Here is a 144,179-nt window from a genome sequence, read left to right on the forward strand (position 1 = left end):
CAATCAGTGCCAGACTGGTAGGCTGCACGGGAAGGAGAAGGAATAGGAGAGTAAAAACTTTCCTGTAACTGTTTCTGAAATGTTTATAACAGTAGCACTGAGATACTCGTTAACTCTTTCACTTCTTTCTGAAAGGAGCTGGAGAAAGATGACGTCTTTCCTTATAAAACCCAAATGAACAAGGTGGGAAGCCTGAACAAACCTGGGAAATAAAGAGCTGCTTCCTCAGCCACCACTGACTTCAGGAGGAATTGAAGACGCTTAGTGAAAACTGGGAAAAGCCCCTGACAACAAATACTTGATGAAAAATTGTCAAAGTATTTAACAACATTACAGAGTCAACAAAAGTGAAAATTATCAATTTAGAAATCATGATTGCAAATACTGAGCGGCTGTAAAAGGTGAAGTACAAATAATGTAGTCTAGTGCCAAATCCTGAATAGCCAAAATACAAGAAAGTTGATCAACAGCATACTGAGGAATCTTACAAAGCTTTATTAAATAATACAGATACAAATGATCATTATTTACATCCAAATTGTCAATTTTAAGTAGTACTAGCACGTAAGGCACTGCTTCTCCAAAACTAGCCAATAACTTACACAAGACTCAATACAACAACATGTAACAATGCTGCTTGAAACCAAAACTGTATGCCATAAACTGTCGGTGTTCCATTCCTCTATTTGCCACAAGATCTTTTGCATGAAATGTTTTGTTCTTTGAAACAGAACAACTGCCATCACTTTCACTATGGTCCTTAGGGGAGTTCAGACAGCCAGAATATTATTCACAATTACAACTGTGATACTCATTATATGTAAACAAAGCCCTTATCTCATAGCTGCAAAATCCTGCTTATGGATTGAAATTACTGTGATTACAATTATATTTCTCAAAATAAAGGATTCCCACTGAGATACTTTTTTCCTGTTCTCAGGCCAGTACTTTAGGACTAAGAATTGGAACCAAGTTTTTCTCATCTGTTTAAAATTAATATGGAAAAAAGTTCAAGTCAGCATACCTCACTGGCATCTTTAGAAAGCAAAATACATCTGAGCACACAGTGATCAGCTGCCTGGTCTAGCACAGTACTTGATGAACCCAGAAGTGTGCATTTCATACCTGTGTGTCTTAAGACAGTCAAGAAGAAAACAAAAAAGTCAACCAAAACTCCTCCACGTTAATACTTACACAATTAAATGCTACATTGTGTTTTACAGAATTACAAATGAGAATTATTAGTTGAATATTATGGTACAAATATTCCAGAGTCTGGTCATACCAGTAGTATCTTACTGCATAGTTTAACTGCAGATTCTGGGGGTGGCTGGATCGGTTGGTACCTGAATACACCAGGGACAAGCAGACGGAACCAACTGGGGTCACTCATCCCGAGTGTGAAATCAGCCACTTATTTCCAGTGCAGCAGGTGACAAGTGGTAATAAAAGGAGGCTCAGTTTCTATTGAGGTACTTCTGCATGTGAAATGTCCTATATAAATGTATCATATTTATATCAGAACACACGTAAGATAATTACCTTTAATTAGAAATATTTACTACCAGAAGAGAGGTCCTCTTCGAAGGCACGGGCTTCACATTGCCAGTCCAAAAGAAAGTGCTTACAGTAACAAGAAAGGAATGCTGCAGCTGTACCCAAAGGAAGCTGCGCTAAGACAGTTATGTTTTTCTTTTTTGTTGTCATTGTAAAAAACTCCAAATTATTCACAGTTGTTCAAGCATTCCGGATGTTAAAACAGCAAATGATGGTGATGAATCACATTGTAAGGCTAAACATAAGGACACTTATCAGTGCAGGACATTCCTGAGACTTGGGAACTCAAAAAACTAGTTCTTTGAAATATGCAACCCTCCATATTTTTGGCTCATGTTTGACCTGTTTTTCCCTTTTTAAAAAAAGTTCATTAAGAAGAAAGCTAATTTTTACAAAAAGCAAAGAAAAACTTTTATCGCTATCACTTTGACACAACATCTAATTACTTGAAGAGTGCAAGAAAGCCAGCTTAGCATGAACACTGCTTTTTGTCGAGCCATCCCTGTCAAGCGAGCATAAAACAGCAGAGAAAAGAAGTTTTAGAGAACTGAAACACTAACGTGAAAAAAAAAAAAAATCTAAGAGCTCTAAATACATATAAAAAAATTTAGCCAGTTACATTCAAGACTTGAATTCTATTGAAACTGTGGAAGTTCTTAAATTTGCTATTGTTAAAGGCACTGCTATGTTTTTTTTAATTTTCCAGCCCTAGTGCATGAAGACGAGTCCAGCCGCCTCTAACGTGAACCATAATCAGTGCTCCAGAGCATGGATGAGGGGCTGGTTCTCCTGCTTGTGGGCTGAGGGCTGAAGGAAAGTGCAGGTGATGCAGAGAAACCTACAACACAGGGGGGGAAAAAAAAAAAATCATCCTCAGGAATGGTGGAGAAGGAAGAAACAAATCACTGCTGGAACGCCTGACAAGTGAGTCTAATGATCCATTCCAAGCGAAACAACCCCTTTAGCTCATTGTCTGTTGAAACGACACCTTGTAAGTATCAAAATTTTATCGTTCTTTCTATTATGGGCTTTAATTAAAGAATTGATTGAGTCTAAGTGGGGCAGAGCACATTTCACCTCAGCAAATAACTTTCAGTTTGACTTTGCCTTATTTCAGATGTGTTTTTACAGAGAGGACTGCAGCTCATTCTAACTTAGGTACACCTGTAATCATGTGAATTTTGTTTTAATAGCTGCTGATGACAGACCTCCCATGTAAAGGAGCATTTTTTGCATATTTCTGAAAGAGTTTGATTCCACAACACTGCAAATAGGTAAAATTCATTTGTAACTGGGTAAGAGCTGCTTACTGTTCTGGGTGTGTTGAGGAGTTGTCCTTGGGGTAAACGCTGGATGACTGTGCTGTTCCTTCGGTGAGAAAACTGCGTGATAGGCTGCAAGATATTGTGGGGGGAAAAAAAAATCATTTCACAAGAAAATTATTCCTTTAGATCTTACAGCTAATGCATTGTAAGAAGTTATGGGGGAAAAAAAAAAACTTCTGCAATCTTTTGTTCTCTTACCTATAATCATAAAAGCTGTCCCTGCTAATAGTGCAAAAATCGTGAAGAACATGACTTGATAAGAAGCAAGAAAGTGCTGGATCAGACTGGCTCCATCTGTAGAACCAATGAAGAGGAGACAATATTGCGTTAAAAGAGCATCTTCTCCAATCTGCTTTAAGAGTTAGCAGTTCTTAACTCAAACTGAAATAGCCAAAAGAAGGTTTTTATTTATAGCAAATAAGTGTATTCAACTTGGATAATACAACTTCAATTCTAGTGACTATCTCCAGTGCAGTCTTCAAAATTTGCCAATAACAGTTTAAGACATTGACACACAAATGTCTTGAGCGTGTTCTTTACTTTCCTGGCCCCAAAATGCTCACCTTTTTTCAAAATAACAATACATGCCTGAGAGTAAACAAAAGCAGAGCAAACCAAACTACTTCCAGAGACTTTAGCACTGGGATATTGATGCCAACTTCAGAGTATTTTGGGCTGACCCAAAAGGAAAATATCTTCAGCTTCAGTCACAGTGAGCAATTATATCATGTCTCCTGGTCACAGGAGCAGCTTGCACGTCCATGGTAATGTTAGCTGCCAGCTCAGATTTTAACACACCAAATTTTATAACGTCATGAACATGAACAGAAGTTAGAGGCTTATTTTGGCACATGAAGTCTAGAGAAAAACTTACGTCCCACTGATGCGCTGGTTCTGTCTGTCAAGTAAATCACAGTCACTGGGATAGTGATAGACTGGTCAGTCAGAGGACTAGAGACACTCAGAGTGGTTGATAAGGGTCCCTGGCTTGAAAGTCTTGGATCAGCCAGACTGATGGTGTAGACTACGTAACTGGGCAGCCCGTAGGATTTCTCTTTCTCAAACACCTTCACGGTTGGTGACCCACATTTCACCTGCCGAGGGGAAAAAAATCAACCTGAACTAGACTGCTTGACAGAGCAGAGCACATTTCCATCTTCCAAAGCACCTCGGGGACAATCGACATGGCAAAGGTGACACAGCGTGCCTTGGGACAGAGTTCAAAATGCTTTCAAGTGTGTTGGGATACTTCCTAGCAATAGACTCACCTCTAGGGTATCAAGAATTTCAGTGGCACCAAATATTTTCACATCAGAGCTTGTGTAACGGTTGCTTAACACCATTTCCGTTTGGTCAGCGTAAAGCCCGGGGCTGAACGGCACCTCGGCGCTGATCTGCTCCCCGGAGAAGGGGCCTTGGACCGAAGCCTTAACACTGAGGGTGGCTTTGCTCGTGCTGAGATGCTTCAGCTGCTTGTCAGTGAGCCTGTGCATGGTGATGGAGCAGGTGTAATGTCCTACAAAACCAAATGCAGGTGGACTGTGAATTACTCATCTTTATGGTTTTTTTCTCCATGCAGAGCGAGATTTCGGTGGCATTTTCAGAGAAGAGCTAAAAAAGGTGGTGGAATTCAAACGGCAAGCTCGGGAACGTGCAGGAGAATGGGAGAGTGTATCTGCTGGTCCAAGCATCGCAATCCCAGCACTAAAACAACACAAGATATTTCTTGTCCCAAACTAAACATCATGATAAAAACCCTACAATGGCTGTTTCCAGTCACATTTTATTATACTATGCCAGCGAGACTCAGTTCCACGTTGAACACAACACTTATGCTAATATTGATAGAAAAACTTTACTGAAACAAAATTTAACACCCTATTTCATACTCTCTTCACCTCATGTTAAAAGTTGTAGTCAGTTAACATCACCATCATCTGTTCTGTGGAGACACGGTTTATTATTTATGGAAGCTTCTTTAAAGGTTAGATATTTACCAGCTTTCTAGTGTCTTATGGGACCTATTTGTCTATTAGTAGCAGTAAAGACAGTAAAAAGCTCCCTGTGTCTGGAAGATTCAGAGCATAAGTAAAAGCAGAATTCGCTCGATACATGTTTTCCCCTTAGTTTCTTTTCCTAATGAAGCAACAGAGGCAGCCACTATTATGCAAGGTATAATGGTGTTGTACACAATGGGCACGGGGACTAATCTAACTGATAATTCATGTTATTACCATGCAGCCCATGGTGTTTTGGTTCTTCTGAAAATCATGTTACAGTTATGAAACACTAACACATGTTGTAGACTTTCACACTTCTATTTCCATTTCCACAGTATCCAGTAATTTCCACTTCTTTGAAGTCCCAGCTCATGTTTTGGGGATATGTTTTTGCACAGTTCAGCTGCAGGAAAAGGTGGCAGCCGTCAGCTCTAGAGTATGTGACCCCAGAATATTATGTCCACATTCTGCAACGTTGTCACTTCTGTCTCAGGGTCCCATGGACTGTCTGCATACCTACAAATACAGGAGCAGGAACTGGCAAAATTAGGACCTACATTTTTGGTCAAAAACCACAAAGTTTATTTCTTCCCCAAGTAAATTAATGCTTCGGAGTTTCTTTCTGATTTACTACTACAGCTCTGATAAGTATATGACACGGGCTGCTGGTGATTTCTGGCTTTATCTGAAAGCAAAAAAAAGTCTTTGTCACAGGCAGGAAACCCTGGAGTTAAAGGAGAGTCCACGTTCCCAGCTCCCTGAAGGCCGAGATCCTACACAGCAAAGCTCAGCAGCTTCCAAAGGAAATCTGCCAGGCCAAGGGCATTGGGACTAAACCACAGCAAATGCAAAGTGTGCGCCTGGAGCATGGCATCTTGTCTCATCTTACCTGAAACCGCGTCAAATCCGGGCTCTGCTATAAAGATCTCATGTGCTGGGAAGTCAAGTCCGTCATGGTTAAAATCTAGATGGCAATTGATAATGGACTGTGGCTGTAATTCAGCAATGGCTTCAATCTGAGCAGGCAAGCACTCCCCTAAGGAGATGAAAAAAAGTAATTAATCTCTAAAGTAATTAATTAGAAAATTATAACTAATTATTTTTAATTAATTAAAAGCAAAACCATGGCTTGAAATATCAGATTGTTCTGCTACCTTCTGAAACAAGTTTCACAGGGTTATGATGATCTTAAACCGCTGGAAATCACAGACAGCTGGTCCTACCTCAGGTCTGAGCCCAAAGAGACAGCAAATGAACATTTTATATGTTGTGGGGGTTTTTTGACAGCAATAATTTATTTACAGGAAAGAACGAACTAGAGAGAATTTTCAACTCAGATGTGTCTGTTGAATAAATTATATGATCCTGGGAGCCTCGATTTATATTTTAGTATCTGGCAAGATGTTTTTTTTTTTTTGTAGGCTAATAATTTACATAAGGCACAATAAAATTCTATTTGAACAAGTGCTAAATGTTAAGCAAAAACCTAAAAGGAACCATAATCAAGCAAAATATAGCTTATTAAACAGAGGACACAATATGATGCCTCATCTCTGTATTGACTCTAACTACTGATAATTTCTGTAAAAGATTTAAGGATGGTAACTACTTTAAACACGCTCAGCAAGAAAAATACTGACTTCAAGAAGGCAATTGGAATTAAACATATAAGCAAACAATCAGCTGATTGCTTCTTAACTAGTTTTTGAGATGGTCAAACATGACACCTCTGTTATCTACCAATTTTAATAGTTGTGAAATCTTAATAGTGCCCCAGAACACCCTCCGAATTCTGTAATGTGGCCCTAAGATTCTTTTAGAGCTCTGGAGATCCCAGAAAGGCACCAGAGGTTCACAGAAACCTCACTACACTAGCTTCACAGACCCTTAAAAACAAAAAACCAAAACCACAAGCACAAACCACCTATCATGAATATATACCATGCGATAAACAATTAGCATCAAGATTTTCTTTCATCATACCTTTCAAATTTTTCTTTCTTTCCCCAATAGAAACTATCACTTTGGAGGCTGAAACTCCTTGTAAGCTGGTTTTCCCTCCACTCACACGTGTTGCTGTCGTCCTCTGAGGTGCATTAATCACTATCTGAAAAAAGGATGAAGTACATTGCTAACAAAACCTGTTTAACAAATAAAAATTAAGGCAAAAGCAGACTGGATCAACTGTGAAATGCATACATCCTTGTGCGTATAACAGAAGACTCCAAGAGGTTGGGTTTATAAAAACACCTTCATTTCTCTAATTTTCAAAACTGCCTTTCAAGGCAATTTAAGCCAGTAAAAACTTTTTCTACTCGACTCCCATAAGTTAATAGGCATAAAGCTCTATGTCTCAATTTAATTTTAAAATAATAGTGCCTATGTCAGCTGATACTGTGAATTGTGTCAACAGTACAACTGCAATGTCGATAAACAAAAGGTCCTGTGCAGGGACAGGAGTTGGACTCAATGATCCTTGTGGGTCCTTTCCAACTCAGGACGTTCTGTGATTCTGTGATTTAACTGAGTAGTTCTGGTCAGTGATGCACACTCATGTGGCACAAAACTTCAGAAAGTTCTTGTTGGCATCTCATCCTGCAGTGAAACTTTATTCATAAAAGCAGCCACACTCAAAAAATGTTCCGCATCTGGAAGCAACTGAGCGAGGCAAAGAATCACAGAATCCCAGAATATTAGGGATTGGAAGGGACCTCGAAAGCTCATCCAGTGCAATCCCCCCGCCGGAGCAGGAACACCCAGATGAGGTTACACAGAAGGTGTCCAGGCGGGTTGGAATGTCTGCAGAGAAGGAGACTCCACAACCTCCCTGGGCAGCCTGGGCCAGGCTCTGGCACCCTCACTGGGAACAATTTTCTTCTCATTTTTAAGTGGAACCTCCTGTGTTCCAGTTTGCACCCATTGCCCCTTGTCCTATCACTGGTTGTCACCGAGAAGAGCCTGGCTCCATCCTCCTGACACTCCCCCTTTCCATATTGATCCCCATGAATGAGGTCACCCCTCAGTCTCCTCCTCTCCAGCTCCAGAGCCCCAGCTCCTCAGCCTTTCCTCACACGGGAGATGCTCCACTCCCTGCAGCATCTTTGTGGCTGCGCTGGACTCTCTCCAGCAGTTCCCTGTCCTTCTGGATCTGAGGGGCCCAGAACTGGACACAATACTCCAGATGTGGTCTCACCAGGGCAGAGGAGAGGGGTAGGAGAACCTCTCTCGACCTGCTGACCACCCCCCTTCTAATATGCCCCAGGATGCTGAGAAATCAAAACGTACAATACAACAACAGTATAGGCTAAAAATAGAAACTATTTACTGAATTATCCTCCATGCTTGGACACATAGCAAAATAATTGCCAACCATTTGCATTTCTAATACTTTTTCCTTTAAAAATAATGTTTCTACATATTTGTAACAGAAAAAAAAAAAAAAAAAAAAAATCAAAGAATACATTTTTGGTGAAAAAGCACCCAAAGTAAACCAACGCAGTTCTGGTAGGATTTAACAGTGCCTCACCTCTCTGTACGTTTTAAGCAATCCAGGAATCTCATAGTAGACAGTGATGACCCCAGAATCCCTCGCCAATGCTACGCCGGTCTTGGAGTCGACCTGCAGAGCGCTCGGTACCGAGGAGCTCCACGTGCCCGGCGGGCCTGAGAAGACAAACCATTTGGGCACCATTCAAACAACTTGTGCTAGCTGAAGCATTTCATGATCACCTGGGTGTCTGTAGGTACCCACTGCACGGACAGCGTGACTTTTGTTATCACACACACTCCCCAATGCACAGACACGAGATTTGAGGGTCTCACGTGGTGGGACGCTGGCAGCCCGACACCAAAGGGACTTGCAGTTACCCTGAGAAATACCCGTTAATACTAAGAATCAAATACAGCAAGTGAAGTTACATTCCTGACTCTGCAGGATTCCCACAAAACACAAACCTTTCAAGCTAACGGAATGGAAATGCCTGAAGTCTGATACTCATGAATTCAACACAAGCCACGTACTGCACAGTACTATTGAAGTTAGAGGAGTTGATCAAATCTATTTTTATCATTAACAAGAAGAGTGACATTTGATTCTGAACAAACATCATAAATTATGCATTTCGTTTTCCTGAGAATGAGAAAGAGTCACACCCATGTTAAATTACATATCTGCGAAAACGCAGCGACCGAAGTGCCGCTTACCTTCTTGGTTTATCAGCGACGTACTCAAACAGAGGACGTCGCCCACCACCACGTCTGTGAGCTCAGGACAAATGGCGTGTTGCACGGGAAGCGGGACGTAGTCTGCAATTCCGCTCTGCTCTGCATCCCAGACTTTGAGCAAGGTCAAACCTACATTTACAGTCCGGATTACGAATGTGTTGTTTGTGGCTCCTTTCCCAATCTGTACAAAGTCATCCCTGTAGATAAAAAAGAAATGCTTTTATGTTAAGGCAAGTTTGCTAATGTCATTATCTCTACAATAAATAGTAGGTATTGAACTCTTTTCAGATGCTTGACTTCTTGTTTTCAGCAATGGTTATCTTCTAATGAAGTCTGACAAAATAAGGAAAATACAAAAATTATTTAGGTGCTACTGAAGCAAATTTCAGTTCTCACATCGTTATGCTGAGGAAATACGAAGGTCATAATTATCTATGAAAACTCCTTCCCAATGTTAAGAGTTTTAGAACTTTAGAATGAGGGAATCTGTCTTTTTCCCCTTTTCTCAGGGAGTTAAGAAACAAAGAAATTTAAACACCAATACGTGGCTTTCCAGCCATAGCGTTACAAAGCTAAATCACCTTTGATTGTGAGTTCTGGTATTTACCAGAACTGGTAAATTGGTTCAGAACTGGTAAATTACTGGTAAATTGGTATTCACCAGAACTGGCAAACTGGTTCAGAACTGGTATATTGGTTCAGCACTCCCAACCGCCCCAGCACAGGGAGCACCCGTGTGTGCCCTGGCACAGAGCCGGCTGCGCTGGAGAGCTGCGGAGCTGGGTCACCCCTGTGCACCCCACCGAGCTCAGGGAGATTAATGCTCCTCTCGCTGGAGCTAATAATTAGCCCTATGCCGAAGCAACCCTGCCACATCTATTTTGGAACCTAGGGCAGTGTCATCTTGGGGACCTCTGTATGCTACAGAAGTTTCCGCAGATCATTTAGGTAGGAGAAAGAAAAATCTGGCATACAACCTCTTTTGGGTCTTTTTTTTTCCCTTTTAATCATGATCACTGTGTTGCAATTGCAAGGGGCTCTGCAGAAAACAAGCTATGTTCTGGTAATGGAATTAGCGCTTGGTTACTAATGACCACAAAAGGTTTTTTTATAATATTTCTCATTCTTCGAGGCAGAAGCCAAAAGGCCTTTCGAGGCTTGGCTCTGCTGTGCAAAAGAGACAGCAACTGATCCAGAACCTTCCCCACCTTCAGTGAGTCAGTGGAACAGAGCACGAGGAAAAAAGAGGCAAGATGAGGCAAATGCTCCTAAGATCAGTTTTTCCTATAGGCCACTGATGTATGGAACCTGATGATGCAGTCACTTAAAGCAGAAATGCACATCTGATAGTTACCTACCTGTTTGTTGCAAAGTTGAGCGCAGAGTTATGTGAATGGAAAGTGTCTCCAGAGTTATCATGAAAATGGACCGTAAACGTCAGCGTCACCCCCAGGGGCAGAGCCAATAACGCCTCTTTGTTCTGTGTGTGCAGAACAGGGCTCATGGAGATCCTCAGGTAGGAGACGGGGTAGACCTGTCAAAACATCAGCAGTGAAAAGCAGAATTAAATTTCTATTTTTGATGCCTCTATAAAGTCATCTAAAGGGGGTTCTTATAATGCAAATATACAAAGCTTTCTTTATGAACCATTTGCTGTGTCTTGAGCCATCTGACAGCACTGAGACGTGGAGCTTTTATTATCAGTACGTATATTTCAAAGAATGGGAGAACGGTGGAGGTTGAAGAGGCTTCTGGAGATGGTCTAGTCCAGCTGCCCCTGCTCGAGCCGGGTTACCCCGAGCCGGGTTACCCCGAGCCGGTTGCGACGTATGCCAGAGTAAAGGGATGAAACAGCTGCTGTTTCCCCAGTTCTGCTGCTCCAGATGAGAAATCCAAGGTGATCCAGGCCGTTTCTAATGGCTGTGGCTCTGCTGGAGCCAAGGTTTGCCCAGCGGAGGAAACACAAGCAATAGCTGCAAAGCTGTTCCCTTGTGATCGCTGTCAAACACCATCTGACCTCTGCTCCAAATGCTTTTGAAAAGTCTGCTGGATTATCCACATGTGCACACCCCACATTTGTGCAGTGACGCTCCAATGAAGGAAGTTTGTCTGAAGACAAAGGCTTCAAAACCATTTTCTTACTTCTGTTTTTTTTTTTTAAAGTCACATGTTACTATTCTTGATTAACTTATCTAGGTTGACCAGCAAAATGACCCAAGAAAAAGAACTACATCTGTTCGCTCTGTTACAGCTGTTGGAAAATAAGTAATGGAAGGATAGAGAAAGCAAGCACCCTCAAATATATAAAGAAAACTATTTTAAAAGAAGCCCTCAGGCTTATCTTGTAGGAAAATCCCTTTTTTCTAACTGAAGAGGCTACACTAAAAAGTAAAACCCTGCAATCTGAAAAACGTACATGTCGAAACTTAAAAAGGAAAGGATAAATTTAGCCTCAAGCAAACAGCATCTCTGGTGAGTCTGAAAAAAGTGGCTAGAATACCAGTATATACAACTGTCTCTTCCACAAGCCGATATACTCAGTTAAAATATCAGTGCACAGAGTCATCTGCCCAACCAGCTGAGGTTATGAGCCACAAAAACACCATTTCCCCGACAGGTTTTCCAGCTTGCTTTACTTTAAAATCTCAGAAACTGTCCCACAAGGGACAACTGCTACATTTAATATTGATGAAAACAGCTATTTACTGCTAAAGCATCTCAATTTTTAAAGTATTTAAATAAAAATATTCAGTTGAGTACAGCTGGTACAGGCAAGTGCTTAGCTTGCTGCCATGCTAAGCAGAGTCACTCCTTACTTCCAACGTTCTCCTTGCCTTATAATCTTTTTCTTTAAGCAAAGTTGAAGGTGTAAGTGTTAAGTGATGCTGCTGCAGCAGTTTGGTTCTTAATTGTGTACAGTTGTAAACAGACAAAACAAGAACTTACAGAAGGAAGGACGGCGTGAAGGAGAGAACTCTGCCTTTACACTGACACAACAGATTTCAGCTCATCTCCTCTGTCACAAGTTTTCCTGCATGACCTTCAGCAAAACCACTCAAACCCACTCTGAGTTCTTCATCCACAAAGTGACAGCAGCAGCGCTGTGTGACCTCACGGGGTTACTGTGAGGTTAAAAATAGTATTTCTATAAAAACAGCATAGTCTTAATCAGTACAGAAAAACAAATCGGTTGTACAAGATGCTGAACTGAGATGGTTCCTACTACAAAGAGCTCACAAGCTTAAGATCATAGTGCACCGACTCCTCAATTCTGTGATATCCTGCGTGCACGAAGGGAGAATTTAACTTTGGTACCACTCTATGTCATTCAAGCCAACCCAAACTCGTTAGATGTCTTTCACTCGCCAGATCCAGCCGTGAAGAAACAAGGTCACCTCTCGCAGAGCTGTAGACATTCCCTGTCACCGCCTCACAGCAGCGGTGGCATTACTGAAACTGCAAAACTGCACCACAATTTCTTTTTTCGCTGTCCAGCCAGGAAGACAGAGCTACCCGCTGAACATTATGGTAAAAAAAAAAAATGTAAAAACCACACAAAATATCAAACCACTTCACAGTGATTATAATAAACTTCCAAATAATTTGAAGTCAGCACTCAATTATGTGTCTTTCTGCTTTAGCTGGGACACAGGAAAGATGCTGATGGAGTAACAAGGGATACAAGGAAGCAGAGCAGTGGGTGTCTCAAGGCTCACGTTGCTGGATGCAGAAGGTTCTTGGCACAAAGAACAGAAATTAAGGACATTACGTTCCCGTATGTCCCAAGTGCCCAACCAGTAAAGATACATTAGACTTCACAGAACAGCATTCCATCAACGGATGAAGTTTTGAGGAAAAAAGAGAGGTTTCATTAGCCTGGAAACAAACTGCTGAGTTTTGCTCCAGATTTGTCCTTCCCTGAATCGTCCATGTTTCGGCAAAGCTCCGGCACATGGGGCAGCCCTGGCCATGCTCCTCACAGCTCACCCCATACAGGCCACAGCAGCGGAATTACTGCCTCGGATAAAACAGGTTCTCATGCAGAGATTCACATCGTGTGTAAAAGCTGAACTGCTGGGAAACAGCAGAGAAAGTGAAATTTTGGGGCACCGTGCAGCTACAGGTCTAATATCTTGAAAATCTAGGAATCACTTAGGTACCTCACGACACAAGCTGCATTTAGATTCATTACTCCAGATGATATTTGCCTTTTTTGCACATTGCAAAAAGCATGTTTATGACATTAACGTATTTTTTTAATTGAACCTGTATAATTACAGCCTCCTAAGAGATTTTTAGGACAAATTTTTTTTTTTTAAAAAAAAAGTATTTAAGGCACATGCACATAAAGGCCTTTTTGTAAAATAGGATTTGGGACTTAACGTTTACCCATCTAGTTTACTACACTAAACTTTTTTCAAAGCTCAGACTGACTATTAATTCCTATACTTCACATTTTTCACAAGTGGAGTTCAAAATGTGCAGTTACCCATCCCTGTTGCAGTCATAAAACAGAAAACTGCAAAGAAAGAGACAATACCACCTTAACAGCAGCTACAATGGTCTGGTTGATCCCAAATGATTCTTGTGAAATCACTTCAATTGTCGATGATCCTATCAAAGATCCAGAGTTAAGGAAACCTCTTTCATCGATTTTTACAACAGGAACTTTATCTGGTCCGTCCAGGACACGGTAACTCAGTGAAGCCACTCGGTCCCTTAAGAAAAAAAAAAAAACAAAACAGAATAACAAAAAATAGGTGACCCCCTTAAATCAGCAAAACCATATTTACACCAATATATTATGCAAATCTAAAAGATTGCTATGTGGTCTGTGTTTTTTCCACATGTCCACAATAAAAGCTGAAAAGTCTGTGTTCTAGTCAAAGAAAGAAGTTTTAGTTCTCATTCAAGCTCACTTGGAAGAGCTCTTCTCTGCCTTTAGGCATGGACTGAAATCTAGTTTTGATCCACTGCCCCACAGTGTCATCATTCACTGATGGAAACTTGATTCCAAATAATACTGGCTAAGGCTACAACATACAGCTTCTGCCGTCATCTTCTGTAAACAATATTTAGAGGAAGACTAGTCTGCAGGGCCAATGCTGGTATTAGACAGAACGTCAGGGATGCGATTAATTAGATCTCATCAGCTTCCTGGAAATGGTTTTGTAGACAAGGTTAATTTTTGGAACAACCCTCACCATGGTATTTGCATATTAATAAAGTGAGCAAATACATAAACTGTAATTAGTGAGCATTCTGAGACATTAGCTGCTTCTAAGTATCACTTATCACATCTTCTGAAATATCTGTAAATGATTGTTTTGTTTTTCTCCCAAGATTCTTCATTCAGATAGAAATTACTTTATCCCAGGAAAAAAGAGTTAAAGCTGGATTTTAGTTGCCCTTTTCTTGGCAATCGTGCAATTGGTTTTGGTAGTAGAGTTCAGACATAGGGGCTCCAACATTGGATAGTGAAGATAATGGGTCACAGACATGTACAAATTGATATCTGACCACTTACTGACTAATTAATCAGGAAAACTGCTCTGAAGAGATAGCAGAACAACATAAGTGGCTGCAAGTGACAGGGCTCCTACAGAACTATTTCAAAAGTAGGTGCTGAATGACCATGGTCACTGGAGCTCCAGTGAAACTACAGGTTCCCATCCCTTAACAAGTAAATGCAGCTAAAGCCTGGTGCTCAGCGTATGTCCTGCTCCTGCTGTCTGTCTGCACACTGTGTGCTGGAAAAACACACGTCGAGTCTGACGTGAGTCCAAGATGTCAGGCTTTGAAAACAGTCTTTGTAAGAAGGACTTCTCAGTTGGAAAGGACATTCGAACCTCAACATCTAGTCATAGCCTCTGTGTAAGAAACACAGAGGAGTATATTCCATAAAGCCTTGATCGCCCATAAAAGCCTCTAGTGGAAGCAGGTTACTGCTTTAACTGGCTCAGCATCTTTGAAAATAAGGATCTATACGTTCCAAATACTGAATGAATTTTCTAGCTACAATCTAACTCATGCAAGATTTGAGAGAGCCCAAGAGTACAGACAAGACACTGTTAATCACCAGATAAGTCGTGTACTATATGGATGTACTGTGATAGTCATTTTAAAAGACTAAACCAGCTTACTTCGAACAGAATTGCTTTACAGTTTGGATAAACTGTTTACACAAATCACAGCATAAAACCCAGTCACTGACCTGTTTGTCTGAAGTTTAATAAAGGAATTTGGTGACATTAAGATCTGCTCCACTTCTACTTCTGGAGTGACTAGATGAAGCTTTTCAAACACCTGGAAAAATAAAAGGCATTTTAGCCTATTGCTCTGTCCAGCAAGTCATTTATTTCCAGTTATTTCACCCTCAAAAAAAACCCCAATCCAGATAAAACTATAGCACCTTTTTTTTTTTTAACCTTCTATTTTTTTATATATATATCAAAAAAAAAAGAAAATTAAACATGAATATTTGGGACTGGCAGCATCTTCTACCAGTTATTCTGAAGAGCATTCATTTCTATGGCTGTAGCTATACCATGAAGTAATATGAAAAAAAGAAGCAGATTTGGCAACTGAGATGGTGCTGGAGACCCCACATGTACCCAAGTTACTTCCAGCTACCCCAAGCCGGAGCCCATGAACTGAGTGCCCACACGAGGTGCACTCCTCAAGCACATTTTTCAGCTTCGTTCCATCTAAAGGAATCCAGTTTGCATATCTGAAACTGCTCCCCAAAGCACGGCAAGTGGGAACTACCAGGAGATTCATTTCCTGACCCAAATTAACACGCCTGTGTAGACATGTAAGATAAGCACTGTCACCAAGAAGTATGATTGTGCAGAGGGGAACTACAGCACCCAAGTTCTTTAACAGTTCTAATGCTGCTTACCCACAAGACACAATTCACCTTCGTTTCAGGTGGTCTACAAAAAAAACCTAACTCCTGAATTTTGTTCAGGCATCACACCAGTGTGTGACTCTTCAGTGTCAACCTTACCAACACCTGGGGAGCTTGGAGGTTTCCAAACAGCAAAACATCACACAAACAAGAGTAAGGGCTCAAAGACAAACCAAAGCCAGAACTGCTCTTTCACATTTCAAATTCCAGACCTCAAATACAGACTTGAATTCAGCACTGAAATCAATATTAAAATACTAACTGCGAGGAACGTTATCATACCTGAATTTGGATTTCATCAGACAGTTCTTTTGCCATGTTGTAAAACTGTTTGGCTGCAGGATCAAGGACCTTCACAACAACTTTCAGTCCTGTTCTTCCCTTTACTCTGCCATAAACATCCATTGCAAAGTTATATTTTGCAGGAAGCTGAAAAGAAGCCTTGGACAGGAGAAAGTAATTAAAATTTTACTCATGGAAAGAGTTGACATTGATACAGAGAAAATAAACTACTCAACACTGACAGTCGCTCTTTGATTTTGGGTAAATGGAAGGAATAACATTTTCTCAATTCCCGTTATGAAGCGGTTTCCTTTTCCCCAAGATACACGTGCAAGCAAGTACGCAAACACACATACACAATTTACCTCACTGTGTCTCGTCTTGACATCCAGAGTGTCCCTCTTTGTGACAGACCAGTGGAACGTTAACCCCGGCACTGCGTTGCCAAATGAGAAAGGAGTCTGGCTACTGGTGATGCCCATTACATAAACTGGCATCTAGAAACAGAGAAACCAACTTTCTTAGGTAATTCTAGGATGCTGGCCAAACCTGCACAGAGCAAACAGAATTAAACTTAAAATTCATTGATCAAGAGCTGGTATTTCTTATGTAGAAAATAATTTGGCTGCTGTATATGTTGCAGAGATACATCACGCAGAAGACTCAAACCACCACCACCTTGTAGGAAGCAAGTTTTGATTCATTCTCATTTGCTACATGCTCTACAAAAAACAAGTGCCAGTTTTTCACCAGAAAAGATTAATTCGATAATTCATTTGTCCCATTTGTAGCATCAAATCATATGCTCTTACATTTTCTGCATTTTGGTCGAGATGATCTCCCTGATTAGCTCTGCTCTGGACATCAACCTTCCCCTTCCAGCTCTCCAAATTAAGACAACATAACATATAAACACAACACTGTGATTTTCAACTTTTTTTTGTTTTTTTAATCTTCGAAGCAATTAATTCACCTGGGACCAGTGAGGTAGAACCACCAGCCATTTTGGAATGAGTAACTAAAAGGGGAAATAGACTTACTAAAAGATAATTCAAACCGTATCTGTTGTTCTGGCTGTAGCAGACATACTGTTGATTTTTAACGCACAAAGGAAGAAAGTCTCTGCTACAGACAGAATGAAGATGAGAGAACCCTTCTCCATATTAAATGATGCTGCTTCAGCAGGACCTGAATTTCTAAATATCAGTCTGGTGTACAAGGGAAACGTGTCCTGATTTTTCTTTTAATATGTCCAGCTCTGGAGCTTCTCCACAGACAGCACATAATTCCTGCAGCAGCAGTGGCAGCCCCAGAGCAGGAACCGCTCCGAGCCGGGCAGCATTATCAGGTGACCGAATCAGAACGGTCACAGCTTGCAGGTCAACATTTTAAGGCAATGAAAGCTAATCACAAATCAACTAACCTGTGTACCAGTTTTCATTCGTGTAATTGGTGCACGAATTCTAACAGCCGTCAGCTGTACAACTTCAACTTCTACTTTGTCCTGAACAGGAGGAGGAAGACATTGTAAGCACTTGTCACATCTGAACCAGGTGTCACTTTCAGGATCTATTCACCATTTTGCTATTATTTAATCACTATTGCCACGTGATTTGTGTGTTACTGACCACAGAAGATACAGATGGACATAATTCGGTAGGACTGTAAAAAACTATGAAAGCATTAACTTTGTAAATTGACAGGCATTTAAAAATGTCACCTAAATTTAAAAGGGAAAAAAAAAAAAAAAGCTCTGCTTAAAATGACTGATGAGTCGAATGACAGAGCTGAGAGGTGACAGACAGCAAAGGACGAGATCATGGGGTCTCTGGGAGAAGAGGGATGAATAATCCCAGAAGGTAAAGGAAAACACTGAGAGGATTAGAAGGAAGTGAGAATGGTAAGCAGCAAAGGGGACAATCAAGAAGAAAAGGATGATGTGATACTCTGATGACCCCTTTTCACACATCCTGACATTCCTGACAGATTTTATTCCTACTTTATACTGTGAAAGAAAGGTCAGACCTGGACCTCAGTGGTCTGAGTTTTCAAGACTGAGCTTTCAAGTTCATTCTGCTTCCTGCCATAGCACCAGGGCAGGCTGCTGCTCCCACATTACAAAGTACAGATACATACATCTAGAGATTTCTAAATTTTTTTTTTTTTTAAATTCCTTTGTCTCCTCTTGGCCTGCGGTGCCATCTTTCAAGCAGCAGAGCTTTGTGGTGTGCAGCAATGTCCTCTCTTGACCTCCCATGAAGAAAGAGCCCTAAGATTTGGCCCAAGACAGATTCTGATGGAATGTCAGAGATTCATCACCTGAACTTTGCGGATGGATTCAGATCACAGCACGGAGTGAGAGCTTTCCATACAGCCTGCCTAGAGCTTCAGAGACAATGTGTTTCTTACTCAACATTTACCTTCTGACTTCTGCTGCCATAAGAAGCTACTAAACTGTAAGGTAATGCAGGCAAGGACAATCTTCTGCTGTTTTAGAAAGGCTTATTTAGACAGGCTTTTCTAGATTTACTGATCAGTTCTAGAGAGCCCAGACTGTTCATAGAGTCTCCCTGGGTTATCAGTAGACCATTGTTTTAAGGTACAGCAAGATTTAGCCGTCTGTTGACAGTATCACCTGTGTCAGCAAATGCATAAGTTCACAGGCCAGGGAGTATGAAACCCTGATTTTTCATCTCCTGAAGGAAACCAGGGATCAAGTACACAAGATAACAGTACTAGTGCAAAAAGACTATTTGTCCCTTTAGAGCCAAATCCACGAGCTAAAGAGAGTCTCTTTCAGCCCCAAACAGTATCAGAAAATGCTACCTGAGACACCACGACAAGCTTCCCTGTCTCTGCATCGACAGCTTGCACCACTCCTGTTACTGTCCCATTCCCAATCGCCACTCCTGTGACAAGGCCGGTGCTGTTCACTGATGCAATCTTCTCATCGCTGATGGAGAAAATGATGTTGGATTGAGGTTGAGGGCCTCCTTCTGAAGTGATCTATAATTAAGAGCACACAAACCAACTTAAATTAACCCGTCAGATCTTTGTTCCAGTCAACACGACAGGGCACACCCCTTCCCTGCTCAGCACCACAATGTCTTCAGGAAGAAAACATTGTTTGAACCTTCCAGGGCACCTCAGGGCTTAATCCTCCTGCACACTGGTCCCTCCATGATGTCAGACTGGGAAATACATGAGCTAAGCACAGAGGTGGACTATGTGCTGTGCAGAATGTGACGGGCTGATCTCCATCCAGCCCAGAAAGTTTCAGAACAAGTTCCCTCACGTTCCCTTCACCACAGACAGGTGGTTCAGTTGACAGAACTGCCCATTATGCTTAATGTCAGGGAGGTAACAGATCGTTAATGCTGGTATTTAACGCTGGAAAGCTGATACCACCTTAACACAAATAAATACAAAACCTTGGATCCAGCAGTACAATAAAATGGCAGGTGGCTCAAGAATGAAACTGTTCTTGTTGGGAGGAGTATTCAATGTGAATGTAGCTAAATTGCAAAGTTGAATATCTTCTGAAAAATAAGTTTAACACATTTATTTTAAAACAGAAATTACAAAAGAAAGAAAACACAGAAGAAGATGCCTTTACCTGAATCATGGCCCCGATAATTAGGGTCACTTTCCTTGGCAGTAGTCTAAATGGAGGAAAGACCTAAAAACAGAAATATGAACACTTGTGTTCGCACTATTCCAATCAGATAAAACAGTACATACAAGTGTAAAACTGGGTCTTCACTTGCTTAATTACAGTAAATTCAGCATGCAGAAACTTATCACTCGCAGTTAAAAAACACTGATATCTCAAATGGAGTAGATTTGGGTAACTTTTGGAGAGAACAATCTGTTTACTTTTTCTGGCATATTAATTACTACACTGTAAATTACCTGTAATATACTGTTCTATCATAACATAGATTTTGTTTGCACATATATTTTATATGAAATATTTACTTCAATTTGTTGTGGAGTGGAGTTGATTCTTTGTCCTCTTTTGTCAGCAACGGTTGCCATAAGACTGGTCTGACCGATGGCCATCCCATGCACTAGAAAAGCAGCAGTATGGTCATCGAGAGCTTCACTGAGGGGCCTGTAGCAAAAAACCATTCAAATAGAGAAGTCTGTTGAATAAATTACAGGAATAACAAACGCAAAGGACTTCTTTAGTGCATAGCGGGATGACTAAACGACTATGCCTTAAGCAAATTAAAGTAACCATCACATTTCTATATTCCAAAATTCAACAGTCCAAAAAACTTTCTTCTGTCATTTTAATCATTGTGTTCAAAGCTTGGAAAATAAGGAGCTTCAAGGCAACAGGATGATTTAGACTGTTTCTAAAAGGCAAAGTGACAGATAGAAAGAGTTTGTGTCATGGTTTAACTTCACTCTATCCCGGCCAAACCAGCACTTTGATAACATCAGATCTGTCTTCACAGAGTTCTTCACCTGGCATTATTTGCCATGTCACTGCTTCCAAGATGCACAAAGCTCCATGAAATGTTATAGCGTATGAATGCAGTCTCAGTCAATGAGATTTAGACTGTTAGCTTAGGAGATTTTCCTGACAAATAACTTTTTTTTTTTTTTTTTTTTTTTACCATTTAACAGGCAATTAAAACTTTCCAAAAACAAAATAAATAAAAACTCAGTCATTGTATACTACCATGGCTCCAAGCCAACACTTTTACTCATTTTTTGCTTATTCTGCCTATAAACATATTTGCAGATTAATAAAAAAACCCATTCACTTACACAAGTGAAACGATTTGAGATGCTGCCCTTAGTTTTAGATCCATGACAGAAAAGTATTTTGCCAGAAAAGGCTTCTTAGAGTCATCCAGAACTCTGACATGAGCTTTAACTGTTTTTCCAATCTCCACCTGAAACACAGTCACATCCAGTCATTTTTCATTTAAACTATTCTTATTTATTAGCATAAATGTTTTCATTTTATTTTGTATTACACTCTTAGTAGGACACTAGAGATAAAGCCCCAAGGTTAGATTAGCACTGATTTTAAAGAGTAATCCCTGCCAGCTATGGTTAGTGTCAAATTAAATAAACAAATTCAAGCCTTTCAGCTGGCAAGGGCATAATTAAAACATCCAGAAATATCAACACTTATTTCGTGTAAGACGCACCCAAGCTGTCAAGTGAAAGGAGTTGGACCTTTTTTTGTGCATTTTTAAAACACGACATATGGAAAATGCCCTCGGGGCAAAACCTACTCCTAAAAGAATTGCTCTCCTGCACTTTAAACTATGGGAAATGTAAATTAGCATGTTCATATAAATTATGAATTAGCATCGCTGTGTAGATGCAAAAGTTGAGATTGCTGCCACACAGAACATGAAGCAAGAGACACTTGGTAGCCTGAAAGGTTTACAACCTGAAAGGATAAATTTGGGAGGGAGAAACAGAAACACAAGGAGATCAAACTATTTCTCTAAGGTCGTAGAGCTGCAGCAGAGGCCCAACCACTGCATCCTATCACATTGTCCATGCCTCATCTAGATGTTTGTGATCAGCACAAGGACTCGGGGCAATCTGGATCAGCTCGTAATGCTGGTTTCAAAGCCACTGACCTTGTCAACAACTCGGACGTACAGCTCCTGTATATTAGATACATAAATGTCAGCTTTAGCTGGCGCGGGGAAAGCCAAACACAAGTCATGAATCATTACAGTCACCGATCCTGGAAGCAGAGGATGCACCTGCAATGCCAAAAGAAAATTCTATTACAGCACTTCTTATTTTCACTTGCCTGTCACTCCTAGGATACAATTTATACCACTTCTAGTGCAGATGCGGTTGAGTGCAGAAGTCTCCAGGCCTTAGGTGCAGATAATTCTTCCACCAAAGCAAAAGTAAAGCTGTAAACTGTGTGTAAAGAGTATCATAGTATTGAGCTAGGGCAAATGGGCAGCAATTGAATTAATGTGTCTTAATCTAGAAGCAGTCTGGCATCCTAGTATTCTCCTTCTGCCATTGCAAAGGCAAAAAACCCACAACAAATCATTCAGAGCAATGAAACTTTTCTTAGAGGAGTGAAAAACAAAATGATAAGGAAAAAAGAAAAAAATCAAGGACAGAGACTATGCTTATAAAGCATTGGTATTGCTTCCTACCAGATTCTTACTTTACAGTTATTGCTTTTAATCTGAATGAATAGCCAAAATCTGGTGGTACGCCTTCCCAAGTAAGAGGACGATCGACAAATCAGGTATTTGATACAACTATTATTTTTTTTTTTATACAAAGAACAAACACGTTACACTTCTCAGAATACAGTGAGAATCAAACAATGAAGAGAGAGCCTCTGCTCTAGAGAACTTGAGTTTCTCAGAACAGTTTACCATAAACCATCCTGTACCAATTTGACTCCACTGACATCTGCACGGCACCAGCTGGACACACACACTGCAACCTGCTGATTTTCTACACAGAGCATTCTGCTGGCTCCCACAGAAAGAAAAATCCATAGGCAATACTGGGATTTAATGCGATTTAACTCTAACATAACATGCAGGGCTAACAAGCTTTTTAAATGTGCTTTTGTTTTTTCTTTTTCAAAATGGTTTAAAATGTGTTAAAAAGTGGAGTTCTCTCTCCTTTTAACGTGGCAAGCAGTTAAAATAAATCTCTTTTTGTACTTCACAGAGCCTATCTTGCTGGCACTCTTCCACTACTTAAGTTCATCGCTCTGTTCTGAAGTTATTGTGTGTACACCAGTTTAAGTACTGTCAAACCCACGAGGGAGATCTGACTGGAAAACTATTAAGACTTGAAAGAGTGTACAATGTACAAAAATAAGCTCATCTCCTCGATTTTTCTGCACCTCTGTGCCCAGCTGACTCACTTGGAAAAATATTCCCACCTTACGCTCTCAGAGACAACCAAAATGTTTCACCAACACTTTGCATATTCTCAACAATTTAAAAAAAATCCACCTTTATTATCATTATTCCACAGCTTTATCAATGCTATTTATTACAAGATAAACGTGTAAATTACAAATTTGTGAAGACTACTCTTTAAAACAATTTGTGTCACTTCCAATTCTTGTCTAATGAAAGCTGCAATGCAAATAGTTTTATTGTTACTCATTGAAGAACGCATCTTCTATCCCAGGTCTGGAGGAAGTCAAGGATAACTGCAGTTTAATTGCATCTTCTAGTGGAAAAGTGCATTAAAAACTTCATACGGAGATCAGAAATCAGCTCTTTAATAGGTATTTATTCATAAAATCAGGATGAAATACTGTGATAGCAAAATATCCTGAAATAACACTGGAAGAATTTGAAGGTTTCAGAAGTACTTGCCTACAACAAATATTCCAATATTATTCTAGAAACCAATTAATTTTTTCGTATGCCACTTCTGATTAATTCTGTCACATTATTTTTTCATTTTGTACTTAGGAAATCAGGAACAATTTACTGAAAAATTGTAACGGGAAAAGAACAACTTGGTACTGGCTTTACAGAGTATAAGTGTGCAGCACAACTGCAGGGAAACAATTTCCTATACCTGAAACTACAGCTGACATTGCTAGAGCAAAGATGCCCTGCCTGGGACAGGGAAACGTGCCCAAGGGGCAGTTATTCCCTCTGTCCACAGGGACTGGGAAACAACCAATTGTGATGAAACTGCAGAAAGGTAGAATGCAAAAAAGACACAAACCAGCAAAATACTTCACTCACCAAAGCGATACCTTGAGTTTCCTCATGAACCACTCTTACAACATTTGCAACACTGGCGTTAATGAAAAAATATCCAGAACCTTCTTTGATGAAAAGTTCTGCCTGCAAAACCAAAAAAAGCATCCAAAATTAGACTGCGTCTTTCTAACATATTGCTAAAGCCAGTATCCTTACACACGTCAGACGATTTTTGATGTTTTCCTCTCTGCAGTTAGAAAGCAGCAGAACAATTCCTCACCTGGACATCAGGGTGATTGTAAATGGAGATGTCAGTAGGGTTCACTTTTACATCTTCCACGAGGATCAGTTCAATAGTGGCAGACACTGGCAGAAGAGGTTCGTACTGCAAGAAACCATTGCAGCTGTTACAGCAAACACTAAGAGCCAGAAAACAGCACGTATCTCTGGTATCTGCAGGATGCTCCTGCGTCCTGCATCTCCCACCCTGACCAAGAACAATGGCCCCCGCATTAACGATGCAGCAGGGTCAATTAACCAAGTCTGATGTACACAGACAGCAGAGGCGTGTTAGAAGTTCATACAAACTGCTAAAGCTTAGAGACAGACTGTTGTCTTCTGCTTTAAGCTCATCTTTTTAGAATTCTTCCTGGCAGGCCACCAAAAGAAATTCTTCCTTAAATGTAAATACATAAACCCCAGGCCGATGCAAGTTTAATCTTTCACTCATAATTACATTAGCTTAGAAAGGGAAAATGTTTTTTAGAGGAAGTTAGTATTATGTACGCATTTCACCTAATTAGTAGAATTATTTCCTTGATGTAGAAAGGATGTCGTCTTTCCCTAATGACATAATAGGATGCTCCGCCTAAACATGGAACAACGATCAAGACATCTTACTATACCATCTATTAGATTTTTATTTGCATTTTTGCCTGTAAGAAAGAAGTATAAGTACCGACAGGTTTGAAAGCAGAATATAGCAACCCATTTCTAATGGATTTCAAAAAAGCAGACAGATTACCTAATTTAAAGAAACAACATAAGAGCCTATGGAACTGTAGCAGAAGTGGTAGCTACTACTACTCTCCAGCTATGAAAGATTCCTCCCAAAAACAAAAACACAGAGACTAGAACTTAAGAGACCTCCTGTGCCATTTCACATGTAGGAATCCCACACCGAAATACAAAAAACTTTCTCTGAACTCGAGGCGAAGTTGAGAGAATTCACTTCTCTAATTATCTCTAAATGTAAAAAAGAATATTGAATATTGGTTTAGTAAAGCAGAGCACAGTGAATTACAAAATGATTGCAGAACACCAAGTGTTCTTATTACAACTCAATTTTCTTAAGAGAAAAAAAGATACAGAACCAAATATCTTATGTGGCAAGGTAACTGTCTCTAATCTAGTAATTTTGACCGAATTACAGTCAAATTCTACAGTGGAAATGCATCTACACCACGCTTCCCAACAAGAGCAGACTGGAAACTTCACTGAAAAGACAAGAGCCAAATGGCAATACGTTAAGTTTACCATCCAGATGCCAAACCTTGGACATACTGACAGAAATCAAGGCCATAGGATATTTCACATTACTAGTGCTCATCTGTTACCTGTTTTGAATTATAAATACTGTAACCACTAGCTCCATATTTTGCTCTTTGTCTCACCTCTTTTTTCATGGTACATGATTCAGAATTGCATATAGTCAAATCCCACTTAAATCTTGCTTAAAAAAATTAAACAGAATTCGAGTGTCATGAAGCAGGATATTTTAAGAGGTAGTTAGCATGCATGTCAGGTTGTTCCATAGACTGAAACTTGCCTTTATATTCAGTTTAAAAAAGTGATACAAACAGTAAATCACCCTCTGTTTACATCTGCCGCCTTTGTTCATCGTCACTGCTTTTTGCTGCTGTTCTTCCCTATGTTGAGTATCTACAAACTAAATTATTTCACGGGGTGGCTAATGACTTGTAAAATTAGAGCCGAGGCTGGCACTGGACAAGTGAGCAGCCTCTCCCTGCTGTAAGATCAACGTGAGACCAAAGGAAAAAACCAAACAGTATTAGCCAGAGCCCAGATTTTACCTATGGTCCACACGAGGATATCAGCCAGCTCTTGCTCTGCTCATGCAGAACCGTTCTACCCAGTTTGGCAGCGGAAATTACACATTTGCCTTCCCCAGTGACAGCTGCGCTAAGCACATGGTTGGTTTAGTGAAGGACACGTAGCAGAGATTCACCAATTCATTAAAAAACCTAAATCAAAACAAAACCAGCTGAAACAATTCTTGGTAATCCTCCTTGCCCAGATGGTTTAAAGAAAAAAAAAGAAAAAGAATTGGATATATTTTATATGGAAAGGAGCACGTAGTGCAGAGGAAAGCAGGAAAAGCCATGAACATTATGAAAACTTTGGGGTATGAATCTGTCTTCAGAATCAGCTACAGGGCTGCCTTATTTTGACATGAATATGCACCGAGGAAATAAATACATAGGCGCACTATACATTAAGAATCACAGGAAACAGCAACAAAAAACCAGAGTTCTGCGTACCGGTATTTTTATTTTAGCTGCCTTGAGATGGGATTGCTGGTATCCTGTTGCAGTTGCAGAGATGGCAGTTGTTCCAGACTCCCGATGAACAACAACAGTTTGTAAGCCTAGAACCATACAAAAAGTCAAATAAATCTGATTATAGGGAAGAAAACTATGAGATATACACTGCTAATCCCTTCTATTATCTTTCTAAACAGACAAGAATTTTCTCTCTCAAGACAGGTTCTAGGCATTGGATTTGCTTGCATTTGGTTTTTGTTTTGGTTTGGTTTTTTGTTTGTTTTTTTGTTGGTTGGTTGGTTGTTTTTTGTTTTAAATTGTGCACACTTAAAATGCATGTTGGGGATAAACTGAAATATGACTGCAGATTACAGACATCTCTTTAATCAAGCTCAGACATTACAAAATAGATTTAATGCCAACCTTCTTCAAATAATGAAATGCTCACTTAAACTAATTCGTACCGTGCATTTTCTTTTGACCACCTCCATCTTCTTTCAGCGTCAGCTTCATTGGCATATCAGGCTCAATATTAGCCAAGGACATTTTTGTTGATTCCCAGATAAGACTAAGAGAACTGAAGTTATCAAATTTACTGCCTTGCTGGTCATATGCAGCCAAATCCAGTACTGGATTGCGATAATTTGAAACAGGAACCTGAAAACGAATGAATACTTTGAACTGAACAGATGCAAGAGGATTTTTTAATCATTAAAAGAAAAAAAAAAAGTCTGTCGAGTTCCATGAGATGTATTTTAACACTCATTATGTGTGTGATGTTCAGTAAAATGAGCCATTGGTGCAAAATCATTAAGCTGTACTTCAACTACCAGGGCTTTTTTGGGGGGGTGGGAAGGTGGGGGCTTTTTTAGTTAGTGAATTACCTTAAAACAAAAATTGAACCACGCAGCTCAACTATGTTGGCTTTGGGATTTGAATCATGAAAAATACTGCTATTTGTCAGAAGACATGGCTCAAAATTGTAGTGTTCATCTTGTGAAATGCATTAGCGATAGCAACGTACTGATGTAGTCTGACATGTAACGCGGCTAGAAAAACAGGTGAAGGCTGAAGTGAATTACAATACGCAGAAATCTCCTCCTCATCTTGCTGTTACATAGAAGTTACTTAAAATGATTCATCAACTCAATAAACATTTCTGTTTTATAAAAGCAGGCAGACTTTTATATTTACCTGGTAACATTAACACAAAAAACACCCCAGTTTACTCAGCAAACAATATATGATGGCACTCATTAGGATATAGAACAAAGTGTTCTTTATGCTTGATAATCGACACATATGCACTGTCCATTTATTGTGACTCATTTGTAAAGCCGAATACATCTGATGTCACTGAACAATACTTGTTGTATATGCTTCCATAGGTATCTTCACGTCAGCAGTGTTTGTGCCTTTACTAATAAGACACACACAAATACACACTCATGCAATAAAGTGTGTATGGTAAAATATGTCTCTATAGACCCAATGGAATCGTTAGATTAGAATGGAGTGGTACAGGGAAAAAGTACTTTCCTTAGAAACGACTGCTTGAAACATTTCCCACCCTCTCTCTTTTTTTCTTTTAAAATAAAAAAGTTTATCTCAAGCCAAAAAGGCTTCCTCAGTGACACTTTTGTGAGCAGCCACAATCCAAATGCTCTTACGTATACTCCCGTTTTTTGGCAGGTCCCTTTATAAACCTGTTTAAACGATCACCATAGGAAACTCCCGTTCAGACTGCTCTGCAGAAGCAGACAACGATGATACCAGCGTGGCCACACCACTGGAGTTACTGCTGCTCTTGCAGCAAGTCACACACCGTATTTTGCACGTGGACATCCAAACACTGATTTTTAAGTTCTCCCAACACCCTCTTTTCCTGTCACTCCTCAGACTTACCACTTGCTTGTTTTGCTGCAGCAAAGGGCAGGAGAGATCAAGCTGAGGACTTCCATAAACAGGGGTCAGAGTGAGTCGGGAAGGGACCGTACAGATGAACTTCACAACCGCAGGCTCAACCGCTGGAAAAGGGTTGGTGATCGTGGGGGTGTTTCCAACTGTTAATTCGATAACCTGGACAATTATGAAAACCGGCAAGTGAGGAGAGAGAAGAGAACTACTGAGCTCAGGCACACTCTAGTTCACACATCTCTGTGGCACACACTGATGTCAGAATGAACAAGCAGAAATATGAGTCGTGGGGATTTACAGCATCATTAAGACACAGGAAGATGGAAAAGGAGGTGCATATTTCAAGGACAGTTCTATACCATTATCAAAGTACTATTCCTGGGAACTTTTCCTAGGGAGTCCTGTTTATTACCATCAGGCTTCAGTCCAACAACAAATCTTTTGTAACTTAAAAAGCTAACAGGCAGGTCTGGTGTGGTTTTTTGGGGTTTTTTTGTTTGTATTTTGTTGCTGTTGTTTTGTTTGCTTGTTTGTTTTTTCAGAGTGAGAATAGAACAGCTCAAAGAGAATATTTTTAGTCACTTCAGTGTGTTTAAAAACATCTTATGTTTTATTTTAAATTCCTTTTTTAGCCCTCAACAGCGTGGATGTAAACACAGAGCAGGCTATCCCAGCAGGCTGGGGTAGTGCTGGTTACTCGCCTTATCCACCCACACAGACGTGATCTGTCCGGACAACACTCAGGACAGCCAGTCAACGCATGCATCGTCAGAGAAAACAACAAAAAAATGGTTTTCCTTTCTGAATTTGCGCTTACAGAAATAGCTACGCTTTGTACAATGTCCGCTGAGGAAACAAGTTAAAAAATTTGGCAGCCACACCAAAATGCTCAGGCCTTGCAGAATTACAGGAGGAAAATATTAAATCAAAGCTAAATGCTTTGTAATCTGGCCAGGGTGAGTAAAGCAGGATAAATCATTTCTGCATGTTGGTAAAAACAAGACAAGGTGGAAAATGACTACAGTCACTATCAGAAAGACTGCACAAATATCAGGGCAGTAAATTCATATGGCTGTCACTTGTTTGCATAAATAGAATCACACTGGAAGGTCATTTGGTTAAGAGGAAGAGGTCAGACAAAAGAGTCAGTTTACTGCAGCGTCCTTCTGCTATCGTCCTGTTTATGCAAACTGAAGCTGCACTTATCAGGACCTGTTTAACACATTCTATAACATACGGTTTCTGTGACTTGGCTTTATACTGCAATAAACCCATCATAAACCACTTTATCACATAATGTTATTAAATGCTCACTCTAAAACCTGTACCAGCGTCACGAAGCATAAACTAGGTACTTACCCAAGTTCTTAACTGCCTTATTTTAAAAACTTCTTCTATAAAAGGTATATGGTATCATAAATCTGCCCGAAGCCTGCTCTGAGCTGCCTTAGCTCCGTGTTTGACGGAGGGCAACACAAATACCTTCTGGCACTTACTTGCTCTCCCAGGCTTTTGCAAGACGCTCTAACCCAATGCTGGATGTTATTGCGAGACGTAGGAGGTCCAAATAAAGACAAAGCAACACTTTCTGCATCCTCGGCGGTGATGTTCCTGAAGAACTTGGAAGGTTCTTGTACCCATGGTCTAGGTCCTCCTTCAAATAACATATCTTTAGAAGAACCCAAAGTCACTAAAGCAACAGACGGAGGATCAATAGTCTGTAAGGAATGATGGTTACAAATTAATTATTCTATTTATATACAGTTTGGTTGTACTTTGCAAAACGTCCTTCTCAGTGGAAGATCTGATTAAGCTATGATTTTTCCCACACAGGGGTTTGTAAACATGGTTATTTAAGAACAGAGCGGTACCAAAATAATTAGCATCACCTACACGGATTCTGTCCAGTCAGATTATATCCAGTGGAACCCACAGATCCAAAGAAAAGTTTTAACTACATTCCAACCATATCTCTTTCATGAAGAGTTACAGCAAGAGAAAAATCCTGAATATACTCTTCTGAGCACAGAGAGATGAGTATCCTACTACATTTTTTAAGCAGACAGTACTAATGAAATAATGCAAAATTTTACTCTTTAAAACTCCTTTCACTTGGCTGTGCTCTCTCCAGCACAGTTCTGTGCATGCAATTATTCTCCTACACAAGTTTTACGTCAGCCCTCTACAATAATTCTACATAGATGTGCATCACTGGGACAGCCTGTGCTGCTTATCATCACAGAAGTTAACCTGACATTTTTATACACAATAACCATTTGTGGTTTCTGTTCCACAACACCACATTACTCAGGAGTTTAGGGAAAAAGAAATAGCTGCCGACATAAAGGGTGATTCAATTACTTCCACAGGTGCATTTTGGTAGGAAGAGAGAGAGAAGTCACGTGAAGGGTTGGCATGAATGTTCCTCTTTCCTCCCATTTACTCCCTCATTATATTTGTAATATAAAGGTAAAACCCTCTGGAAAAGTCTGAGATTCAGTCTCAAGTGTCTGCCTGCCCTTCCACTTCTGTTTATCTTTCTCTCACTTTTTATGTTATAATTTTTTTAAAAATAGATATCTGATAGAAAAATGCTGCCTCACATTTTTGGGCATCATAAGTATTTCATTCTACAGAAAGAAGGGAAGAGAATGTGGAAATCACTGTTCTACACTTCAAAGAAAAAAGTTCTTCACTGGGATATCTAAGCACCGATTTTTTTTTTTTAAAGCTCAGTTTATCTGCCCTCCTTGTCACCACGCATTGGCTCTGTTAAGTACCCTAGAATCATTTAACTTTATATATGAAAAGCACTGTTACAATACCTCAAGGGGCTTGGCTCATAAATGTGAATGACACCATACATACAAAAAATTCCTAATCAAAGGGGCTATGCATCTCACATTGCTGCCAATAATATAAATTTTACACAATCTGCTCAGGATGTCTCAGTATCTTCAAATAATTGTACTCAGCAATTTACAATCTTCGAAGGAAATGCATATCTAAAAAGTAAATTCATCATTACTGTCACAAATTTGTATGATTTGCACAAACTTTTGTTCCAGATTTTGGGGAAAAAAACTCGTATGGTCAAATGTATTTGATTTCAGCTTTGCAGACTTGGTGTTAGATCTCTGAAGATGAGGATAACATAAACATACTGTGTAGTATTTCCATATATTGACCCTGTACTCAGGTTTGTCCTTCCTGTTTTCTCTAGTGAGTTGCCCAAGAATAAAATATGTTTCTCCCATTTGTAGGGAAAATGCATGTATTTTCACTGCTGTGTAGGCAAGCCAGCTTTGCCTTCTTGCAAACATCAGGACTATGTACTAAGAAAGCAGAAATCATCAGCTACGTCTGCTTCCATTTGCCATCATGGACACAGAATGGTGACTGCCCCTTTACTACTTCATTAAGCCAATTGTTAATCGCTTAAAGTGGATAGTGAAAAAACAAACTATTCGAATCTCGCATAATTTTAAACCCTACTAGAGTCTGCTGAAAAGTGATGTACTAATTCAGGTGTGCTGTGCAAAACGAGATAAACATCCTCGCTTGGATCAGCACTGACTCCTATTACTGTCCTGCATATTTCTTCAGGTGACAGCAACTGTGACTCTTTGGCCAAAAATCTCAAAATTGGGCAAGGATATCAAATTCACTTTCCACTTCAGAAATTGGAACAGTGTGTCGCACTGTTCACTCCTCTGCAGTTGTCTTGCAACGTCCATGTAGGTGAATGCTACTATAGATTTGCTCCACAGAGAAATGATTAAACATGATTCCCCAAAACAGCCCACAAAGCTTTCTTCCTGTGAATCAACCATGCACCTCATTTTTGTTTTAACATATTCATTACCTAATATCAACTTGCTCTTTGTCATTTTAAGTGACGAATTGCTTCAGGAACAGTGAAAACACTTACTTTTAATGGTAGATAAGCAGCAATGGTGATGCTAGCACTGAGGTGGACATGACCGTGGGTGTAACTAACAACAAGTGTTGTGTATCCTTGAGTTTCAGCTTTCACTCTGACTCCACTGCAAAAATCAGCAGTTGGCTTAAGCCTTCCTGTCAGATCAATTAAAAATACATAAATACATATCAGGAGACAAATGCAAGGTCAACACAGGTTTTCTCGACAGCGGCATTACCACCAGGAATAAGTAGAGATGTGTTCTCCAACCAAACGGGTAAAAATGTTCATTACCATCTTTCATCTCAAACCCCACACTTACCAAAATATCCATGTCTCACGAACTTCATTTTCGCACTGTCCTAAACTGGACGTGAGTCTTTATTCTGGCACAAATTAATATAACTATCTCTTACTATTTTCATCTTGCTGTTCTAAAATGAAACTGACTCTTAACAAAAGCGCAAAGAAGTCACACTGCTTAGACAAGCTTCCTGCACGGGGACTGTAAATAACACATCCTTTCCCTAGCTGAAGGTAATTTTATGAAATTTCTCTGCTTACTTAGAGGACATCTTGGGATTTGGGAGGGGTCTATTTTTTCTTTTTTGGAAACAAAGAGTACAACAGCATACTGTATACTGACATGTAAAATAGCTGCCTCCCAGGCAAACATATGCTACAACACAGACGGTTTTCCTGGCTCAATAGCATAGGAAAGAGCTTCCATTCAAGAGACACTTGGAAAAAAATAATGGTACATCTGAATAACATACTGAATTCAGCAGACACAAGAACAAGCACATTGCTCAATGTCCACTTATCCCAGTGACATTAATGGCAACCTTTGAAAATAAGATGCATATCCTGTACTCTTTATAATACACCTGACAAGAGGCATTTCTTAAAGCAATGGGCTTAACAATGACAGCTTTGGCAAAATTTAAGCAGCTGATTGTCTTAGTTCCTCATGAGTGAACAATGAACGGTGTCTTTATAGAACTGAAAATACTGCCGGACAATTCGGGCAATGCAGTTGTTAACCTTAGTGTTCACTTCTAGTGCTACCTCCAAACAAAATATATGTGGAGCCCTTTTATGAGAAAACTCATCAGCTTTGTTATAGAAGTATGTTAAAAATACTGAATAGGCCAAAGGACATACAGGAAACTACACATTATCCAATAAAATAATGGCCAAAATGCTTTCAAGAGTCATCGAAACATCAAAAATATCAGAGGGAAGTTCTGCATAAGAAAGTAAATACATCCTCAAAACAAAACTACTCTGATCCCACCTCTGAAGTGAAGCACCTCTCTGGGAACACCGTACACAGCAATTGGAACAGTGATTTAAAGGAGATGTGTGACTTAGTAACATCTTCGTTTAACTTTCAAAACAGGGAAGGCATCAAATCACCTGGAAGCGGCCTGAACACACCACGGTTTTCTACTTCCACGAGTAGATCAAAGTGTGAGCAGTCGCTCAGCGGGACCGTCTCGCCCGTTTCTACATTTGTCAGGCCGTTAATCCTCAGGGGCAGCTCCAAAACATGGCCAACACGTGCTTCAACTTGACACGGCGTGAACTCCATCCCACGAGGTTCAGTTACGTACACCTGAAGGAGGAAAGAAACATGGGACACAGGTGTCTGAACAGAACTCCACAAAGCACTACCAGGAAGAAAAAAACAACTTCAGTATGCTCTCCTTATTTTAATGAGCTCTCTCATGTACTTCTCCCAGCTGCTGACTTCTCTCTGATGGCTGGAAACAATTCTCAGATTCAACATTGGTTTTGTGTTTACCCACTGCAGAAAGGAATCAGAAAGGACCAGGCAAAGCTTGCTGCTGTTTTAGTGCTCTTTTCCCATAACAGGCCAAGTCGACATTAGTTTGGGGATTGTTTTACTTCCATAATTCTCTCTTCTCCTTTGTAGATTTTCAAGTATGGACTAAGTTGCATGATATCTCCAGGAGGTACTGTCTCCAGCTGAGACAGATCTTGATCCAGTCTTGACTTTCACAGTGCAAATATTTGAGATAAACCTGACACAGTTTGCAAGGCTCCCCAGCCTCCAGCGCTCACAGCAGCACATACGGAGAAGCTAAGGGAACTAATGGCCATCCAATGGCCTTTTTTTTTTTTCTTCTTTCTTGCATTTCTGTTGACAAAACATTTTTAAAGGTGTCCAGATCTCAACATTTCCCCACAGTAAGATGTCAGAAATCTAAAATAAGCACACAAGTATCTACTGCCTAACTTACCAGCCTTCTGCTTCAACAAATAATGTTTATGTGAGAGCTACTTTGGAAATCAAAAGAATTACTTTCAGAACTAAGATCAGCAGAAATAGATCTTCCACGCTATTATAGCTGATGTGTTGATGAGCAAGCCTTACTGTATTATTTGTTATTCTGATTTGCTACCTTTTCCGTTAACCTTCAAGAATCCACCACAGACTGACCGCATCTTTTGTAACAATCATTATGGTCAAAGCTTTTTGGTTGCAATATCTTTAACTTGCCAACCATCTGCAAATGGCTTCAGGATAGAATATCAAGCCATATGGTAGAGAGTTAGGACTGTAACCCTCCTGGAACACAGCTAACTATTCCTAAAACTTGCTCACTGAGGTCAGTAAATAGAACTCTGAAGAGTTATTCTACGAAGAATGCAATTCCTAACACAAGAACTAAGGCATTCAAAAATAGCCTATTCAGATTGTGCAGTACACTGAAAGCTCACATCAAGAGATGTATTTTTTCTGTCTTTGGGCTTTGACTTATGTTTGAGGACAAGAAGTTTTAATCACAATTCTTCATTCCTGTATCTCCTGCTGGTGACTGTCACACTGCTAAAAAACAGCACCCTGGGTTGTCCAGAGAATAATTTCAGAGCAAGTCTGAGAACGAAATTCTGCACGAATTTTAATTTGTGTTATTATTTTAAGCATGAAGTTTACTACCTCTCAAATCCTTTTTGTAGAATTGACATAAATGATCTGAGCACAAAACTCAAGCTAATCTTCCCTTCAAAAAACCCAGCACTAGTAGATGCAGCTGTTCCAAGTAAAATTTGGTTAGAAATATCTTTTCCAAAACACATGAGAGAAGAGAGGAGGAAGAGGGGAAGGAGAAGAGAAAGAAGGGAAGGAGAAGAGAAAGAGGGGAAGGAGAAGAGAAAGAGGGGAAGGAGAAGAGAAAGAGGGGAAGGAGAAGAGAAAGAGGGGAAAGATTTCTGCTTACATAGTTCTGTCTTCATTATGGGACAGACTTGGCAATCTTGACCAAACACATTTTTTAACACCTTTGTCAAAAGGGGCTTAAGCGCAACAGAGGTGCAGTGCAACAATGCCAGCAGTGCTGCACACAGGAATACTTAAGCATTGCGAGGTATCGTGTATAGCTAATGCATGTATATTTGATACACTCAGCTTGTTCCCCACCAGTTGCTAAATTACAGGCATGTAAAGGAAGGTGCGCTGCCCCGGAGCTTGCAAGACGTGCTTCCTAAATCAACGTCTGTGCTCCCTCAGAACCAAAAGCATCACCTTTACGGAGCCTTCGCTAGGTGGAGGTTGTTTGCCAGCCTCGGCATCAACACACCAATTCCATTTCTGCCCAGGCAGGCAGACAAACAGCCTCTGGATCCCCAGTCAGTCACACGTGCTCAGTGCACCATCTCTTAGCTTTTCTGAGGTCAAGAGCACATTTCCTCTTCTCTCTTAGCTTTCCATTCCTATGCTTAGCTCCTTGCAAAAGGCACAGCATTAAAGCACAGACTAAAATGCCTGAATTTGTGAAGGCAGCAGAGCCGTACTGCTTCACAGCAGCAAATACGCACCACAGTAGTACTTTCAGTTTCTGCTCTATCAGGTTGCAGGTCTGGTAGTTCTTAATAGTTTGACAGAGAGAGCAAGCACTTCATTAAGGAAAATTATTTGTGTTCAAACAACACAAGTAGGTATTTCCAAATCAGTTACATTCTAGACAAAAATATTTAAGATTGCAGATTTACATTGTTAACCAGAGCAGCTTCTTCACCTGTCTTTGTGCTCTCTTTCCTGGGTAGCTGTTACATATACTTTTCTGTATTTTCTTCACAGCAAATCACACACTGATCACCCTGACCAAATCCCAAGAATAAGGTATAATTTGCACAGAGACCACAAAATCCCTCTTGGGACATGTATTTGTCATTCCCGTTTTTTCCTCATTTTCCTAAGAGATTATTTTTTCTTGGCCAGCTTTGGTATCTGTAGCCATTATCGAGAGTCACCGTAGAGCATTTCAGCCACTTCTCCAGACAGGAATTTCCTTGCACATCTTGATAGCTGTCACCATTTTACAGCGAGGGAAAACACCCACCTCTTACCCTGCAGAATGCATCTTTAGTTTGGGTTGTCTGCTCAGGTGGCTATGCCAGCAGTAAGTTGCTATTTCCTTCTGGCACTTGAAATTTTCAACAAGGGAAAAGACTTGCCAAGGAAACTAGAAAGGGGCAAAAATGGGAGTAAACACAGCAGAGAGAGCTTGAATCCCCAGAAGCACAAATTCCAAAACTGATCACTGAACCTGCCACAGGGCAGGTGAGGAAATCTCTTTGGAACATTTTGGAAAGGGAATGCCTATGGCATTCTCGGCTTCTTCACTGTTTCCAGAAGTCTTATTCGTATAAGCGTGACCAGGGAAAATAGGAGTTTTACCTTCATTTCTCCATAATGCAATGGATTCTGAACATCAATCGCCTGAATAACACTGACGCCGATATCACTTCCAGTCGTCATTACTCCTTTGACCGTCACTGTAGCAACTGCCTGGTTGGAATAGGACCAGCTGAAATTTCCACTTCCACCATGAGCCTAGAATCCAGAGAGAAAACCTTTCAAATATTTTATGGAGTATATGGTTCTCATGTTTCTTAGCTGTCTAGCCTTCCCATATCTTGCAGGAAAACCAGGGACACATTGAGCAATGACAATGCTATCATTGAGGAAATACAAATAAAATAACGCCTCAGAACTTTCAAACAAGCAAGGTCAAGTGAGAGATGAGAAGATTACCACCCTTCACTCATTGTAATGTCAGCTTCTTCATGCACATATCTATGTGCTCACCAGTGCCTCTAACCCAAATCTCTCTCTCCCAGCTGCAGAAGGCTGATGCTCACAGCTCCGGGTGATTGATAGTGCTCAGAGCATTTCACAAACCGGCACACCGGACGCCTGGCACGTGGGATTATCATACTTCCGAACACTCCCACTGTTGCTCTGTTGCTGATGGTCAAAGTGCTGATTCTGCATCTCAGAGCTGCTAACCTGACACTCGGTACCTGCAAGCGTCTTTCAGTGGGAATTGTCAAGGGATGGGAAGGGAAGAGAAAAGAAGGTGGGAGGCTGGGAGGGAACGAGGCAAGAGGTGAAGAAAAGGAAAAGGAAAAAAACGTCACTCTCTTCTTGGCATTACTTCTTTATTTTTATGCTGAAAATTGGCATGTCTCCCTGCAGCTGTTCAAGGAACTGCTGCTCCGTGAGGAGGGAGCGCTGGGCACACGTGGGAGCTGCCCGGGCACCCCAAGGCTCTGCCAAACGCGCAGGCTCTGCTCCCCAGGGCTTCTCAAGGGAGGACTCGCTCACTGCCACACTTAGAAGCTCAGCTTTATCATGCCGATCCCCATAAAAAACCTCAAACCAACCAAGAATTAAAAACCACCCTTTTCCTAGAGCTGCCAGCTCTTGAAGTGTTATTTCACAATTCCAAGAGCTTAAGTGTGTGGAATTATTCTACAGAAGGGTAAGAACTAGTTACGTGATATCCTGGCCCACAGAGACAAATTATTGCACCCACTGTATGAGCACTTGGCAGCCAGGACAGGGTAATATCTGCTGCAAGTACTTATTTTATCAAGTGAAGGGCCAAAAACATTTTCCCAGCATGAGTATTGTCCTCCTACATGTGCAATACTAGTTACTGAAGAAACAATCATTACAACACTGTAAGTGTATAGACTTTAAACATCATTATCGGGAGCTATAAGAAGTGTCTGTTGAGACAAATATGTGCAGAAAGGTATACAGAGAAACACGCATTTTTAAAGCAAGTTTAAAACAAACAAACAAACAACTTTCACACTCCAAAATAAATGTCAAAGTTCCATCAGAGTAAAACAAGGGTGAACATCAGAGCAACTTTTTTCTTTACGTGCCTTGTTTTCATTTCTTTAACTTTCTCAGCATTTGCTCTAACCCATTTCATAATTAAACTAAAAATGAACAAGATGATAAATCTTGTCTAGAAGTACAGTGTGGAAAATAAACAAATCTAAATTATGTGGCAGCATAGGTAATAACTTTTTAAAGGGGGGAAAAAAAAAATCCAAAGGACAGTCGTATCACTTTTTCCTTCCCATGAGTATGTGCACAGCCTGATTACAGAAAAAGCATCGGACAAAAACAAATGGCTAAACAGGTAGCTGTGACAGAAGGAAATGCATGGGATGTGGCAAGAAGCATTTAACGAATGTAAAGCTTCAGAATCTTTTGTAAAGATACTTTCAATTGAAACAGGGAAATGAGCATAAAAAAGAAATACCCAATTCTTAATAATTCTATGGAGTCACAACTCCTTGCCATGCAACCCAGACACGTCACAAGGAAAGGGGAAAGGGGAAAGGGGAAAGGGGAAAGGGGAAAGGGGAAAGGGGAAAGGGGAAAGGGGAAAGGGGAAAGGGGAAAGGGGAAAGGGGAAAGGGGAAAGGGGAAAGGGGAAAGGGGAAAGGGGAAAGGGGAAAGGGGAAAGGGGAAAGGGGAAAGGGGAAAGGGGAAAGGGGAAAGGGGAAAGGGGAAAGGGGAAAGAAGTGTTTCCCCCCCGCCCCGTTTTACTTGCAACAGAAACCATCTTGTTAGCAAAAATGTGAACAACGCCACCAACAAAAAACCAGACAGCTGACAAAGTAAAACCGAAGTGTCATTCTGATCCCATATGGAAGGAATTACTTTAGCTATAAACAGAACTTGGCTAGATCCAAAATCCCTTTCAAGCCATTTTGAGAAAAAGTCTATTCACCAATTTCAAACAGCCTGGCTCAAAAACCATTGAGTAGGAGGCAAACACTGATGTACAGGCAGGAACAACAGTCAAGCTGTGTGCTATTGTAAACAGCCACTGGTGCTGGCGAACAGGCAGATTGGGAAAATGTTCTCAGTTTCAGTAAACACAAACTGATTTAAATGTTGGGAGAAGAAATCTTTTATGTTTTTAATTTAAAAAAAAAAAAAAAAAAAATCACAGTAAAGTGAGAATACCAATCCATATTATTGGAGTAACACCAAGGAATGTTCTATGATATATACAAGATAAGGTGAGACAAGAATAGAACTGTAAAAGAGGCAGGAAACAGAAAAACACATTTACTTTCCCATACTAGGCTCTAGCAGAAGTTATGACCAAGTACTGAAAATGCCTATTTGTACTAGGCATTTTTACCACACTCTCTTGGTGTGGTTGGGTATAGCATGAATTAAAACAAACTCTAATCCCACAGAAATTAAAAATACAGATGGCAGCGCTAAACTCAACAGCCTTCAGATTTACACAAGAACACAATTTTATCCCTACGAGATTGATTTGTTTACTTCAGATACCACGTGTTTACTTGAAGACAGACCCAAAACTCAGCACCACTCTGTGCTAAAAGGGAGAGGTAGGAACTGTGCATGAAAGACCTGAGCACAGGATCCGAGTATCATTTTGGTAGGGTGAGAGTCCTGGCTGGAGAAGCAGAGTGTTCTTTTCTCCAGTTAGACTGTACTCTGAATACCCGAAAACAAGCCATTATTTTCATTAAGTGTATGGAAGGACTGGCAGCATGGGAGCAAAGACACACACAAGAAATGCTAGAAAAAGTTCCTTTAGAAGGGCATTTGGTAAATGACACTGTGGCCCTGCCCTTCTCTCCCTGTAACTTTTTATTAGAAGCAAGAGACGTGGGGAGTGAAGGCTACTGATGCCAAAGGCTGACAGGGGCTGCTCGCTGATCTTGTCGTGCTCTTTTTGTTGTCACTTCACACTCCAATTCATACTCCCATATTTCCATCTCTCTACAGTAAATGGCAGCCTCTAATTATTACTGTGAAGCTTTGCGGCTAGGACGTTTTCTGCAATTCCAAACCCATGTGTGTGGTGCATATGTGAGGGAGAGAGGAAGTGAACCAAAGACAAGAGGTAAAAGGCGGGGTTTTTATGTTTTTGTGGTGGTTTGGGGTTGGGTTTGTGTGTGTATATGCACATGCGTGCTTTTTTAAACTCTGCATTAACCCCCGCAACTAACATCCAACAAAATTCCTCCAAATAAAGTCTTAGGAATCACTGTGCCTGAAGTATCCAAAGCAAGTGGTTACAGGCCTCACTGCACCCGCTTAAGCAACACTTCCTGCGTGTAGGTATTTCTTTGGCATACCTGGATGGTGTACTGGTAGACTCCTGCTTTTGGCTGCCAAGGAAACGTCAAAATGCTGGGTGAAAGAACTATGGGAACATATATTTCAACATCTTGCTGGTTTCGCACTGGTATTGGTAATGTATGAACTCCTCCATCCTACGAAAAGCAATAGTGCAGGATTATAAATGACACCATAGTGCTTCCTCGAATTAATGTTTAGTCCTTATATATAGACAAGCTGTTGAAAACATTTCAGAGAGAGAGGAAAGCAACTATTTAGGGTCGCTTATGAACAGTGTTACTTGTGAGCAAACGGTCAGCTCATCGCGGCAAAGGGTGCTACTGTATTAAATGAGTAGTATTGCGATGGAAATACAGGTGCCCATATTAATGTAAAAGGCAAATAGCAATAAATACTCTCTTTCACTACTTCTAGTTTTTGAGATCTTGTCTGGAGAACTAATTTGGTAACTCCACAGCTGCATTTACTCTTTGCTCCTTTCACTCTGCATCAGGTAAAGATGAAGCTCAGCCTAAAATCCCCAGTTCCTCAACCCGCCCCGAAACACTGGCCTTTACGACTTTGCTGTACTTGTAATGCCACAACCCTCTGGCATGACACGCTGTTTCTTACTGGAGTCTCGAAGGAAAACTTTAACAGCTCTCACTTCCTTCAGGAGTACCTCTCTGACACAGTGAATGAGCACGGCTTAGCATATACAAGGATCTACTAAGTCCTACTCAAGGGATCACTGAAACCATTTCACAGCAAATGGGTTGGCGTGTTGAATTTTTCCAAGTCTCAAGCAAAAGCAAATCACTTTCACACCGCGTGCCCTAGTTAGCCATACATTCAGCAGCCTGCCCAACTAGCAGAAAGTTAATGAATATTAATTTGAAGAAATTTGCAGGCTGATACATTTGGCAGATTTTCATTCCAGCATTTAACATCACTTACCAAATGACAGAAAACTTCCCAAATGTAACTGAATGCAGAACAAGGCCAGGGTATGACACTGACGATCCTACCACAATAAATTGTAAAATTCACTCAGAGAATGTGAGAGGACCTTTGCACCAGCACAAGGATACGATATGTGCCCACACAAGTATCTGCCATGAAAAAAAAGATCAGTGCTGTGCCCCACTAGTTTAACAGGTGTTTGCCACGCACTCGGTAGCAAAATCCCAGACTTTATTTAAGCCAATCCTCTGACTTAATTGACAGTTTTCCTGAGGTAAGGATTTTAGAATTTGGTTCTTAATCTGTTTAAACAAAGACGGCTTAGACCCATGTCACTGTTACGTTTCCTTTTACTATGTCACTAGTAAGTCAGTATTGCACAGGTAAATTATTTTTAGGCCTACCAGTAAAGCAGAAGAGTTGTGATAAAAACATACCCGATCCACTACTGATGTCAGCGCAGCGTCAATAATGGTCTGACCCTTCTTTATTGCTTTCACATAGTGATACGATCCATTCAGAGATGACTTCAGCACCTCAAAATATTCTTCGGACAGCTTTGCATCAATTCTGATATTCTAAAGTCAGAACATCAAATAGATATTGCCACAGGTAACTGACATTAATACTGTACAGGCAGTCAGAAGCATATCAGCAATAAATCAATGAGAAAACAATTGTTTAATAACATAGTTCAAAGAAACTTCCAGTCTTTCAACAAGATTATCTTTTAGACACAGCATTAACTCTGCAGAAAATATTTACTTTTTAAAATTATAGGCAATGTACAATTTAACATGAAAAGCATCATTATGTATACTACCAAATAATTCATATTTTACAATAATTTCTTAATTTTGTCATTCTTAAACACAGAAGGGAAAACACATGCGAATATACTGCCCCAATAGCACATTCCTTTTGAGATCTAGCTGAAACTCAGATCTCCATTTCGGGAAGCAAATAAGTGCAAATAAAGTAACATTCACAGACACTTGATATTCTGAAAAGCGATAATCAATTTTTTCTGCTTGCAAATGAACTATTTAAATTTCGTGGTGTTTTGGTGTTTGTTTGGGGTTTTTTTGGTTTTTTTTTTTTTTTTTAAGAACCATGAATATTTGGTACCTAGCACCTGATTCATCTGATTTAACTACTAAACAGTGAAGTATTTTAATGCCAGCTAATCCTCTAAGCTTTGCCAATAAGCAGCTGATAGGAAGCGGGCAGCTCCTTCCAGAGCATTCTGAGCCTGCCTGTCAGCATGTTCTGTGATAGGAAAGATCACCTCTAGATGTGACAATATGATATTTATGGGGGCTGATGAGACAAAGAACCACATTAGTACTGCTCTCCACCAGTTACACCAGTTTGCAATTTCCAGTGCGATGCCTGTGCTACGTGTTTCAAGTGCATTGTCCAACTCGTAGAACAGAATTATAGGATCATTTTAGTTGGAAGAAACCCCCAAGATCATCAAGTCCAGTCATAACCTAACTCCGGCACTAACCCATGTTCCCAAGAACGTCATCTATATGTCTTGTAGACCCCTCCAGGGATGGTGACTCCACCACCGCCCTGGGCAGCCTGTTCCAATGCCCCACAGCCCTTTGGGGAAGAAATTGTTCCCCAGATCCAACCTCAACCTCCCCTGGCACAACCTGAGGCCGTTTCCTCTGGTCCTGGCGCTGGTTCCTGGGGAGCAGAGCCCGACCCCCCTGGCTCCAAGCTCCTTTCAGGCAGTTCAGAGATCAGAAGGTCTCCCCTCAGCTCCTGTTCTCCAGGCTGAACCCCCCAGCTCCCTCAGCCACTCCCATCACACTTGTTCTCTAGACCCCTCACCAGCTTCACAAAACTTCTTCCAGTTTCTTCTACAGCACAGACTCCAATGAGCACTTTCGCATGAATTGCCCAGAGTGCTTTATTTAAAAACAAAACCAAACCAAACAAACAAAAAAACCCACACACACAAAGAATAACAATAAAACAAAGGGAAAAAATGAAAAGGCAAAAACCAACATGCTTTGAAATGTTGTAACTCAATGTAAATAAGAAACTGCTCAAATAATTTCAAAGCAAGCCAGGATTTAGGAGACAGACACTCGGAAGTGTATCAACATTTACTTACATCAGATAAATACACCTTATTGTTCGATTTATCATACACTTCAATTGTAATTTCATAAAGTCTGCCTGTTTCTAGGACCCATCTGTCACCTGGATGAATTGTAAATCCTACAAAACAGGAAATATTGAACAGCACAAATCAATGGCCTCTCTACATAATGGATATAAGCATTTTGCTTCTGGTGCCCACACTCTGAAGATGCCCCTTCATTGCTTTAAGCTGCTGAATACAGAGAGGAAAGAAAATAAATAATACTTACTACTAAACTTATTTCACATTGAGCTACTTTTATGAATAAATTTACTGCTCTATGAAAAATAATATGAGAAATGGAAGCATGTATATGCATACAGGAACACACCAACACAAAAACAAGGCAAGAACTTATATTAAGCCATCTGGAAAAATTGCAGCCAGTACCAACCTAAATACCCAGGATTCACAACATAGATCGTGCTGTTCGGTAGCCTGGAAACCCCCTGCATGCGGATACCTGAAGTCTCAGTAAAGGATCAGAAAAGTTTTGACAAAAGTCAAGTAAAGATCAGCTTGTTCCTGGGGCTCCTTGTGCCTCTTCGGATATTTAAAGCCAATTGTACACTGAAAGTACCTGTTAACCTGAAAGACAGTGAGCATTTCAGAGCGATTCCACTAGAGAACATCATGCTCTAAATATAAAAATTAAATAAAGCCCCATTGCATTTCCACCCTGACTGGAGGAACAGATAGGATTTAACTGATCTTTTGCCAACCTAATTTCTCAGAACATTTCAAGGCACTGGGCAGCTCTGTTGAGGCTGCATCCGCAGCAGTGCTGCCCTCTATGACTCTGCCAGGTGTTCCTCATTTTCAAGACTACCGGTGCAAACGTGGAGAATTTTATCTTTTTGTGCTGCTAAGGGTGGAAAATTTGTCTCCTGCCATGAAGCTCTGGGTGGAAAAGCATCACCGAGGAAGGATACTCTTGTGGCCAAGCACGAGGCTCGTCTGTCCCTGCTGCAATGCCGTCACAAGCGACGTCGCCTGCTCCAGCTTGGCAACCGGCTGAGAGTGATCCCCCTCGGGACCAAGAACGTGGTTCTGGAGCTGCAGTTCATACTGATCAGACGGCATTGTTAATTCTGTACATAAAACAAGACAACGCATGAAACAACAGAAGTGTGTCAGTGTTTGGCTGCTGATGATTAATTTTTATTGTCGCCTAGAGCACAGATTATTTTCAACGTCTCATAGAAATAGCATTTCTGTGATTGTATCACACACGAACAAAATGAGCTTCAAAGCTGCAATTTCCAACTAATATCATCCTGCTGTTTTGACCTAACATTCGATTCGTTCCCAGCTTCGAGCAGTCAAATTACTTTCTACGAGTTACTCACAATTCCTGTTGCTCCATTCTGGGCTACTCCCTGATGACCAGCACAGGCTCCTTGGGAGCAACACCTGCAGTCACAAACTTCTGCACCTTTGAATGGACATAAAGCCTGCTAACCCACACTTGTAGAACTGGAGCAAATCCATTTGTCAAGGAAACATTTTTGCTTAGAAAAACTGCTCATCTAAATTTGATTTAACTGAGAAAGTCAGGCACAGTTTCTTAGTCAAGGTGAAATAAATGCCCACATCTAAAACGACAGCGCTAGCTTCTGTTCCAAGTTACCCTTACCTTCACGTCCTTAACAAATGTGCCAGAGCGTATCCTTTACAGACACCATTTTTTGAGAGCAAAAAACTAAACAGCTGTATCATCATGTGGTTTAGGAAAACAGTATAAATATTAACAAAGCAGTTTAAACACAATTAAATATTTCTCAGCAGTTAAAAATTCACACAAAGTGCAAAAAAAATAAAAGAGAGAGAGAGAACTGGACAAACCTGTAATCTTCCCTTGCTTTATTTTCTGAACTCTGTACTGAATTGATGTTCCTACCAGAAGATAAATGTCATATGCTGGATTTAAAAGGATGTTTTCCAAAATAAGCAATCTGACTTCTGCAGGAGGTACATGCTATTGATTGAGAGGAGAAAAAAAAGAAAAAGCAACCACATTCAAAGCAGTTCATTCACTTGAAACAGACCGTACAGCAATAACTTATAATCTGTAGGTGAAAAATATTATTTGCTGTAAGTGGCTCTTTATTATCATCTCAAATTTTGTCATAACAGGGAAATGCAAAGGATAATGAATGGTATAGAGATCTGCTCGTGCACACTGTGCAAGGCTGAGAAAGAAAAAACTCAAGTCTGTACGGACATCATTTTGGTTTAGTTTTCTGGAATATACAGAAAAACTTGATACAGATGCACAGTGACTATTCAGACATCTAGAAACTTATTTTCCCTATTGTATTGCATGGTGCCTCCATATAACATGTCCTTTATAACTTCACTGAGGGATCTGTATCAAAATCATTGGTCTACTAAATTAGGAATACAAGAGATAATTGTATAAATTGTGTAAATTCTATAACATGTGCAGTCTGGCGGCAGATTTAAAGGAACTACTAACCAGAAAGCCATAAAATTGCAAACAGAACAACATTATTTCAGTTTCACTTAGAGTATCAGCTCAAAACTAATTCAGAAAAATAAGTATTAAACCAAAGAATACTTAACCAAGCTACAAGCATTCAAGAAAAAAAAAGTCAGACTGATCTCATGTAGAGCAACTATATTGAGCGCAATTAACAAAGGTAGAACTGTAACAAAAATAGAATTCTTGACATGCACTATTTGTGCCACGTTACTAGCATTACACACATTTAGATAACACTTTCACAGAACACATTCTACAGGTATGGGTTAGATAGTCCAAGGCAATTCTGCTGTAAGCAAAAACATTAAATACAACACAAATCTGCAAAACCAGACTGCAGGCAGGAGATGAGCTTCAGCAAAACCCCACTATTTCATAGACGGATATTTTTGTTAAGGTGCAGTATCAAGTTGATACTCGCACAATGCCCAGTCTTCCTGGAAGTGATAACCCACAAAAACTCTCTGAGGTGTTTGTAAATTCTATTAAGGGAAAAACCAACTCTATTACCAGAGATAAATTAAAAACTCAGTCACCACAAGTCACAAAGAAAGAAGAAGCATGGATCTACACGCTGGCTGGGAAAAACAGCAATACTGCAGTTTAACACCCCTGGAGCACTGACATTCTGATCCCAAAGCCCCTCCTTGGGGGGCACAATCTAATGAGGTACAATTAGATACTAACGAAGTATTCATATGACACTCATTTTGAGGACAACGGGAAATAAAGGTTTATCCAAAATGACAATCCTTGTTCTAGATATTTATTTATTGGGGAAAAAAAAAAAAAAAAGACCTAAAGTGTTCTAGTCGGTTACTTCTTAAAAAAGCATTAAAAAATGCCCTATCCAGCATGATTCCAGTTATATATATATAGAATGTGAATCCCTATTGGGAATAATAAAATCGCACAGGAGTATTTGAAGCGTATTCCTCTGCCACAGGGCCTTCTGTCAGAGAGCTGGCTTTAGAGACACTCTCTGGCACACACCCCGTTCTGGGTCAGAAAACCGCATCCAGCTCCAGCCCTTTCAGCACCATCATCTTCATGACGGAGTCAACCCAGACAGACAGAGCTGCCGCACTGATATCCGCAATGGCAAAATACAGCACGGCAAACTTACACTGCTCCTGTAACATTGGGCTGTTAGATAAATGAAACAACAACAACAAAAAATTGCAAGTTCCTTACCTTATAGACGCTTTCCTGTATTCTTGCTTTTAATTTAGAATTCCCTGTTTTCATTCCAGACACCAAAATGGTATCTCCTTGCTTGGCAACTTTTTCCATCTCCGATATATAGGAAGGTGGAATATAAGTGGATTCTAAGAACTTGAGTATACTGAAAGGTGAAACAAAAAGTGAACAGAAAATTGTTAACCAATCTTTGTAAACCCACAGAGAAACAACACCAGTGCCTACCCGCAGCTATTTCCATTTTTAAGCAAATTTAAGATGTCTGCCTGGGACCAGATATCTCAATGTTACTCATTCTTCAAGATATCTGCAGCTAATTCCTGTGACTGAGGAAAGTTTGTTTGAAGCTTGTTTGTGGGCTTTCAAGAGATATCAGAAGGCTGCACATGTTGTCTGTAATGAGCCCTCCAGTTCTTACAGTAGGTGTAGACTGCAAAGCTCTCTAGATTATTGTGGAATGCCTGATGTCAAAGACCCAAAACTTATGTTTACAAAAGCAACAGCTTAACAAACCAGAACATAAGTTCAGCCTATTTGAAGAAGGTAGGACACATTTAATAAATGACTATGAAAAAAAATTAACAGTTACTACAAGTATTCTGCTTGTAGACATTTCAATGAGATGTAACGACAGAGGGGAAAGGAATTTGCCATGAGTGAGTAAACGGCAGGACAGAACTTGAAAGAGGACCATGTTTTAAAAGTTGGCAGCTTCTGCACGCACAGGACCTGTTTGGCTTTACGTACACTTTCACAGGAAAATCTGTAAAGCCAAATTGTGAACAGTTGTGAATATTAACATATTTATGACAGCTCATTGCTTATTTTGCAAAGCTGTAACACCACTAGAACATTTTTATATTATCATAGCTGTGCTACCAGTAGAGCATGTGTCAATATTAGTTTGGCTAAAATCCCATCTCCAGCAAATACTTATACTGAAACAAAAAGCTCCGTATGGACTGACGTGGATTGAAGTCCCACTGACCCATCGGCACAGCCTGGCCTCCGTTGTGGGGAAGGGCCACACGCACCTCATACCTGCAGCTTTATTATTATGGGCTTAACAGGCTTTCCTCGAAGGCTGCAAAACCAGAGTTCATACCAAGAGTCTTGTTTGCTGCCCCCATCCCATCTCCCCTGTATTTGGAATACAGGTTTGAGGATGGACGTTAACCGGCAACCATTCTGCTCTCCAAGAGAACTGGTTTCCCCACGTTAGTCCTAGAATCATAATATGGTATGACCAAAGCCAGGTTCTTTAAAGGAAGATATAGCTTCCTACGTTATGTTCCACAATCTACCTACACTTACCCGGAACCTGTTTTCTGAAGTAACTGAAGCCTCTGGTGCATGACTTTGAACCTATTTCATCTTTCAAGCTTACCATAAGTTTGGGAAGTTTTGACTAAAGCTGCACTCAAGAAGTGTCTGTGAACTGTTTTGTGAGGAAAAACCCATGTCTCGTGTTTGCAGTCTGGTCAAATACATGTATATCAGGGAGGCATTTTTTCTACCCACCTTCATGTTGAGCAACACCAAGGATTCACCATGGCATATCTGATGATGAATACTAGCACAATACTGCTAGATAACAAGGTCCTGGTGTGTTGACACCAGTTCATGTCAGTGCAAAGATCAAACATGAAAAATATCCCATACAACGTACTGCTGTGTAGCCTTCAATTCTAGTTAGTTTAATAAGGATGGAAACTCAAATTTCTGTTTAAAGACACTAAAGAACAGAACAATGATGTCATCACTGTAAAACTACATCGTGCATATGCAAATAATTTTTTTTTTTTAAATAGTAAAATAAAATACACCAAAACACAGGCCAAAGATGGACTGATGACAAATATAGGAAGAAAAAAAAGTAGAAAAAAAATCATAGTCTGGATTCTATTCCTAAGCCTGCCACAGGTGAGCTTACTGACTTTTGGGCAAGAACTTCACCTGCATTAAAGGAAGGGAATACTTTCATAATTATACAGAAATGCTGAAAACCACTTATCTCATCAGTTGAAAAGCACTTTCAAGATCTTTGGATAGAAGTTTCCACAAAATACAGCACTTCTAAATGCAAATTAACTTATTCTTTGGCTTGGTATAGATGGCGAACCAAGCACCACGGCTTATTTATCAAGCACGTGCTTTCCATTCACTGCTTTGTCTGAAAGGCAATGTATTGAACACCTTCATCGAATTAGTTCACCTGGCCTTGTGAGCTATATCTCACTGACAAGCAGCCACTTGGTCCTTTCCACCATAAAGGTTGCTACTCTGAAGCTCTGAAAGCTATTCCAACACCAGAACTAAGTGTTGACTGAAACATTAAGCTCTTCAAATTTAGAGATCTCCTTTCTGAAATGGAAGAGGACCCTTTGTCCTTAAAAAAAACAAGAACAAACAAAAACCACCACACAAACAAACAAAAAACTCCAGAAAACCAAAACCAACCAAACCACAACCAAGTCTCCACTGAAATCCTGAGATAACAGTGTTACTGATAAATCTTTCCTTTGCACAAGATGGTTCAGAAGAACAACAATTCCATCTATTCATTTCTAGCTGTTGCATTAGAGCCAGCTGGGCTGCTCATTAACAGTATCCGTTGTTAAATTAAACAAGAATGTGAATGCCCAGGCTGTTGAGTAGGCACTTTAAAAAACCCTGAAACAATTGACCCACGAGCATTATTTTAGGCATCAGTTCAGTAAACTGCCTAGATGAGGGGAAATAGTTACACACAAACTTAATGGACATGAGATTATTGAGCACAAATTAAATGAACTTACCGTAAGGCATTGTGGGAATCCGAGAAGCCATCAGCCTCTGTGTCTTTTACTATTGTCCAGTCAAAGACTAGCCCTGCCAGTGTGCTGAAAGTGTTTCCTAGAAATCAAACCAATTAAAACAAAAATAAGTAACAAGCAGAGAGTCTTCCTGGAATACAAATGATGATTTTTTCTGCTAGGAAGGCTCTCTATCTTATCCCTAAAAGCAGCACTATTGGTGTTTAGTTAAAAATCACGATCTACCTTGCTTTACTGGCAAATTTAAGATTTTCTGTTCACATTTTGCTGCACCGGACACCACTTTATGTTTTTCACAAAGCCCATGGGATAGGTGCTGATGCTGCCACCTCCCTCCACTTGTCAGCCCCTCAGAGGTCCTTGCCACCCGCCACATTCTTTCCCCTTTGACCACAAAACTCTTACTAGTTCTTGGATATCAGCAGGACATCAAAAAAAACCTGCCAAACAATCTTTCATTTTGAAACATGTGGATCCGAGATACCATATGGGTAACATGCGTTCACAGCACTGATGAGCTGCACTTTCCATATACATTGTTCTGGTTTTGAGCACAACAGTGATTTACCCACAACAGGAATAAGTCTTCACTTAAGGAACTCAAACAGAGCACCTTCTTTCTAGAAACTGTGAACCGCTAGAACACGGAAAATTGTAAATGTTTAAAAAGAACAAAAATGAACAGAAAGGAACAAACAGACTGAAACCCAAGATTTATGATTACCTTTAAGTGTAATAAGCTGCTAACCTCAAATATCTTATAAACTTTAAGATGAGTTTTGCTCCAAATTGCAGTGTCTACTGGCACAAATAAATATGGAACTGAAATCCCAGTATTTACTATACTTTAAAATATACTTTCATTTGTGTTACTCCCTTTGACATTTATGTCTATATTAAAATCAAATTCTTATACTTAAAGCAGGTTTATGACAGTAAGCCACAAAACCATTTTAAGACAAGCGAACACAATGCACAGTCTATGCTTTCTCCTCCCACTTCTATACACCTTACTGCAGATAGTTCCCAATCCCAAATAAATAGGATTTTAAACAGAAAACTCTAAACACAGAAGGTAATATAATTACAAGGGACTGAGACCAAGTTATTCAACATGCATTCAAGTCTAACTTTCATTAATGATGCATGCTTTAGCTTTGCAAAGCTGCATTACACTCTTGTTTTGCTTCGGTGGAAAATAACAGGGCCAGTGGAGAAATGCACAACCCAAGCAATAGGTGGTTGGTCTTCAACATCGCCTCTGAACGTCCTGTTGGATGCTTGACTGGATTCAGATAAAATGGACTTTTGCAAAATTACAACAACAAACAACAAACAAAAACAACAACAAACCATACTTGTTCACATCCGTGTGCAGCTTTCCTCAATCTGGTTAAATGCTGATGGGACATTTCAACAGGACAAATGTTGGGACTTTTCTCATTACATTCTTACTCCTGACCTGGAGGTACAATTGCTGAGAGCTGACACCTTTATTTTGATTATTTTAGGTTTGATTTTTAAAAATATCCTTACTACGAGAGTTAAGCTTTCTGGGAAAATATTCTAACATTCTTGGGAAAATTCTATGATTCTATGATCAGAAAATTAAGAGTCTCAATATAGATTTTATCTCCTGCTAGTAAACCTCTTACCTTCAGAATCCAAAGCCTGAATTTTTAGCTCCAGTGGTGAATCTTCAAGATAGAGTTCTCTTGTTGTGGACACAATTTGGATGCCATGAATTATATCAACTATAGCATCACAACGAAGCACTTGTCCAGTCACTTGAAGAGACATCAGAAAGAGCACATGAAATCAGCAACACTGGATGTGCTCATCAAGAGCACCAAGAAGACAAAATCACCTCAAATTTAGCCCATGACACAAGACACTGAAGGAACTGAAACTGGGTTGTGACCTTGACTAAGAAACACTTCAAAGGGTGACTGTGCCTAAGCAAGCAAGAAAAGCAGTTCCCTTCCTCACTGAACTCTACAATAAATCTTTAAAAATTGTGATCTCCATCTGTACTAACAATTGCAGACATTTTCTGAGTGCATTTTAAGAGGTGCTACAGCGCAACTGTCACACTTGGCTCACATCCTAGAGAACTTAATGACTTTTACCCAGAGATGATAAAGCCTTCTACACTTCTTCATTTGGTGGCTGCAAGACATTGACTTGACCATCTGTTTTTGCCCATCTCGCATTACAAAAACTAACCAGATATATTGTATGATAGACACAAAGGCAATTTCCAGCTTTCTAAATGCAAAACATCTGAATTTGCATTATATAAAAAGTATGTACTGAAAATTATTTTCTGTCACCCCATTCTTTTTTTTAAAGAACTACCCATTTTCCTGGATGTATCATTAATATAATTAACACTTATTTGAGGCCTTTAACAAACAGAACTTAAACCCCATGCTTGTGGAAAGCCTAAAATGACTGTGCATATGAATGGACATTTCTTGTTTTGTGCACTTTTAAATCTCTACTGTGTTTCTGGAGGATCACAGAATGTCAGGGGTTGGAAGGGACCTCGAAAGCTCATCCAGCCCAATCCCCCCACCAGAGCAGGAACACCCAGATGAGGTTACACAGGAAGGTGTCCAGGCGGGTTGGAATGTCTGCAGAGAAGGAGACTCCACAGCCTCCCTGGGCAGCCTGGTCCAGGCTCTGGCACCCTCACCATGAAGAAGTTTCTTCTCACATTTAAGTGGAACCTCCTGTGTTCCAGTTTGCACGCACTGCCCCTTGTCTTATCATCGGTTGTCACCGAGAAGAGCCTGGCTCCATCCTCCTGACACTCACCCTTTATATATTTATAAATGCCCAAAACCAAGCAGTGGTGAGCTTATCGAAGTTAAAACTTACTTATATCTTCAGCAAAGATGATACTCGTGAGACGCGTGGGCTGGGAGGACCGCGCCTGGACAAGAGCTTTCTGCGAACACTGGCGCTCATCCTGATCCGCCAGCTCTATGCTCGCCACCTCTGGCCTGGTGGAGGACCTGCAAGATTATGGGGTTGTGTTAGCAGGATCTGAGTTACTGCTGGACAGAAATCTGGTTTAAAATCATTTGCACGAGAAATGCTACCTGGTCAGGACTGGACTTTCAGAAGAGCTGGATTGCAACAGCTACTTGAGGAGTTGAGCAGAAGGCATAGAACAAGCAAAACCACATAGAAAATGCTAAATTAGAAGGTAAAATAATTTTAGGTACAGCTCCATTTGCCAGTTGTAATTGCTCTTCAAAACAAGTTTCCAACAAAGTTCTGATAAAAGTGGAAGTTTTCCCTGATCACAGAACATCACACTTACATATGTTTGCTACATCAGAAGCTCTGAACAAGTAAGAGACATTTTTTAACCAAGAAATTCAAAAATTGGATTTAGTCTGTTTAGCTGAAGTGTGCAACACTGTAAAACATGCAAAGTCATACAATCATCTTTGGTGACATGTAAGCCTACATGGAATTTTGACCTAAAATTGATGCATCTGTTACTTCCTGCTCTGACTTGTACGGCTTTTCTAAAGACAACGGCTCCAGAAATGAGGTTGTGGGAAGCTCACCATGGACAGGGAGCCCAGTTCTCACTTCCCATGTGCCAAAAACGTCAAGATGAGGAAAAAAAAATTAAATTTAAAAGTTATTAAAAACCAGGCCTCAAATTCCATTTGAGGTAGTAGCAAAGAACGTCACCCCTGTGAGCAGGGCCAAGCTGCTGCCTGGTTTGCAGCAATGGGTCCCCGCTCGTGCAGCCCCCACCGGAGTCACTGTGGAGCAGCTCCCAGCTGCTGAATCCAGCGTCCCAAACAGGCACCTGCTTGCCCAGGGATCCTGCCTCAAAGCTCTTCCACGAGGGCCCTTTGAATGATTTAAAAAAAAAAAAAAAAAAAAAACAAACCACAAAGCAAGTACTGCTGACAAAGCCATTGAGGAATTGCTTCTCCCCGATGATGATAGCAGTTCTGATGAAAACACTAAGTTATTTGGTCAATGCAATCTAATTCGGGTACTAGATCCCCACCTGCTAAAGATTGTGAAGCTGGACTGATCCAGACTTTTCGTCTGGAGGATGTTCAAAAATGCCAACCTGTGATCTATGTGACAAATCCACTAACTCAGCAAGGAGCTGCAGGGAAGCTTCAAACCAGCAGCAACATCTTACAGGCCCTTCTCTCCAGACAAAGGTTTTCTTGACTTTTATTACTGGCAGAACCAACAAATCCAAAACAGGGAAGAATAACATTTCTTGTTAACCAAAATCGTACCCATTTAAAAAAAAACAACATATCACAGTATGTCTGGTTGCAGTCCAGGTAAATATGGACTGAACTGGTTGTAATTGCTGCAATAAAATTACAAACCTTGTTTCTAGCCTTAAGCAATGAAAAGCACAATTCTGAAGACAAATCCAATCATGCAAGACCCCAAGGTCCCTTTGGTTTGAAGCAGCTGGGAAGACAATGAACAGTGCACTTTTCATAAAAACTTCACACGAAACAAAAACACATTGGTGTCAGCTCTCTGGTTCCCTGTCTGTGGGTCTGGATTTTATCATATGGTACTGTCCAAACAATGAGGCCCCAAAATCTGGCAATCCAGGGGCACGAAAGCCCAGTCAGAACATTTTTAATTGTGTATGTTAACGAAGATGTAACAGGTTTGCCTCAGGCAAAATTCATTAAGTCAATGAATTATTAAATCATAATATTGGTGTGCTCCCTGCAACATTCTGCTTACAAAAGACTTATTTTGGAGGATTTTGAAGCAATAGTAGCAACGACTAACCAAGAAATTTCAAAGTACTTTATCTGATCAAGGAAAACACAAGCCACAGCAGTACGCAATGGACAATTTGAACACCAATTAGAAGCTTAAATCTGAAAATTCTGATATTCTAGATACCTAAGCAACGTAGACAAATATGAGTGTATTTTTTGGTACTAGGGTTTACATTGTTTCTAAAATAATATGATTTATTTTCTCTATCAGTAGTACGTTTAACTTCGCTATACATCGATTAATTTAAGAGCGAACAACTAGTTATTTTCCTGTTATTCTGTAAGTTCTTAGGCAAGCACAAAACAGTTTTCCAACATTTAGCAAGTTTCTTTCAACAATGTTAGTATTCACAACCAGTAAGGCTTTTTCTCTCCTTAGCTGGTGGGCTTTTTAAGCTGAACATGCAGATCTGACTTAATATGCACACAGGCATTTTAAAATAAGCATTATATGTTTGGAATTGACTTTTACTTGTATTATTTAGTTCTTTACATTGCTTGATATTCCCTACCATTGGATTTTATTTTAATTAATTTGCGGTTTTGTGTTCTTACAGTCTGAAATTGATCATGTTTATAACACAACAGGGGTTTCGCTGTGTTTCGTGTTTGTTCTTTTAATATATGGCTGTGTCTTGTAATACATAACCACTACAGTTTGCACTAACAGCAGTGTGGTAAAATTAAATGTAATTACAGGATATTTTTCAGACTAGAAAAGGGAAGGAACAAATATAAACTAAAAGTCTGCATTAAATTTTAGCTGTAAACTTACATACAATTACACAATTACAAAGGAACTTTCAAGATTTTTACAGCCAAATGCCAGTTGACTCTTAGTTGTCTCTGACATAGGGAGTCTGAGATTAGATACTACTTGGCCTCTTAACAGTAGTTTATTCATAAAATAGGAGGTAGATTATCAGCTGAGTTTCTTGCTCTTTTAATACAAATACATTCTTAGTTCTATTACCAATAGGATGTCTGCTGGTTTAGGCAATTACCTGAACTGGGCAGGGTAAGCCGGGCCTTTCTGAGGCTTGTTTTACTACTGTAATTTATATTAAAAAAAACAATCTTCGTGACTATTTTTTTACACCATTGCATATGAAATATTTGATGACCCCTCAATACCATTCAGCAATACCAAAAGCACATGCTGTTCGCAGCTACATCCGATTCAAGGTCAAGTCCAGAAAAGACAAGGCACTGTATATTACACTGGCATTACTCTGCTGTAAGACACACAGAGATCACAGGAAAAAGAAACTTTGGCTTTAAAATGACATCAAAGGCTGAAATCTATATCCTCTTCCAATTACAGCAGACCTTTGGCAGCACGTCAGTGTGTGATATTGAGAGCTGGGCTTGTCAGGGGTCAAAATTAGATCCCGAGGAGCAGGCAGGGCAAGCATTTCTGGCACCAGCCCTTGATCCCACACCAGCGTCTGCGAGACAGAGCGCGGCAGGGGAGGAAGAAGAGTGAGGAGAGGAGGAAGAAAAACTAACCAAAGTCCCAATATCTATTTCCCTCAGAACAAAATCCTAGTTGCAGAGGAATTAATGACACTCGCAATAAAGACCACCAGGCCACGGAAATGCTAATTTCCGTTTCATATATGATTTTCGCCCCTAGTCACAGAACTGTGTGCCAAGATTGTATCTACGGATCTACCCAAACCTATGCCTGCATTTTTTTAATCGACTGTTCTGTAGTACCACATGTTAATGCTTCAAGGATTATACTTTATTTATCAGCTGGTTTAAAGACCAGGCAAATGTTACTCTCCCTCTCACTCTAGCAATACTCTGTTGATTCTTATTGCTTCAGCATTTTACATTTGTTTTGTCAGCTCTTCAGACTAAACTCAACTGATTAAATTAACAAAAATCCACTTTTGTGGGGATGTACCAGGACTGTTTGTTGATCTGATGGTTTAGAATTTGTATCAGACATGCGGGCAGATATGTAGCCAGAGGGAAACCAGACAGTAAAAGTTTTCTAGAGTTTGGTAAGATTGGATCGACCGATGCACTAGGTACCTTATTTCTAGTCACTGTTAGGACTAACACTGCTGACATACAACAATGAAGAGAAACACAAGAGCCAGAAAAAGCATCCAAGTGACTGTAGTTTTGTGATAAAAAATAGATTCCCAGAGAACCAGGGATGTGGGAACTGAACCTATTCCGAAGCAAACACAGAGGGAGCCTGACAGAGTTCCCTCAACTCTTCCGGATTTTTCACAACACAGTGGCAGATTATCTCCCCACGGTTCCCTCAGTCCTCCCCAGGATGTTTCTTATTGTACTGGGAAAACAAAAAGCAGGAAAAAAGAGTCCTCCACCTATCTCTGTTTTAAAAACAAAGGGAAACATCAGGCACCACAGAATGATGTTTCTTATTGTACTGGGAAAACAAAAAGCAGGAAAAAAGAGTCCTCCACCTATCTCTGTTTTAAAAACAAAGGGAAACATCAGGCACCACAGAATGAACCAAGGACTAAGCTTTTGCTCAGGGGATTTTATAGCGGTGATCAGCTGGCATGCCATGAAATTCAAAGGACACAGAGTGAAACCAGTGAAGATCGTTGTCAAAATCCAGCCCAGGTGCCCAACTGTAACTGGGATGTTTCATCAAATCAATTGGTGGCCAAAGGCATTTTACCACAAGTGCTTATCTCTGTGTCTTTTCCAGCTGCATGAAGGAAAATGGCACGCCACGCTAGAGACAGGCATCTTCCCACTAAGAGAAGGCAGTAAATAGATGTGGGTCTAACCAAGTTGTTCTGAAATTAGCTTAGCCTGATTGCAAATGAAAAAATAAAACGAATATTTGACAGTTTGCTTCCAAAACACAAATGTCACATTTTGCGTTATTTAAAAAAAAAATTCCACTCTGTTAAATCTTCTCACATGTAGACACCTTTAATGGATGTTGAGCAGTAAAGACTGCCCAAAATCAACAATACTCCCTGTTCTTTCTGTCCTCCTTCCCAGGCAGGTTATGCTCAGATGCAGAAAAAGGTTTTTTTCAACAGTAAATCCGCACTGCAGGTTGACACAGCAGCCAAGAGGGAAAACAACTATTACTTCTCCTGCCTCTTCAGCTCTGGCAGAACAACTATGCCACGGATTCACGCTACCCAGTCTGGTTTTGAGCCAACGCACTCAGGTAACGCAGGCCTGAGCCACAGCAGCCCAGCCTGTCTCACTTTACACACAAGGACACCCTAGCCCAGTTCTGAGCTCCTTCTGGTACCTCCAGGAGTTGGAGCCGCGCTGGGAAGCGGCCGCTGCAGTGCAGGCACCTCCTGGAGAGAGGAAGCACATCCTGCTGTCAGCGGGAAATGCAGAGCAGGGGTAAGGATGGCAGGGGATAACAATCATTATCTAGGATGTTATTTCATAATATGGAAATTAACAGCCAGCATCTCACACAAAGCATTTTTCAGCAAGAGTCAAAGACAGGGTTTTTTAGACCCGTGGTAAAACAGGTAATCCATGAAACAACAGCAACAAAACCCTCAGATTTTCAGAGATGAGCTTGTCAGTTTTAGAGCAAAGTAATAGACCCCAATCAGCAATGCTCTATTTAATACACATTTTTAAAACACATAAGCCACCACATACGTCCCATGGAGCGATAAGATCAATTTACAACCCAGTATCAGAAACTTGACAAGATAAGGAGCTCTGCTGGCCAGGTCCCGCAGCAGCAGTGCCCAGTGGGGCTCTCTGGCAGTACCCGTGTGTTGCGCAGCTCGGCCGCTGGGTCTCACTCCAACACCTGCCACCTGCGCCGGCTCACAATGGCAATTAGCTTTATGCAGCATCGTCAGAGAGGGCTTCTGGAGCACACACAACCCCTTTTACTTAAGGTGTCAATAAGCTTTCCATCATATTTGCAACAAACAACATTGTTCAGGGCCATTATTGCCTTTGAACAGTTCCCTATAGGTGAAACCTTTCCATAGCAAAACCTCCGACTTCAGTGCTCCGTGGTTCAAACCCAATCAGCTCTATTGCTCAAAGGTAACTCCTGAAGCTTGAACTTCCCACCAGGTCTCACCATGTATCTCAGTTCTACAAGATATGAAATAATGCTACAGACATGTAAGCATATTTGTATGCTACGGATAATTTCTGCTATAAATACCCTGTGCCATGCTGTATACCTTGAGGGAAAATGGGTTATTTTGTTTGTTTTGTGTCTTCTCCCACTTCCCCCCAAAATGTTATCACGATAAGGCAGATTTCAAGGAGAAAATTTTGCTTCTGAATGGTTTCCTTCTTCCAGGTGTAATTTCTGGATTAAGGTAATTAAAAGATAAATACAGATGTAATTTAAATGCTAAATATATCCGCACAGACTGTGTTTTATCCCTGAAGATAGTATCATGTACAATATTTACAGATGGGAACGCCGTATGCTTTGAAAACAAAGCTTTTACCAAAAAATAATTTTAACATAAAGGCAACCCAAACTCTAGAAGGCATGAGCATCTGGAAAATCAGAAAATACTTTAAAGCCATTCCTGTAACTCTATTATTGCTCTTAATCTGCTGGGATGATGATAAAATTTGACCTTTTCCCTTTGAATCAGTGGAATTCTCAGACACCACTACAATCACTTTGAAAATCTCCTGCTTTCAGTGGTAAACTTGAAGGCCCAAAGGAAAACTGGAAAGAAATAAGGTCACATCATGTTCTTAGGGACATGGTTTAGTGCTAGAGTTGGGTTATGGTTGGACTCGATGATCCTGAAAGCCTCTTCCAACTGAAATGATTCTATGTCATAGCCTGATTTGTCACAAAATTGGACACTCTGGTATGAATTCTGAATGTTTGAGATGAGTAAGGCAGTCCTTCAAATACTCAAAAGATGCATTTTGAAGACAGATGCTGTTGTAAGACGAGAACAGCTTCCATCTGCTCCCTCTAACCTCCCCATCACCCACATTACGCAGCCCCAGTCCCCTCTCCAGATGCTAAGGGCCCAAATCTCATAATTTACATTCTAAATCCCAGCTTTCGTGCATGCAAACCCACCCATCATTTTACAGATCCTGGGTGAGGAGCCGTCACTACTTCTGAAGTCATTACATTTGGTACTTCCTAAGTCCTTCAGTTTAACGGCCTCCTTCCAGAAATAGCTATTACTGACAGCTTTAACAGGAAAGTACGGGAAACTCATCAGCACACTGATGCAGAGTTGCCCTCCTCCAAAGCACACTTCTTTCTAATCCCCTACACCTCAAGGCCCGCAGATGCCATTCAGCAAACACGCTCTGAGCCCCGCGATGAGCGCTACTACTTCTGCTTGGTCACACACACCCAGCGGCTGCTTCCTCCTGAGGGCTTTGTAAGCACACATTGAGTTTTACCACCCACATCCTGCCAGTCCCTGCAAAGCAGAAGTGAATAAATACACGTTTACAACCCCAGTACAGAAAATGACAACACACTCTGTATGAAGTTGGTATAGTTTCCTTAATTCTCAAGCAAAATTAATCTCTGAAGGGCAGCCAGAGGGTGAGGATGGAAAAGCATGTTGAAGCCCACCTGCATGAGGGATACGATCCATCGCTGGCAACTGGCACCAACATAACATGCTCTGAAGTGCCTACATATCACCCTCATACAGATACATATGTGGACCAAAACTGGTACTTCAAACTGGTACTTCCCTAGAGTACAGTCTTATATATTTTCATCTGCATATTTTGGTGAGATTTGCAAAGGTCTACATACTTCTGACAGCTGGATTGCACCTGGCACATGCAGGAACAGCTGTGTCCAGCCCAATATCACCTGGCAATTCACTGGCAAAATAGGACAGACAGTCTACACCTCCTAGATTTTACTAGTGCTTTGGTGAGTTTATTTTTTACCTTCATAGAATATACTTTACCACATAAACAAAATCCTTTAAAGACTCAGTTGCCTTTAAAGATTAGAGTAAGGAAAAAAAAATACCCCATACTTGCGAGATTTCCACTAAGACGGTCCATATAAAAATTAAATTACACAACCACAAGCAGCTCATTTAGTAACTTCCTTTCAGTCAACTCTTGGAGTAACTCTGATTATTGCTCTTGGGTGCAAACACCCTCAAATGTGTAAGTTGCCACAGACCATAGGCTTGTAGCCAGCCCAGGGATAAGTGTAGGACCACCAGGCAAACGAACTGATACAGAGTGAAAACACAGCCCTGCAAGATGTATTTCGGTAACTGCCAGCCACAAAATAACAACTGAAAACTGCGACATGCATCCATCTGGCACAGAGGAAAGTATCACCCTAAACATACCCTGACTACCACTTTTTTATCAGGTGGGCACCTCCTGCTCATTACTGATCCAAATTACAATTCTGGCGTGCTGAAGGAGTTGGCAACACTTGTTTAACGTGAAGGCTGTGACACAGCTTCTAAATCTGCACACACAGTGGTATTTCCCTTCAGCCCTGCGGCTCAGCACAGCCCAGACCCGGCTCCTGTCAGCCTGGCCCACAGGCCTCGCCTGGGCGAGCCGGACAGGGGCTCCCAGCCAGGACACCCCACCTGCCCAGCAACAAGGCTCCAGAAGAAACCCAGGAAACACACAAACTTTTAAAACCTGACTTTTGTCTTCGCCAGTCGACGTGCTCGGGGTGTTGCCCGCACTCAGGGCAGCGCCAGGAGGCTCTCACCTCGGCCAGGTGCTGGGACTCAGTCTTTGCGCCCAATACCCCAGACTCAAAAGCTGCGGAGGGGACACCGGTGGGGCACAGGGAGGAGCAGAGGGGACACCGGTGGGGTACGTGCGGTGAGCGGACACGGGGCGTGAGGCGCACGGGGGCACCCGGCCATGGCGGGAATCTCCCCACAGCAGCGACCAGCCCTGACCTCCACACAGAGCCCCCTCCAGCGGGTTTAACCCCCGCTGCAGACATTAACCGGCCGCGGTTTGTAAAGCCCAGCCGCTCCCCTCACGGATTATCTCCGTTTCTGTCCCCAAGCTGCTGGGCCACCCCAAAACACGGCCGAAGTGAGGCGAGAAGGGCGAGGGCAGCAGGCCGGGCGCCCTCAGGGAGCGGCGCGGGGGCCGCGCTCAGGCCCCGCCGGGTCGCGCGTTCCCGCCGCGGGCGGAGGAAACGCCGCAGGTGCATCCGGCGGAGCGGGGGGAGAAGCGGCGGCCAAAGGGCGGCGGCACCTGCACTCACCATCGGTAGCAACCCTCGCTGGCCTCCAGCGTGAAGTTGACGCGGGTGCCGCGGGTGAACGGCAGCAGCACCTTGGGGGTGTTGAGCTTGGAGGAGGCGGTGAGGTGAAGGGAGAGGAGGAAGAGGAGGAGGAGGAGAGAGGGCGCGGGGGGCGCCATGCTCCGCCGCGGGGACCGGCCGCCGGCGGGGGCGGGAAAGGGCGCTGTGCGCCGCGGGCGGAGGGACGTCAGCGGCGGGGCCGGGCGCCCCGGGGGGCGGAGGGGCGAGGGAACGGGGCGGGCCCGGCACGGCCGCTCTGCTCGCCCCTCCGCCCTCCCTGAGGTGATTCGCAGCGGCGCCGACCGCGGGGAGCGGCGCTGCGGTCCAGGAGGGGCGGCCGCCGGGCCCAAGTGTCACAGAATCCCAGAATGTCAGGGGTCGGAAGGGACCTCGAAAGCTCATCCAGCCCTATCCCCCGCCGGAGCAGGAACACCCAGATGAGGTTACACAGGAAGGTGTCCAGGCGGGTTGGAATGTCTGCAGAGAAGGAGACTCCACAACCCCCCTGGGCAGCCTGGGCCAGGCTCTGGCACCCTCACCATGAAGAAGTTTCTTCTCATCTTTAAGTGGAACCTCCTGTGTTCCAGTTTGCACCCATTGCCCCTTGTCCTATCACTGGCTGTCACCCAGAAGAGCCTGGCTCCATCCTCCTGACACTCCCCCTTTCCATATTGATCCCCATGAATGAGGTCACCCCTCAGTCTCCTCTTCTCCAGCTCCAGAGCCCCAGCTCCTCAGCCTTTCCTCACACGGGAGATGCTCCACTCCCTTCAGCATCTTCGTGGCTGCGCTGGACTCTCTCCAGAAGTTCCCTGTCCTGCTGGAACTGAGGGGCCCAGAACTGGACACAATACTCCAGATGTGGTCTCACCAGGGCAGAGTAGAGGGGAAGGAGAACCTCTCTGAGTAACGCGGAGTGTGGCGGCTGAACGGGCTCCGAACGGGGCACAACTTGTTGGGAGCACCTTGGGTGGCAGGAGAGCGAGGTGGTTTGTTTGTGGTTTTTCTTTTTTTTTTTTTATTTTTATTTTTATCCGGAGGGACAAGGCTGGTGCTTGCGGCCCAGGTGGTGGTTGTCACCAGCCACAGCCACCCCAGCAGCGGCCTCGGGTCGGTCACGGGACGCGGGGACGGGACCTTCCCCCGGCCTGGGCTTGCAGAGCAGGGTGAGCTGGTGCCTTTTAAACAATGGGACCTGTGGATTGAAAAAAAAAAACCCAAACAGAACCCAAAACAAAAACAAACCCCCAAAACAGACAAACAAACAAAACCACAAAAAAAACCCCAACACCAAAACACAAACCAAACCAACAAATAAAAAACACAACTAAAACCAAAACAAACCCCAAACTACTAAATGGATTAAATCCTAAATCCAATTGATTAGAAAAACCCTAAAAAAAAATCTGTCGAGGATATGATATAGGTATTACATTACATACTGTGCTCTTCCAGTGTGCACATTATGGTACATACAGTGATGCTGACAGCTAAGCAACAGTTCTTTATTATGAAAATATCAATTTTCTATATGCTTACACCCTTCGATTAAGAATTATTTTCTCATATAACTTTCTGTCCTAGGGAAAAAAAATGTTAGGCTGATAAAAGCGCAGAGAAAGGTGGAGAAGTCAAGAGAAGGAACTTGGTGGTAGGTGAACTACACAAACTGGGTGAAGACCACAAGCAGCCTTGGTCTGACCTGCTGGAGCTCCTCCAGGAACACAGTAAGTAGCTGAATTTCATCAGCCAACCTAACAAGAGCTCAGCCTTATCCTGTGTATGGTGGAACAGCATGGGAAGTAGGACAGTGCAGGAATAAAAAGGAAAAGGAGGGAAGTTTTAACCATCACTGGCAGATCAGTAATCATTTTAAGCGTGTTCAGAGCATGGCATGTGATTCAGGAATCACAAGTCTCCATTTGTTTGGGGTTTTTTTTCCCCTACATTTTGTAAGTGTATTGCAAAACGTATATTTTTCCTCCTGGTGTTGATTGGACTTTGTAGCAGATGGCATGTTACTACTTAGTCCTCTTCGTTACAGATGTTTTTGCAGAAGACTTTAAATTAACTGCTGATTTATGCGGGGATAAACATGGTTCTGTAGGATGGAATTTCTGTGTAGTTCATAATTTGCTTTCTTAGAAGCTTGGAACATGCATGAAAGTACTCTTGAAAGACCATTGTATTCTGTAAGTCAAAAGTCAGGCTGGTGTTGCAATGTTAATTTGCCCTTGTTGTCAGTATGGGTTCACATGTATCATCATTTCAGCATACATTTAATGGGGTGATCTCTTCACCATTCATGGTGCATGAGAAAGCTCATGCTCCTGGAATTAATCAAAGCTATTTAGTGAATTAAGTTATTGTGTGGAGGGTCTGCCTGTCCTTACCTACAACAGAGGGATGGTATAGATATGCAGCAAGAGAAGGGATTTTAAGGAGGAGACAATCATCTTGGAATTAAGGTAGTTAAATTCTGCCCAGGAAGATCAGATGCTGTCCAGGGACGCCTGGGAGCTTGCCCAGTCCTAATTTAGGTAGTATAGAAGTTAACCAGTTCTCATCTACTTTAAGCGAGTAAACTTATACAGGACTTTTTATTTGCCCAAGAGTATTTTTTTTTCAGTATTTATTCAGCTAGTGTTTTATTTATCAGTACCTCAGCAAGGCTATTCCATTTTCTGTCCCAGAGGACCGTGTGCAGCTGGACTGCTCGCTTCTCACTGCAGCTTCTGTTTGTATATTACTCATTTTCCGAATGCACATCTTGAAATTGTGTGGTCTGATTTAGAGAAGAGCTGAACTTTACAGCTGCAATTTAAGTCACTGAGAGCTGGGCCCAGAAAGATATATGGTATTAAAAGCTCTGGCAAATCAAGCCACTACACTTTAAATTGCTCCTCAAAATACAGGGTTATTTATTTTCTTTACTCTTTCTGTCAATCAATCTCTAACCTTCCTTCAAAGGCATGTTGTGAAGATAAAGTCAGTAAAGACTCAGCTGTTAGGGAGGGATGTGATAAAATAGCACATGACTAAATCAGTACAATGTGTTTACAGTTAGTATAATTACAACTGAGTAGATGAGAAGTAGATAGTGAGTACCTTGCATCCTGTGCTCTGAATGACACAAGAAAATGTCTGTATCCCAGTACATCCTGGCTTTTAAAAGTAGGTTTTGGAGTCTCAATAAGTCTTTACATTCTTTCATCAGCAGAGTGATGAGTATTCAAAATTATTGTTGTTCTCAAATACTTCTTAGACTTAAGTGATTTTTCAGAGGGAACAGCAAAGTGCACTTAGGACCTTAAAGCTTATTGATGAAATGTGGCACTTAAGTACAGCAATTAAATGTCTGGCATATCATCCAGAGCATACTCAAAAGCATTCTAAGCAATCTTTAGAGTAGAGTGAAGCAGGAGACACTGATGAGCAACTCTGCAGTTTCCGTTACACAGTGAAATTATGAAGTGAGTTTGCTGCTTACTGAAATTGAAAGTCCTGCATGGCAGCACTGCGTGAACGTCAGGGGCTGTTTTGGACAGAGTGCAAGAGGCTGGGAGGCAGACGGCACAGCTGCATGCTCTGGGAGAAGTTACTGCAATCACAGCTTGACTTGGTATAGGTGCTGCAGTACTCTGCTTTCTTCTACCATACCGCAGTGGTGCGACCGGGAGGGAGTCAACGCATCCCTCCTCTCGCTAAAATGACAGTGCAAAGAATGTAAGAATACCTCCAGTCATTCAAGCGGTTCGCTGGCACTACAGGGAATTGGAACAGGGTAGACCTATTAGGAACAGGAGATAATTTTACATGCATATCAATGTACACCTGAGTAAGTCTGATAAAGAACAAAAATGGAAATTTCTTAGTCACAAAGAATACAATTATAGAATGATAGAGGGAGTACTTTAATGAGCTGTTTAATTGTGAGAGGGATAAAGGCAAACAATAAATGGTTGTTCTCCAAGCAGCTGAGCCATTTGTGGAAGAATTATGTTTTAAAGAGATTTAAGAGGCAATCAAAATACTCACAGTAAATAACAAAGCACCAGGTGCTGATAATGTTTCTAGTGAAATAAAAAAATAAAAGGGGGAGAATTTCTGGAAGATTTTACAAATCTGGTCGGTCAGAAGATCTGAAAATACTCCCAAGGCAGCAAGGAGACATGAATTAAATCTTTTAACTTAATCAGTTTCTGGTGGAAAGTTTTTATAGACCTAGAAAAAACCTCTATCATTATATCATGAGGTGATCTTCTGTTCACAGTGAAATAATTTAAAATCCGTGTTCAAAAAAATAAAGTATTGGAATGGCACAATGATGACGGTGCCTGTTTGCCCATCTTCACTTTGAGTTGCCTCAATGCTTCCACAGCCTTCACATCTCAAGCATATACAACGTGTCTCGTCTTTTGGCAGTACAGGGACTTGAGAGTCTCATCATGTGCAGGAAGCCTAAACCAACCTGATACGAGTACTAAACATGGGTCTGACCTTGGGGTTATGCACACGTGCTTTCCTGGATTTAGGCCTGAGTCTCTGACAAATTTTGAATAAAGAAAACCTCAGGTCCTAGAGTTCTTTCAGGAAAAGAAAAGGTTACTAAAAAAAAACATGGCCAAGGAACACCTGACTTTATTTTCAGGCATTGTTTATTTCAAAATGCCTCAATAATTTAAAATATTTAAAAATTCTTCTCTCAAAAACAAACAGACAAAAACCCAAACCAAAACAAAATGAAAAACACCAAACAAACCACACAAATCAACTCTCCCCCAACCCAAACTCTGGAGCTCAGAAGGTGAAATTCCAGCCAAATGATAAGGCAATGAGGCATGTAAGATTATTTTAAAGTGTACTGGGTCAAGCCAACTCAAAGCAGTTCCAACCATAACCCTTGCAGCTCTGTCTGTAGTCCTGTTAACGGTATAGGGCTGGTTCAATGTAGTATGAGCAGTGAAATGCGCTGTGTTCAACATAATTTTAAGAAGTCTCATTAAACTGGGTGAGTCAAGGCTCACCCGGTAGAACGATTAAAAACATTCTGTGCTATCAGGCTCCTGAATCAAGTAAAATAATATTTGATTTAAAGGCTAAAGGGTGACTGACAAGTAATAGTAATGTGTTTAGTGAAAAGACGGTTCCTCTAGGGATGAAGGTTGAGAGGAGATGGGGAGTTGCCTGCACCAGGCTGAGTAGGAGATGAAAAGGGCAGGTTAATAGACTTGGAGAAAGAAAGTGGTCAGGGAATAGTAACCGAATGTGAGAAGAACCGTGATGGGCCTTTTTTTGTCTGATGTTGTCTGTGTTTAAGGGGAAGATTAAAACAGTATCCTGCAAAAATCGCTGGGAAAGGTGGCCAGTTTCCTTCCTCCTTATCAGGCTGCACCTTGGAACACCTCAGCTGCCTCTTTGTGTGTCTCTCCCTTGCTGACCAGCTCCACGGCTTTTGTTGCTCTGTTTTTTTCCTGCTTAGTTTGCTGCCTGGTTCCATCCTTGTAGCTGCAGAGCCTGGCAAAATATCTCCACCAAAGACACATCAGTCAAAGAAGTATTTGAAGTAGTCCAACACATGAAAAGGTACTTAAAAACAGTCAACAGAGGAACAAAAATCATAAAATTGTTTTTATGATTGTTTTTAAGGAAAAGACCTTTAAGATCATCAAGTCTAACCGTTAACCTAACACTGCCAAGTTCACCACTAACCCATGTCCCTAAGTGCCACACCCACAATGTCTTTTAAACCCCTCCAGGGATGGTGACTCCGCCACCGCCCTGGGCAGCCTGTTCCAGTGCTTAACAATCCCTTTGGTAAAGACATTTTTCCTTACATCTAATCTAAACCTCCTCTAAACCTACTCTGGTACAACTGGAGGCTGTTTCCTCTTGTCCTATCCCTTGTTGCTTGGGAGAAGAGACCAACGCCCACAAGGTGACAACTGGTGTCCCTTAGTGCTGGCAAAAGGCTCATGAAAGTTAGTAGTTCACAGATTTGCGTGTGTGTTTAGAACCATCCATTATTTGAAAATTAAATTGAAGATCTTGCATATGTATTAATGTACACAGCAGTTAAGCTTGACTGGCAAAACTCATTAATTAGGTGTTGATCCTGTGGCTGGATGTGCATGGGAGAGGTTTCTGCCTCTGCACTATGGCTCCTGCCTACCTGCAGAGACCAAATTGTAAAAGGGGACATTACACTTCATTACTTTAAAATAGGCATTGTAGACTTACAGAGTACATAAAACAACATTCCTCCTTCAATTATTTCTTTAGCACTTTCTCTAGTAGTAGAGTTATCATGTTCAATTTACTGTACTAGGCTTTTTGTGTCTTCATACATCTATTGAAGGTTTTATGAGAACATCCTCTCAGCCTTAAAACCATGCTCTACAGGCATAATGATGGATTGGTAGCAGCTATAAAACTGAACACTCTGGTTATGCCTGCCAGTATTTTCCTTCCAAGAGAAGATGTTTGGCCAACAGAAGGCATAAATTCAGTAAATTTCCAGAATCAAGGCAGCCAGTTAATGGTAATAAGGAAGGAAAACTTAAAATTCCATCAAGGTTGATTTCCTTCAGATTATTCAGAAGGAAGCACTCGTGTTTAGAAAATCAGTAAAATAAGGGCCAAGCCTGCCATTCTTTGCACAGTCTAATCTGCCAGGGATGTCATTGGGAGTTTTTGAATGTGTACCAGGAAAGAAAGATTGAGTCCCAAAACAGGAATGTCTCTCTTTTTAAATCTCTGCTCCTATCACATAAATCCATTTGATATGCAAGACTTTCCCAGATGGTAAAAAACCCCAAGGCCTTACCAAATTACTCAGGATGAGTCTGAAAACAGTGAGATTATGGAACAGTAACATCAGATAAAAATAAACGTTTTTCGCTTCAGAGTTTATCTACCTTTCGAATGTAAATTTCTGGTTATTAAAAAGGTTATTTATAGCTGTCTGTTCAAACTGTTACGTAACGGCGCTTTTGCCATGTGCCTTTCTACACAGACAGAAATCATTGTAATGAGCTGTTCACTGAACGCCTGAGTGATGAGAATTCACGAGACAAGTAACAAATGAACAAAAATCCCAGCCTTTGTTTCTGCGTTAAATACTTCAGGGAAATTCAGGAAAACACAGGAATCTGAAATCTTGAAAAGAATTAATACAATTTATAAACAGGCATGTGAATATGTTTAAGGACTCAGTTAATAGTACTAAGGGAAGTGAATTGTCATCTTTTCAAGGTTACTTGGTTGCAAATTATGGTGTGTACACCTCAGAAATATTAAGTGCGCAATCAAGTACAATAATTCTGAGGCTTTTTAAACGTTAACACTGTTCTGAATTGGTTTGCTATTTTCTGTGCTTTAAACACCAACATGGGACAATTTATAAAGTTCCATTGCCTTTTCTATTTTTACCATTCTGTCCTTGCAGTAGTTTTCTGGCTGCGCTGATCTCAGCACTGGCAATGACCTCGAGCGCTTCTGTATCTACACAGCAAGAGTCGGACTTCTGCTGCGTTTCTCCATATAGACTGGTGGTATATAGTATGCATTTCAACTGAAAAGTTATGATTTTGTAATTCAAAATTCCTGTTCTTTCCGTTCTAATATATACATAAGTACAACAAATTCAGACCTTGAAGAAACCTAGCACAAATTGTGTTCTGTGTCTAGTGAGTCCTTCCAAAGAAGATTTCATTTTACTGCAGTAGAATTTTAGTAGAAAAAGCAGGAGGTGCTGCAATATGCAACAGAATATTACATACCACATATGCATTGCACTGAAGTGAGCCCATTTCTGTTTTGTCTCCTCCCTTCCTTTCAGGGTCACTTGTCCAGGTGGGCCAAGTTACCTTGGGGAATGGAATATTGAACATTGAAAAAATATATTATTCGTGAAGCAAAAAAGTTGTCTTCAGTATTAATGTGAAACTGCAGATTTGTAAAAAAAAAATGTTAAATACGGTGTCAGTGAGACAAGTTCACTGCAGGTAGTGAGGCAGTGGACAGAGATTTTAAAGATCTCTCATTTTTTAAAAATACATTCAGAATCCTGGCAAATCGGGATCCAGTCCCAGCAAGACAGACACAGCTTCATGAGAAAAAATTGTGCCCAGGCTATGGCACAGCAAGCAAAACTCCACGGCCTTTGAAACTCAGGTCTGAGTTTTGCTGCTTATAGCCATCTCCACATGCAGACATCTTTCTCCTTTTTTGATTTTTGTTTCTGTTGAATCTAACTCAGACTCTAGTCACGTGCAAGCCTCGTGCTTGCTTTTACCCTTTCTGTCCTCCTTCTTATGCTGCCACTTTACCACTAGTCCAGCCTGCTTCACAGGTATTTATTGTGTTTTCACAGCTTCTCATTATCTCCATTTTGCGGTTGTGCAACTAAAATGCATGAAAAAAATCTGCCATTATGCTAGAAATTCCATTCTTAACATTCAATATCCCTGTGTAAAATACCAAGTGCTTTCCCAGTCTGCTCTGTGTTTGAGCTTCCCAGGTGGTGTATACAACGTCTGGAAATGTGATTTGGGTGGAATTTGGAGGCTGACTAGGACTTTCTTCAGACAGGACAGTAGCATTACCTCTGGCTGGGCACCTGGAAATCGTGCAGCCGCTGCACATGCTAAAATCTCCTGTACAGGTCTGAGCACAGTAAATCTGGCTGTACCATCTGGGCCAACAAGCATCTACGTTGCCATGGTGGACATCTGGAGAACAACTAGGATACGCTGAATACTGCCCTACCCTGGCATGACCACTGAAAGTACAGTCTGATCCCGTTACCATGACCTTTGCTGAGGTTTAAGTGCCTGATTTATCTTTGAGATTTAGTCTTAGTTTCTGTAGTTGGCGATCCAGGTGACTAAATGTGAGCGGGTACCTAATGGTGCAGATAGCATCCAATGAGACTTAAAGGACAGAATGCTCCCATTTTTTGTTAAACTTTAGCAGAATTTTCTCAGCATCACACATTAGGAATCTGTATCTGCCTTCAGGTGTTTCGTAAAATCTAACCAAAGGAAAGGAATCTGCTTTGACTAGAACTTACATTGAAGGCTTTAGTAAGACAAAGCACATTTCCCAAGGACCTTTATGGCTTCCTAGGAAGAGGCCTATTAGCTCAGTAATACAGGTAATTAAAATGCTGATAATTCAAACGCATTATTGCACCTGTATACATTTTGTGAACATTTATGCTAAAAAATTTGATCTCTCAAAATGTTCGTGAATTAAAGAGGTTTATTTCAAAACACATGAATATTCATTAGTATTTTCTGTATTATTCTTCCAGCTCTTCTTTGGTACGAAGTTCAAACAAGAGGATTTGTACTTGGAAGACACCAATTAGAGTATTTTAAAGCTGCTGTATAAATTACACACTTTTTAATATGCTGAAATATAATAGTTTAGAAAATAACTCTAGACCTTCTGCTGATGTTTATACAATATCTAAGTTTTTTAATACATCCATGTTTATAACAGTAAGAGAACACTAAGAAACTGCCATTTTTTGTGTGGCTTGGTGATGTTTCTTCTGAATACATTTTTTGCTTACAGAAATGTCTGCTACAGATACTGCATCAAAGTGTCAGAGAAATGTGAGAAGTTTTCTGATATCTAGAAAAAAAACTAAATGACTTTGACAAGGAAGCATGTCCTGCCAACATGTCTATAGCTGTAGTAGCCATCAGTTTTGTTAATTTGGTTCATCTTTTACTTTAGGCTTCTATTAGCTATAAATTCTCTACCTTGTCCTCTCTGGATCAAATATCTAAACAAGTTTTGACATCCCAAGGATATTCTGGCCAGGGCAATTTTAACAATTTCATAGGGGAAGAAAATGCTTGAGGTACTGCTTGAAAGCTCAATGATTCTGTAAGCAGCAAGTGGAACAGGCATACAGAGGTGATAGTTCTTTTTTAAATTGGTTTTGGTTTTCCCTTAAGTAACCTGTTTTTTCACAAGTCCCAGAAAAGTCAGTGGAAATTGCAGGTGCTTGTACTCGCAGAGTTTTGGGTGTTTGGGGGTTTTTTTGTTTTTTTCTCTCCAGATTAGGAATAAATCACAAGTGATCCTGATTTTCACTGTCACCACTGTTGTTCTTATGTAGTGAATTTAATTCATTAGGCTGTCAGTTTTCAATTCAGTAGGAGGTTAATATTAGTATGTCTCAAGGATCTGTAGTTAGTATTTAATACACTCATTAATTTTCCAGAAAGGCAGAAATGAGGGCTAGAACAAAAAAAATGAGGTCAGCAGGATTTGCAGATGACAAAATTATTTAATGCAAGTCTTGGTAAAAGAAGGCTGTGATGAACTTCAGGGAAACTGAACTAGACAAATTGGCAGTATAATGGTTGATGAAATTCAGACGTTGACAAACGCAGGGTAGAGCACATTAAAATGAAAAATCGAAGCTGCTTGTATGCCTGGCCCCGTTCTAACTTACCACTAACTGCTCGGGGAAAGAGAGCACCCAGCACAATTAAAAACTCTTCTCAATGCCCAGCAGCACTCACAACCTAAATAAAGTGTCGTAATACGAAAAAATAGCACTGAAAAGACCCACAATATGGTGGAAAGTCTTAGTTCCAGTTATACTTTAGACTTTCCAATAAGCTAGGGTCATTCCATCTCCCGTGAGGTATGCCAGGAGAGGGCCGTGTCGCTAATCATTCCTAAATCCACTTTCAAGTCTGGTTGGTTTCTGACGCAAGAGGCTAGAAGCCCATTGTTGTAACACATGCTGGGTTGTGCAGGACTCTGTGGAGATAGTTTGCCTCCCTTTGCTTTTCCTCACCAAGCTCAGTGCCAGCTGGTGGTGTTCTCCTGAATGTCCTTCTCTCCATTTATCAAGAGAAGCTCTCTCTACAAGATGGTATCACTCTACTTCTCTGGCTTTATGATCACCCTGAGGACACCAACAATCTTCTTTATTTCTCCTAACTAGCTGGCGTCTTGATTACACCGTTTATGTTCTTTATGAATATTTCCTCTTGGGATCCTGGAGGCACATTTGTATTCTCCTTTTTTTCCCCCATTTGCTTTTCTTACTGGTTTTGGTTCCTTTTGAGTAAGCTCTCCCTACCTCAGATCGGTTCTGTGTATAACAAGCATAGTAACTGGAGGACAAAGAGCCATACAAGTTCATTAGCATTACACGTGCTGAGGTTAGTTACACTGGAAACAACAGTAATCCTACAAGACTCTATATTTTCTATAGATTAACTCTGCTCCAGTGTGAAAGTGCAATTTTAAACCTTTTCTCCAGTGGAATTGCCACACAGTTCTTTGTAGTTGTGGTGGTAACCCAGAACTGAAACCACAGAAGGGTGTTTGTCAACAAGTTTTCATGCAATTTAAACATTTTTGTTCATTTTAGTAACAGTGGACCAACAGTTTTTCTGACTTTTCTCATGTAAGAGGTTTGCAATAAGTTCTGTGAAACACATGAATAAAATCCGAAGAATCGCCATATAGCTCAGTATTGGCTTATGTCACAATCACAAAGTTGTACTTAAAGTTCCTACAATTATTTAAGTGTTTCAGATTATAAGAGCCTCCAAAAGCGCCATGCTCTTTTATATAACTCAGTATCTGTCATCATTCATAGAAAGAGGAAAAAAAGATTCAAAGCAACTCTGCAGCATGTAGTTTTGTGAATTATTCTCCCCATATTTTTATGCAATAGCATAAATTAATTACAAGGATGCCAATTTTAGCTGTGTGTTTATCAAATGAAATTACAGAGAGATTCTCAACAGTACATTGTGTGAAGGCCTACGTTTTTGGCAATATTTAAGTCAATGAAAAATTAATTTTTCACTTATTAGTTCTCATTTCACAAATAGAATCTTCTTTGTTCATAACTGACGGCTGCAACAGCTTGGAGTCTTTGATTATTACCAATTATTTGAGTAAAGATTTGTTATTATTTGAAAGTTTGAGCCTCTAGCTCTAACTAATGGGACAGGATGAAGGGAAATGGTAGTGAATTATTCGCTAACATTTGGCTTAATTACAATCAAATGACCCTTTCAAATTGAAAAGCAGAAGACAAATGAGATTTTTCTTTATAAATAGTTAATAGCCGTAATGTTAAAATTTAAAACCCAAATTTAAAAAACTCCAAAAATACCCTATACTATATAGTCTACAGCTTCGTAATAAGATGCACGTTGTTTGCATGAGTTCAGAATGCATTCCATTTGATCTTCATGGAGTTTTCTTTCAGATCTGATCTTGCTTATCTTAAGGGACTTAAAATCTGTTCCGCTAGAAAAATGACACTGAAAGCTCCATAAAGATTTTCCCTTCTGACTTACGCCTGATTTTCATCTAACAATTAACTAAACAGATTAGTTATATTGCAGGACTATGTGCATGTGCAAGTTCTGTATTTGCAAAAAAACATTTGCTTTAGAATTGAAATATTAAACAATATCTCAGCCACTTAATTATGCTCTTAATCCTAGATCTTCTTGTAAAGGAAGAAAAAACAATTCAGTAAAGCACAAAATACTCCTTCAGTGCAAAAACTATCTGTAAAGGACCTAAATATTTCATTGACTTTCCAAATTCTTTAAAAAAATGCATCATTGTAATTACAGATGCTCTGCCTCTCAGCAGATTTATGCAGGTACTTCTCCTTGTATGCTCCCTGAATTGTGAGATTTAAATTGCATTTTTTGCTAAAAATTGATCCAGATCTGTGTGATGAGCGTATCCGAAGTGGATATATGGCCTGGAGGTCACATTTGCTTGCATTTTGCAACAGCAAAATGTTGGCCTTTTGGAAATACTGTCCTGAATCCTGCTATACGTTCCTTTCCACTGGCACTGGGTTGGACCAAAGTTAAAGAAAAACTTTGATACCTTAGAAGGCCAAGCAAGGTCTCTTTGGAACCAGATAAATCTACTTTTCTTTCAGAGGGGACTGTAATGAATATGCAAGCAGGAAATCGATTGTTTTTAATTAAAAAAAGCTGTCTTTTAACAACATTAGAGACAATCAGAGGCAACACATCATTCCCAAACCAGCTCATCTGCCCAGCAAGCCAGGACTTCCAGTTCAGACTGGTGACCTGAATTTGTACCTGGCTATTGATTATGTCCAATTATGTACTTACATGCATTACATGTTTGCATTTTGCTGCAGTTCATTTACTCTTCATCTATGTTGTCTTTTAGCTGGATAACAGAGCAAACCCCCACCGCACTAGCCCACATTGATAATGAATGAGCGATGCTAATTACATTTCAGCTGTAGTGTTACAAATGGGCATCACGAACTTGGCTTAGTAATGCAGTTGAAACAAACAGATCTACTTTTCAAACTGCTGAAATTTAGCTTTTTGCATAGTGTAAGGATTTACCTTTTGCTTAATGAACCAACAGCTTATATATACGGTCCTGAGCAACAGCAGGTGCCCAGAGTTTCATGTTGACACGGAAATGGCCTTCACACCTTTGTCCCAGCCACCCCTGGTGTCCTGGTTTATAGAAAGGGCAGACAAATGTGATTGTCCAATAATTAACAAAGTGGGTAAAAGGTTCAGTGTTCCAAGGCTGACACCCGGAAGGAGGAACATTCTCTAGAGAGTTCCAATTAGCATGTATGTTGCCAAAATTAGAAAGGGATGAACAGGACCTGTCCTTGATTGTAGCGGTGCTGGTCACTCAGCTCTGTCCAGGGGCTCTGGGCAGAGGGAGAGATGAAGGACAGGGAGACCCAAAGCGTATTTATTGCACTGCCAGGAGACAGCATCAATCTGCATCAATATTACATGTAGCTTATCCCAAACCCAGCTGGAATAACTCCCCATCTTCTGTTTCTGGAGCCAGGTATGTACTAGGGAGCTTGTTTCTAATTATCTGTAACTTGAGGTAAGCTGACAGATACCTCAAGTCCAAAATATGCTCTGAGGTTTTGTGATCTCAGTAGGACGCTGGCATCATACCAAATGAATGGAGCATTTAAACTGGAGTAAACGTGATCAGCAATGACTGATCCCACACCTCTGGCCTTCAGCTTAAACACCCTTGGAAGCACAAAGAAGGTGCCTCCCCCAAGGCTTAGCTGTTGTAACAATTTAAATGAATTAAACATCCTGCAACTGTCCAGCTGGGCTTCTATGGACAGTGGCTTCCAATTTGGTTAGTTTTGCAATGCAGAGAGGGGAATATTGTATTTTATAAGAAGGGTAACCCATTCAGGGAAAAACCCCACCATTTAGTTTTGTTTTCTTTTTCACAAAATGCCATTGTTTAATCATGCAAACATTCAAATAACCCAGTAATAGCTTGCAAGAAGACAGGCCATTACAAAACATACAGCAAGATCAGATAAAAACTCGTTAAAAATTATATTTTAAAAAAACCCCAAAACAACAACACTGAAACGTTAGGTAATAACAGAGTAAGATTACTCGACCAAACATAACGTACCTCTTTTTGTCCACACGTAAGATTTTGTAATCTTTAATTACCTCTTCAAAGAGTCTGGTATCTGGCCAGGAGCCTTTCAGCAGATCCCCTGCTCTGCTCAAGGGCACAGAAAAGATGGCACTGAGCTCTTTTGTTTTCTCCTCATTATTCAAGCATGTGCCCTGAAGCCTTATCTACTGCACATGATTCAAACCATGCTCTAGAGAAGAATAATTAATTTCCTTTTCTGTCACATCCACCCATCAGAGCGCCACCACTAGCGAACAGATCACAACATTTTTGCGAGCCAAAAGAGTTGTATTAGTCATAATTATAGGAGTAGTAGCATTAATAATACTAAATACACTGGTGGACAGCTGACCACAGATGCACAATTCACAAGTAACTACTCATTCAAAATAGCCTGGTTTAGGACCGTACTCAAGGATTTCTGACACTGATATGTTTAGATTTTAGTTTTATTAATTTTATGTATAAATGATTCTGCCAGTGTCAGGCACCCCCTAACCAGCACAATATTAATGAGCATCTGTGACAATCTCTGGCTCTAACTAATAAAAGCTCAGTTTCACAGGCAAGGTTGATACCAGTCTCAAATGGGTAAAGCCCAGAACAAATACATTTCATTGCATGTTTTGGTTCACCCTACTCAGCCATAAACAGTTTTTGGCATAGATGCAAAGTTGCAAATTCCCAGGGGCTCTGCAAAGTCCCAAATAGGAGATTTTGTCTCTGTCATAGTAGCCAATATAACTCAAAGATGTATGGATTTAACAAATAGAAATATTTTTAACCGAGGGACTAGAAAAGACCAAGCTGGCCTAGCAGAATTTACCTTGAAATTAATCCTGTATTTCATAATCAATTAAGAGTTAAATGTGAGTGGGCAGCGAATGCTCTCCTGAGTGTCACTGATTAGAGAAAAGGGCTGAGTGGGCAGAAATAAGCAGAAGCCTGTGACACGCAGCAGGGAGATGAATTGCCTTACCTGTTGTTTGGGTGATTTTTTCCCAGCTTTTCTGGTGCTGAGGGAAATCAGAAAAGTTTCCACTCCCTCCTGCTGCTTTAAATCAGCACACACCCCGAATCAGGATGATATAAGCTGCAATTAATGCAGCACTAATACAAGAATTGGTGTAATCACAGTAGCTTAATGAGAAGGGTGCTAATTACTGGTCATTGACATACCTCAGCTGATGAGCAGCCTATTCGCCTTTGAAATGAAGGGGGTTTATTATTATCATATGGTCTGATCAGCATGTCTTTGTCAAAGTTACTTCCTGTGGATGAAAAATAAGAAATGAGCTGCTCCTTACACATTAAGAGGAGTTTTGCTGAGATAGTTGAAGAACATGTTTTTGTTTTGCTCTGATTGTGTCATTCAGATGGAAGATAGTGAGGAAAACACAAGAGGTCATCTTCTGAAATTCTCCTCCTCTGTGTGGAAGGATCCCTGGCTTTGATACTTTCTAAAAAACAAGCATTTCTTAAACTGGGATTGCATCAGGATGCACTATCTTTGTTCCCATGTTATTTATACTATCTTTTTATGTATGCATATGTGTATATGGATATCTCTTCCGGTTCTTTACCAGTGGGAATTATTATTGCAATACAACTAAGAAATGTTACATTGTTTTACAGCAAATAAACATGGATCACGTCCCAGACGTAGGAGTGTGATGTGGCGATACTTGTCCCAACGAGACAAACCCCGGAGTCGTGCTGTAGCTGCACAGAGCCAACGCCGGCTCTCCTTTGACACTTTATTTTCTTCTTGATGGGGTTTATCTTCGCTTCATAGATTTCTGGCTTCCTCAAGAGCTTCCTGGGTACGAAGCAAAGCAAGCACTGTTGCAGAGTCCTGTCTACTCCCTGTAATTTTTGTGGGTAGTGCATGTGTTTCTGGATCAGTAGTAATTAAATTAATTTTTAAAAAATGGTGGTTCAAGTGTCTGAAAAATTGATTTAAAAATACCACTGGGAAGTTCTGTGGGGAAGTTGATCACCGTGACTTGAAGGAGGGTTCTTCACCCTTTAAAAATAAACACATCTATGCATCCCCCCATATATGCCAGTTTTTGTTCAGTTTTGGTTTTAATGTTTCATGTAATGGTTTAGTTCTTTCCTTCAATAACCACAGTTTGGCTGAATGCAGTGGTGTAGGGCAATTATCTCAGAAGCTGCTGTGACCTTATTCAAGTACATTTTGCCGTATCTGTGTTCTTGTGATTCTTACATCATTGTCATTCAGCAACTGAAACATCTGTTCGGTGATGCCAGACAGAAGGAGCTGGCTGGTACAGGCTGCCTGTGTGCTAAAACAAGCGATTCAAGCCAGCGATATTAATTCATGACGCCCGGTATCGTTCGAGTGCCAATTATCTGATAATTCACCTCTAAGTTGTGCCGTGATATTTGAGGACAAATAAAATGTCCAATGTAGTTACCGCAAGACGTCCCTGTCTAAACACGTGAACATCTCGTGGTGCCGGTGAGAAATTTCAGCTGAAGGCCTTTGACTCTGAAGGAGTGTTTCTGAATAGTTCTGAGCTTATCAAACCCACAGAGCCTCAGCTAAAGCCAGGATGTTTAGTCATGGCTCACATTGTTGTGGTTCCTTTGCTTTTCTTGGCTGTGCTCAGGTGAATATTGATATTGAAATTCCTTCAGGAGATGCCTTGAGGCATTGTTATGTTGCAATTTATGAATCTAAAACTAGCACACAAATATGAAAATATTGAAAAGGAATAATGGATTTGGAAATATTTCAAGTATGTTTTGTGTCATGATGATTTTTTTTTTTCAATGAACCCCCAACTTCTCTTGGGACACCAAAGTGTTCCCAGTTGTTGCAAATGCTAATTGTGCTGCTGGTAGCAGAAAATGCGCGCTCCTGGTGAAGCTTTATGTGCTTGGCTTTAACCTGGAACAAAGGAACAGTTAAAGATAATTGTCCTCTATATTTAAACCAGATTTCTAGATTAACTTATCTTTTTAGAGAAGATTCTTTCAAGGGAACTTGAACTTTCACGTGTGTGTTTTCCAGCATAAGCTCGAATGTCCTTCCTTATTGTACGGCACCTTTTCTAAAGAATGCTGCGATGCCAAGAGATGTGTCCTGTGTAAAGGACACATCAGTGATTCTGATGAATCTTTTCTCATGGGGCTGTTGGACTGGACATTTTAGTCCCTTCCTGGACTTTATTCCGGTGGGAATCCCCTTTTCTACTTATTGATATCTTTAGACATATTCTGTAAAACTGCATTTCCTTTCCCACCCCTCCACCCCCAATTTGATTAAGTACCAAGCCTAATTACTAGGAAATTGTTACAATTGTTCCATTGAAAACTGTAGCAATTGTTATCTTGTTAATGGGAAAGGTGCCTGAGGCCATCAGAAACAAAAAGATGTCCTGAAATCCAGGATTTCATCTTTTTCTGGTAGTATACTTTTAAACATTTTGCCAATGTTTATTACACTTCTCCCACCAGCTGAGTACCTGTGGTCTGAATGTATTTCTGTTGAATGTCCCTGGAAAACGCAGGAAGACATTTGTGATTTACTTCGCTGCTTTCTTGAGTATTATAAGCAGACTAAATATCACTTTTATTATCAAAGCACTTAAAAATCAGAACAGAGCAAATGTCAACTAAATGCGCTCAGCTGAACATGCCAATTATTAGATGAAAACAGTTTTTTTGTGAATCTGGTTGTTCTTAGGACTGAATATTATGAAAACTGCATGTGTTATATACAACTCTGTTTATTTTGAGAGGTAACAAATTACTAGACTTCAGGTTGTCTCTGTAATTTGCAATGAATTTACAAAATTCTAGGCCATACATACATTTATAAATATGCTTTGGGAGAATGGATACAAATCAACTGGGATACAAATCTGAGGTATTAGAGAGCATGTTATTAATGAATTGTGTGTCTCTCCTGTGCTCGTGTTTACCCGGTTAAGAAGCGAGCTGCACCTCTGGAGGGACCTGCAAAATTAATCACTTCTTTGAAAACTCTTCTTGCTTCAGAAAACACCTCTTTGTACTCTACACCATCTTCTCCATTTTGCCATTAACTTGCAGATGTTTACAGTGTATGAGAGTAAATGAAGTCTCGTGGCTTCCTTCACTGGTTGTCGGCACAAGGCTTTAAGCTGAGTCCCTCTAGGGAGTTTGAAAAGGCCATTTCAAGTCTGGTTTAGATAAACCCTTGCTGGGATCTGTATAATCTGAATTCTGTTGCAGTAGCCTACATGTCTTGTTCTGAAAATCGCGTGACACTGAAAGCACAAAGCAGCGGTTAGTGGTATCAAGCTCTATTGTTTTAAAAACTGAGGAATTCTGTGAGATGTAAGTCAGCAAGGGAGAAGGACTTGGGTTAATAAAAGTGAAGATCAAACTGTGAGGAGAATAATGATTTCTTTAGGAATATTCAGGCCTTGCATTTCCAGCTGCTCTGAGCAACAGCAAGGGAAGAAAACTGTATCAGTTTCTGAGCTCTAAAAAGCACAGACCTTTTTCTTCTCTGCTGGAGTACAGGAATCGATAATTTCACATTTTCTACACACCACGAAAGTAAAAGCCTGATCTCAGTCATGTCACCACAGGGCAGATCAAAGCCCTCAGGATCAAAGAGATTAAAGTAGCACAGGCTCTCAAAGTATTGTTTTCTGATTGAAAACCACTAATTAACATTTCTCTAGAAGTTCAAGTAATGAGTTATCATTAAACATTTTTACAAGAAAAGTCAGTCCTAATGTAAATTAAAAAATCCCTTTTCTATATGCTCCTTTAACAGTGTTTCATCCCTGATTTTATCTGTAGCACATTTCTTCATGTTACCTGTTTCAAAACCTCCAAGTCAAGGTAGTTTGAAAGGAAATTATTTGTGACGTGGCTCTTATTTCAGTCCTGAGCGTGTCTCGCCCTTTCAGGAAGGATATTTTGCACCTCACGAGTGAAACAAAATGAGCCGATTTGCACAGAGCTTTTTTTTCTACGGAGGACAGGCTGTGGTGACAAGAGCTGGGTGAGACTTTGGTGGTAGCTCAGCTGCCTCGGTGTGGAAGAAGATGAGGAGGAGGAGGAGGAGAAGGACAGCTGCTTGTGGCTGGCCTGACCAAACCTTCTGGGATTATTCCAACTCTCACATCGTTCCAGCTCCAGGCAGGAACTGGAAAGTTTCTAAGAGGTTAAAATAATACCGTAAGTGGCATCAGCTCTTCATTTGTCATCATACGGTGAGGCAGGTGACCCAAAGCTTACATCATTGATATAGATTATGGATGACTGGATCCATAGTCCCAATGTTTATAGTATCATGAATTGCTGCCACTGGCTTTTGTCTCTAACTTCACTGTTTCTTGATATGGAAAAACCCTGATTGTGTTTCACCATTAATCCTGTTTAAGTAATTGCACCATCAGGGCACATCAGAACTAAGAAGGCATCTTCTGTTCTATGGGAGGTTGAGAAGCTGGTGAAGGGCTTTTGCCAAATTCCCTCATTCCACTAGAGAATGAACGGTGCAACAAATGACTTGAACAGATTTAATAAACCGGCACAATGACTGGCAGGCCTGACCAGCCAGTCTCTTTCACATGGGACATCAGTCAGCCTTGTTTTTCTGTTTGCTAAGAATTGTTTTGCCAGCAATTCAGACTCAGGGACCCATCTTCAAATGGATCTGCACAAGTGGATCCCGAATTTTAAAGAGACCGGTCACACAAACAGCCTGAAAAAGAGCTCCCCGAAGGACAGGGCTGTTATCAGAACCAATGTCGAACTGGAGCAGTCTACCTCTCTCTTTGGGAGGCAGCCTGTCCTCCCAGACGTGCTTTTCGTGATGTTCAACACGAGACAAATGATCTCCTGGATGACGAAGAGCACGTTAAACAGGCCAGACCTTGAGAGCTAATAGGCTGCTGGTTATTTATGATAACAACAATATGTCTGTGCTTTCAAGTGTGCAGCAATTAATGAACTCCCTTCCCACAGGACCCGGTGTTATCCATAACGTTGTCAAAACCATTCAAGTTGCACTTTGTCTCAACAGAAGCGGATTGGTGTAAGGAGAAAACATTTCCTTTGTCTTGGGAAAACAGAGCTATCGCTTGACAAACGATGTCAGTACGCTGCACAAGCTGGGCTGTAATGCATCTGTTTTCTCACTTTTATGGTGTATTTGGGGCCTAATTTTGAAGGATTCCCAGAAATGTGGAGAAGGCTGGGTTCTGTATGGTCTGTAACTATTTTCTGCTTGTTACGTGTGCTTTTATCCTAAGAGACTCAGGTCATCTCCCCATATTTGCTGCTGGCTCATGCTTGTTGCCCTGCTTTTCAAATCTGTAAAGAGACGATTAGAACTCACTGAAGCAGGTATGTGTCTTGATCATATTTGTTATTCTGCTGGAGACAAAAAGAATCCTACCCCAGCAAGAGTGCTCAGGCCTCGGTCTGACCATGCGCGGTCGTTCTCAGGTGCCTCCAAGAGAGCCCGTCGCTGCCGCTTACACAGAAAAGGTGTTTTGGGGGCCTGGGGGGAATAAAAAAAGTGAATAAGGAAACTTCCCATTTGGAGAAGTGTGGGTCATAGCTGAGATGAGAATGACTAACAGGAAAGCGCATACGAAAACCAATTTACAACAAATATGCAAACCACTCTGCAAGTTTATTTTTAATTTAAGTTTGAAAGCTAACTGAAATGAAAATGAAGTAACAGCACGTTATATTTGTATCTAGTTAACCAAACAGTCAGTCTCTAATTAAGGACCAAGCATTAAGCAGTCAGGAAGAAGGAATAAAAAGCAGATATGCTGAACTAACACTGAGGGAAGTGCACAAAGGGCCAGAAGAATAAGAAATGTTAATTAAAAGATAATGTCAAAAGGATAGAATGTTTTCTTGGGATAAGTGTCTCCTGCTGCTAAATAAATACCAAGGTGAAGTCCAGGCATCCATCAAAACTGAATGCCAAGCCAAAGCCAGCATATTTTAAGAGGAAAGACATTTATCTGGAACTCTCATAAACAGACATTATTCCTCACAAGAAAGTTTATCCTTGGTTTGATAGATACCGCTGCTATTGAGGGACCATTTTTAATGATGGTATTATCGATTTAGCTTTACAGCTGCGTTAAGAAATGTTTTTTGTATATATTCAAGCAGGATTAGTAAAGTACACTTAGAACTTGCCTTTTGACTTGAAACTAGCTTATTTTTCTTGCGTGCCTGACTTTAGGGATGGTGTTCCTGGGGTGAACCTTGACCTGACAAAAGCCGTGGGAGTTCTGCTGCTCAGTTACATGGTATCACTGTTTCTCCTGTGTTTGCCTCATTCTGCTGCTCACCTGCTAATGTCTTTTCACCTAGTGGTATCTCATTAATTGTATTTTATAATGAGGAGCTTATTTTCCTACCCAAAGATACTGTTTGTGTGCAATCGCTTCGAGGCCCTTGATATAAAATCCCGTCCCACACGAACCCCTGACTGGGGTTGGATGTTTCAACGCCGCCCCGCGGGCCCACCCGTGACCCGGCTCCGTGACCAGCCGCCTCTGCGGCCGCTGCCGGCCCCGCGCGGATCCCCGCACGTCACAGGCCGCCACAGTGTCCGCGGAGCGCTGACAGCTCTGCCCGGCCCGGCCGCCCCGGCCTCCCCGGCCCCGGACCAGGCCCGAGCCGGGCCCGGGCAGCCCCGCCCCGGCGCTCCCGGGCCCCGCCCGCTCCTCGGTGTCTCCGCCCGCGGCGGGGCGGGGCGGCGGGTGCCGTGCCGGGGGCGCCGCGGTCCCTGCGCGGCCTGGCCCGCTCCGGCGGGCGGCGGGGGGATGTGAGTACCCACGGGGACGGGCCCGGCGCGGCGCTGGGGGCTGAGGCGGCGCCCGGGCCTGGTGGAGGCCGGCCCGGCTGCGGGGCCCGCCCCTGCCCGCAAGGTGCGCCCGGGGAGCGGGGCGGGGGGGGCGGCCTGGGGCTGCGGCAGCGCCGCTTCGCCCGGCCGGCGCCAACCCTGGCAAGTGGGAGATCTCAGGCGCCTGGAGCCGGGGTCAGAGCCGGCCCCGGGCATGAGGTGTCCGCTGTGAGCGGGGCGGGGGCGCCGGGGGAGGCCCCGGGAGTCGCCCCTTGCCCAGCCCCGCGGTGCCGAGGCCCTGGCGGCGGGGGAGGAGCGGGGCCGGGCCCGGGGAGCCGCGGCCCGTGGGGCGGGAGCCCTGGCGCTGGCCGTGCGTGGGTGCAGCCTCTGCTGAAAAACATCCATTGTCTGCGTGTTTGCTTTTTTTGTTTTGTTTCAACTGGACTTTAAAAGGGTATTTTTGAACATATTTAGGCTGGAAATAAGGGGCTTTCTGTTGGTGGTGCTCACCTGACAAAGAGCCGTTCTGCCCTGCGCAGTGAGTTGCAAAGCCCTTTGCAAAGTTCAGCTGAATTTCGGGGAGCGAGAGAGGTCCCGGCATGACTCGGTGACCCGGGCTGGGGCAGGGCAGGGAGGGAGGGAGGGAGGGAGGGAGGCCCCGGCTGGTGGAGCAGGCTGAGCGTGAGCCCAGAGCCGCCTCCGAGCCCAGGTGTGCACACAGGTGTCCACCCAACACCAAACCCACCGGGGCTGGGGTTGTAAATGCAGAGCCCAGCGTCGCTCCTCTGCTCACTGAGCGGGTTGTGAAGGAGGCTCTGAGCTGGCTGTGCCGTTGGGTTTTGGAGAATCCAAGAATTTGGAGGAGGAGTAAAGGAAAGTGTTGGTTAAGGGTTACAGGTGTGAGGTCTCAAGTTGGGGGTACGTCTTGCGCTTGTAATGCTGCACAGATACAACCCAAGCCTCTCTACTTTTGCTGAGCTGGTCACAAATTAATCTGTTGCTCCTAGGAAAGGATCCTAGAAATCTTTCCACTCTTGCGTTGTTAGAAGCATCATGTGTAGGGGCAGTGCGGTTTGGTTTCTTCAATTGTGTTTTGGTACAGACTTTGAACTGTGAGTCTTATAATGTGTTTGTTGAAGGTTATGTTGTCTGTAAAACTGGGTGCACCTTCTAAAGTAGAGATGCTGCTTGACAAGCTTGGAAAGGGAAGAGAAGCAAATGTTTTCATTCGTTAATGTCTGCAATGAACTTTGTGTACATAATTAATGTACATTCTTCAATATTCAGTTTTTCTTTTTTTTCCCCCACTACTGGTTTGTGCAAGAGTTTCGCTGTACTGATGGGAAGTGAGGGGTGTTGCTCTCCCTGACCCTACTGCTGAAGAGCAATTAAACAGCCAAGTTCTCCTTCAGTAACCATGGGAAATTGCATCGTCAGGAACCATAGTGTGAACGTGGTATTAATAAGGACTCTAATTTGTAATTCGAGATTTTTAGTACAAACATTCAACTTTGCAAATAGCTGCTAAAAACGGTGACTAGTTTGTTTTTTGCCTTTGAAGGTCTCACAGAACCGCGCTGTATGAGGACGCCCCGGCAGCGTGCTGGCCTATCGTATATTCTCCAGACTACAACATCACGTTCGTGGGACTTGAGAAACTGCATCCATTTGATGCAGGGAAATGGGGAAAAGTAATCAATTTCTTGAAAGGTAAAATAACAGAAGGTACCTCTTAAACCAACATTTGCACTAAAGCTAATGGAAGTGGTGTAGTTAGTGTAGACTTATATTAATAATTGCAAATATAATAGTGACTGTACATCTTCATTGCTCACTGTGTAGATGTAAGCTATACTCTTTAATCATATTTGAAGTACTTCGGTATTTTTGTATATTTGCAGATTTAAATCTTAGCAAGTTCAATTGACTGTAGGATTTCTGAGGTGAGTTGGGTGCCGTGTATAACACATTGTTGGATCTCTTGCCTGTGAAATATTTAAAAGATGAAATGGCAGTGTTAGAGCAAACATCCTACACTAGGACTTTTTAATACAAAGGTTTGTTTCACAGTCCTTTGAAAATGTATGTTCTAGCCCGCTCTACTAAATACACCCACAGTTTTGGTCTCGGCTCAGTTGTGGTGTCTGTGCGGAGTGAAACTCATGAAATACAATTGAAATTTTAAGCTCATTAAATGGTTTGCTCTCCCTGGAGGTGTGAATAATACTAGTTAGAGTAACTAGTTTGACTCATTTCAGTGTGACCCAAAACTATGAGTAAAAAGGAGTGAGGAGAAGCATGAGCATAGCAATGTCTTAAACCACCTTAAATATTTCTGGCCTTTGCAATTTGAATGAAAGCATGAAGTGAGCAGAATTTCCTTGCTTGGCCTTTACAGGAAACGTTCACGTTGGGTATTTGAGAACTGTTTCCACCTCTGAAGTGAGCACCAGGATCTCGACGTCCAGCCTGGCTCAAGTCAGATGCAGAATACTGGAGCCTTGTGGACGTAGCTCAGCGTGCTGTGTCTTGATACTCAACTGATTTTTGATGATTCCAACACTTTCAGTTCTAGACTAACGTACGAGAACAATATTTCCTTTAAGTTTCCTCTTGAGGATAGCTGCTGTTTGTGGTTCCAGTTTCTTCTTTTGAGGGCCAAGCTTGGATCTAAAACAGAACCCAGGCTTCAGTTTTGTAGTGACGAGTGGAAAATCCTTCCTGTGTTATCTGCAAGCTTACAGATGGTTTGGCTTGCAAGACCCGAATTACGGTTTATGAGTGCTGTATTTGGCTTCCTTAGCTTTGTGGTTCCATTGCTACACCTGGTGTAAGGAGAACTGGGACATTCCTTATGGCTTTGGTAACTAGAGGTGCTAATGACTGCCTTGCTGCAGGGTGTAGCTTAGTTACTCAACTGCAGCTGCAGGCAGTCTGCTGGCAAAAGGCACTTTTCAGGCTGAGAGATCAGCGCAGCTTCTGTAAATCCATTCTTTATCAACTTCATGACGTTATTATGATAGTGTTTGGGAAGAGCTCTGGGAGGCGCCTCTGGTGACCTTTTGCGATGGTGCTCATTATTGCTTTTTAAACAAAGTGGAAGATATAGGCAGAAGTACATTAAGGAAATATGAACGTAAGAACCAAGGTTAGGATCAGGACCTATAAAATCTTGGTATCTCTCCATCTAAAGTTTTAAGGTGTGTGTGTGGTTTTTTTTTTTTTAAATTTCTTCTCTTGCCAAGACAAAGGCTGTCCAAGGGCCAGGCCTCTTGCGTTTATATGCTCCTAATGTTTCCTTCAGCTGATGATCTTTTGCAGTTAAGTGTTGGCCTTCCGACTTTAGGCTGCCTTGTATTCATTTAACCAGGGTTAAACTCTTCTTCTAGTAATTGAGTTTTGGCTCTTCCCTCTATCAACCTTAAATAATTGTTTTAAATTTCATGACTTTTTTCTTAATTAATCAAAATCTTTGCCTTTCTCCTCCTCCTTCATATAAAGTCTTTTCCTCTAGCTCTTTCCTCTGTCAAGTGTCCACTCTTTACTCTCAGTCTTTTGCAGAAAATTAGTTTTTCCAGTCACTTCAACTCTCCTTGCTTTGCAAAGCAGAAAGAAGCCACAGGATACCCCGGGGTGCTCCCGGTTTTCTCTGTCTCTGTAGCCACTCCTGGCAGCAGCTGATCTCCACTGTTCCCTGTCAGCTTCTAGAAAATCACCACTGAAAATCCTGCACTTACCTTGTTCTTCCAGATGACACTGTTAGCAGCTTGGCTTTCCGTCTGACACACGAATGAATGAAATGTTCCTCAGGCCGCAGTCAGGAGAAGCACAAGCTTGCCAAGACAAATATTGTTGCAGGTGCTGTTCTTGTATAACACTTCAGAACGAAATCTCTCACATTTGTGAGTTGTTTTCTTCCACCTCCAAGTATATATTGAAGAAAAGGTACTGTCTTAGAAGACCGCAGCTGTGCAGCGATTAAATATCAAAATTTATCTGGGAAGATCAGCTCAGTGCCTTATATTTGTTGTTTATAGTGATCATATGCAAAGCAACGTTGTTTATCTGCACTGCTTGGCTTTTTTAGTTGATCCTAACTTGAAGTTCTTGGCAAGTATATCCAGATGTATGCATTCGAATGTATTGTCTTTGATCGCTTTCTGAAACCTTGGAGTGATATTTTGTAACTTGCTTTTGGAAGAGTAGGTTTTTTTAAATAAACTATCTTTTGGTCTCTAAGGAGAAGATTTAATAGCTGGTCGCTGGTATTTCTTGAAATTAAATGGAAGTGGGGTATGACAAATATCCTAATTAAATATTAGCATTTGCTTCCATGAGCATCAAAGCAGTTATTTTGTTTAGATTTTTTTTTTTGTTGCTCTCCCCTGATTTAGGGAATTAAAGACTAGTAGCAAATGTGGAATTTCTTAAAGCACGTTAAAGAGTGGTGAATAGTTGATGGTATGAGCACAAAGACTTCCTCAGTATATCAAGCCCTAGACTGTAAGGATCGTTTTGCGTCTGTCCATCCTCCATCACTACCAGTCTTTTCTTGCAGTTTAAACAAGAAGGTACCATGATTACACAACTTTCTGTAAACAATATTTATCATATACACACTATCTTAATAGGTTACGTGTACAGAAAGTATGTATTCGGAAAATTTGCAAGCACTGAGTAAACAGAAGTTCTTTCGGTGATTTACATTACAGGTGAAGTTATTACATCAAGGTCCAAGTAGCTGCTTTGGCGGGGGGAATATGGAAAATTAAGTGATGGTATACAATGCCAATTCTTATTTTTCTCCTGTTTCAGAAGAAAAACTAATTGCAGATGACTTGATTGTGCAGGCACGGGAAGCTACTGATGAAGATCTCTTGGTCGTTCACACAAGGCGCTACCTTAATAAATTAAAGGTGCTGTACTTATTAATGTGTTTTTCAAGCGAAGTGTCTAGAATTAGTGTCAACGGCAACAGAGATCCTATTAGATTTGTTATAGAATCGACTTTTACAGATTGTAGGATGGTATGTTTTTAATTCAATGTTGTCGTTGAGAATACTGAAAGAAAAACATAGAAATGGTAGGGAATTCACACTATAGAGGGGTTGAAGTGGAAAGAGTGTCTACCACTTTATATAGACGACCTGAAATATTTTAGCAAAGTTAAATGAACATAAGGAATATTTTAATTTTTGAGATGCAAATTATATTCTCTTTAGTACGCAGGTTTTGATCTTCAAAAGGGTAAGTTTTGATTTACTCTAGTAAAATATCGTTCTCAAATTGAAAATACATTGGAGAGCACCAAAATGGAGTACTTTATTGGATGCTTTTTAATGTGAGGATTGCTTTATGAGCACAGGTGACATTGCTTTGATTTTGCACCTCTTTACTTGGAGGGCAGAGAAGGGATTTGCATGAGAAATAATCTTCCATTTCATAATTCAAAAGAAGTTATTTTGAGTCATCTTTGCCCTTCCACAGTGAAAGAGTCCTTGTGTTGCTATTTCTGGAATGTTTTATTTTTCTGTGTAAGGGGTCTATTATTTGTGTGAACCTTCTCTCTTACTGCTTTTCTGAGTTCTCTTACACTTCTTCGTTCTGTGCTATGAAGTTACATGCAATTTTATACATCGTTAGATTTGATCTTCTTGCAGCTTTTTTTGATATTGAGCTTTCAATTCCATAGAACCACCCACCTCTTCTTGCTGAATCACTTCTTTGCAGCAGGGTGCGATGTGCATAGCTCAGTTTGCACTACCGTAATAGTATTTTTAGTACCTACAAGATGACTTCACAGGGACTTGTCTGTGTAACTTGTGTGTTGGTGTTCAAAACCAGTGTTGTCCTGTGCATTCAGATGTCATTAACTGTGTATCTCTCATGCCCCTTTTCTTGAGAGAATGTTTCCAGCAACCATAGAAACTGGAAGATGTTGTATTGGTCATGCCAGCAAATTCCTGCCAAGCAAGGAAAAGTGCTTAGTTGCCAATGAAAGATAACGTGGCTAGACATAATAAGGCCCTGGGTTTCCTCTATATGGCCTTATCCGGGGTTTGCTGTGCTATTTTTTTGGTAAATCCAGACAAATACAGGTCTGCCAATACATGGCATAGTTTTATGTGATATCGGCTCTGAAGACTGCAGAAGCGCTTGTGTTTCTGGGAATTCCTGGGTCTCTCAGAATGGTGCATCACTTGAGTATTCTTCGTTTAAAATTCAGGCCTGGACTTGGTGGGAAATTCCATACAGTGGTAAAAAGAGATGGTGGTTGGTGTCATAGCGGCAGCTGAAGAACATGGCTGGGGGTTGGCCGAAGGGAAACAAAATGGTATGTGTGAAGGAGATAACAGGGTTGTGGAAATCAATTCTGCATTGGAAGGAACAGTCTCTGTTTCCCTGCTTTAGCCCTTAAAACAAAATTCGACCTTTTGAATTGAGGTGATTCCTTCTCAGATATTCCTTTGAAGAATTTAGGTCTCTAGGGTAGTGACTGGACTTTGGATCATTTGCTTGCAGTACTTTTCCACTTACTGCCTTTTTCTGGTGTTATATGAAATAATGAGCTTCCTGCATAGCAGCATTCCGAAATTTTGGAAGGAGATAGGCAATGCGGTTAAAGCTAGCGTCAGACCTGTAAGCCGTTCACTTGAACCATTTTTATCTGTGAGAGGTTCTGTGATAACATGTGAGCGAATACTGAAATGCAAATGTGAGGATAATGCTTGTGTGTCCGTGGAATGCAAGATGTGCTCTCTGAAAGTGATCTGAAACAGGTGATCCAGCAACTGAACTTGGAAATTTTGATCTGCTTTATGTATCTGCAAATTATGTACGTGTAAAAATAAAAGTTAATCACTTTATTAGAAAAGTAAACTTCTGTAGGTGCCCGTTTCATCCAAACCCAAAGCACGAGTTTCCAGCTGCCGAGTCACCAACGGTCACACACAGAGCTGGAAACCTGCCATTTGGTTTGGATGAGATGGACACCTGCAGAAGTGCTTAAAATTCCCCCGTCTTGTTCCTCAGTTCATGCAGTTCTTGTGCTGTCACCCCTTGTCTCTGCTCCCTACATTCTGCTTTTTCCTTGCTCAGCTTTTGCAAACTTCATCGGTGAAACACATAATGGATTTTGCTGTAGAATGTTCATTTAAAAGGTCACAAGAGCAGGTACATGAATTTGATCCTCTTCACCTAAATTTTCGCTTAAATGTTGATGTGTCAGGTAGAAATGCGTAGGAATGTAAAAAAATATGTTATTTTAAAGGTGATGATAGTTGGAGAGAGCATTGAACAAGAAGACTCAGGCTCGGGGAACAAGGTGTGACAGGTTTCGGTATCTCCACCCTTGCATGGGTGCTGTAGAGTGTTCTTTGCAGCTACAACAACTATTAGGCCTCTCAAAGGAAAGGATAAGGTGGCATTTGGTTAACAGTGTTGTGCTTCTTTCCTTTTAATATTTCCAACTTACTAGTTGGGAGACTGATGCACCAAAATTATTGTTTGGCTGGTTGGTTTTCTTGGGTGTGTCATCTGGTTATCATCAGTTTCTACCAGTGCAATATCTTACTCCTGATCATAATAGTATGTTTGTTTCTTGACCTAGAAACTTTTGTGAAAATTGCAAGCTTCTTGCACTGCTTTATGATTTTATCTATGTTAATTCAAGCTAAAAACATAATTTCTTTATCTACTGAAGGTGGACCCGAAGAGCTTTGTCCCAGGCAAGTTTCTAAATATAAATCGCGTTAGTTGTTTGATGTTAGATTTGTAAGTCCGTGAATTTTCCCTTCAAGCTGGGACTGGCTAGAGGAACTTATCAATAAGATTTAAACACAGTTTAAATTTAGATATTAAAGAATAAAATTGCCTTTTTAAAAAAAAATTTGATGTGTTGTCGGCTATTTTAAAATGCTGGAAGGCAATGAATGCATAACATAAAAGGCAGGACATTGGAGATTGGTTTTGATCATTAATGTGCTGTTTGCATTAATCGAGGATGTATCAGCATAAAAACAACTACTTCACCTTTATCTTCCTAATAGTAGTTTTTCAGTGTAACTTTTAGTCCTCGAATGCTAATAATTTGAAATATTTGTCAAGTCATTTAACCTTCCTGAGAAGTTTTTATAGTTAAGGAACTCAAATTAGTAGGAATAATACTTTCTAAGTGAAGTCCTGCAAGAATATCCTCATTAAATGTATATGTTATTATAGAGTTTGGGCTTAATCAAGGAAAACTAACAACTCTTGAAGTTGTTTGGGGTTTTTTGTTTTGTTTTGGGGTGGTGTTTTTTGTCATAACATCCTGGTATAGTGTTACACTTACCCACGTTCCATATTGCCCAGTACTTAATTTGGTAGGAGATGTGTATTAAAGGAAAATACACCTGGTAAGGGTTAACCTGACGTGTTTACTCCTTTTAAGAAAACAGTGAAATTTTTCAAAAATTGAAACTTAAACTCATATGTTGAAATATTTATCCAAAACACAGGAAGGTAAATAATCTTTAAAACTTCGATATTAGCAATAGAAATAAAGAGTTAAATGGAGTTGATAACTAAGAAGTGAAGGCATGTTATTGAATTGTGTTTATGTATGATTATTACTCTTCCCTGAATCCAGACCAAGTTTTAATTTAAGTTACACAGTTAAATGTCTACCAAACTTTACTAGAGAATCAGTAATTTGATGATGGCTGAGTGCGAACTAGTATCTTTGGTAGAAATGATAACCGGTGATATTCTGATAGGTGCAATCTGAATGCAAAAACTAGTGATTTAATCAGAAAAAAAAGAAGGGTTTGTGCCCTCTCAAAGGAAACTAATATGTTGTTGTGGAAGTGTCAACGTTTATTGCAGGGCGACAAACCATGGCAGGTGTTCTCTGTTAGGCCCCTTTCCCCCCCCACTAAGGAAAGAGAATAGGAAGAAAAGAGAGAGAGGCTTGTTAGTTGGAAAAAAGTTAAAAAAGCTTTACTAATAAAATAGAGAAAATAATATATAAATATACAAAACCAGTCTTGAATTTCCTGGCTGGGCGCTGTTCCAGCTGCTGGAGGGCGGGCACCCGGAAGTCCTGGGCTGGACTCTGCAGCAAACTGGAACTGGATTCAGGGATGCAGGGTCTGGAACCAGGGACGACAGGCAGGATCCTCTTCAGATGCCAGCCATGGTCAAAGAGAGTGAGACCGTCGCCATCTCCCACTTTTATAGGATGTATTACCTGGATGGGATGAAATACTTACTTGGTCAATTTTGGTCACCTGTTCTGTTCGCCCCTCCGTGCAAGTACGCCCCTTTTACTTATGGTACGTGCATTTTTATAAGTGACCTTGCATACCATTGCTTCTGTTTATCAAGTCCTGTCTGCAAAAACATGCAGCCAACTTCAGGAAAGTGCAGTTACTTAGAAGAACTTAGCTGAAAGGAAAACTCACTAAAAGAGAAATTGGTTTTGTTTTTAACAAAACCAGGACAGGAAGCCAACTGACAGCCTGGAAAACATAATTCATGTAGTCCTCACCTGTTCAAAATAGTTTTTTATTTTTACAAGATGAAAAAGTATACATTTATATGAAAACAATTCTTTTGATTTCTGAGTATATACACAGCTGTTCTGAGCATTTATTACAGAAAACGTTGGAGAACAAAACTAGCATGTTGAAGAGAGAAAGCACAAAACCATCCACAGTTCAAGGCAATATATTTCTCAGTTATCATCGTGGTGGTTTTTGAGAAGCATTTTCATTATAGTTACATTCTTGAGCCCCCAGACTTTCCTCACAGCCAAGTGACATTTCCCCGGGTGTTTGGAATGACATAAACACAGGAAAGGACCAAGTCTGGAGCAGTGAATGTCTCTGGGCTTTGCCTGCTCTTTGCTCATACAATGTATGGATTTCTTGCATTCCCTTAAAAACCTGTAGCAGTGTATGTGTTGAGTCTTATTGGTCCTGCTTCTTCCCCTTGAGATAATTTTTGACATTTTTTGAAATTGTTTTCTGAAATTTCGTGATTATCATTCGCATTAGGGATTAAAATTTATTTTAGCCAAATGTGGCCTTTTCAATTCCATTTTAGAAGAACAGGATGGAATCTAGGTTTTTACATTATGCTTGTTTAAAAGCAAAAATGTCTTGCAAAAGGACTTTGTCAAGAGTGACAGCGTTACAAAATAATTAAAGCACTTTGTTAATGACGGAGAACTGACAGTATGGTAATAGGGTATCGTCTTAGAAATATAAAAGCTGTGAGAGCTTAAAATGAGCTGGTGACAAGCTGTATTTAGTACTCAAGAACATTGAGCGATGCTGCCCCTGCAGCCTACCCAGCGGTGCTTTGTGTTTGGAACACTGGTAACTGGGAAGCTGAAGTTTTTTTCTGAATATCGGAGGACCCTGAAGTTGGGCTGTGATTGTCTGTGGTTCCCATTGACCGCTTGTACGTCCTGTCCTGTGTGAACAGAGCGGACAGTGATCAGGCAGTAGATTTACTGAGTCTGCTCAGGTTTCTTCATGTTGGAGAAAATGAGATCTATTCAGAGTCTTTGTACAGGGTGTCAAATCTGCAGTTCTCAGTACCCGAATGTTTCCTTACTGGATGAAGAGGTAAATTCTTGCTTGTGACTTATGCTTTGAAATATATTTAGGAGTGTTATCGCTGGCAGCCATGTTAGTAGAAGTTCTTTGAAGTGATCTATATGTGTTTGCAAAAAAAGCATTTACATATTGCAAATATTTTGTGTTCTAACCTTCAAATCATATTCTTGTTGATATGACTTTTTAACAGAATGTTTCCTTGAAACATTTTCCAGAAGTGTTTAATATGCTAAATATATTTTAATCAGTTCTCCATGCTAAAAATTTCCACTGTGCGTTCACTTAAGTATTTGAACTTCTTATTTGAGTTGTTTTTCCTTTTTCCTTGGTATATCCTTTTAACTCAACACAGGAGAAGATATTTTAGGTTTCAACAATATATCAAGTTGCTATTAATACTGCTGAAGGACATTTTACAATTCTTCCTCGCGGTCCCAGGGATATTAGATATTCTGAAATACTAACTTGCTGAAAAATAGCTGCTTTGTTACCATTTGATACTAAAAATCTGAAAACCCTAGTGACGCTGATGGAAGGAGATGATTCTCATAGTTAACAACTTCAGGATGAACCTATTTGGAGGTTACTGATAGGGATGATTGTTGTCACCTCCGCCTAAAAATATTAAAAATCTTGCTAAGGACCTGTGAGCTCCTCTTCAGTAAATAGCAACCAATATGAGGTCTAAATGTCATCATTAAGATAGACTTCATTAACTGCAACTTTTTTCCCCCTTGTAGTGGTCCTTTGTTGTGGCTACAATCACAGAAATCCCACCGGTCGCCTTTCTTCCCAATTTCGTTGTTCAGAGGAAAGTTTTGAAACCTCTACGAACCCAGACAGGAGGAACAATAATGGTAAGGTGCTCTTGGTTCACTTTTATCGTGTTTAAACTTGTTGATAAAACACTTTAAACCCGTGAGTTGTAATATTTGGTATAACTCAAAGGCTTAAGCCCTGTAGAGGGAAGTGAGTTTGTGTACAGACCTAAACAGGAGCAAAGTTTGCAGCTTGCTGGCAACTACCAAGGCGAAGGACAGACCTGATTTTTATGGTCTGTAATTCGCAGAAGTGGAAGAGAGAGCAAGGGGCAGCCTGGGCAAGCAGTGATAGATAAGGCAGGACGTACAGCATATACAGAAACTGAAATAGTTTTGAACAGCAGTCAAATACAAGTAAATTCTAGGAATGAGAGGCTTCAAAATTGGAAGTATAGAGGCTATTTTTAAAGCACAGATTTGCCGAGCAGCCTTGGTACTGTATGCGGAGAGGTGCATGGTTTGTTTGCTCTTGAGATTGTGTTTGAATTTAAAAATCCTATCACCTTGTTCATTTTGATGATTAAAGTTAATCTATTTCTTCTATTGTAAATACTACAGAAGCAGCTCAGCAGAACTCAAGTGAGACGTAGCCCGCTTCACCTGAGCAGAATTGTTTTCTTATTAGTTAAGTGAATGCTCTGGTCAGAAGAGCTGTGTAGTGTCACCAAACATTTAATTTGCCTGAGAATTGCCATGAGAGATGCTGAGGAAGTAGGAGGAAAGAAAACAGTTAATAGCTGGAGCCGGGAATGAGTTATTTAAACCATGTGTTGAGGAAAGGATGCCTTCATAATTGTAAACCAGTAACTAATGGAACCTTTTCAGCACTTTTTATCATTCTTTGTCGTATTAGAGCTAGAGCTCAGACTATGTAGCGTGGTGCTGGGAGAGGCTGGTAACACTCCCTGTCTCTCTTTGCAGGCACCGAGCTGTAACAGGTACCTAAATGGAAGACAAATAAACCTGTTTGAAATCATGAATATTATGGTACAAATAGATCCCTGCTGCATTTTAGCTGCTCTTCCTGAAGGCAACTGTTACAGCGGGGGCACGTGAAAAGGATAGAAGCCCCTGTTGCTTTTTCTGTATGTGTTTGAAGCCGGTTATTGAAAAACACTGTTCTATGGGTTGGCAAACCTTTCAGAGTACGTCTGTGCCAGATAGGAGAGCACGATTTATTGCAACGACTAGATATTAAAGGCGAGACTGGGAAGCCATGAATGAGCGATAAAGCAATGGCATTATTTTCAGAAACAGGCTGGTAGGTAGCTTCCCATTTCTGTCAACAGAAACGTAGGTACTTAATAATCTGTGTACTGAAATCAAGGTTTCTTGCTTTTGAGTGCTTACCTTCATGAATATATCAAGCATCCATTAAAGACATAAATAATATGAAGAGCCCTTCTATGAGTAGTCTTTAAAAAGCAGTGCAGTACAGTTTTCAGAAACAATCAAAAAGGCTGAATCTGTTTGTGAGCCTAACCTGAGAATGATGTGAGGGAGCACAAAAGTTTGGTGAAGCAGGTCTCAGAGTTTTCTTTAATTTTGTGGGGCTCACATGAGATTAACTGTTGCTACTGTCATTTGTGAGTATAAGTGGGTCTGGGCACTATTAAGTTGTAGCCCTTTTGGGTTTTGCCATGTGAAATGACAGTCAAGGGCCAGTCATTGTGAAATTTTAAGGCAAGATGAAATGTCCTGCTTTTCTGTTCTATTTTAACAATAGAACTATTCAATGCCTGATTCTTTCCCAGAAAAAAATGGCAATTTCTCTCAGTATTTTAGTATTCTCTTGTTAAATATGCGTCCTATCCAGCTGCTGGATTTGCAAGTGTGTATGTGAAAGTAACTCTCTGCCGCTTGTTGGATTTTGTTACCAAAAGGTAGCGGAGGAAGGAATAGAATGGACTGGGCAACTTGAGACTGGGCTTAAATGAGGATTCAGAAACATCTGCTGACAGTGCGATTTAATCGTTTGAAACATGGCATCTTAACTCTCTTTGTAATATCCAAAACACTGGTAATACATATTTAAATGCCTGGAGCTCTGCAAAAAGTTTGAGTATATCGTCATGTTTGAGCTGTGTTGCAAACTGGCACGGCTTGTTATTTATAGCGGGGAGCGTAGTGTTTGTCATGTAGCTCTTCAGGATGCTGTGCAGTACTCGGTGGAGTTGCAAAATATATCAACAAACCTATGCACGTGTTCAGAAAAATCTCGTTTATGATGGGAGGAAAAGACAAGAGTTGTGATCTTAGCAGAGAAGTAGCAAAGGAAGATTTCCCGTGAGTTTTTGAACATGGGGATAGGAGAGGGAAAGATCCAAAAGCCACCTCTTGGTGCTGAAATTGTCTGGGTGATGTGAGTTAACTGCTGCTTGCCGTTATGAGCTGTGAGGTAAAAATGGCCAGTGGCTTCTTCCAAAATCATTAGGACAGCAGCAAGTCCTGTGACACTTGCCATGGGTAAGTATCGTTCAGCTTCCCAAGTCTGGTTTAATTCAGGCATGTGGGTGGGAAGTAGCTTTATTTTCTAAAATATGTTGTATATGTCTTGCCCACCTTGGACTCTGTTCTCCACCTGTTGTTGCTCTCACCTCTTAAATCCCGTTTCCTAATTTTACTTTAATTACCCCTTGAGGGTCTTGACAGTAGCATGCGTGAAATCTGTTTCAACTTGGTTCTTGCTAGTTAATGCTTTTATATAGTTTTGTGATGTTTTTCATTGTGCTTGTGTTATCTTTAATTCATAGATGTACATTCACTAGTTGTGTGGTCATGCAGAAGAGAGAGCCACAAGTTGTCTGTTACATCTTTGCGTCATGTCTCCCAAAATACAGATGACACCACTGGTCACTTTTGGATTGATCTTGATGCCATATGCTGTTATTTTAACCTTTTTTTATTCTTCATTATGGGGAAATAGCTATGTGCTTTAAAAGCGGCTTTGATTCATCAGGCAATAAAACTTGTACAGCACAAGTCAGAAATACAATCTTGTGCTATTCCTGATGGTCCCGTTTATCACGAAGATTCTTGTTGAGTTTCTGTACTTGTTAACGATTTTTTAGCAATCTGGGAAGATTGGGTTTTGGTGAGGAATCCCTAGGCAGTATGCTAAATCACAGATAATGTGCTTTCCCTGTGACTTAATGGGTTTTATAGTTCAGAAACGACAATCTTTTCTCAAGATCTAATTTGTGTACATTAGCACGTTCGTAACAGGATGATGTTTACCTTCCCAGTAGTTTTCTTAATACTAAATTAGAACTGTTCAAATATCAATATTGGTGATGAAGAACTCTCAACCTTCCAAACTTCCTTTCCTATTTGATGTATAATATGTTCTTTCTGTGATTACAAAAGAGAATAATCTCTTTTTATCCCTTTTTTTTTTTCTCCAATTATAGCTAGTGGTGTCTTTTTTTTAACGTGACACTTAAGGAATACTGCAGTTAAACACTTGCTTGACTCTTCCTGGCCAGGATAAGTCAGGTTTTCCAATTAAAATGTCATCGTTCAAGCCTTGTTTATCTCTTCTCTGTCAACACTTTCCCTTCTCGGAATGTCACTTTAGTTCAAAGGAGAGATACAGGCACAGTTTTTCTGTATATGAGGGGGGGAAGAAAAATGGTGATATCCTATACTATACATGCTGTATCATTTGGAAAAAAAAAAAAAAGTCACAGGACACTTCATACTATAGCATTTTTCTGTCCCCACCCCCAGCCAAAACGATGTTAACTTGTATTTTCAGGGTTTTGAGCTTACATTCCTCATATTCTTACATGAACAGAAAGGATATTTGGAGATTTTTGCTCATTTATCACTCTGACCAGCACTTGTACCTTCCCTTTCCCTTTGTCTGCTGGGGGTGGGTGTTTGTCTGTGCCAAGTGCGGTTAGTTTCAGATCTGTCCAACGGCCAGAGAATGAAATAAAGATGAGAGATCAATTTTTTTAAACTAATTACACTGAGGATAGTTTTGTCTGGTTTGTATTCAGAGATCTGATTCAGAATGAGCTGTGGTGGTAAAATATTCAAAAATTCAGTGGGCATGTTGGGATGGCAGGAGTTGTGCTTGGGGTGGAAGCGGCCGGGGCTGAACGGTTGGTTTGTTCCTTTGGGAAGTTCTCACTGTCATTTTCTTAAGGCAGGAAAACTTGCTGTTGATAGAGGCTGGGCGATCAATGTGGGTGAGTACATAGCACATTAAATGCTGTTTGAAATAGTGTGTTTAGAATATCCTCAATTTCAGTTAGCATGATGTGTGTTCTGTTTATAACAACAGTCTCTGGATTGTGTTTGACCAAAATCAGCCCTAAGGAAAAAAAATGGAAAGAGGACTAGATTTGTTTTCTCATTCACTATCACCCATATTGCAGTTTTATAATTCAGTGTTTTTTGAGATAAAAAAGATAACATGATACGGATATGATATCAATATATGTAACTATTTCAATAAAATATTTGTTTTCATGAAATGATAATTTTTGTAGAACTTATCAACTAATATATAAATTATACCAGATGAAGGAATTGGTTGCTATGCTGGAGAGCAGGGCTGTACCAGTTACTGTCTATTTTTGGCTGTGCAGTTTTTCCTGGAAAAGAATGAATTCTGAAGAATAAAGTGAATATAAATCTGCTGTCTTGCTCATAGCAAATAGCAATGCAGACCCAGTAAACTATTGAAGCAATATTTTGTGTCACGTAAGACTTGCCTTGTCATTTTCATAGAGCTCATCAGTTCTGGGATTTTTCCATTATTTCTTATATACATCTTGTACAAAGTGACTGTCCAATATTAAAAATTAAATAGACATGAAAAACAACCCCCAAAGCCTGTCATATTTACTGATCTATTAAGTGAACTTGTTCAGTTTCTTGCTTAAGTGTTTGTAGTGGGCTTCTCAGTAAAATTTCTGATTTATTATATAAAAAATATGTTTTGGGAGGGGGAGGTCTAAGTACTTTTTTTAATGCAAAGAGTATGTGTTAAAGAGGAGTTCTCAAAGTTTCTTCTGGTCTAAGTGTCTGCAAAAGACACGGGTATGTGCAAATACTGGTAACAGCATAGTTCATAGTTTGGGGTTGGTTGGTTTTTTTGACCTGATGTTCAGCATAGAAAAGAACTTTGTACAGGTCCTTTCCGCCTGCCCTGTAATGTTAATTATCCAGCTCAGACATACCTGGGGGAGCTGAACTTTCCCAGCGATGCCTTGTCGTGGAGCACCAGGTGTTACAGATGTGCATGTCTCAGCTCTTGGAAGGGACAATTCCCTTGGACCTGGGCAGCTGCAGGTCCTGTGCCACACGTAAGGTCTGTACAGAAACCCCAAGTTGCTGGGAAAGGTTCAACAGTTCTACGCGGGGTATTTGCTAAAGAAAAAAATGTGCCTGGCATGTAAATGATCTCTCTGTCTTTCAAAGACCATCTGTGTTCCTTAGTATCTCACTTCTCACTTCTTCAACATTTTTATGTTTAGGGGGTGGTTTTCATCACTGTTCAAGTGACAAAGGTGGAGGATTTTGTGCGTATGCCGATATCACCCTGGCTATAAAGGTAAGAGGTACTATTAAAGCAGTGCTTTCTACTGTTTGTGCAGATGGGAAAAAAATCCATGTAAATTCATAAAAACTGATTTGCATGTTAATAGTAGAAAATGAAGCCATCTATAAATGGGTGGGGATAGGAAGATGATGTGGTGCTTGATGCTGCAGACACAATGCATATGCAGTATTGTTAAGTGGAAGGGAAGAGTTGCAGGGGTCAGAATTACGGATGTAAATATGAACCACTACAACTGCATTAATCATGTTGTGGGTTTTTTGGTTTTGTGGGGTCTTTTGTTGTTGTGGTTTTTTTTCGAGAGAACCCACTCCAAATCAAACCAACTTTTAATCTACTTAGTGATAATTACCCTATAGCCTTGCAGTTGAACCTGAACATTCCACATTAGTTTTCAGTGGTTACAATCAAGACAAATGCAGAGACAGAAATCCTCTCTCTGAATCAAGCTGCACTAAGCAGTGCTCAGAGTGGTTCAAATTCATGAATAAAAATGTGAATGTCTCCTAAATGATCACTGAATGTGAATGAATATATTTGGTATTCAGCTGTTGAAAGGCTGAACCAAGAGTCTTTTGCAATTAGGGCTTATTTTTATCTAATGTACTGTGGTATATTTGTATACTAGAATATTTATGAAGTATCAGTAATAATCAAACATTAAAAAGCTCTAATGATTGCAGCACACTGTATGACATAACATCCTAATTTCAGTATGTGGTAATTTGCAGAAAAGTAATTCACAGTGTTCTATTTTCCCTGTCATTAAAATACAGATTGAGAAATTACAGCGGTTTGTACAAAATCTTTGGGTTTTGCAATATCTATGTTAAAGATAGTAACTTATCAAAGTTAAGACTCAAAGAATTAGATTTTTCTTTTTCCTTCACAGAGGTGGAATAAGAAATGGATTCCATTATTAAAAGTGGCTTTAACGCCAACAGTCCCTGCTGCAGCTTTTCCTAAAGGCTGGATGTGGTGCCGATGCAGCTGGATGCTGTCACTGGCTGTTTCTCACTTGTGCCTGTTTGTGTCTCACGCAGTTGGCTCCGGTGTTTTGGGTCCTGGGCAGCTCTTGCTTCGGCCCATCCCAACGCCCAGTCGTGGCTGTTGCTTCCTCTGTGCTGTGGTTTGTTCTGCTCCAGCCTCTGGCAGCACCGAGGTCACCATCAGCTTTACAGGCTGGTGCAGGACATGGGGACGCACCAGCTACACCTGGGTGGAGCCGCTCTTACTACAGGGTTTACTGCCCATTATCCGGTTCCGTTGGGCTCAGCCCTCATTTGTGGAGTCTGCTTTATAAGATAGTGTGAGATGCTGTCGAAAGACACATCCCTGGTCCTGTGTTGTGTCTGGTACCTTGTGGGAGAAAGAGGAGATGAGCAGAAATCTCCTTCTTCCCTCTCTCTACCAACTTTCTCTACAGGTCGGCAGACACCCGCACAGGTGACTATGCAATGCATGTCTCATCTGGTGGAAATGTATAGGATCTTTATTTGATAACCACAAAAATTATATTTTTGTGTGAAGTAACTAGAGCTTTTGTAATTAAATATGTTAGAAGCATTTAGCTGTTTATTTGATGAATGAAATTAATAGACGCACGTAACGTTCAAATCAGAACAGTAATATACCGCGTGAGCTTCAAGCCTTTAGTTTAATCCGTCACCTAATGTAATAACTTTCTCCCATCTTTTTCTTTGCTTATATATCCAGTTCTTATTTGAAAGAGTACAAGGCGTGTCTAAAGCCATGATTATTGATCTGGATGCTCATCAGGTGAGTAGCTTACCTGTATTCAGTGCTGCAGATACAAGTGCGTAATAAATACCATTTTTTCTAATAGTAGTATAAACTCTCAACTTGCAGAATGTGAAGTTAATAATAGATGATGGAAACTGTGAACTGTTTAGTTGTTTAATTATTTTATGGTCCAAAAGACTTAAGCCAGTTTAGTAAAATTGAACTGAGTTGTAGCTCCATCATGTGGCTAGACGTAAAAATATTATTGAGTTGCATACTGATCTGAGGCAGAACAGTCTGCAGAGCAGATCAGTGTTCCAGAAGGAAAAAGAGTCTCGAAAAGCAGAATTACACTTAGTTCAGTGATATTTGCAGTGTTTGATGGGAAGCCTGGCCTGGGGCTCACGGCGTGACAAACACATCTCTCTGCCCCGGTCAAGGGATTTACTGCGGGTACTGAGAACAAATCTCATCTTTGGGCGGATTTCCAAAGTAAATCCTGAAAGGAGGGAAATTGTGGTTTTGGTGCATTAACTGCTTTTCTAAAATTATGTCCAGTCTGAAGCATTGAAGATCATTATGTATAAATAAACCTTTTTTAAGTAGCTTCGTGGCAGTAAGGAAGCCTAATGGCTGCAACTTTTCCATCCTCCGTCAGTTCTCTTATCTGCAAGTTAAGGCATCCTAAAATTGCATACTCTGTGTCGTTATTCATGGCAATAGAAAGACGTTTTGTGTTTGTGATTCTCCTCAGCCGTCTCTGTCAGGATGTGGAATTTTTTTTTTTTTTTTTTTTGCTTTTTAGGGTGTGTTTTTGTTTTGCTTTTTAAAAAACTTCTTGCACCGTATTTTGCTTTTCAGGTCTCCTGCTGGTTTTGTCAGTCTGCAGACTAAATCACCTCTTTAGTTCCTTTTTTCTTTTTCTAAGTGTGCAGATATTCTCATCTTGTGCGTGTTCCAATTCTTGGTGCACCGACGCATTTCACCTTTCATAAGAAAATGGTTCACCCAGGGGCTTTCATATTCCTTGATTTCTGCTCGTGAACTCTTCATTCGTGGACCAAAGGTGCTAAAGAAATAAGTGGAAGTTGCCATTTTTTCCACACACATTGACCGACTTTAGCCCAGCAATTTATTTGTTTGTTTCCAGAAGGGGAAGCTGTAGCAGGAATATATTTTATCTGCCTGTCTGGGGAGAGGTAAAAAATGAACATAAAGTATGTAACTGAATAACAGAAGATGTATCTGTGGAAATGTCTGTTTCTGTAGTGTAAATGAACTTACATTGTGATCCCGGATGATACACTGATTTCAACAAAATTATCCTAGTGATTGCCATGAAAAGATGATCTTTATACTAATGGAAAAAAGTCTAAATGAGAGCCAAAAGAATACTATTTAGATTCAGAAATACGGGAGAGGGAAATATAATATTTAGAATCTGAGCTTTCTCTTGAGCATGTGTCTTTACACCCAGTACAATGTTTTTGTAGGGAATTCCTGGTGTTAAACAAGGCGTTAAACTCTTGGGTCTTTACTGTTTGTAATTTTTCCAGGGGTTACTTCTCACCAAGGCTTGAATTATCAGAAGAGCTGTAGTCTGCTTTATTTACTTATTAATCCTTGTATAAGAAGATGAGTATTCCTGCAGTGGTTGAAAGTGACTTTTTCCATGCTTGGAAGATGAGAAATCTGCTTGGTGGTCACAGCTGCTTTTGCGATGCTACTGAAGACAATTAGCTTCTAATTTTTTTGAATTTTTTTGATATGTGAGATGATATCCCTGATTAATTACCTTCACAGAGATATAAGGCGGCTGATCTTGATAATTCCTGCAGTCTTCAAAGCCTCCAAAACTCTACACCTTAAAGTAACCTTCAAGACTATAAGACAATGACTCAGGAGTTTTAAATATTAGGTCTTTGTAGTCTTAATTACTCTAGAATTTGCAGATTACTTAGTTCTGTGGTAGTATAGTAAGAATAGCTAACTGTCAATTTCCTTCAGGGAAATGGCCATGAGAGGGACTTTATGGATGATCATCGGGTATATATTATGGATGTGTACAATAGATATATTTATCCAGGGGATGGATTTGCTAAACGTAAGTACAATTGAAATTCGTATTCCAAAATGTGAAAGACCTACTGTGGCATTAAGTAGCTTCTTCATTGACTAATAAGCTTCCTTCCAACAATGTTAAGTGTTTGCTTTGTTTTTTTTAATTTCACATTGAACATGCAATTTTCAACGGTCACTGTGATACATCACGATAGCGTAGACACTGCAGCGTTTTCCCTTGTTTCTGGAATGGGAGGTGTGGGTATTACATGGACTTTGTTAGCAATCCGTTCAAAAGCTCCTGCCGTGCTTCAGACAGCAAGTTAAATAATCCTTTTGATTTGAAGATGACTGTTAAAACTTAATTTTTCCCTTACACTATATTTATAAAAGAATTCACTGGGGACTAGCTAACACTGTGTAAAAAGGTTTCATATTCTTCTGAAAGTTATTAATTATAACATATTTAGGTGCTGTCTTTCCAGTAGACCTTGTTTTCTAAGCATCTAGAGAGCAAGGTGCATCTGAATGCCAACCAAGGTGGGAAGCAGAAGGAAGTGATGCAAATGTGAAGAGCTGGTGCTTCATTCTTGTTGTTTTTTCTCTATTGTGATGTGCCCATTGTGTCTGGTGACCCGTCACAGTGAATTAGTGGGGTTTTGATAATGGTTAAATCGGAATGCAAAAACCCGAGGTTGATTTGATCTTTGATTCTGTTACACTGTCCTTTAATACAGGCTTAATTTGTAACTGAATCATAGTCTGTTGGGGGAGATGTTCTGCCGTTGGATTTCTTCAGTGACGCTGTCATTCTGAAAAGCATACTTAATTTGGAATCCTGGCAAGAATTAGGTGCAGTGCGTTGGACTTGTGTTTTTTAGCTAGTAAAGACTTGGAAAAATTTTAGTGTGTGTATTTCAAGGTATTCAGCTAAAAAATGACCTTTTAAAGCAGTCAAATTTAAGGCGATTTTTTTTTTTTTTTTTTTCCTTCCCCTGAGAAAAGCATCCCTTTGTTTTTTATGTCAAATGGCAACATTTTGGACAGATGGATTAGGACCAAACCAGAGTAAGCCCCTGTTAACAAGAGTGAAGCCCTGAGCTCACCCCTCTCCTGCGGAGCTGGCGATGCTGCCGTTCCCGTTCTGCAGATGAAGCTCAAGGGGCAGAAACCTGCGGCCGAAGGCATGTGAATATGTCGTCCTTGTAGTTTGCATAACGTGTCTGAACAGGAGTTCAGCAGCTAAATCCTGTAAACTCTCGTGCTGGGTGAGCAGAGGAAGGCGAGATCAAAAAGGGCATTTTGTGAAGGGAGGCGGAGGCTTGAACCTGAGAGTCTGAATCCTTAGGCTGAGCTCTAACTGATCACTGGCTCCCTGCGCTTCCTACTCATTTTCTTCGTGTTTTATTACAGATGTCTCTTCTGTACTTTTTTTTTTTTGCCCCATGTACTTCACTAGAGGGAAAGAAAGAAAGAAAAAAAACCCAAACAAATGATGTAGCCGACATTGCCTAATGCTCAGCTGTGAGTCGCTAAGGAGAAGTAGTTTGGAATGAGACAGGAGTTTAGGGAGAGAAAGGTGAAGATGGATGGGGAAAAGGACCAGTTCACTGAGGGTGAACATAAAAAGTTGACAGCTGAAACTCAAAGTTCAGGCCTTAAAAAAGCATTGCTGTTGGTCCAAGTGTCATTTTACGGGGGTTCAAAGCTGTAGAAGTACATTCACTAATTAGCAAGAGATGGACAAAAGCCGTTAGATGCAAAAGCCATGTTCATTCTGACCTGCAGATCCACCACTGTGTCCATCAGCAGTCCCTGATCTGGGTAGTAACTAATCACTAGTTCTGTGTTTTGTTGAAGGCAAGAGACCTGTGGAGGTGTGGGATCTTATTCACTTGTCTCAATTTCTTAATGGTTTCATCAGAACAAGACTTATTTGTTCCCCATGCAGCGTGTTCGCCTCCTCCTCCCCAGCTCCGCGTTCTTCACCCTGGAGAGGCTCTAAGTGCTGCTCCGAAGAGCACAGCTGTGCAGACTCGCATGAACATTTCTATAGCAATGAGAAAATAATTCAGGAAAAATATCATAAAGAAACGAATCTTGAAACTATTGTTCATGCTATAAAATAAAGGAAAGAAAAAGAATGCTTGACTAATGTTGAACAAGGATGGAAAGCAGAAAAAACCCATACCCAGCAATCAGGAGAATAAATAAGTCTCCTTCTGTGTTGAATGCATTTGGGCACACTTGATGGGTGCTGAGCCCACACTTAAGACTCCAAGTCGGTTAATTCAAGACACAGGGTGTGGTGAGGTGGAAACTGTACCTTGAAACACCTCTGACATAGATGTGATTAATTGAGATTCAAGAGTTACATGAGACTCTGTAAAAGCACCCAAAGCCAGGCTGCACAGCTTTGGGTTTCTTTCCTCTACCTTCTCAACTCTTCTTTATTAGAAGCATTAGAAATAATTTGATTTAAATTAAGAGTAGATATTTCTTCTTCTGGTAGGATTACAGGGTAAGAACATTAAATTAAAAATGCTTGGGGCAAATCTGAATCTTGTTATATTATGCATTCATAAAGCAGTTCACATAAATTCATGATCCCTTGCTGTTAAGTTCTGAGTGTTGTGATAAAAATAAAACATCTTAATAATTTCTCAGTGATATTTACCTTGTGTTTTCCCCCAACTGTTCCCTGTGCAATAGCAATTCAGTGTTTTCTTTCCCTTATGCTTTAGTTAGCTTACTTAATAATTTTCTTTTTGATTTCTTTGCTGTTTGGTAAATGGTTCCTGCTCCCGTGGGGGGATTGGACTGGATGATCTTTTGAGGTCCCTTCCAATCCCTGATATTCTGTGATTTTGTGACATGTAGATCAGCTGCTTTTCAATAACACTTTCTACTTTTGTCTCAGGTATATATAGATTTTTTTTTTTTTTTTTTTTACCCTGCATCTAATATTCTCTCTTCAGTGGAATTTTTTCAAGGTCACTGTGTTTACATTTGCTTAGAAAACATGTAGTTGAACTATTTTCTTCAAGGTTCTGTGAAAATGTAATGTATTTACAAAATTTCCAGAAATATTAACTTTTTCTCTTGCTTAGCTAAACCTTGCATTTTCTTTCAAAGCAATACTCTGTTTATTGAATAACGTCAACACTTTTTTAGGTGCCATAAAACGCAAGGTGGAATTAGAGTGGGGTACGGAGGACACGGAATATCTTCAGAAGGTCCATACTCACGTGGAGGGAGCGTTAAATGAATTAAAGCCTGACATCATTGTTTATAACGCTGGGACTGACATTCTGGACGGCGACCCGCTGGGAGGACTGGCTGTTTCGCCTCAGGTTTGTGTCATCCTGAAATACCAACAGATTTTCACTCCTCAGCAGATGCTGAAGGGTGATGTGCCCGTTGTTAGGTGAAGGTAAGGACTGTACTTTAACCCGGGGCGTTTTCCTGTTACACACATGTACAGCTACAGCTTTGTTGCTCTTTCAGCATTTTGTTGTTGTTGTTGTCTCTTCCTGACTAAATGTTTTTGTTCTTCAGGTGCCTGTTCCAGTGTTACTTGTCGCCTTTCTAAAATATCCTGATTTTGAACATACAGACAGTAACCAGAGGCATATATTTTCGTGCTTCACCTGACTCCTGTTTTTCCTGTTTGTTTTGTTCTTTGTTTCTTCTACTCTCACCTAACACATTTTGTGATGTATTTCTGCAATATGTGTGTTACACTTAATTATCTGTGTAGCACTCCCAGCTGTTTTAAACTGCTCTTCTGGTATCTTCCAGTTGTAGCAATTTAGTGCAACCTGTCCATGTATTCTTAGCAAAGAATCAGATTTTTTTTTTTCCCTTATTCTTTCCTGTACAAATATCGTTACCCTTTTTCAGTTCAGTTTACCTTCTCCTCAGTTTGGTACCAGATTTAAATTTTGATTCATTCTGTATAGCTTCATGGAAGTCTTCACTTTCCAGATAGAACAACTCTGCTTTTCTCGAAATAAACAAAGATCTACAGATCTCATATATCCTTCTTTTTTTAGCAATTACTACTTTGACAGCTCCACAGTTCTGTCCCTCTCCTATTTTCACGTTTGGTTCTCTTTTACTGTCCACCAGTTCAACATAGAAAAGTACTTTCCTGATTTGTGAGCTCTCAGATTCCCTTCTAATCAAGCCAATGCTTGATCCGTTCACTTTTCATTCTGTCTTGCAGTACTTTAGTTCTCAAATGCTTACTTTGGCACAGAGCTCTGGTTCCTTGCTGGGTTTGCTTGGTTTCCTTCTGTGTTTCCTTATTCTTATCATCTCCGTCACTGAGCAGCTGCTCTGTTGCTCCTTGCCTGCAAAGCTCTCGATGCCCTGAGGTGGGATGACCTGGGAGCCGCTCTGAGTCTCCAAGTTCTGTTTCCATGGCTGTGTAAGAGTCTCTAAGGAGAAAGAAAAAGCTGGAGGGATTGGACTTGCTTGGGTTTGACCTTGGAGAGGGTACGACCTGATATCATTGGTGGAGCAGAGAAGGGTTGTGGTTAGTAGGTCAGAGAGGTTCTCCTGCCCCTCTCCTCTGCCCTGGTGAGACCACATCTGGAATATTGTGTCTAGTTCTGGGCCTCTCAGTTCCAGCAGGACAGGGAACTGCTGGAGAGAGTCCAGCGCAGCCACGAAGATGCTGCAGGGAGTGGAGCATCTCCCGTGTGAGGAAAGGCTGAGGAGCTGGGGCTCTGGAGCTGGAGAAGAGGAGACTGAGGGGTGACCTCATTCATGGGGATCAATATGGAAAGGGGGAGTGTCAGGAGGATGGAGCCAGGCTCTTCTGGGTGACAGCCAGTGATAGGACAAGGGGCAGTGGGTGCAAACTGGAACACAGGGGGTGCCACTTGAATATGAGAAGAAACTTCTTCCCGGTGAGGGTGCCAGAGCCTGGCCCAGGCTGCCCAGGGAGGTTGTGGAGTCTCCTTCTCTGCAGACATTCCAACCCGCCTGGACACCTTCCTGTGTAACCTCACCTGGGTGTTCCTGCTCCGGCGGGGGGATTGCACTGGATGAGCTTTCAAGGTCCCTTCCGATCCCTGACATTCTGGGATTATGTGAAGTGGAAGCTAGTGGTAGGCAGAGAATGCTTTAAGATGTACCTTTTCAAAATTCTTTCTGCCGTTTGAGAAGGAGCAGTGTTAATTGCCTGAAAAAGGGGTTGCTACAGCTTGTTGGGTGCTGGGTTGGGAAAGAAACAAAATGTAGGGATGGGGAAGTGTGAAGTGATTCTTCTGGTCACAAGTAGAGATGAAAGGCAGAATGCCATTCCTCTGTGCAACCAGGGGCTCCGGTGCCTGATGGAGAAAAGGTTTCTGTAGCTCAGGCCTTTGTTTTGTGAAATGAAGGCAGAGTTTCTTGCCTGATCTTGTTGGCCGAGGTGTGAAGGGCACGCTCCACCAGCTTGAAATCCCAGGCTGCTGGACATGCAGTCAACCAGATAATTCACCTCATCCAGCTTCATTAGTCCAGTCTTCAGTCCTACAGTTGTAGATGTCATTCATATTTTAAAATCTTGCTACAGTGCTCATTCTACTCAAAGTTATGCCCCCTCAGAGTGCTGTGAGTGATAGTTTCATGGTGCTTGAGGCTTCAGAAGGAAAACTTGAGGTGTAGCAGATAAGTCCCTCTCATCTTTCTTTGTAAGTGGGCACTGTACCAGGCTGTCATTGTCATTTGATGCATTTTCTTTCCTGGGAACACAACTGCTGGAAGAAGCCCTTGCGTGTTCCCCGGGTTCTCCCAGCTGGAGATGCTGGAGCGGGATGGGGTGCGTGGGCTCGGCTGGCCGCTGGTGGCCCCCAGCTCAGGGTGCAGCGTTGGCTGCATCCAGCCCTGGTTCCCCAGGGACGCACAGCTCCGGCTGTTCTCTTACATCCTTTAAGGAGCTGTTCCTGACAGAATTCTGCAGTTTCCTTTGTCTTATTTTTTAGTTATTATTCCTCAACTCCCATTCTTCTTTTATGGGTCTGTGTCAAACTGTACAAAACCCATTACTGTTCTATGGTTTTACAAAGTATTTTTTCAGCTACATTTGAGTTGTATGACTTCCCTTTACCATTTGTTTGTGGTCTAATTTTTTTTAATGGGTAATGATGTATTTACAGTCTTCCTCTAACCAGTCTGAGTAGTGCATATTCATTTTGTTGTAACACTTTTGTTGCTGCTTCCTTAATTTTTTGTATCTGATTGCATTTTAATCCTTTCCCCTTCTTCAGCTTTTGCAGTTATTTAGATTTTGAGCTGTCCATTGTAAGCTGTTGTATATTATGTTGTTAGTCTTTTTTTTTGTGGAGTTGTAATGGATTATTTATGTTTCCTATGTACCTCTGGTACTCTCTGCTTTTCGTTTTTCCCCAAAAGTAGATTTTAATTGTTTGCACCTGTTTCTCAATTCTCTTGTCCCCCATGTGTACTTATTTGAGCCTGCAAGTCTTCTGTTGTATGGTTCAATGGCGGCACAGCACCTCTTGGTCAGCAGTCTTTGTTATTTTTTAGTTCCATACCTTTCTCTATTAGTAAAAGGTTATTTAGAATTTGTTTTCCTTTCTATGGATTTACCATTACTTAAATTCTGCAACTTCCTCTTCAGTCATAGATTCTTTTATGAAAAGCTTTTATTAAAGAAACTGGAAGCTCATAATTCAGCTAGCAATTGTGAACGTGTAAAATCAGATTTGAATTTCTGATTCTTCTGTAGGTTTGTGAAATCTTGGTCAACTTGCTAAACTTTTGTCAGAGGGTGCTCTGCAAGTTGAGCACAAAACAAAGCGCCTTGAATTCAGGCGACCTTTCTGAGCTCATTCCTCCCCTGGAAACCAGGGTGAACACTTCTAAATTTTGTGGTCAGTTTAGGCCTTATGGCCTTTGAGCAGGAATTCTTCTAGGAACTAAAGCTGAAGACTTTTGTCTGTTGTGTCCCCTAAAACTGACTCAAGGATCTTTGATTTTTCCATTTTTCCTTTTTTTTTTTTTAAGTGATTTATACATGTAAAGCTGCTAACGGGACTTTTAAATGAACTTATTTATTCATATTGCAAAATGTAGAGCTTAATTGCTTATCAAGCATCCAATACTATAAATCTATAAGCCATAGGCTAGAACTAAAATATCATATTGGTATCTTTTTTCGTTTGTAACTGTTCCAAACTTGCAGGGAATTGTGAAGCGAGATGAAGTCGTGTTCAAGGCTGCCAGAAGTCGCAGAATCCCTATCCTGATGGTGACGTCCGGAGGCTACCAGAAGAGGACGGCGCGGATTATTGCCGATTCCATCCTCAATCTGCACAGCCTGGGGCTCATTGACAAGGAGCTGGCGGCCAGCGGAGCTGGGAATCCCAAGGTAGAACAGATGATTAGAGACGCGGCTAAAGACTTCAGCAACTTGTCACTGCAATGACAAGTTCCTGAATTTTAGGAAGCAACTTCTGGTTTAGGAGCAGGGAGTCTCCGCATCGTTATCAGGGTTAATAAAACGTTTTAAAAACACTCGGCTTGCCTGTAAAATAACACCGTAGAGATAATATGCAGTCACAGAGTAATGGTGTCTAACTTCTGAAGCTGTCTTGAGCAAAGGCAACAAATCCTTTCAAGCTAATGGAGACATAAACTCCAGGGTACTGTCTTTCACACAATAATATTACTGTAGAAAGCATTAATTGCTTCTCTTTGTGTTATGGGTAGTCTCTCGTGTTGAAAGAACTATGCAGTTGGTATCCAAAGACTGTCCCAGGCCTATTTGAGGTGATGCAGTTTAGACTGTGGTGGGAAATGTATGGACTAAACCTACTGGCATTTTTTTTAAATACTGCATTTTATTTATTGCGTTTTCTATTGAAATATTGTTATAAAATGAGTTCTGTGCAGGCTTGAACTGTCAGTTTAATACTAAAGCGAAGTGCAATACTATAAAAAACAGTTTAGTCTGTAGGCTTTTAAGCCTTAGCCTATTAGAACGAAAGTTCATTAATTTATATTTTATTCCTGCTGTTGATGGTGACTTAAATCCTACTTATAAACACCTTGAGAAATAAAATATGAAATGCCTTTGGCTCCATATGCAAATGAGCCATTAAGAGTTCAGCATTAACAGTCTAGTTTTTGCCTCTCTTAAAATGAGGCCTGCATATAAAAGGCAATAGTTACTATGCATTATAAATCACAGAGCAGAGAAACTACAATGAAATGGAAAACTAATTTTAGAGTTCTGAGAATTCTTACCTTGTATTTCTATATAATATTTTCTGTATCTTATTATTGCCAGCTTGTCATGTATAAAATAGTGAAGAGTAAATTTTGATTTTTTTTTTTTTTTTTCCCCTCCCCTAACTAGTGCTGTGTTTTTTGACTTGCTCGAAGAGTAATGGTACTCATAGTTGGTAAGCAAATTGTTCACATTTACAGATAAAAATACAGTGAACTTTCTACATGAAGTTAATGTGCAAACACCTGGGGGCTTCTAAGGAGGCTTTGGGAACAAAATAATGTATTCAAAAGCAAATTCAGTGCATTAACTGTAAAGCCGGGTTTTATTTCAGTCGGTGTATCTTGCTTTAGGTACTGTTTGCAGCGTTGGGTCGTAAATGTACTAAACTGTATATTTTGCAAGAGCTTTAACTTCCAAGTGTTCACTGACCTGTGGTACAAGTTTCATGTTGTGTTTAGGTTGGAGCCTTTCTATGTAGGAACACCAGTATTTTCCTTGTAGAATCGGTGTGTAAGCTATTTAAGGAATGTTTAATTCTAATTAGAGTACTTACCTCACTTAGTCTTAATTTTTAGATTGATTGAGGTTTGTTAATTGTAAGAACTTGCACAATTGCTATAAATGTCTGCTTTAAAACAGATTTGACATATTGCACTAATTTTGAGTTGCAACACTGTTATTAAAAGGCACTTTTAAATTTCTTACTAGAAGGATCATCAGAGTACAACTGATGTTGAGATTTATTTTTTCTATACTGTCTGTTACTGAAAGATGATGTTATTCTTTCGTATAATTTTTACAAAATTATAACTTAAATTTCTACAAACTAAAACTCTGTTATAATACCTTATCATCTTTTCCAAGATATTTTCTGTTTGTGTTAACATGTTTTTATTGTTTTATCTCAGTGGAAATTAAAATGATGTTGAACAACGCTGACTGACTTTTTACTTCATGTGTCTTGGCTGTCCAAAACTTTGAATGGAACAGTTTATTGGGAAGACAAGATGATGTATTTTTCATACTTAAAATGTGACCAAAACTCTGAACAGTACAAGGTTTGTCAACAGCAGGTGGCTTCTCTGAGAGTTCATGTCTTGGCCTCTTATAGTGAGCTTGGAAGTTTTGTATCCAAATACTTTTAAAGATGTCGTCATAAGGGGTTAAAATAACTTCCTAATTCCAACTTTACAATATACATAATGGAACCTAACTCCTATTTTAAGTGTTTTATTGTTACAGGTATTAAACTGAACTAAGCTTCTGTTAAGGCTGCAATAATTTGTGAGAGGCCTTTTATAAATCAATATCTTTTTGGAGAGAACTGAGTGTCTGCAGAAGAGCCTGCCAGCAGCTTTCAGACTCATCTGTAAAATTTGCAGTCGTTAAGCAATGGACGTCTTGACTGCATTTTCAGTGCTCATTATGAAGTCAGAATTGGTAAACAGAGAACTCCTCTTCATATCTTTCAAAAATTTTACTTTAGTGTGATATTTGACTGGGTTGCTAAAACCAAAAGATTAATTTTTACACATTAAGAAACTAGTCCGAGATAAACATGTACTGTTTTTCAAAAAGAAGTGGTGAAACTGTTTCTAAGTTGAATTTACACCACAGGTATTACATGATTCGTAGTTAATATGCTGTTATCATTAGGCAAAGTTTACTGAAAATTTCATCGTGGAAACCGTGGCTTGACCTACAACCATCACAATTTGTAGCTTTGACAAACTTCTGTGTAACACGAAAGCCTAGGTAAGTCTGCCAGAAGAAGGCCATGTAGTCACGCATTTTATGGGGAAAAATCGTGGAGTATTTTGACGTGTGTGTGTGTATTGGGGTGGGTTTTGGTTGTGTGGGTTTTTTTTTTTTCTTTTAGTTGCAATTGTAACTATAAAACTCTTCCATAATAGGAAGGAGCATTTCAGAACTGATGCTGTGACTTCTTCTAACCAAAAACCTACCTTGAAGAAAGACCTAGTAAGTCTTGTCTTTCATAATAAGACATTAGTGTTGACTCAAATTACTTAAGAAAGAGCTAGTGAAGATTGTTCAATGGCTTATAGTTAATGTACAAACATGCATTTCTTGCTGGTCATCCATGTGTGAGATTTATTTAAAAAACAAGTGGGAGAGTTGATGTTTTCCTCTGTTTGCTTTACCGGTTAGCCTGTGGAGCTGCAGCCCCTCACCTCTGACAGCAGATACCTGGGACAGGACCTGGCGTTACACGCGCTGGGTGGCGTGGTCGTGGTCTTACCCTGACTAAAGTTTAGCTTTAGATGGTAATACCAGCTTGTCTCACACCGAAGGTATGACTTGTTTGTTTGTTTGACTTTGATGGGGTTTTTTTTAACACCCTGCTTTGTGAAGTCTCAGACTTGTATCATGAATCCAAGGAAAAATTTGAGAAATGCTTCCTGCACACACCCATCACACGGTTTTTTTCAGTGCTGGCCGCCTGTTATTTGTGGTCTTTGAAGTGATGCTCAGGAATTTCTTGTACTTTACAAACTGTGCTGTACGGTTGTGTCTTACATGGGGAGAATGCTCTCTGAGGAATCAAGTTCTGAAGCTCGTAATCTTGGCTGTAGATTTTGCTTGCACTGTGCTGCCAGGAGCTGAAGGATCTCGCTGCGTTCTGATCTTGGTGCTGTGTGCTGTGCCAGGTTTTGAATAATGGACAACACTCTTATTTCAACTGCAATCCCTTGGTGAAGAAGAAAATTCACCTGCTATCTTTGCCCAGTGGAAGATGATCTTCCTTCTAGCCCCTGGCTGATTCTAAACACAGAGCGTATCACAAGTGATACCAAGGGATGCTGTGTCCTGAACTTGCCTTGAATTTAGCACAGGTTGTGTATTCCCCAGCCCTTCTAGAGGCGAGCTTGCAAATTGTTCAGTATGTCCCTTCAGGGTGGACTTGAAATAAGTGTGATTTTTTTTTTCAGGTTTTTTAGTCTTTCCTTGATCCTGACACTTTTGGTAATCTCTTAATATCCCATCCACTGCTCATTTAATTGTCCCTTCTTTATGCAAGCCATTTTGCTACAGCCAGTCACTTTTTACCGCAGGTCAATAGAACTAATTTCTTACAAGGAGAGTTGATGTTTGGGTGAGCTGTATGAAGGAGTAATTCATGGAGTGGTTCTCTCCCAGGCTGACCGCGGCAGTGAGAACAGGAGGTTTGTTTTGCTCCGTGCCCGACTCAATGCGAGGACGGTACTGAGCTGGAGATGGGCCTTGGGACGAAGCCGATAACGCCTGCCCTGCTTTCCCGCAGCCTCGGGAATGTGCACGAGTGCGGTGTGCTGCACATAGCACTGCTTCCTGAAACTGAAGTCAGAATACTGTGGAAAGACAAAATTGCCGTTTTGGTTGAGAAGATTGACTAGGCATGGGAAATGATTGTGGTGGGGCTGGGGTTCTGACTTGCCAGCCTGACGCAGTGCTGACCTCCCTCCCTGCAGCTTACCCGAGGTTAAACTTCTGCTTGGAGGTGAATTAAGTACAAAAAGTCTAACAAGACTGCCAGTAACGTTAGGCACGGCTCATGTTACCGGTCCTGCAGTATTGCATTTTGCCAGTACAGTGGTCTGCAGGGCCATGGCATGCTTCCATTTCTTCCTTCAAAAGTAACATTACAGATAATTAGCCAAACTATTTGTTGACAGATGTAAGGCTAGTTATATATCTCACTAATAAGATCCAAACTCTTGTTTTATTTTGCAGTTGAGAGCAGACATCCTTTGAACTTGGCTGGAACTGATTATCTTTATTCTGGAAATGCGTGTTTGAGTTGTGTACCAAAAAATACAGGGAGAGAAAAAGAAAAATGTACTCAACGCCAACCTAAAATAAGGCATCTTTATAGTGTCCTAAATTTAGTTCTTGTTAGGGTTATAAAATTGCAGTGCTTTGTGAGAGCAGAGATATGTTTCCTTTCTTTCACTTTTGACACCTAGGAAAGACTCTAATTGATCCTCTTTGGCAAAAGCTTGTCAGTTGTTCTGTGATTTTTTTTTTTTTTTTTTTTTATTTATTCTTCTTCCTTTGTATTTGCTGCAGGTACACAGGAGGGTAAAATAGACATAATGTCTATTTAGTTCTATAGCAGAGATGACGTTTCCTGCCTGTTGGAGCTGCAGCCAGCAACAGCCTCTTTGCTCTTTGTATGAATCAAGAGGAATCTTTCCTGGTACTGTAGGTATCAGTATATTTAGTTGCTTCTTCTGTATATTGTATGCTGGTTTCTCCCTCTTTTCGTCCTTTGCAAATCTTTCCTGTCAGAACCATCCACCAGAAGTACCACCAAGAACATTCTGCTTTTCTGTGCCGGTGACCAGGATTTCTCTGCGCGGTGCCCGTTCTCCAGCTGCCCCACAGCTCCCTGCTGACCAACTTTCACTTTATAGAGGTCTTAGTGGAATTTGGGCTTGCTTGTTTTGTTCCGCAGCTTCATTAGAGTTTGGATCTTGTTTACCGTATGAGATTTTCCAAAGCAGACATGTCAAGGCAGGTTCTGCATGTGCACCTGAGGGGCTGGGTATGGGCCAGGTGAACACAGCAACTTCCATCGACAGTGGTTTGTGGTTTAGGACGAGCAGCTCCCAGATCAGAAAGAGATGGTTGATTACTGCCTGAGTAGAAGTAATTCATGACAGCTGGTTCAAGACCGAAAACAGAATCAGATTTTAATTTGATTCTTTTATGAATCAAAACAAGATGAGAAATACCAGAAGTAGATGGGGTGGGGTTTTTTTGTGTGGGATGTCCAAAAACTGGTGTGTCTGATGGTTCCTAATTTCAAGATGTTGTGATTGTTTTGGAGTATTATTGCGAATCAGATGAGTTAGTCTTTGCCAAGCCTCCATCCTGCGATAACCATAGAAGCGCAGATGAATGGAGCCGCAGGTGACGTGGTGCGACTGTTGTGACCGTTCCCAGTTCCACGACAGCACCGCTTGGCTTTGCAGGAGTCGTGGCCCGGGCAGATGCGGCCCTGCTCATTGCCGTGTGTGTACAAACCGCCTCCAAACTCAGGAGCAGCTTGCGGCCCCTCTCAGGTGGCCCTAGGAGGGCACGTGATACCTGTTTATTGCCATCTGTAGATTTTCGTGGAGTTTCCGAGAATTTCCTGAAATACTGTTGGAGGAAGTGCTGAGACTGTTGGAAGTTGCAAACAGAAATGTTGATGAAATTAGGCTTTTCTGGAGGAATTGTTTCAGCTTCCCGATACACTGTCTCTGATTCTGAGGTTGTCTTTATCTGTTTCTCAAAGTTGCCTTTTGTTAATTAAAACAACCCCAACAAACCAACAGAAATCAACTCCCAAACCTTTGGCCAACTTTATATTAATAATGCTAAATGTATCCCAGGAACGATGAGGAAGTACTTTAAGGATTTTTAAAGCACGCAATTAAATAATACACTTACAGCTATTGATAGCATGTTAAGATCGGAGAACAAAATTCTACAAACAGAAATTAGATGTACTCACAGCTCAAAGAAATATCCTGTGATGAGGCTGTAAAGCCAGAGTAGAGCTTGTTATGCTAAGAACAGAAAATTGGCAACGAATAAGTACCAAAAATCAAAGAATTATTTTAGAGGGTAGAAACGGCCGAGGCTGTATAAAAACAAGTCTGAGCAGGAGAGAAGCCAAACTTGGGCTTTCGTTTTCTCTAGTCTGCGGTATCATCAGCTCTGTAAATGATGCTCATCTTTTGTCTCTCTTCTCCTGTTCCAGTTTCTAGATGTAAACGTGGTGTCCCAGCGATGCAGTTTTGGAGGGGAAGGCAGAGTAAAACAGCTGCGTTTTGATTTCTGGAGGGAAAAATCATCCCAGATTTTCTTCCCAGGTGATTCCTTCCAGTTCCTTCTGACCTTATCTATACTGACTTATAAAAACATCAAGTTGTAAGACAGTAAAGTAACTCTTCTCTATTATTCAAATAAGTAATAGACAAACCAACCAGTGTATCTCAAGCTAACTTCCCTTGTGATTTTCTTACTGTCGATAGTGTTAAAAAGCTTTAAGAGCACCCAGTTAAGAGTTATGTTTTTAATACTATTAGAAAGCTGGAAACAGCAGGAATATTTCAGACTTCACTCCTTCACTGATCTGTAGAATAGATACATATTTTACCCAATCCTTAATTAAGCACAAGTTTTACAAATAACACGGTAAAAACTGTATGATGACAGAAAAATAAGTCCAGTGTGCAGTGGCTACATTAAAAAGCAAGAGAAATAGTCCGTGTTTTCTCTAGCTTGCGTTTATTTACCCTTTAGGGAGTAGGGTATTGAAACAAAGTGGGTGAGTGATAGAGCTGTAGAGGTTCCAAGGTCCATCAAGATTTCATGCTGTTCGTTGTGATTGGATACAGGACCATATGCTGATTAAATTAATTTGAAAACTGTATCTAACTGTGACTATGAGCACCATTCCATAGAAGTCTTAATGCTTCATCAGCTATATCTGCTGCTAGGGATCATTTTGCTTCTATTGTCATAAAAATCCAGGAAGTTACTGAATGCTCTATAGTCTGGTTTCATTTGGTTAGTAAAACTACGAACTGGATTTATGTGCTGGTTAACTAGAAAAACTAGTTTAAAGAAAGCTACTCTGTAGAAAAAAAAAAGCTCTGTAAAGAAAGTAAAGAAAGACGACATTTTTCTGAACATATAGTTTGCTGAGCCATAAGACAAGGATGAAAAGTGAAGCTTGATTTAATGTTATTTAAAAAAAATCTTTCCAGAATTCTTGCTTTCTCACAGAAGCTGTGTGTGTCACAGCAATTACAGCATGCTGGACGTAGTTGTCGAGGATCTGCGCATGGCTATGCAAAAACGGCTTCATCATTAATGAAGTTACAGCACATTTGCTAAAGTGCTACAGCAGGAGATGTCTTCAGCTAAATTTGACATGGCAAGCAGTGTCAAACCCACTTCTCCACTCCCTGTGCAAAGAATCCTTGGGACTAAGTCACAAACCCAGGCTATTTTCTATAGGGCGGTGTTTCCTGTATCCATTTGTGCACGTTATGCCACCCATGGAATTTGAGTTCTGTCATATCTTAAATAATGGTCGGAATGGAACGGCAGCTGTAAAGATGAGTCTGCTACTATACTGATGTGTCGGACGACCTCACTAATTATTCTGTGAATAATCTGGGGTTTTATACAGTATTTCTAGACAGACGTGTTCTCGCAGGCCAGCAGGCAGTGTAACCAGCACGTGGAAAAATGGGGAGTGTAATCAATGGGCTTTAAGGTTGCAATTGAAAGTTGAGTACACTGCAATATGAAAATAACGATGGTTTTTAATGACTGTTCAGACTGCAACAGTACTTAAGAAATAACGAACTATCTGAACTAGCAATTAAGCTGTTTTATTGGATTTGCAAAAAGAAAGGCTAAGTAGCCTCATTTTGCAGAAATTCTTGGTTTATAGAGGAAGAGGTGCACAAATGATCGTTAGCCTTTTCATTTTGGTGCTGCTCGTTGAATGCGTGCGAATTGCTGTTCCTGCTGGTGGAGATGGTGTTTGTGCCAAGCAGGAGCGCGGGAGGCGAGCGCAGGTCCGAGGCGGCAGCAGCGCCGATGAGCTGCAGACCTGGGCTTTTAGAGCTGACTGCCTTTGCTTGAGAACAATATGAAGAATTCAAAGAGTTTTACCTCGTTTTGACCCCAGAAAAGTTAACGTGTATGGCTGCAAGTTAACAAGCTATCGCAGAGATCTGTTCTTCACGGTGTAGTTGCAGTTGTTCTATCTTATTTTTAAATACCTGAGGCTCTTGATGTGATGGGTGTACACAGCTTGAGAAATAAAGCTGAGTCACCAAATGAAGAATGCAATAAACTGCATTCGAAACAATTGCCATCTGGGTTTTTTTACGTTGCTCCTCATTAAAACTGGAAGGCTGATTTTTCCCAAATGCTGCAGTGAAAAGGGGCATTCCTGTGTTGTAGTGTGGCCATTTTCACGTTCACAACTAGAGAATTATACACGCTGTCTCCCTTTCATGCTCTTAAGCAAATAATTTAAGGAAATTTAAATGACGCATTTTCAGGGTACAGGTAAAACCAGAGACTAACCTTTTATTCTTCCATAGACATGACCAATCCTTACTGAGGCCCCACCTATCGAAGACAAATAACTACATGTGGCGCCCTGCCATCTGAATGATTTGTTATTAAGGTCCATTTTATTAAAAAAAAAAAAGAGGTGAGGCATGAGATGATGAGATGACAGTTGTTGTTAAGAAATGCAGTTTGTAAGCTTTAGTTCACAATAAATATTTCAGCTTAGATGTGGACAATATAAATGGATAAATAATCGTCAAGGTCAGTGCTAACAAAGTTGGGCCTGACTGATTGTGCATTTCTGCAATAAGGACAGTTTAGAGGGTTGGATTTGATTTAGTTTGCAGCACTGAGGTATTGCTAGGGAAAGAAACGACCAACCAACCTACAATTCAACAAATTACTGCGTTGTGGATGTAATGAAATCAATAGAGTTGAAGCTGATTGTTCAAATGCTTAGAAATGTTCAGGGTTTTGTTTGTTTCTAATCTTTCCCTTCCATGGTTGGCAGCAGCGTGGGTTTACCCACGGACTCCTGGTGTATCTAATACTTAGGGCTCTGCTTGTATTTCATCTCTTCCTCTGCTGTAGCTGGTTTGCACTTCATCTACTTAAAAGGAGGTGGAAAAGATTTTGCAAATCAAAGGGCTGGCTCAGTTCTTCTTCCTTTGACTACTTGGAAGAATTCCATCGAGAATAAAATTGCAGATCTGAAAAAATATGCTGCTTTCATAACGATACTCCCCCTGCTTCAATGGAAACGGCTGGCTGCTCTTTTGCACTCTGTATCGGTGGTTTTCAAGCTGTTCTTCAGTGGAAGGGAGGCAGATGCGACCTCTGTGTCATCAACCGGAATTCAGGTCATTTTTGGTGACTTAATACATAGATGGAGGAATACTATGTATGGAAGTTTCTCTTTGTTACCAGATACGTGGTATTCTGCTCTGCTTTAATTGGGTTCCTGTGCTGTGCATAATCTACATGTTATATGAATACATCAATTCTTTCAAAAAATGCAATTATTAGTCTTTAATTGTTGCGAAAATATGACTAATAATATACAGTATCACAAAAATTATGGAAAAGATACAGGTGTATGGGCTGAGGACTTTGAGTCTGACAGGTGGCGAGGCTTTGTCGTACCAATAACTAACTCATCAAAGTGAGGCCAGAAATCCTAGAAATTAGGGTTTTGTGTTGTGTTTTTTTTTTTTTTTTCCCAGAGGAAAATTGGTCTGACCTACAGAAATATTGTACTAATTTCAACAAGCCATTTTAGTGCTAAAAGATATTTCCTCTATTTACGCTTACCTGGATTATTTTCTCGTTGAGTGTAGAGCTGCGCAGCAGATTACCAAGATGCACAAGCCTTTCTCAGAGTCTCTTTACAAACTCAGGCAGAGGTAGCAAGGCTCTGGTTACATTTTGACTGCGTGGAAGTTGAAGAGGAAACTATCATTGCTCTTGGTATGTATACGAGTACATATATATATATTTATTTTGCACTGCCTAATGGCTGTTTAACAAGTTTCTGCTGCCGCCAGGGACCTTAAAACTCCTTTTTGCTTGCAAAGAAAAACTCCTTTTTGCTTGCAAAGAGAGTGGTGAGGACACTCGAGCTGCCCTCTTTGTCACCAAGATAACCTCCTACTCAGCCATCCTAGGGCTGTAAATTACTAACGTGTAAGAAAACCCCAGAATTCACAGAAGAATACAGACTTTTTTTCTGCGCCACGTTTCGAGAGTTTGCCTTGGTTTTTTGCCACTTCCAGGACCGGGGGTGGAAAACAGTCGCCATTATTGTCATGAAGAGAACATCTCTGAGAGAATATGTCTGTAGGGCTCCTAATTAAGCATGTGATGGTTGAGGTGTAGGCTAATTACTTTTTCTATCTTCTACCTAATAGAATTTTGTAACACTGGGATTTAAGGTTTGTCAATTTTTGCTATCTTTCACTCTAAATGTGGAGGTTTCTGCCAAGGCCAACAACGAAATGAGCACATTGAGATAATAAATCTCCAGCGAACAGACCAAGTTATTTATTTTGGATGAACGAGGCTACATGTAAGACGGGTGTGTTTGGGGTTGACTGGTTACTGGAGGTGGGAGTGCTTGGAGTTGAATGCTTTTAGAATAAGATTTAGTTGTGGGAACATTTGAGCCTGAAACGTGAAGGAATGCAGACCTTTCAAAATATGGTATGTGAGAAAAATGTATGATTTAGTGTTGCCATTTCCATAGGGGAAATAGCAATGCTTTGCTTGAACCAAATGATAAATTTCCTTTAAACTTAGTCATGTGATGATCAGGGAAATAAATACTCTCTCGACTTTTGTCAAAGCAGCTGAGGGAAACGTGAGGTGTGTGACAGTAACCTGCTGCCTGCGAGGACGTGGTTGTGTTAGCGAGCAGAGAATTGCACTTCTCCTCTTTTTAAAGACGTTTTATAACAGCCCTAGAAAAATAAATAGTAGTGTTCAGCAGAACCTGAGTTGTGTTTGTGGTCACTGTGCTGTCAGCCCAATTGTAAACATTCCTTATTCTTGGACAAAAACACACTTGTTCCTCCAAGTAATGGAGATAATTGAGGGGCAGTGCTGTATCATCAGTGTTTCTGCATTTGAGCTTTTTGGCAGCATATGATTTTTGAAATATTTGTTCTTCTGCATGTAATACACCTTCTCAACTGCATTGCGCACAGAAGCGTGGCAGGAAAAAGTCTGCACTACATCTTGGTACTTCTCTTCCCAGAAAATGCATCTTGAGTTCTCTGTGCAGCATTAAAAATGGATATAACTGGAAAGAGCTTTTGATAGGGCACGGAGAACGGTGCAGAACCTTAACCAGGTGCAATAGGGATTGAGTCCAGCTTGATTTTGAATTTGGGCGACTGAGTTACGTCGTGTTGAAGCAAATGTACTGTTTCCAGTGACCCGCTTAAAACCCGCTCTCTCAAAAGTGTTCCCTGTTCCTCAGCTCCGTGGGACCATCTGTGTGTTACGGCAGGAGCCGTCGGCAGCTCGAGGGATGGAGCCTGTCCCAAGTGTCCGGTCTTGGATTAGCATCGCTTCAGAAGAGACGTTGCAGGTCTGCTGAACAGGTAGAATATCTTAAGAGGCATATTATTAAAATTATTTCGAGTTCTGTTGCGTTTACAACAAAGTGCTCTGCATTTAAAAAAAAAAAAAAATTCAGAAGTGCTCAGTTTAACAAGCGTTGAGCTGCTGCATAAGTCTTTTCATGAACCGTTTCTTGGTCCATCTCATGATGTATCGTAATTGTGTGGCCCGGCTTGCTTCCAGTAAATGGCATCCCTGGCCCCGTGGCAATCTCACCACCATCCTTTTTTCAGCCTCTCTCCACAGGGAAGAGTCTGAAAAAACATGGTAATGGGCAAGATGACCAGTGTTTACAATAAGCTAATGGGAACCCCAGCCGTTCTGCTAGGTTGTGTAATCTCGGAGAGAAAATCCAGTGCCTTGAAGAGAAGCAATACCAATTATCCTCTTTATGGTACCGCTATTAGAAGATGTGTTTTCATCTGTGCACGTGGTCATATTTAAACCCTCCGATCAGTCTTCTCTAAATTACTCGCTCATTGCAGAAGGGCCTAGTGGGTTTGTATTTTAACTGGAGGAAACATCTCTTGAATGCATGTTGAGTTTGGAAGTCTGATTTGGCTCAATTAGAATGTGATTAGGCTTTCTGTCTCCCTTGTAGAGGCCGTAAGTGCTCTGGAGAAACATTTAATGTTGAAGGCTGGCCTGCTGGGTTTGGCTGAAACGCAGCTAGAAATATGCAATGCTCCGAGAAATTCCAGGACTCCCACTAGGTCACAAAATTTTCTTTCGACTATAGCATTTCATCAAGTTCCCAGTAACATGTGTATCACAAGCATTATTGCTTGGAAATCCACCAGCTTTGCAATGAGCTGAGAGTATTTATTCTACGTGCTGGATGGCATTCTCTTAGTAGAGAGGTCTGATGAAAATTGTTTCCATCCGTTCTGGGTTTCAGCCTGCATTTGTGTTACATACTGTTGTTTTCCTGTATGTTACATGCTTTGGACAAAATTAATAGAATTAGGCAGGATGTAACCAAATGTATTACTTTTCTTTAATGTAACCCGATATAATATGTTCAGGATCCAGTCAATTAAATCTGGGCTGAAGTAGAAATTAGCTATACTTTCAGAAGAATACTTGGCATAATTCAAAACAATACATACAGGAGATCTTAAAAATCCCTGAGCTGATCATCTTGTTATAACCAAACTAATTGGGAACTCTATGATAGTGACTCACTTCAGTATGTCTTAACCGTTCTTACAAAGATTTAAAGTTATCTAGCTAGTCTTTTTATGGAATATTGCTTTTCTGGCTGGGAATACAGGAAGCTTCACTTAATCAAAATTAAGATTTGCAGTGCACCTGTTCTCTGGTCTGAAACTGCCTGACAGCACCACTGAAATCTCCCAACAGACCTTTCCTGGCTTTGGCATGGTGTTTTTGAGTACCTTTTTAAGAGGTAATTTAACAAATCATTTAATGAATCATTTTCAACTGAAAGAACAGTGTGATTTGCATGTGGAAGAAAAAAACTCTTCCTTTGTTACCACTCGAGTCTAAAGATGTTGATAATACAGTAATTTTATAGTAAAATGGGGCACTAATGTTCCGTGGGGTCTCACTGTATTCAGTATTTTTGATCCTATGATGTGCTGGATCCCCTAAGCCCCCCCTTATTCTCGGATGTGTGTAATTCAAGCTGATTTCATGAGTCTTTTCAGTCAGTGCCTTGCTGTCCAGTTTTTTTTAATGAGAAATTTGGGAAGCAGACCTAAAATATTCTGCATTGTGGACCTCCCAGCAGCTGCTCCGTGTGGTGTGAAGGGTTGTCCATGCCCTGTGCGACATCCTGCCCGTTGTGTCCCTGGGGACGTGCTGTGCTGCCACGGGGAGGTGTCAGTGTCTCCGTGGCTTCTTAAAGAAATAAAAGGTCCTGAGAAGTCCTAAAGGCTGCAAGTAGGGAGTCAGTAAGTGTTTCTGAAAATATTTGGGTACCCTGGGCTCATGTAGTTCACAATCCCTGTTCAGTCGAAGGCGTGTTAAGCACCTCAGAGGCTCGATGGAACTTGTCTGCTGGGAGCTGCCAAAGGCTCCGCAGGTGGTACCTGCTGGGTTCATCACTCCACGTCCAGTGCTTTAGCCACTAGAGGACACTGCCTCGTTATGATTAGGGAAATGAATCATTACACCTTTAAAATGCCAAATGGCAGGAGTTGTCTTTCTGTTGGTTTAGCTTAATCTCAGATGAGATATATTCTTTTATTTTGCACCGTAACTATCCACAGTGCTGCCACATGCTCCGATTCTCCTTTGAGCTGAACCAATGCCCAAAGACCGATGGCTGTGCTGCCCTTCCTGGGGGGAAAACCCAGACCTGACTGCACAGTGCCCCAGAGAAAGCACAGAATCCCAGAATGTCAGGGGTCGGAAGGGACCTTGAAAGCTCACCCAGTGCAATCCCCCCGCCGGAGCAGGAACACCCAGATGAGGTTACACAGGAAGGTGTCCAGGCGGGTTGGAATGTCTGCAGAGAAGGAGACTCCACAACCTCCCTGGGCAGCCTGGGCCAGGCTCTGGCACCCTCACCATGAAGAAGTTTCTTCTCATCTTTAAGTGGAACCTCCTGTGTTCCAGTTTGCACCCATTGCCCCTTGTCCTATCACTGGTTGTCACCCAGAAGAGCCTGGCTCCATCCTCCTGACACTCCCCCTTTCCATATTGATCCCCATGAATGAGGTCACCCCTCAGTCTCCTCTTCTCCAGCTCAGAGCCCCAGCTCCTCAGCCTTTCCTCACACGGGAGATGCTCCACTCCCTGCAGCATCTTCGTGGCTGCGCTGGACTCTCTCCAGCAGTTCCCTGTCCTGCTGGAACTGAGGGGCCCAGAACTGGACACAATATTCCAGATGTGGTCTCACCAGGGCAGAGTAGAGGGGCAGGAGAACCTGTCTCGACCTACTGACCACCCCCCTTCTAATAGGAGCAGAGCAGTTCTGGGAGACCCTGTGGTACCGAGAGCCGTGTGTCGGTCAGGCGAGCTCATCTCGCCATGCTGCAGTCTGGGAGGGAGCATAGAGACACGAGCCCATTTCTCCCCGTTTGGGATTCTCCAGAAGGGCAGATGGTGGTGGCAGAGTGGGTGTGATGATCTCACGCTGTGCTGGGGCAGAAGCAGGAGGTCACCCGGTGAACGATGCTCTGGACTGTGGGCAGCACGGGCAGGGGGAGCGGAGGTGCACTTGCTCTGGGAAGGGAAGGGAGAAGGTGCAATCCCTCTTCTGTCTTTGTCTCAGAGGAGCTTCAAAAGTAGGCTGTCCATCAAAAAGCATTTTTTTTTTCTGTAGTTGGGTCCGAACAGGAGAATCTAGAGAGGCTTCAGGGTAAATCGATAGAATTTGCTGCTGCTTTTACTGACCGGAGTATTTACTTGTACCTCATCCCTTGGTGGTAGCAGGAACATTTCTAGATTTTTAAGTATTGTGATTACCCTCACAGAGCTGCTGTAACCATGACGAATACCTGAATATAGTAGTACATATTCTCGTGTGAAATCCCACAACTCATTTCCATTGCATCATGAACTTACTGAGCTGGGAAGTTGTCCCTCATGAATCAGATAAATGCATCTCCTCTAAGAGCTGCTTATTTTCTTGTACCTTGTGCATCGCGTGCCCTGCAGATTGGAAAGAGGTAATTTGCTGGGTTAAGTTACAGAACTGGCTCAGTTAAGTCACCGTGAGTCACTGAGGTGTCGAAGAGCAAATTCAGCTTTGATGAAGTGGTGGTATAACTGTGAGATAGGGTCGTCTGGAAGTGTTCATCAGCCAGTTCCTGTGCAGTGTCAATACTGGGGTATCCATGCACATTGTATAAAACCTGCTTTTATCTGCAACACATCTCGCTGCTTTTCAGCAGCTCCCTCCGTGATTAATATTCCTACTAGCCTCTGCTCCCCGTAAATACAGCCTATCCCAAATACCCCCTTTATATGGAAAATCTGGTATTGTTATATTAAAAACGGAGATGCAAAGAGCTTCATAGAACTTAAAAAAAAAAAAAAAGCTTAAAAATCGTAGAATTGTCTAAGGGTAGATGAATGTTACAGTCCAGATGTGAGCCCTGGTAAACACCACTGGCAGGGTCTGTGACGGGAAGGTAAACTGGCATGTTTTTCACTTCCTAGGAAACATTTCTGTGCTTTAGTCCAGGTATCTATGCAGATTTCCTTGCTGAATGCTGCCAGCAAGCACTGCTTCACTTACAAATGCATGATAGCTTTATTAATTTCCGTTATTATAATTGCAGTGAATTCTTTTCTTGTACGCTGAACAATTCTTCTGTTGTTTCGAAGGGTTTTAGTGCAAAGGTCTCTTGAGGTTTTGAGCGTGAAAGACAGCCAGATGGGAAACATATTTTTGACTGACAGATGCCTGAGATTTGTAGCCCTAAAGCTTCTGGGAAAAACAGGGGAAGCTCAGAAGATAATGCCGCTTGGAAATGGGAATGTCACGAATGGGTAGCTAATAATTGTCCTTGTATGGAAACACACAGAGCTTGATCACTTTTATACAGCTGGAAGCCCAAATCAGTTCCACAAGCAATGATAAATATTTCGGTTTGTGTTCGTTTTATTAGGAGAGCATTGGCTTTGTCTTCAAAACTTGCTGTAGGACTGTGTCAAGCTCTTCTCTGTCGAACCGGACAGCAGGTGATTTTTGCTGAGGCCAGCGCTGAGTGCAGGTTTATCCCCGGCTGTACCCCCGGGCCTGTCTGCACACGCACAGTTGTTGGTGTTTTTGAACCTGAGCTGGCTCCTCTCCCTGGGGATGTTGCTCCCAGCCTGCGCTAGCACAGTTCCCCGGCTGCTAATGCGGCTCCATGCAGTTCCAATAATATTTAGCGCGGTAGCTGCACTTGAGTGCAGCAAACTCGAGTTGAATCTGTGATGAAAACGGCCTTAAATGCGTATGTTCAGTAGGTTCTGCGTGTGTTCACAAAATTAAAAGAAAAACAATAGAATCACTCCGCAGACACCAACGGGCAAGGCGCCTGGATCACCACAGTTGAATGAAGAGCTGAGGTGTCACCGCGGAGCAGAGCTGTGGTACAAGGGACGGCCTGGGCCCCACGGCTGCTCGGGGAGCGCCACCAAACCCGGTTTGGGGGTGCACGGGGCGCCAGCCGCCCGCCAAACCCCGTTTGGGGGTGCACGGGGCACCAGCCGCCCGCCAAACCCCGTTTGGGGGTGCACGGGGCACCAGCCGCCCGCCCAACCCCGTTTGGGGGTGCACAGAGCTGGGGAAGCCCCGGGAGTCCTGGGGGGCTGGCTGTGGGGCTTAACAGGCTCTTTCCCTCTGTGTTCTCTGTCAGTGCAGGTTCATTTCCTTACAGTGATCTATTTTCTGTGTAACCAAAGGTTTCTTGGTCCTCTTTGAGCCAAGGAAATGTGGAATGCTGTTGACCGCACTCCTGGTTTATATACTGGACTTGGATTGCAACCCACAGCCGGTACGGGGATCCCACCACCTGAAGATATTTGGGAAAAGGAGTTGGACAGACCAGAAAGGACTTGTGCCCTGGGTCTGCTGGCAAGAGCTGTCAGAAATTTGTTCTGGCCAACTTCATGCATGGGGCCAGATTGTAGCAGTGGCATAACCCTTGGTGCCAAGAATTTTTATCCTGTCTGGTTCGGAGTATTGAAGTAGTTCAAGGTAGGTGAGAGAGAGAGAAAAGAGCCTAGATGAATTGTACAATGCTTTTCAGTTAAATTCTGCAGCGTTTGCTGTTATTTGCATTGTCTCCTTTGAATGTCACCCTGTTGCAGAGTCAGGTTATGTAGAGGAATTAAACTCTGATTAAATTCTGTGCTAAAATGAGTAAGCGTGTTGGGATCCTTTAGCACTAAATCACAGTGATGTTACATTAGACCCTGAAAACACAGTCCAAAAATTACTTGTTTAGAAATATTTTAGAAATTATTTTAGGTGCCTGCTTTTTAATGTCTTATGACATGCACTTTTTAAGTGATTTATCTGTGCCTTCATATATTTCTCTTTTGCTTGGAATGCAGCAGAACTAGATCTTTGATATTTAGATCCATATAATTGTTCTTGGAATTTTTCTTTGGCTGAAGATTTTGGCACTGATGGTACTTTGTGAAACAGTCCTGTGTCTGGATCTCATTCATCACAGATCTCAAAAAGAAATGTCTCTTGGCTTTCAGATAGGGCCATGGAATTTTTCGAAGGATGAATTTGAACCATAAAGTGGATGTGTATTTAAGTATAAGTTCCTTAAATATGCAGAGCTTACTTACGGATCAGATTTGCCTACATTCCATTAATGGTAAGTGTAAATTTTAAATGTGTTATAGGCAATGGGATGTGGACCTTTATACGAAGCTGAGCTTAAATGTGACAGCATTTGCCAAATGAACTTATTTCCTTGGATTAATTCTGTTCTGATCAGGCACCGTGTGAATGGAAACGCACGTGATTCCTGTGCATTCAGGTTTTTGTCGGCTGTTTCTGCATCCGGGGTGTTCCCTGCAGAGAGCGCTGAGCAGAGCCCGGTGAGCTGCCGTCCTGGCATCGCGGCCGCATGTTGGGCAGAGGGAAAGCACAAAGGCTGCGCCAGCTCACAAATTACCAACGTGCCCCAAAACCAACCAACCAAACAAGGCTGGGGGAGAGCTGGCGGGGTCCTGGCTGACACGATGTAAGAGGTGTTCTCTGACCTCGATGCCTCCGGCGCTGGGAAGGTGTTTATGGGCCGTGCTCCGTCCTGCTGCGCTCCAGCACAGCTACCTCCCGTGTGTAAAATGAAGCTCGTACGTCTCTCACGTCAGGTTCGGGGCTTATCGCTTTAGCTGGAGTGTGGTTATCGGAGCCAATATTTGCTTTAGATGGGTCGCTGGAATTATAAAGTAGGGTATTGGGTTGTGTTAAAGCAACTGAGCTCATATTGGCAAAGCCTGGCAGTTCTGACTTGGAACCGTTAGATTTACGTAGTTTTTTTGTCTTGAGCCTGACCTAAATCACCAGCGTTTGGGGACAAGAAATGAATTAAGTCTTGTCTCCATACTGACTAAATCCCTGGCCTCTGCTGAGCATACCATTAACAGAGCCAGCAGTGGTCATGTCTTTCCTTGAGACTATCATAAATTGCGTTTATTAATGGCAGATTATATAAATTTCAGCCAAGTCTTTATCAGCACTTAGGCCAGACACCAGATAAACAGTTGGCCGCAGTTCTGGCCTCTCATAAAATTGTACATGAAACTCGAACTCAGTTTTGCGGTTTAAACGCTTAAAAAACGAGCTGGTTCCTCAGCGGCGCAAACTGGGGGTGCTGCCTGAAGCCAAAGCCGTCCCGCTGCCGTGGATCTGAGGAGGATCCCGCTCTGGAGCTCCCGAATAAAGCCAAGTGACCACACGTGTGGTGTCACCGTCGGTGAGGGACACCAGAACCGCTCCGGCAAAGTCAGCAAGTGCCGCCTTTCTGCTCTTTTTCTGGTTTGTTTTGGTTTTTTTTTTTCAAGTCTTTGAAATACTTTTTGACATCTGCTCTTCATTACACAACGATACAGCTGTCTTTTTAGGAAAAGAGACATTTTTCATTATTCACGTCAAAGTTAACAAACCCATTTTAAAGTGGCCACAGTAACTGCAAGGGATTTGCTTTCAGGTGATTTGGCTGTACAGCTGAGTCCAAATACAACACTGTTTTCTGTTCCATGTCTACGTTTACCTTGGTCACAACTAAACCCAGGTTTTTATCAGAGTTCCTGGGTTTGATTTTTATTTAAGAAATACTTTGACTTCATCTGGATGGGCGACGTGAAACTCTGGCAGGAAATCTGACCCTCGCGGTACTTCACGGACCGAGCTGGTCGGCAAAAGCATTTTGCTTGTTCTTTGTGGGGACAATGTGGTTGTGTTGGGGCTTTTCCCTTTCCCAGCAAAGGTGTCGTGTGAAGTTTTTGAAGAAGAAGGGTCTGAACTTGACAGGTCCCGCTTCTGTAAAAGAAGGCTGGGGGTTGTTTTTTGTGTTTTAGGAAATTCGTTAAGCTTTTAGTGAACAAGGGTAGGGCAACATTTTCTACGGAAAATACTTGTCATCTTGGCATTTCAGTTGTTTCTTGATATTTCCAATTCTTCACTTTCAGTTTTGTATGTGTAGGGGATCTCTGGGACAATCAGCAACGATTGTAACCTTTAAAATATGAATTCCCCTTTTAGCACTGCCAGAAGTTTCTTTTTTCAAAAAAAAAAAAAAAAAAATTAAAAAGCTGTATTTATGGGCAACAAGGCGGTTTCCTAAAGCACACAGCCGCTTTTCATCAGGGCAGCTAACCCGGAGCTGTGCCTGCGAGTTGGTGAGGGGATGGCTGAGATTTTTCTGTACCCCTGACAACTTCTGAAAATGTGATCCTGGGCCTTCCAACCTATATCGCTGTGCCTTTTTCAAAGAGAGAAAAATACAAAGCAAATGAGCAAGTAAGAGTGAAAAGATTTTAAAGTCATCTGTAAAAAATATATGGAGGGCAATCTGTAACTAAGCCACACTCTGCAAGCTGCAAAGCTGTGCACAGCAAAGTGTCGGTGATTTCGGTGTCTTTATTCTCAGCCACGGGCAGAGTCCAAGCCTGACTCTGTGTCCTGGACCCGTGAGCAGAAGTTGCTGGTTTGTACCTGTAGTGAGTTTGTTCTGGTTCTCGTTCTGAATGCGGCCAGGTGAAGGGCTGGAGCTGGGGCTGCGCTGCCCACTCGATGTTCTGTGATACAGGGAAACAGCTGAGGTGAGTTTTCTAAAAACTGTTGTTAATTAGAGGTACAGAAGCTGGCTCGTAGCTCTGTTACTGAAGACTTCTAATAAATTCGATCCCCGTTTTCCAGTAAAAAGCAAATGTTGGAAAAACGATGAGAAAGCTCCTGTCCTCACAGGGCAGAGGAGCTTTAGCTGTAAAGAATGTGGCTTCCTCACCCCCATCCAAAGCATTTTGATAAAATGAGAGGCAGTGTGTCCCTGGGCTTGTATTTCCCCGCTCAGGGCTGCAAGTCTGCACTCTCAAAATATCCGAGGCTTATCTTCCAGGCACGGGTGTCTGCGACCGCTCTGCGAGCCGGGCTGTCCAGTCTGCCCGCACCCATCCACTTTCGGAGACTTTCCATGTCCTGACCCTCGCGCACCCGACGGAAAATGAGGGCGGTTTGCTCTGAATTCGGAGCTTTGGGGTGGAGCAGGACAGCGCCCAGAGCCGCAAGGCTACGAGCTGGCTCCCTTTGGCTTGTTCCCGGTAGTTTTTGCTTTATTTTATAGTGCTGACAGCTGCAGTTTCAGAAGAAAGCCCGAGCTCTGGACTCATCGCAGCCGCGAGCGGCTCCAGGCGGGGTGGGCTCCGCAGAGCTCCCTCCGGGCAGCCCTGGGTGTTCTCTGACCCACGCGGGGGGCAGCTCCTCATCCAGCCCCTCCAGGCACCTCTGTGCTGCGTGTTTCTTTGGCCAGGGCTCATTTCTGGGCTCCATCCTGACAGTCCTAACGCAGGATGACGGTGTTAGTCCCCAGAGCGATGGGTTACCTGCCGCCAGCCTGCGCTTTTCCGTACGCTGCCGTTCTCTTCAAGTACAAAAAGGATTGGTGTGATTTACTCCAGACATCGGTATCGGTTCAGGCCTAATCGCTAAAGCTTTCGTATCGCTGTGGTGGCTCCAGAGTTGTATCTGTGGGCTGTAGCATTGCATCAAACTGCTTTTAAAGATTATAGCGCTTCTGTGCTTTCATAACTGTTTACAGAAATCCTTTTGGTACAGTGCCGCAGCCCGAGGAAATAACTCCACAGCCTGAGCTGTTAGCGTATTTTTATTAAGCAGCTCGTTCTGATGATGAACATACAACACATTTGCTTTTTCTTCCAGAATAACAACAGGCAGTTTAGTTTCTGGGGAAAAGAACTGTGTCAAACATGCTGTTCGCAAGTCATGGAGGGGAGGGTGGGAGGGAGGAAGACTTGCTATTGACTAATTTAAAGGATGCTCTAATCGGCTCCAACGTTTAAACAAGCTTCTTTTCATACGTATATTGGGCCATTTTCAGTACTAAATGGCTCCATTAAATGGTTTTCCAGGTCTTATGCTGGCCAGAGAGCAATGGGGGATTCGCCTCTGTAAGAAACGGAGCATCAGTTCTTCTGCCAGGCGAAATTCATCATTCAGCAAAAGTTAAACTCTTGCTCAGAGTATCCAACAAGCTGATGTAAACAAGGACATAAAGGTTTTCAAATCCTGCTGAGCTGTTTTTGCAGAGGTAACGTCTTTCACAGCAGTAAGATCGGTTCCGTGGGTAAGCGAGCAGGGAACTGCATCGGGGACAGCGCGGGATGGAGCGGGGCGGCCCAAAGCCCAGAGCAGGTCCCCTATTCGATGAGATGGAGCGAATTCTGCCAGAAGCAAACCCACATCATGTCTTCAGCGCCTCCCTGAGCCTGCTGGGCTTGCAGCTCCTCTCCAGAGACCAACAGGTTGCCTTGGCAGAAATGCCCTTTACGTCAAGTGTTTTTGCAAACACACAAAAGAACAAAAATCTTCAAAAATACCTTTGAAAAAGATTGCAATTGCCAAGGTCGGAGGTTATTTGGTTGTGATTAGGTACAAATCTCCAATTGGAAAAGAGCCTCTCCAGCAGGTTGGTTCTTACTAGAGTATCTTAGTGCTTCCTAGAGTAAAGAGCAAGAGTTAAATATTATTTATTTTTTCCTGCAGAAATGTCAGAATTTTTTTTGTTTCCCAGAATTGTGAAAATAATTTGACAACTAAACACTGAATTGATGGGGAAAAGGGGGACAACCATTTGGTGTTCTTTACTAGGAAAAGTGGGGTTTTTTATGTTGTCATTTATTTGAAAAACAAAGATAGTAGCTAAACCTATCTATTTGAAAGAATTTTTTTTTCATGGATAGCTTTTTCTTTCAAAAACAAACAAAACCCAAAACAACCTAGGGTCATGTTTCTTAAGATGTAAATGAACTTGGAATGTGTTACTGTCAGTGAAGTTTCACACACACACAAATCAATAGTTTAATTAATAGCTACTGAGTTGCCATAGGGCTGGTGTCCTGGAACAGCTGTGCAGGGTGCGAGGGTCCCGGTTCCAGCCAGGACATGTAGGTGTGAAATGGAGAGAGAATTCCAGTCTCGGTCTGTGACTCCTGGAAGGTGAATCCGGGGGTAACAACCCCCGGCTTGGGCGAACACCTCCTATTCGTTCTTCTTTGCTCGCTTTATTTTGTTTGCGGGGAGTTGGGGGCGCTGGGGACCCGGCTCTGTTGCCGCTGTGCTGCGGTGTCTCCTGCCCAGGAGAAAGGGAGCTGGGAGCCGCCTGGTTTGGTGGCAGGAGCTCCGCGGGGACGGTCTCGCTCTGCTGCCTGGCCCGGCTTAGGGAACCGCGTTTCACGGGGTTCTGTGCTGCCAGTGTCCCCCCTGGGAGCCGGGCTGTGCCGGGGCAGCCGTGCCGTGGGCTCTGCTGTGAGCTTCGGGGTCTTGGGGACAACAAACGGTCCTGAAATCCTGTGGGAGAACATTACGGAGAAGAAGATACGGACTTCCGCCTATCCTCCTGAAACACGGGGCCCCATAACCTAACTGTGAAGTGTCTGTTCATCTTTGGATGTGGTGTTGGTGTTGGAGACAGCAATCCATCAGTGATGGGGACCTTGGCCGGGCACAAACGTGCTGAGCAGAGGTACAAGGCTGCTCTGCCCTCCCATGCCATCTCTGCCAAGATCGTGCTCTCTTGATTTCTTTTTTTTTTTTTTTCCTCTCAATAGGAGAAACCTTTGGTTCTTGCTGGGGTGTATTTAGGAACAACCGCTGTTGGCTGCAGAGTTTCAGCGTGAGAGGTCCCCTCGCTGCCATAGCTCACTCAGAGGCACCTGTACGCACCTCCTCAGCTCCTGGAGCCCCTGCCGATGTCCTGCTCCTCTGAACCTCGACAGCAGCCTGCGAACCTGGGGCGTTTAGCAGGGCCTGTTGCGATAGGACGAGGGTGATGGCTTTAAACTGGAATAGAGGAGATTGAGGCTGGACACCTGCGGGTGGTGAGAGCCTGGCCCAGGTTGCCCAGAGAGGTGGTAGATGAACCATCCCTGGAGACATCCCAGGCCAGGCTGGACGGGGCTCTGAGCAACCTGAGCTGGTGCAGATGTCCCTGCTCAGGGCAGGGGGGCACTGGATGGCATTTGAAGGCTCCTTCACGCCCAAACCCTTTTGTGATTCTATGAGACCGAAACTGCTGGTGGTGCTGCTGCTCAGGGCCCTGGTTTATGGCTGAGATTCCCAGCTAATATTGCAGAAACTTTTTTCTTTCCTCAGTGTGTTCCTCTGTGTTTGGGAGTTCTCTAAATATAATTTATTATTGATGGGGGTGGGGAAAAAAGCTGATTCTTGTAGAAAACCAGTTTGTGATGCAGTGGGATTTGTTTATGGGCAGCTCACTATGTGGATTGGTTGCACGGCCGATACCTGCTTTTATCTGCTCATGTATCTCTTGATACAAATTTATCCTTTCTTGCTTATCACTGTTGTTATGTAGTCAGAGAGTGATTTTTCTAGTCTAGGAATTTCCTGAGGAGTAGGAGGTGCCTTTTGAAGAAATGCAGGCTCGGGGTTTCTGAAATGCTGGTTTCACCTCCGGGGGGAAAAAATGGTTTTGTTTCTTTTCACTGGAGGCCCAGAGATGAAATTAATCAGAGCCGTCTGTCACCTCTCACTGCTCATTCGGTCTTCTACAGCCACACGCGAGTGCTCGCACCTTTCGCCGATGCACGGTAACAGGAACTTTAAGAGCTGCGGTGTGTTGTTCAAAGATTTGTTTTGAGAGTAAAAACTGGGATTGTGCCGCCTCCTGCCATTTCAGTTCCTCTGTGTACCTGTCACAAGGCAGAGGTGGCCGGTGACGTGAGGGACAACCTGCGGGCGCTGGCCGGGGGTCCCGGTACCGCAGGCAGCCCCGCTGCCCGCACGTCCCGGAGCTGGAAGCTCACTGTTGCATTTCTGCTCACCAACCTTTCAGGTGCTGGCTTTTGCAAGATGAGCAGAGACACAACTTGATAACAAAACATGCCATGTTTTCTCATCCCCATTCAGAAGGCCACTTTTCACTAGTGCTGGGGTGAATTAATGCAAATGACCAGTGATTTATACTCTGCGTAATAAAAAAACCCGCAATTTTCATGTCAAGTTTGAAAATGTTGAAAACTAGTATTGTGGTATTTTAGCTTTGGCAGAAATCTCTTGGTACAGTACAGTTGAGCATTCAAGGGGATATTTTGATCATCTTGCTGTTTTATACGTTTTTCATGCTTAACCGTGAGGGAAGCTGTACCATTATCAGAGGTAACTGTTCAGCTGAGCAACATCTAAGCAGAAAACATGGGATTCTAATGCCGCTTGAACAGTGTGTGAGATGAGGTGACTGTGCACACAGGGGTACGGCAGAACGGCAAAGAGAGGCGTCAGCTCCGGAAAGGACTTTTCCAAGTGTCTGTGAGACCGAGGGTGGTGGCTGTTGGATGCAACACTTGGGTCTGTGGTGATGGGACCTGTCGAGCCTTGCTGCACGGGCTGGTCTCAACTGCAATTAATGCTTGATTGCATGAACTCAGCCCCGAGCTGGCGGCTCTGCCGGTGGTGGGGACCCACGTCCAGCTCTGCAGCGATTCACCAGGCAAAATACCGATCCCAGGCTGGAAGTGCTGCCCTTAGCGCACGAGGAGGGGCTGCACACACCCTCCGTGAGCATTTTCCATGCTCAGCCCCTTGGAATGGACACAAAAAGTTTCCAAGGGTGTTTCCGTGTTACTGCGTTTTTCGCTGTTTGCGTTAGCAGATGATCGCTCCCGCGGTGTCTCTCGCAGCCCTTTGCTCGCAGGCACTGCTGAGGACTGTGAGGACGCCAAATGCGACCTTCTGCCCCTCTCCCTCTGCCCCACAAGCCATGGGCTGGCTGCCGCCCCTGCACGCGTGCCCGCTCTGCAAAGGGCTCCTCGGAGCAGATGTTACCTTTAGTTTACTCGGCATGTTTATACACAAAGAGCAGCTTGTGGTCCTGCTGGACTTTTAATGGAACGAAAACACTGTGCTCTGTTGCTAATTCCTCTCTTTTCCTGCTGCTCGGCCAGGGTGGGACGGGGGAGGCTCTGCAGCCCCGTCCTGCAGGCAGCTGCTCCCCGACCATCGCCCGGCGTCGTTCCCGTCCCCGTCCCTGTCCTGCTCCCGCTGGGACGGGAGAGCGACCTCCCAGGGAAGGTGCTGGGGTGGCAGCAAGCAGCATGGCTATTGCTGCTGAAATACCTGCTTTGGGCCTCTCTTCTTTCTGGCACCAACCGTTTTGTGCTCTCCTGCTCCTCCCGGCCTGGCCCAGGGTTGGGTTGGCTCAACGCTCGTGGGCAAAACATCATTGCCGCTCGACTTTTGGAAGCGTGAGGCTCGCTGCAGGCGACCGATTGTGATATCGGCTCAGCTTTGCTGAATGTCACCTTGTGCAGGCACCTCTGCAGCATCCCTCTGAGCAGGGAGATATCTCCTGCCCAACCTTCTGATGCGGTGTTTGGGGCTGGGATCCCGCAGCAGGGCTCCGCTCTGCCCTGCCCTGCCCCGGGGAGCCCCAGCTGGCCCAGGACCCCTCCTCCCCGAGCTGCACCCCGCGGCTCAGCCCTGGGCACGCAGCACGCCGGGGGGACGGGCATCAGCTTAGCGCAGGAATTTCTCAGCCTGTTGCTAGTGACTCACAGCCAGAGCGCGCAGGAAAACCGTGGCCACATTTCAAAATACCAGATGCTCGGTTGTTTCCTTGCCGCCGTGGATTTTTCCATCGGCCCAGCCCTGGCCCGGCAGCCGGCCTGGATGCTCTCTGTGCTGTGCCTCGGCCGTCCTGCTGGTCCAGCTCCTGTTTCTGTGGAAAGACCTTCAGGTCAATGAGTCCCTGTTCCTCCTTTCAAAGGCATTGGTAAAGAACTATTACCGCTGTTTTCCTGGGTTATTTATGATTTGAGAACATTATATGTTGTTTTTTCCTATAATGCCTTACACAAACAGCCTCTGTGTTGGTGCAACAATTCCTTTTCCCTGAGCCTTTGCATTTTGCTTCCTCCTGAGACGCCCACGCGGGGAAGCGTTCTGCCCCCAGTGCCAGCCCAGGACAGCTGTCCCTCCCGAGCACGGTCCCTCTCGCCCTGTATAGAGGTAAGGTATAGAAGGCTACATGAAGAAACGAGTCAGGATTAAAATAAGAAAACAGGCTGCTTCTCTCCGTAGCCTGTGGATTTACCAGAAAGTGAGTTTTTCAAGCACAAAGGTTCTTGCTCCACTCCAGGAAAAGCCTAATTCAGTGCACCAGGAAGATTTTCACTTGAAATGCTGCTGATGTTCTCATGCTGCCATCCATTAGTAGAAATGGGCTGATTTCTTACTAGTTACATTTGATTTTTGTTTGGAAACAGTAGGAGAAAAAATGTGCCCACTGTGAAGATTTGGTTCACACGGGTCGGCGTATTATTTCAGCTGCAGAAGTTGCGTGATGAATTCACAGCGGCTTTCCCAGATGAAAATCGATACCGGCGTGTGCCACCGGCGTCTGGAACGGGCTCTCTTTTAGCACGACACCCCACGCCGAGCTGCCGGGCATATTTCGTTTTCTGGTTTTTCCTGACTGTAGTAAGAGCGGCCACCCAGGGTGCTGGGCATCCTAGACAATCCTTTAAAAATGTGTCAAGCAGATTTGCTGGTTCCTCTGAATCAAATCAAATGACCCTGCGACAACATAAGCCTGGCTTTGTAAATGTAAGTAAGTGGCATTTAAAGCTTTACGCGGTGAAGGGTGCAGCGCTGTTAAAGAACTTCATGTTCTGTGGTTTTTAATCCGAGTCTCTCTGCCCTTCCCTGCTGCTGATGGTTTTCCTCCCCTCAGGACTGAACTCAGCTAATTAACCTTCGTGCCACTGCTCATCAGCGCATCCTCGGTGGCTGCGGGGCTGCAAAGACTCCTCTGAGCCGTCCAGCTTACGGGCAGAGTAAGGTGGGTGTGTAATGTTTCCCAAGACATTTTTGTGTGTTTCTATCTCTTCCTCCTCTTGCTCATAGGAAATAACTACGATTGCAATCATTAGGTGTTGCTTGAAATATTTGGACCTTGTGATACAAAATCAGTGGATTCACTGCAGAGCTTTTTTTTTTTTTCCTAAAAGGCAAATTACTCTTCAATTTCCCTTTTCCTTACGGATCACCATAAATTCCTCCATTGTGTCAGAAGGGCTTCCTCTCCCAGCCCCGTTCATCAAACGCTCCCGACATGTGTAGCCAAGTGCATCGGGCGCAGGAGATGCTGGAAGTGGCTGCAGACGCTGGACACCCCAGGCAGGCTGCCATCTCCCCAGGTGGAAAGATTATAAAAATATAATAAATAATATAAATAATAACATGAGCCAGCAGTGTGTCCAGGTGGCCAAAAAGGCCACCAGCATCCTGGCTTGTATCAGGAATAGTGTGGCCAGCAGGACCAGTGAAGTGATTGTGGCACTGGGGAGGCCCCACCTTGAATCCTGTGTTCGGTTTTGGGTCCCTCATCATAAGAAGGACATTGAAATAGTGGAGACAGTGCAGAGGAGGGAACGGAGCTGGGGAAGGGGCTGGAGCACAAGTGTGATGGGAGCGGCTGAGGGAGCTGGGGGTTCAGCTGGAGAACAGGAGCTGAGGGGAGACCTTCTGATCTCTGACCTGCCTGAAAGGAGCTTGGAGCCTGGAGGGTGTTTATCTCCCAAGTACAAGTGACAGGACAAGAGGAAGCGGCCTCAGGTTGTGCCAGGGGACGTTTGGATTGGATGTTAGGAAAAAAATTCTTCACAGAAAGGTCTGTCGGGCATGGGAACAGGCTGCCCAGGGCAGTGGTGGAGTCACCATCCCTGGAGGGGTTTAAAAGGTGTTTAGACGAGGTTCTCGGGGACACGGGGTAGTGACAGAGTTGGGTTATGGTTGGACTCGATGATCATGAGGGTCTCTTCCAACCGAAATGATTCTATGATTCTAAATAATATTATTAATAAAAATGTAACAATAGAAGCAGCACAGAGCAGCAGGTAAATGTAGTGTGTGAAAAGGGTGCTTTGTGGGGCGGCTCCACAGCTGGCACCTTTCTCGGTGACGTTGCTGCTGGCGCCTTTGGCTGGGCCGAGGTGCAGCGGGAGATGCTGCAGGATTGCTTTGAGGAAGCATCCCACTGCGAGCGGTTTTGCTGTGAGAGGCGGAGGATCAGGCGTGCTGGAGCGCGGGGCAGAGATCTCCTTTCTTCTCTCAGGAGTCTGTAGGAGTTTTACGTGGGAGAAGGGCAGAGGGGCCAGGCAGCCTCTGCAGCGCTCCCTCAGCTGCTGGAGAAGGAAGAGGAAAACCAGGAATGAAAAAAAAGCCCAATAGCTAAGCACCCTCCTGATTTCTCTCCTGGATCAATTACTTGGTCTTCTCTCTGCTGTTTTTGCCATCCTCCAGTGTATCTCACAGCACGTGGAAGGAATAAACTAGGTGTGAAGATTGGGGAAGGAGCCCATGGTGCTTTTCCTGGGAGTGGGACAGAAAACCTGTGACTTCTAGAGGAGATGAGACACGGAAAAAAAAGGTGAGGAGCTGATGTAGTGGCTGAGGGACAAGGGAGAAGAAACAAGAGGGGAGAGCAATGGTTTGTGGCTATTTAATTGCAGGGCAGGCAGAAGACACCAGAAGGCACCTCCTGGCCATTGGGCAGCCAGCCCCAAAGGCTCATCCTTGCTGAAAGGGCATCTGTAGCCTGGGTTCACCCAGCGCAGGGACCAGCATCAGCAAAGAAAAATGGGGGCCGGTGGAGAAAGCTACCTAGATATCACTGTATGCTGCCCACAGCTGTTAAATGCCGTGGCTGTGATCAAGGCTTTTCTGTTCCCAGACACCAGCCTGGTTGGCTCAGAGGGAGCTGAAGGACGTCGGTGCCAGCTCTTGGCTGCAGCGCGGGCGCTAAGCAGGCACTGTCCTTCCTCACCATGCGAAACAGCGGGGCAGGCTCTGGAGAGATGCCCCACGTCCACCTGAGACGACAGGGGTCTCGAGACAGTTGGGGTTTCAGGATTGATCCTCAGCAGCTGGTGAGTTCTCCGTCCTGCTCCGCTTTGGGGTCTGACACGGGGAGAAGTGCCTTAGTTGAAGTCGTAGCGGGTGAATGTTTTGGATGTGGGTGTTTTCCATAGCTGGTGTGTGGGTCTGTATTAACAGATCTCTCTGAGAGGAGGGTAAGGACCATTTTAATCTTCCTACTGCTGAGAAGGCAGAGGATTGGGCTAGAGCTTGTGAGGAGTGACTGGATAGTTACAAACAGACCCAGGGAACGAACAACAAGGCACCAGCCCCGTTTGGGAAGAAGGGGTAGCCCAGCAGGAGCCCAACCCCACAGCAGGATGCCTGCAAACCTCTGCAACACAAACAGTAGGGAGTTCATTCACGCAGCAAAAGATTTTTCTGACCTTATCTAGCCTTACATATTCACTGCCCCTCTTCATTTAAACTGTCATCGTGGGAGCACTCTGCCTGCACCGGAAAAATCCATCCTTCCCTTGCTGCTGCTCTGCAAGAAGATGCTCTCTGTTGTGCTGCTATATGGTGGGTCTCCTGGGTCTCTACCACTAAGGAAAATAAATCTGTTTACAAGAAACAAACAGCTTTGCGTAAACTACAGCTATAAGCTGCCAAATTTGTGTTCTTCCAGCACAGAAATGCACATTTTCCCCCGCCATAAAGCGCTGCGTTAACAGCAGCCACGGTGCAGCTCCAGGGGCGTGTGGTTATGAGATCATGTCACTCGGGAACAGAAAGCACCAGACTATGCCCTGTGTCTTATAAAGACAGCTGTGTGACGATTATCTCATGATAACCATCAGAGTTCCTGCTGTAATGATACGCTTAATAATTTATCCTTCAGAAGCTTTTAGGTTGGTATCACCCTGCGCCCGGAGCCGGAGCAAACCGCTGTGCTCAGGGTCTGCTCTGGAAACAGCCACCGAGATCCCAGCGCTGTGTACATAGACCATGAAAAGATGCAGCTGCGATGTGTTTCAA

General features: G+C 41.8%; 2 protein-coding genes across 2 annotated transcripts; one reads left to right on the forward strand and one right to left on the reverse strand.

Annotated features, from left to right (window-relative positions):
• Positions 1-539: 539 nt before the first annotated feature.
• On the reverse strand, positions 540-62,667 carry NUP210 (nucleoporin 210). Its single transcript, XM_065642644.1, has 40 exons — positions 62,482-62,667; positions 53,359-53,495; positions 52,131-52,262; positions 50,458-50,554; positions 47,654-47,804; positions 45,799-45,931; positions 44,886-45,044; positions 44,348-44,416; positions 43,924-44,030; positions 42,233-42,373; positions 40,850-40,987; positions 37,098-37,253; positions 33,809-34,007; positions 32,399-32,544; positions 29,964-30,185; positions 28,456-28,629; positions 27,015-27,207; positions 26,548-26,654; positions 24,267-24,371; positions 24,029-24,130; positions 21,911-22,039; positions 21,078-21,205; positions 20,277-20,412; positions 19,915-19,977; positions 19,125-19,304; positions 17,722-17,802; positions 16,664-16,795; positions 16,299-16,457; positions 15,321-15,412; positions 13,650-13,824; positions 10,465-10,640; positions 9,086-9,303; positions 8,409-8,545; positions 6,866-6,989; positions 5,772-5,918; positions 4,151-4,398; positions 3,757-3,976; positions 3,081-3,176; positions 2,868-2,951; positions 540-2,395 (listed from the first exon to the last, which is right to left on the reverse strand). The coding sequence occupies exons 1-40, from the start codon at positions 62,637-62,639 to the stop codon at positions 2,295-2,297; spliced, it is 5,652 nt and encodes a 1,883-aa protein (XP_065498716.1). The 5' UTR covers positions 62,640-62,667; the 3' UTR covers positions 540-2,294.
• Positions 62,668-84,759: 22,092 nt separating this feature from the next.
• Positions 84,760-114,649, forward strand: HDAC11 (histone deacetylase 11). Its single transcript, XM_065642633.1, has 10 exons — positions 84,760-84,829; positions 86,409-86,557; positions 89,663-89,763; positions 96,192-96,308; positions 100,426-100,468; positions 101,762-101,838; positions 103,561-103,623; positions 105,595-105,691; positions 108,823-109,001; positions 112,847-114,649. Coding segments are annotated over exons 1-10 (1,071 nt in total). The 5' UTR covers positions 84,760-84,827; the 3' UTR covers positions 113,090-114,649.
• The last annotated feature ends 29,530 nt before the right edge of the window (positions 114,650-144,179 follow it).

This window comes from Caloenas nicobarica, chromosome 11 (assembly GCF_036013445.1).
Source record: "Caloenas nicobarica isolate bCalNic1 chromosome 11, bCalNic1.hap1, whole genome shotgun sequence".
Taxonomy (NCBI): Eukaryota; Metazoa; Chordata; class Aves; order Columbiformes; family Columbidae; genus Caloenas; species Caloenas nicobarica.

What these genes read in the sequence shown, in the direction of transcription:
- NUP210 (XM_065642644.1), bottom strand. Translation starts at nt 62,639, where the DNA reads ATGGCGCCCCCCGCGCCCTCTCTCCTCCTCCTCCTCTTCCTCCTCTCC. An exon ending in TACAGGAAAGCGTCTATAAG is followed by an intron (nt 45,932 to 47,653) that starts GTAAGGAACTTG and finishes CTCAATCAATAG; the next exon opens with CATGTACCTCCTGCAGAAGT. An exon ending in CGGATTTGACGCGGTTTCAG is followed by an intron (nt 4,399 to 5,771) that starts GTAAGATGAGAC and finishes TTGGTTTTGTAG; the next exon opens with GACATTACACCTGCTCCATC.
- HDAC11 (XM_065642633.1), top strand. An exon ending in AGTAATCAATTTCTTGAAAG is followed by an intron (nt 86,558 to 89,662) that starts GTAAAATAACAG and finishes CTCCTGTTTCAG; the next exon opens with AAGAAAAACTAATTGCAGAT. An exon ending in AGACAGGAGGAACAATAATG is followed by an intron (nt 96,309 to 100,425) that starts GTAAGGTGCTCT and finishes CATTTTCTTAAG; the next exon opens with GCAGGAAAACTTGCTGTTGA.